Raw genomic sequence first — 123,594 nt, forward strand, 5'->3', positions numbered from 1 at the left:
TTGTAATAAACAGTCAAGAAATCCAGATGTGCTCTGTTACAATGAGAACATTTTAAAGGGGCAGATGTTCTGGTACACTCTCAGGTCACGATGTTTCTGTATCTTTGGTATTGCTTCATTGCTTATTGTCAAGGAATTCGATTTTCTCAGCAACATTCATTAATTTTTATGAAACATGTAATCAGATACAAATACCCAGCATCAATTCCTTTCTTCTGATTCCTGTTCTGTTTTTATACATAGAACTCATGCAATTAGATTTTTACATTAAACAGATCCCTTATTTGAAAGCTTACTTCGCTTTCAAATTTAGATTTGAAAAAACATAGAACGAATGAAATTAAATGTTTCTTTTGGATAGCACACCGACAAAGAAAAGGAAATCCCTTGCTGCGGGATATTGCAGTCACGGGTCATGAATGTTTAAGCAGGAGTTACTGCCATCCAGAGGAGAAAAGCCATAAACTGTCATATTTCATTATTTTTTTAAGCATAGAAAACTAAACCTAAATGGTTGATTCAGTTTATTTCATATTAAGGAATCAAAGAATAGAGAAATAATATAAATGTACCCAGAGGTTTCTGTGGGTTTTTTATATGTAGGTATTTATGACACAAAGTTCAGAGCAACACTGGAGAAGCACAGTAAAAAACACGTCTGTAGCGGAAGAAGCACCCGGTCATAAACCAGGTTTATATTTTCCTCTCTGCAGTTTGAGATGTTTAAGGAAGAGGGTTTAGAAATACATGTGCTAGGTTCCAAGCTTTGGACATGACCCAAAAAGTGGAAAGGTGATGTATAATCTACGTGGCTTGTATCCCAGGCCGCTGGTGATGTGCAGGCAGAGGATGCCCCTTGTCACAGGCAGCTCAGCAAGACAGGAGCAGGGAGGCTGTCAGGCATGGCCTGGGCATCCTTCCACCCTCCCTGTGGAGGCACATGGCAGTGCTGGCCTGGGGCAGCTGGCGGCAGAAAGTACCCAGGACACGCAGGGGTGCTGTTAAATAGGGAGACTGTGTGTTGCTGTGGCCTGAAGGTATTTCTCACAAGTCCCGATAATCCAACTAAGAAAATAACTTCTGGGTGTCCAACTCCAAGTAAAAGACCCCTCCTTCTTCAGTCCCTCCTACCCCCAAAAATGCCAAAACCACAGTAGAAAACAAAGAAATAGGTGATTTGGGGAAAAATAAAAGGGAGAAGGGGATGTCGTTTATGTCTTCTGGCCAGTGTGTCCCTGCAGTTGAACAAGAATAAAAGTTCTCGGCTGAAGGGGAAAGGTACATCAGAGGGAAAAAATTAAGCTATTGAAATGTAATGGCTTTTTTGAACAGTCCGTCTTCAGTCACAAACGTGTACAGAGTTCACGCGTGGCAATTAATTTTACGCAAAACCCAATAACGATAATCCTCCCAAGAAGGGTCTTTCTAAATAGCATCTCATCTAAACTGTATCTAAAGATCCTTCTGAGTTGTAATGCTTCACTATTTTTTTTTGTTCATCGGAAACGAATTTCTGGGTGCCCGTATTTCTCCTTATGTATATCCTGAATATGAAAAAATAACGGGTGTATCACAGATTTTCCTGATTTTCCACAGGTAAAAAAATAGCTGCATCTTCTCAAAAGCGTCAAGCATGTTTACGCACCTACAGCTGTTGTGAGAGGTGTTCACAAAACGGCTGTAGGTGTTTATAAAACGGCTGTAGGTGTTCACTACAGCCGCCCGCGCTGCCCTGCCGGCTGTCCCGCGGCGGCAGCCGGGCCCCAGCCCGGCGGCGAAGCCGGGCCGGCAGCGCCCTCTGCTGGGCGCGGGGGGCTGCGGCGCCGCGCTCCCCTCGGCTGTCCCCAGCTCCTCCTCCTCCTCCTCCTCCTCCTCCTGCTGCTCCTCACGCCGCCTCCTCCTCCTCCTCCAGCTCCTCACGCCGCCTCCTCCTCCTCCTCCAGCTCCTCACGCCGCCTCCTCCTCCTCCAGCTCCTCACGCCTCCTCCTCCTCCTCCTGCTCCTTCACGCCTCACGGTATCGCAGGCCTGCCGGGAAGGCATCCCGAGACATACCGCCGAGGGACATCCGAGGTACCCCGCCATTTGTATGGGGCGTTTTGTTGCCCGTCCCACCTTTGGGGTCTGTCGCGGGGCGCAGCCCTGTGGCACTTCACTCAGCGGGGCTGCGCCGGCCCGTTCCTGGGTCGTGTCGAAATAGCCAGTGGTATCGGAACAACCATCGCTCTGTAAATGAGAGACAGGTACCGTGGGTGTCCGCACGCAGCCGAGTTTGCGACGATTGGTTTCCAAAATGAACCAAAAGAAAGATGTCACTCAGCTAAGGCATGGTTCCCCCTTAGGAGAAGCGCAGGTATGCTCAACCCCTGAACTTACAGCAGCGGTTGGAGAGATTTGAATTCTCATTCTCTAGGTGAAGCACCCTATAATTACTTCGCCTTTTTGCTACCGAGTAGCAGAGTCTCTTGGCTCTCAAAAACATCATCAGAAGGAAGGTGGGGCTTTCAGGAGGGAAAATTTCCCAATCAGAGGATAAGCCTCCTGAATTTTAGAACACCTCTGATGACACCTACTTAACTTTCCCTATCAGATTTTACCCACAAGTGTACCAAACATTTAACCCAGGAAGCAGAGCGGAGCCCAAATCCTCTGTGAAGGCAGCCAGTCAGAGGTGTGCTCATGCTTCATATGCAAACAGTACCAAACCAGGTTAAATGAATTAATTCTTTCCTCAAGGGTGTCTACTTAATGGGGAAATTTCTAGAAAGACCCCAGTCTGAGACCTGTGATATGCCTGCCCTAGCCTCAGATCTATTTGCTGAGGTGGGAGAGAGGCCAAAAGCACTGAGCCTTCCACTTCAGTAAAAGTTACGTGCCTGGTGACCTGCTGTAGGAATAACTATCGATCTCCACTTACAACTCCTGTTAAGAGTCCTTTACACATCGACAGTCCTGGAACCCCAGATTTAAATACCAGGAGTGCCAAAAGACAACCAAGCAAATATCTTAACTTGCTGTCTGAAAACTTTCCTTCTGGCAAAATATTTATGTTGTGGTTATTTCCAATGATATTGAAAAATACTGAAATTTTATTAGTTTATAGATGTGCAAAATAATGTAATCTTTCAAAATAATGTTTTAGGTTTTTTAGGTTATTTTCCCTTCTCCTCCTGTATAATACTGAAACTTAAGGAGAAATGAGAACCTCTCCATTACTATATAATTCTTGTCAATAAGATATATCATAGTCCATTAAAAAGTCCAGCAGAATACCCTATTGATTTCATTCAACTACCCACCACACACAAATTTAATGAAGTTGGTAGTGAGGCAGGACAAGCCCCATGTTTTTTGCCACTGTACCAGACACCTTCAGTATCGCATTGTGTCATCTCTAGCTCTATCACAAGATGATCTATTTCAATAGCATGTGAGGAGCAATTGTTCTTACAGGCAATAGATAACCCTAAAACAGCAGCATCCAAGAAAAGCAGAGCAGATATCACTAGCTACTGATTCCAATTAGGGAGAGGAAAAAAAAACCAAACCAAAACAACAAAAAAAACCCCAAACATCAGGAAGAGCTACATTTTACAGAGCCAAAATTACATTCTATTTCATATAGTCTATTTTTTAAATATTGTAATCCAAATAAAAACAAAATTCATTTAGAAATCTGCATTAAAAGCTGGAAGAGGCACTGTTGAGATGTAAGGAGGTGCATGGGCCAGTACCCAAAACATTGGATATAATTTTCCACCACATTCGTCCAAACAAATCTATGTAAACTTTGAACAAGTTTGGCAAGAGCCATAGTGGTTTTGGTTTTACTGCCATATGAAGGCAAAAAAGTCCCTTGTATATCAGGTATCCCTTGAAATGGGAAAAAATCATTGTGGTAAAATGTGTTTATATATTTTAAGACAATCAGGAATCAAGACAATTCTTTGAAGACAATTTATGGTAGTAATTTCATGCCCATTTCTTACGTTGCGTAGTCTACACAGCTGCCTAAATGGGTAAGTGCCAATGTAAACAGTCAGCATTAGGTGCTGCCAAATGAAATCATCACCCATTTTAGTGCCCCTTACCAAAGCATGCTCCTCACTGGCAGCCTTCAGTACATAAACAAACTGATGAATCATCTTGCTAGCTCAGAAGGTGACAGTGAAATTAAATTCCTTCTCCTCTCAATGCAACAGTTTAGTCATTCGAGACAGGAAATCACTTTGTGTTGGGAAGCAGTACTGGGTAAATCTCAACCAGTTTCCAGAACAGTGAAAGCCTGGGGTTGCAACAGGAACGATGGGATCATGATGGGCAGGAATCAGAAGAGGACGAGTACCAGCAAAAACTCCACAGAATGCAATAGCGTTCTTGATGTGGATCTTTAATAGGTGTTTCAACAAATTATACCAAGATTAATTCTACAAATACATTAAGCTCCTAGAGTTGTTTCTGTAGAATTCTATTCAATATGGTAGGATTTTTCTATAGAAACACTTAGCTGTGGCGGGCATTGATCACCCTGAGCCCAGTTTTACAGAAGTATCTTCCTGAATAATGATGTAAAGGAGGAGATACAGAGAAGTAAATGGGGAAGTATGAAAACATATTTTGTTCTTTTTCTCTCCCACTTCTAGTCAGCTGTGGTACCTCACTATCAGTGAAAGCTGGTAGGGGGATCAATGAAACTTTCCACAAGATAAGGAAGGCACAGAGTGCTCAGTAGCACCTTGAGAAGTATATTCTGTGGAGGATCTGCACCAAAGCTGATTTTGATTCCTCTTTGGCAAGGCAGAGGCTAAACTTTGGAGTGGTGTCAAGTCTATTTTTATGATACTAAGATCTCTCTGGGAATTTATGAGACTCTGTCATCAAATTTAATTTATCCCTTCCGGAAGTGTGGGTTATAGATCAGTCATTTTAAGCCAGCTGACCTCAGTCACCTTCAGTGACAGGTAAACTCAAGCTTAAAGTGAACGGATCCCCAGGGTCGCTGGTTTCTGCTAAAGGAGATGTGTGTGCTATCAGAATACTCAACCAATGAGAGAAATGTACTGTGAACTGAGGGCACTCGCTTGGAGCAGTGCTGCAGACACAAAACACTAATGTAAGAACCAGTGACATTTAATTCCGGAACTATTAATTCTTCCCAAATGGTCCAGATTTAAATGGAATTAAATTCAATAGTGAATCCCACTTTATATGATGATACAAGGGACTAATAGCAATTACCTGTGGAATGACAGTGGAGCTGAGCAGTATCAGAGGCATATGGGTTACTCAGAGCAGACTTCAAAGACTGCCCGAGAAGATGCTGCCTTTTGTACAGCTCACTGTAATCTACCTGTAAATCTTCACAATTTTCATGGCTGTTTCACATGCAAAAAGTTCAATTTCAAGCTGAAATGCTAGCCTCAAATATTCAGGGTGGGTTCATTAAATTATTGAAAGCACAGTCAAGCATGAAAAAAAGACACTTGTAGAGGTCTCGGACTGCTCATCAATCCACCAGTTTCCTTGCATGTCTGATGGGCAAGGAAGTGTTCCAGTATTTTCAGTGTATCTTTGCAAGGCTATTTGAAAGGCAGCAAAAATATTAGGGATGTTTGGAAATACTGTAGAAGGCAGTAAACAATGCAGTGCATTTCTGGAGTGAGTTTTCTTACTAGTTTATGATTTTAAAACTCAAAGCTCCACATTACAATTTAAGAATTTGTAGTTATTTTGAACAAGGGAAAAATTAGAAGATGATGGGGTTTTTTATAGGAGACTTATTTAATGCCCTATTCGAACACTATCCAGATACTTCATCTAAAGTCTTCATCTAGAGGAAAGATTACATGGGATCAGCTATCTGAAAGAAATAAAAATGATGGAGCATTTTCTCGGCTGTTAGACATCTGAGAAATCTAGAAGTGGATGATGCTGTACTATCTGCCATACATGTACTTCCTCTAGTCTTATTTTCCTGAATGAAATGTGGTTACCACAAAGGATATTTGCAGTTGAGAAGGAGAGATAAACTAGATTTGGTTTTCCTAGATGTGGTCTATCTCTTAGCAAGTGTTTTGCAGTTTCTGTTACAAATTTGAAGGAAATTTTTTCTCATTAACAATTGTCACTTTACGTTTTCTGCACAAAAAAATTAAGGATATTGAGGTAAGTTTCAAGCCACCATTTTAGAGTTTAAAGCAAGCAAGCACTCTCATTGGCTCATTGGGATTACACCACAGGCACCCAGTATACTTACTGGACCATTTACAGATTTTATGTCTATTTAATCAATCCCTTAAACAAAAAGTAAATAAATAATAAAGTACATTTACATTGTCCTGGTTTCAGCTGGGATAGAGTTAATTGTCTTCCTAGTAGCTGGTACGGTGCTATGTTTTGAGTTCAGTATGCGAAGAATGTTGATAACACACTGATGTTTTCAGTTGTTGCTCAGTATTGTTTAGACTAAAGTCAAGGATTTTTCAGCTTCTCGTGCCCAGCCAGCGAGAAAGCTGGAGGGGCACAAGAAGTTGGCACAGGACACAGCCAGGGCAGCTGACCCAAACTGGCCAACGGTGTATTCCATACCATGGGACGTCCCATCTAGTATAGGAACTGGGAAGTGAGGGCGGGGAATCGCCGCTCAGGGACTAGCTGGGTGCTGGTCGGCGGGTGGTGAGCAATTGCCCTGCGCATCATTTGTACATTCCAATCCTTTTAGCATTACTGTTGTCATTTTATTAGTGTTATCATTATGATTATTAGTTTCTTCTTTTCTGTTCTATTAAACCGTTCTTATCTCAAACCACGAGTTTTACTTCTTTTCCCGATTTTCTCCCTCATCCCACTGGATGGGGGGGAGAGAGTGAGTGGCTGCGTGGTGCTTAGGTGGTGGCTGGGGTTAAACCACAACATACATATATAATTGCACAATTATAATTTATAAACAATTATAAATATTAAATACATCATTCCAGCCTTTAAACAAATTAGACAAAAAAATGCACTTCAGTAAAATTTAATTTAATAACAACTGTAAGGAATAGATTTCTGATTTCTTTAGGTCGCTTTTAGAATCACAGATAACTCAGGCTGGATGGAACCTCTGGAGGTCATCGAGTCCAACCCCCTTCTCAAAGCAGGTCTCATTACATTAGGTTGCTCATGGCTGCATCCAGTTGAGTTGAACCCTCCAAAGACAGATATTCTGCAACCTCTCCTGAATGCCAATTGCTGCAATGCATTGGTAAAGCAATCCACAAGCAAAACTAGTCTCCGTTTTTCTGGATACAATTTGAAATGTTCCACTGTATATCATCAGAGGACTGACTTACTAAATTTTCTGGATTGCATATATACTGCTCAGGAATCATGTATCAGAACTTTGTATCTGGTGGTACCTAGCAGGTGCTCCATTTAGGCTTGTATGAGCCTACAGTGGCAATAATTAGTTAAGTAGCTCGGAGTGCAATAGTTAGTACAGTAAATAAAATCTTTTGCTTACTCTGTGATTTACAGCTGGTTTGTTTCCTTGTTTACAAAACTAGTTGGTTTTTTCCCAAGCTATTTTAAAGCTGTACTTCATTGTCTCTAAAAGATTTTCTAGATATTTCATTTAACCTACAGAATTTTGGCTCCTTATCCAAAGTTTTAATGGTAGGTCTTTTATGCTTCACATGAAAATATTGGCGAAAGCCTTAGCCAGCATCAGAACCTATGTGCTCAGCCCTGTACAAACCATTCAGGAGAATTTTTGCAACACTGGCAATTAGCCTCTCCTTATATTTCCCAAACTGGTTTTCCCTTCCTTGTGGTTCAGTTAGCTCTTTCTGCCTTACCCTGCCCTCATCCTTGGACCTGAGGGCAGTTGTGGCAATTTCTGGATGAGCAGGAGTAAGATTTCATTCCTTTTTTCCTCGTTACCTTGGATCACAATCCTCGGTTTATATCTAATGTAATTTTTCTGACCCACAGTCTCTTTGAATTAGCAATGCTATAATCAAGTTTCCAGATTTAATTCTCTCTTAGGCTTATTGGGGAGATGATAAAAATCTGTACATTGTCATTGTCATTAAAAACAGTCCCTTAAAAAGCTTGCAGTGATTTAACTCATATTTTTGGACAAACTCTGGAAACTCTAGCATCACTGCTAGAACCATTGGTAGCCCTTCCCAGTGTACAAATCCCCCGTGAGTTCACAGCCCCTGTGCAGACTGCATCTGACCTCTGCAGAACTGGGGAGCAGAGGAGCAGAGGTTTTGTCTCATCCCTACTGATCTGTCCTATCTCCCTTCAACTTCTGTCCCCTCTTCTGTGCAGATCCCAGGTCAGAAGAGCCAGGAAAGCAGCTGTGATTACTTTTGTGGCAAAATGCTGCTACAAGACACACATCTCAGAGGCACAGTTGAGCCCTACTACTTTGGTCCCAGTTACTTGCAGAGGAGAGGTTTTTAGCCGGACTAGTGCTGGGAGCCTCTTCTTCCACCTTCCTGGCAGACCAGTGCTGCCCTAGATCAGTTCCCCTGCAAGAAATGAACATGAGGCATTTTGTTTAAACAGGGAAGCTGATAGTGTTGAACCCATCTATTTGTATAAACTAGCTGGCTATCTTCTTGCCATCTCTAATGTAAATCTACTATGGTATTGTGAAACTTCATTTATTTTAAGCTTGTAATATTTACCAAAGCAAACCACACAAAATGGGTCCTATCCAACTTCCATACCATTTTTCTACTGAGTTATTTGTTGGAAAGATGTGTTCATGTATAATTAAATGTGGCTTGCTTAAACCTTTGCAGTTGGTAGCTTAATATATATTTTGTTGTACTTCTTCAAGTACAAAGGCTATATTATGCTTTTGTTGGCATCCTTTCTGGTTAGTATGCCAACTGCATAATTTTGTTCTCTGCTCTATGTCAGAATTCGAGTGCCGAGGGCTCAACAGGTGGTGCTGGGATAAAGTTCTGGCAAATCAAATAGGTAATGCGGTTATTTCTTTTGTCAAATTATAATTGAAAACAGACGAGTAAAATGAAACTCACATTCTCCTGGTGCAAAACAGGGTTTAGAATTAAATTCAAATCAGTTTCCATGACAAATACACATTACTACTGGAGCTTGGTCTGTAAATAAATATGCAACACCTTAGTTTTGATGCAGAATGTTTTGTTCCCTGTAAATTTAAACCTTAAGCAACAGTGTTTAAACAACAACAGAAGGCTAGAGTCCTCCATGAATCTTCTGTCTTTCTTGTACACATTTTGCAGAAAATGTGCCAAAAGCTTCAGGAAAACTTTGAAAAGAGTTAAATCTAAAAAGTCAGAGAATTTGAGACAACCTGTGATACATAACACAAATGTTTAACATCAAGAGTTTCCTGCCATATTGTTTTCTAATCATTGCTATAACCATGCTCCCAGCAGAAAATGATAAATACACTGGAAATTCCAGTGAATGTGCTGAATGAGGTGCTGCTCATTTTATGCTTGACTTGGATAATGTTTATTAATCCTAAAATCATAAAAATGGGATAAAGCCTTCTACAACAAGAGTGCGATGAATCATATATGCATAGCTTGGTTTTCCAAAATTGCATATAAAAAGACGTATGCACTTGCAAGCCTATCCACTTTGTTAATATAGCTGATTTTTTTACACTGAGATGTTTTCATTTTCCTCTAAGGATCTATCTAAATCTAATATATATAATCTTATCTATGGCTCCTGCAATCATTGCAGTTTGATTTAGTTTTCTCTTGCTCCTCATTCAAAGACATTTCTCCTCAACTATAATTTTCTCAGCTCCAAGTTCTGTTTTGTCAGATCTGAACGCATCATCCACTGAAGCAGCTTCCTGCAGTGTCTTCCAGTTCCCTAGGCTGGTCACAAACATCTTTATGTCCCTTTCAAGCTCTTATTTAACTGAAGGCTTAACCTTTGTATGGGACCAGATGGTACATCCTCTTCTCTCACTTAACTCACTCCGTAAGTGATCAGGAACTAAGCAGCATGAGAAAAAGATATCACATTCAATCCATAAACTTCATTATTTTTACTTTTTGTATACTGTAGTTACTGTTGTTTAGTCCTAGCAGAATACATACATTTCTCTCCCACAGCAGCAGCAGGCTGAGGTTGTGATGCTGACTGCCCGGGCTGCGGGCCTAACAGAAGACGTGAGAAACTAGCAGACATGGTACAAGAAATTGCTGGAGGTGACAAGTCACAGGGTGAGAAGCTGACAGATTTACAGGTGGTGCTGTGAGGAATTCACGGGTGGTTAAGGAGGAGTTATGTGAGAAACAGCCAAATTTCACAGAAAGCTGGGGGTGTGCGCTGGGGATGTTTTGGGGAGTGGGATAGTGCAAGGCCTACAGTACCATGTAACTATATCAGCTTACCCACACAATGCTGAGATCACCTTGAAATGGTATCAGAAATACCAAAATTCAAATTCAACATCTATAGGAACTGAAAATGGAGCAGACTGACTGAATTCACGGAGAGCTACTAAATCCATGAACTTTTAAGCTGTTGGCATTTGGCTAGTCATTGGTTGAATTTCTTCACACTTTTCAGTATGAAGATATCCGGGAACAAGAAGACATTGGCTGAGAATAAGGATCCCAGTTCAACATAACCCTTTTCACAATCCCATGCTTGGACTGACTGTTCCTGGGGAAGCAGGGCACAGCTTTGTTAACCCAGCAAAGTTGCACTCAGTTGCCTCAGGAGTTAATCTGGCAGCTTCACTGCAAGGGACTGACTCAGACAGTACAAAGTATATTACAGCCAAAGTATTATTAAATTCTTTGCCTCTTTAGAAATCCTTTCACTGCACTACTACATTTCTAGACTATCCTGGGACATGCCGTGAGGACTGATCCCTGCTCTCTGTGATTTGGCACTAATGTTCAATGCATGAAAGAAAGTGTTCTGGGTGTTTTTTTTTTCTTTTAAATAACTATATTGAATATTTATCTTAAACCTCAGGTAGCTGTTTAGAAAAGACACAGCTGAGAAGCAGATCATGTACCCCTTTCATTGACAAAAGATTTATGTCTTGCCTGGCAGTACTTCATACTTACAGAGCTCACAGCTGACATAGTCAAACACATGTAGCACGTAGACCAGCATTTATCCAGGGGAACCAAGATTGCTGCTCCCACACTTTTTTTCTGTGAAATTAAATTAGCCACGTTGAAATTGGCAAAGATTTAAAAACATGATAAAATTCCTGTTAAAAGGTTGGAGAGAGACTCATAAGCAGTTTGAATCAATGAATACCCCGCAAAACTAAGTAGGGTATGCATGAACATTTCTGCTGACCTTCTGTAGGAGCCATCTGCCTAGTTGCAAGGCACCCTCTCTGCCACGGGTATGGGTGAGGAGTTAAGCCACAATGCTGACCACCCTTCCCCCACAGCTGTCAAAACTATTGTAGTTTGGCTCTAGCATATGTATCATTAAATTCCGTGTTGTGCCAAAAAGAGAAGGGAAATAGTATGAAACATGCTCTTAGGTACATACTTGCTACAGACTACACATAGCTCAGTATCACTGACTGCTGAGAGAGAAGGTTTATCTGCATTTTAGCACAACATTTTAGTCAACGTGTTAAAAAAAACCAAAAACTTTTTTTTTTTTTTTTAAGTAGGGCATGAGAAAGGTAGATTAGACTCATAAAAGTCTGCATTTCCCAGGAGATCCTTAATTTCCCTCAAGGATAATATGACAGTTTCCACAAGATTTGCCACAGCTTAAATGAAGGAGAAAGAATAAATGTCTTTTAGGTATAGTGCTGATACTTAGAAGGGCCCTCAAGGGAGGCCAGAAGTAGGGGCAAGGGATTGGGTATGCCTTCATTTCATGAAGTGAATAGGTAAACCTCTGGATTTTGTCTCCCTGCCCCTCATCACTCTGCCAGTCCAGACAGCTGTACCCAGAGAAGTGCCACTGATGACAGCATAAACCATGCACTGGAAAGCACAAGCAGAATTTGCCCCAGAGGAAACAAATTAACCATACATTGGCTTAAAATACCTCCTCCCATTTAATACAAATAACACTGATTTCTTTTTGAAGTATTACCATTATCCTGGGACTGAAAAAAAAAAATAGAATAAGTAGGAAATTAATTTTCTGGTATGCATCACACTGCTGGAAAGCCTAGAGGTTAATGCACACAACTAGATGGACGCAGACCTGGGTCCCATTTCTTCTTCAGACAATACCCTTCTGCATTGCATCAGACAAGTCACAAAGTTTCTTCTTAAGTAATTTCATCCATAAAATGAGAATGAACCTACATGACTGCCACTCCAGTGAGGATCTGGAGCTAACCTGACTTGGTTGTGAAATGAGAAGACTCACATAGAAACAGGCTCCTGAAATTCAAAGTTTTATTATTCCATGCTGTTCCATTACAGAAAAATGGCAGATTCTTCTGTGGTACTTAGGAACAAAGCAACAACAAGTTTTTCTGGGTTTTTTTTACATTGCTACAAATTTGAGTATTTTTTCATATACATTTGAGCCTTTTCATATTCAGCATTTGATTACTTGAGAATTTGAAATGTAATATCTCTTATATTTATGTCTTAGAAACAGCCTATACTAGGTTTGATTGGGGGGGAGAGATTTTTCTGTGTAGTAGTTTGCCATCGTTTTCTGTGAGGGTGCATAATGAAACACAGATATTTGGAGGCAGAGAAATATAGGGGGGCAGGGTGGTAAGTACGTGTATGCTTGTGTGAAAAGGTGTTTGTACATACATACATCTCAGTCCTGAACCTGGAACCAGATTTCCAATTGTTCTTGAGTTTACGTACCAAAAAAAAGGAATGATTTAGACTGAAAATAAGATCTGTGTTATTTAAAAAAGGGGCGAACAAATCCTCCAGGGCAGGAGTAAGAGGGGTATCATTTCTCCTCTCTACTAGTCCTCTTGCAGCCCAGAAATATATACTTAGAGTTATATTTTCATCTCAGTTCAATGTAGCAGGTTTTAGCAATTCAAATCCCTTTTTTCATTAGTGTAAGTTAAGCCACTCAGGCTTTGCGTGTGGATGTTGCCCTACTTTCGTCACTCTGTCTCTGTGTGCCTTCAGTTCAGTTTACCTGCTCTGGCCTGCCAGGTAAGTGAACCCTCACTGGGCTCTGGCTGGCATGGGCCCACAGGCTAAAGCATCGCCTGCTGAGCCTCTCCAACCTGTGACATGTTTAACGCTTTCTTTTCCCCTTCAGATGAGGACAACTGCACTCACAGGAACACAGACCTGGCGAGGACCGCTGAGTCCAGCCAGCCCCCGGAGGCAGCACCCCACGGCTGGGGCTGGGAGGGCTCCCAGCACATCTGCCCCAGCTAGTCAGGTCCAAAGATTAGCAGAGGAAGAGGCTGGGAATCAAAGTCTGAGCTTAGACCTGTCTGTGCGTGTTCCCAGACCCTGTTCTGCCATCCCACCTCTCTGCTCACAGCTTCCCATTTTCTCTCTTGTGGTTCTTGTATACCTGCACCTGGCACGGTGCCTTCTGAATACCTCTTAACTTGTCCCTCACAACTGTCCTCTCTATTTTCCTTTCTAAAATTGCATCTTTATTTATTTTTACTACAGATAATCTAAGGGCTGGGGACTTGATCCATGCAAAGCCCTGTCATTGCGAGACTTGAAATGGCAATGTCTACCCTGAGGTGTCTGGTTTCCAGTGACAGTCACTGGGATAAGCGTTGCCTCGAGTCACATGCCTAAGTTTCGTAACAGTGCAGGAGAAGGGCTTGATACCTTACTGAAATCCATTTCAGCCTTTTTTTATGATTTTATTATGATTAATGGGTGAGACTAAACCATTTGTAGTGCTTTTATTATCAGAAACAATACTGAGAGTAATTTGACCCCTACAGTACTTTCTTTTTTTAATAATACTATACAGTGGCAAAAAAAGGCTATGAAATCCCGTGTAGAGAACTTTATCTTAGCTGAACTGGTTGAAATATAGACAATGGAAATTCTCTGGGCTGACATTGGTATAATAGGAAGCAGCATATGACCTGCTCTTCTGAGCAATGTGCTGTCACCACAAACTACATCACCATACATGCCTAACATATAAAAAGTTTATTTGTCAGCCTGCTCCTCTGAGCTCTTTATTTATGGCTACTTTATCATCTGAATAAAGCCATGTTTTTCATTATTAGAAACATAACAGTCTTGCAAAATCTGAAGTTGTGTAGGTGAATGTGAATGCTTTTATTATGAAGTCACTTTGCTGTAAGCACTGGAGAAATCAGATAATGCCATACTGTGTTACTCAGCTAGCTGGTCAAGTGTAATAATATGAAAGCACTGAGTTCAGAAGACCTCTCCTAGCATGTTGCGTTTCACCAAAGGACTAATTTGCTCTGTTTCTCACAGAACTTGAAAAGTTGGAAACTCAAGCTAATATTTTTGTCTCGAGCTTCTTCAGCTGGGGACTGTGCCTCCTCTAGCACCTGTGCACAGCACCTCAGCTGGGTATGGTCTAACCCTGAGAAGGTTCTTTCACAGCTGCCACAGAAGATAGTGTTGTGTGCCACAGCAGTCCATTTACTACTGTGAGCAGCTGTATCATTTAGCTGTGGAGTGGTGGTCTAACGGCTTACCTGAGGAGAGACATCTGAGGTAAGACATTGACTGAGATACCTGGATGCCAGTTCCGCTTAGTGGTCAAATAGATACATTTAGCAGACCTAAGCTGCCAACTTCCTAAGTATAAGGACAAGAATTATGTAACTGACATTGCCATTCTCAAATTCAACTCCTCACAGAAAGACAAAGTCAAAAATATCAAGCTTTGCAGCAATTTACCTTAAAATGGCAAGGTTGTTTAAATAAAGGAGCAGCTAGCACAGTCCTTGTGGAGTCTACTTAAAGGCACAATAAAGGTTCAGTGTAAATCCATATCGTTAAATAGCCTCTTCGAATATCAAAAGTAGTTATCCTGTCAAAAGGGCAGAGAACGTGGTTATCAGGAGTAAAAAGCTATCCTTCAGAAATTAAGTCGGTCATGTCCAATGGAGAAAAACAGATAAGAGAATAGACTTGGGGAAGTTAATTAAAACCACAATAAATAGGCTAAAAACATTTTGAAGAGTTACTTGCTAAACATACAAACCTAATAAAACTATGTTTAGTTACCTCAGACTCTCGAAGGCTACTGGTGAACTGGTGGTGCCAACACATGACAGAGGTCCAAAAGGAGCAGTTCTGGAAGAGAAAGCCATTGCAGGAAAGCTAAATGTGTTATTTGTATCAGTAACCAGTAAAGGAGGTTCCCATATGAGACCAAAAGTGTCTCCAGGACTGCATCAGATTAAAGTATCAAACAAGTACAACACTTGGAGCAGAGAGTACTCACTCAAAATTTCCAAATGAAGTCAGATATGAAATTGCCAGTAATGGCTCTGTGTAATCAATTATTTGCACTGCCCTCAGTACCACAGGCAGGGAAAAGGAAGTTGAAAGTCTGTGAGAAAGGCTCTAGACGTGACCCAGAGAACTAGGAACTAGTAAACCTGACTGCTGCAGCAAACAAACTGGTAGAAGTTGTAAAAAGAACCAAATTAGTGTGGGGAAAAATATGTCCCTCAGTGAGGGGTCCACCTGACTTTTGTAGAGGACAGTCATGCCTCCCAAACCTACTAGAACTCTATGGAGGGATCAGCATGTTATGCTTTATGAGAAACCCCCAGCAGCCCAGTTAAATGTGCACCCTCTGAGACACAGCTGCGTACTGTCTACCTTACCGAGTGAACTAGCTGTGTTAGAGTCATAAAAATCTATTGCAGTTATAACTAATATTACAGGCGTTTGGTTTTCTTGTTGGATGGAAGAGAATTCTCTGTGCTTCTGACTTTTTTTTGAAAGCTGCAAGCCAGATCTCATATGCTTCAATTAGGCTGTGAAAATGTGCTGCTGGAGCTGCCTGTGGAATATAACTTAATGATAAATTGCATGCATGCTGTAGAGAGACATAACAGAACGTTATTGCCATTGTTCATCCTTTGGTATTTGGACTGCAGAGTCTGAGCTTGTTAATCAGCAGTTCATCCGGCTTTTACTCAGGTGCATTCAACGCCAAGAGTGAATTGCCTCTATATGTTTTTGCACTGTAAGCTTTGCCAAAGCTCTTTTGTTCAGTATGTCAGTCAGCTGGGCTCTTGCTTTAATTGTGCCAGTAACTCATGTCTGGAGATTATTCATTCTGGTCTGGTGCAACTAGCATTGTGTCAGTCTGAAACTGATGGAGACACTGCGACTTGTGTAGATCCAGTTAGGTCTGGGGACAGCAAGTGTGATGCTGGACCCTTCTTCAGGTGCCCTGCAGCCCTAGGCAAGAGTATTTTGAAGGTGCACTAAGACTGTAAAAATACTAATTTCTGTATTGTGTACAAAGAATAAGGAGTACAACAGCTCACGTAGGTTGAGTGCTGCTTTGGGGAAAGATTTGACCTCACTGTTTGTTACCAAGAAAATAAGTAAAATTACTGTCAAGAAAATTATTTTGAGTAGTATCTATTACAAAGCACTAGCTACAGCAATACTAATGCTAGTTCTAATACTAGTATTCTTCCTTTCTTTGTATGTCAGGAGGAGTGTTATATAATGGTTGCACATAACTTTGCAGAACCAGTTGTATATCACAGACTGATTCTTTTAAAGAAAAGATCAGCTGAAAGAGATCAGCCATTCCTGGCCACTGAGAATATATCACTTATTTGATAAAAGATATAAAAGTGATTCATACATTGTTGTCTACAACTTTGAATTCTACTTAGCAGTAGTCAGGAGAGGTGTTAGATGCATCCTCCCCAGTGAACTAAGTCAGTAATTGTCACATGTTTAGAAATGAGCCATTAAAAAGACAACAGATTGACTCTCTTGGTCTACTCCCTTTCTCAGAAAGAAAATAGAAAAAGCTTGAAAGAAAGCTTAGTGAAGACAAGATTCCCAGAATTAAATGAAAAAAATCAAATCACAGAATCATAGAGTGGTGTGGGTTGGAAGGGACATTTAAAAGTCATCTAGTCCAGCCCCCTGCAATGAGCAGGGACATCTTCAACTTGATCAGGTTGCTCAGAGCCTCATCCAACCTGACCTTGAATGGATCCAGATCTCCAGGTATGTATTTGAAATATTGTTCACCCTTCCTATGTCTGCTGAGCTCAATGAAAAGACCACTGAGTAGAGATCCTCAGTAAAAATATATCCGGGCTGAGGTTCATCTCCTCCTAAAGGATTTTGATGTCCTGTCCCAATAAAAGTTTAAAGCAAGATTAGGTTCTTTTCATTAGCTGTTGAAAGTTTGGATGAAAACATGGGTTTTTGCTGTACTTACTTACTTTTTCCTTTTCTTCTTTTTTCTTTCTCCCCCCCCCCCCCCCCCCCCCCCCCCAAGGTACTTTTGAAATAGTCTTCTGTTGGCAAACACGCTGTTCCAACTTTCATCCTTGATAAAAACTACATTAAGGGGCAAACCTTACAAAGTAACTCATGAGTAAATGGAATTTAATGGGGTCAATTATCCCCACATGCTTGTGCACAGGTTTCATTAATATTAATAGGTCGTAGACATGTGTATTGAGCTGAAGAATAGGCTATCGCTGGCGTCTACACTCTGTTTTGTGTGAATGCTGATTTAGAATTATTCAAGAGAACAGGTTAAATTTCAGATGTCTAGCATGCTAGTGGCCGAAAAAAACCACATTTGTCCATTACACCTGCAAGATACAGAAAGGTTAAAAAAAATAGCTTAAACATGACTGAAACAGTGCAGATTCTGTTTGTGCTTTTTCCATAATTTGGAATCACATTACATGCATGTCTCCCCATAAATATTTGATGAAATGGAAATGAATATGTAGCAGGCTGGGTTCTTCCCTCTAAGGGTTAAGTTCCATTTCTGCAAATTGGTTTGTGCCCTATTTCTGTTCCTGCATCTTTGTGCATCTAGACATTTTCTTGGCATCTCTAATTCTTCTGAGGTTTCAGGAGATCTTTGGAGATTTGCTAGTAATTGACCTGTTTGGATTGCACATGACTGGCATTTGCTAAAAGATAATACAGTCCTGCATTTTGTTGTTAAGTGCTGGTCATGTTATTAACTTGTGGCCAAACCAGAATAAAGGCTCAGGAGACATCCTTTTCCCTTAGACAACTTCATTTGGTTTTTACCGTAATCTCCATTATAAATGAAGCACTTTGGTCTCAGCTGAAGAAAGTCACATATTCTTTAACCTGTCAGCTGTGTTTGTCCAGTAATGAATACGCCCACTTTGCTTCATTTAAGATGTTACTGTACACTAAGGGTAAACAATCAACATCCCATCAAAGTCAGATGATTTAACCTTCTGCCACTTCTAACCACTAAAGAGTTCCTGCCACTGCTAACTGGGTATTGGAACATATGTAAACATTTTCTGAGAAAACAGGATTGTCAAATGAAGGAAACCTGATGTTTTCTCCTTAGAAAACAGGAATAATTAATAAGCTTAGGTCTGCCCTATCCCAAAAGAGTCTGTATGAACCCTATTTGTTTTAGGTTTATCATGTAACAGAAACAATAGCATAATTCTAGGGGAACCTTCAGGTTTAGTTCTGCTGTAATTTAAACTGGTACTATCTCAGTATAGCACATCTGATTTCAGCAAAGTTCCTCATGTTTAGCACCATCATTAATAGCCAAGAAAATTAAAAATGAAATTAGAGCCTAGAAACAATGAATTAACACTAGCCAGATAAGCACATGCAATCTACTTTGTGTAACACAAGAATTAAATACTGCTGATCTTTGCAAGTAGCAATGACAACTCAAACATAATGCCTTGGGGCCTGCAATAACCTGGAGGCTAATTAACTGCAGAGAGGGCTTTTTATATTACACTTTGTATTAAATAAATTCAGCACAAATCTGTAGAGACTAATAAACATTTTTAGGCAGTCTAGCTAAATTTTACCCTAAAAGTGATCAAACTACATAGGATTCTTGCTTACGAGATGTCTCATTAATATACTGTCCTCCAATAATGCAGGTGCGTAAGATGAAAATAAGAGCAAATAAGAGATGGAGACAGAGGAAGTCTTCTGTCAGTAGAATTTTCATTATTTTGTATCTTTCTTCGGACATAGTACTAATAGAAATATGTTTTACCTCAGGATTTTGTAATACTGCCCTAACATACATCATCATGTTAAAACCAGAAGCTGATGTGATCAAGTGAGAAAACAAAAAAAACAAAACACAAAAAAAAAAAAAAAAAACCAACCAAAAGCAGGCACAGCACGCTATGTCTTAATTTCAAGGCTTACCCAAGTATCCCATTACCTCATAATCTCTCTGTGAAACCTGAAGATGCATACTAGCAATATGCAAGCAAAATGCCGTAAGGCCAAGGGCTGAGCACAGTAGGGATATCAGCAAGGAATCTCTAGGAGGCGAATAAACCTCTGCTTTGATCATAAAGGGTCTGATCACAGTCAACAACAGGGGTGCATGCAGATCAGTATCCAACAAATTCAGCAGTCACCCAAAAAAGTCTATGCCTTGGCTGATAAGGATGATGAAATGGCATATAGTAAAGTCTGTAATCCTTCTATCACAATACCACAGAAAAGAGAACACACTTCAACAGGTTTCTTTTTAATCAAATAACACGCTGGGAACAAGCAATATGCTAGGTATTAAGCATATATTTTTAATGCAAAATAGTTCTGTGTAGTATACCTCTTAAAATATTATAATTCTGGTGTGATGATTCAGCTGACAGGGCATTCAGCCTTCCAGGACAAGTCTAATGGGCTCTTTCTTGCTGTTCTCTGGAGATGGGAAATTGTTTGGTAACTGTTAGAGTACTGCAGGGCATCTGACTCTTTCTCTTCTTCAGCAGGAATCTGAAGTCTCTGTAACTGAACTGGAGCATTTTTCTTCACTCGCAAGATGATGTCTCTTTTCTTCATGTATTCAAAACTCAGTAACATTTAAGTAAGTTTGGGTTTGTATCTGTTACACAAAACAAAGTCCTTTCTTTAAGAAATTGTTAAAAGATCCTTTACTTGGACTCCTGCTGACCATTATTAGAATGACCAATTTGTTTTTCTTGGATAGCATGTTCCCTGTGGCCTTGTGACAACATAGCAACCAGGAAATGGAACAGCTTATCTCAGAGGTGGAGGATGAGAAAAGGCAAATGCAAGTGCAAACCTTGCAACTCCACAGTAGAAGCTTTTCTTTGTACTAGTGGAGAATAGAGGAGAGTATCTCTAATGATGTCTCCCTGTTCTTGGAGAACTAAAAAATTTGGAAAGTAAGGGAAAATGGCATCAACTAAGCCACTGAAAAATGCACACCTAGAAAGAGGAAATAATCTCTGTTCTGGTAACAAAGAAATATTCCACTTCTCTTTATAGATGTCTTTGTCTTGTTCTCATTCTCTCTTTCACACACCCAAGAAGACTAGAAGTAGAAACAAGGCAGAAACCATGCCTAATTCTAATACTTAGCTGAAAAATAAGACATCACTCATTCTTCATTTCCAAACCAGCAGGTATATGAATCAGAAGCAGTGAGCTAAGTTTGAAGTTATTATAGTGAGCTATGCCTTCTTTCTGAACACTTCCAATGCAGTTATAATACATTGAACATAACAAGGAGGGGAAGCAAGTGGAATCTGGCTCGAATCTTGTTAGACCCTTCAGGTTGAAGAAGCAGTTTCCCATCACTTCTCTCCATTAAAAAAGTAAAACCCCTTAAAAGAAAATCTATCTCCTTCCAAAAGAGATGCCTATGTCAACAATATCTGGTCCAGTCAGCAATGCCTTGAGAGACCTGAAATATCAATAGGAGCTCCTCGAGCATACCTGTATAATCTTTGCAAAACAGAGCAGGATGAGGCAAAAAGAAGCACCACCGATCCTGCTTTACCCCAGACTTCTCAGCTATCCTTATGCCAAATTCAAATGAAAAGGAGTAGACATTGGTGTATTTCACAAAATTATAATAAATAAAATAAACCTGTCCCTCCTATAGAATCTTTCACAGAGGCATTGTCACCTTCTTTTCGAAAAATGAGATTTAGCCACCAGTACGAGTCAATTCTCATTTAGAATCTTCAACAAGTAATAACTGCTGAAATTTATGCAGGGAGTAGACCAGTGAAACCTTATCTCTCCTCAAGTTATGACCCCACTAATAAACAACTTGACAATCTGCATCAGGATAGCTTTATCCACAAATTAACACACAAGCTGTTTACCATCAGATAGCCTCAGCTGTTCCCAAATGGAGGCAAGCTGGTTTCACCCTTCATTCTCATAGGATTTCTTAGATATTATGGCTAAGGCAAAGTTGTCATGTTCTGATTTCCATACAGTCAGAATGGAATAGCAAAGTAGCAGAAAAGTAGCAAAGATCTATCCATGGACAGAGGCTTGGCCCTAATATGCAGCTGCCCTTTTTAACTTTTTTTTTTTTTAAATAGATGCTTAGAAGTTTCTCAGTCTGAGTGTTAAGATAAATCCACTGTTCTCTGGAATTCCCGTTATGCACTGTTTGCACTGTTTGTCTTGACAGTGTGGTCATCATGAAGTCTCCCCACTGACATCATCCTACATCACCACTGGCAAGGTTTTGGCTGAGGCCACTGGACAAAAAACAACAGATAAAACCATGATTCCAAAGTATTTTTTGAAAAGAAGAGCTGAATCTCATGAATAAATGAATAGTTTTCCAAAAAAAAAGAGGAGAGTTTCTCTTGTAGTCAAGAACTTTCATTAATGAGATCCAGACAGATTTAAATTTTTTAAAAGCACGAGAATTGGGGGAGTTGCCATTTAAATCATCAGCTACTGTATAAATTACATTTGTAAGCCCCCTTGGCTCCAACCAAAGGGTATATAAGAGTCTGTTTGACTGTCTGAGTTATGAAAGGACCAGGTAAGAGGAAGTTGAAAAAAAGGACAAGCTACAGAATAACCATTAGTAAGACAACTAATATTACTACAAACCTGAGTTCCCATTTCTTTGGCTTCTTTCATGGAGATTTAAAGATAATTGTAGCAAACATTCAGGAAGAAAAGCTAAAAGAGAGGCAAATCCTGCAAAGGGAAGTCATATTTAGAAATGCTCAATATTCGTTCAGGTTTATTGTAAATTATTTACAAGGTGCTTTTCAATATTAAAGTTCTTCATGAGTTCATTGGAGAGATGGTCAAGATTAGTAATGAACTAATTGTCAGAGAAAAAATTTATTGCCAGCAGTCTCCAAAAATCTAGCAGTTTGGCTTCTGTGGGTAAATATGAGGTAATGTAGCAAAGTCCTAACTATGAGGAAATATATACATTTTTTTAGACTACAGACAAATAAGATTAATGTTATATCCCATGCTGTGCTTAAAGGGATATCTTGCATAGTTAAAAAATATATTTAAAACCCACCTCGTTTCCTTGGGTTTTCCTATGGTTTACATTTTTTTACAAAAAAAAATCCCTGTCACATAGCTTGCATTTTCCTCAGTTTTAGTAATGAAAATAAATTAGTTTTGTTTAAAGCAAATTTCTCACTCAAATTTCCTTTCAGCAGTGGATTATATTAACACTGAACTCAGAGATGGAAGTGAGGATACTAGGACAAATCAAATGGATTTTTTCTTCTAATTGATGGAAATATTTATACTGCTTTTCTGTTTTTCAAAAGCTTGGTAAATTTTGTCCTTGAATTGATCTGACAAATTGGTTTAAACTGAACTTGTAGAAAAATGGAAGATCTTTCAGCATAGTTTGATACATTTTCTCACCATTTTGCTGGTTTGGACAAATATACATTGATCTTTTAATCATCATCCAAGGCAGCTAATAACAAATTCATAAGCAAGGCAGATGGGTCTGTGTAAAGTAAGAACCTTCCCTCACTGGTTGCTGTGCCTTCCCCTCAGCTTTTGAAGAACTTGTACAACACATTTCAGCCCAAAATCCAATCCCAAAGCAAATACCAAAAGGTTTAATTCATCACTTAGGTTTGGGTTGTATATGTGTTCTTTTTAAGCTAGTTGTTCTTCATCTGGTCACAAACACCAGTGCCTTTTTCATGCTTTGAACATCAGGAATTCAGCAGAAATTAGAACTGTATATCGAATTTGAATTTTGTATATTTTTCGTCCATTATTTCAGACTCAAAAGGCTTAAATAGCCTTATGGAAGCTTGAGGGCCCAAACTTTCTTCTGTGATTCACTCAGTTTCGACATCAGAGAGCACCAAGTCAAGAGATTCAAACAGAAAACACTACTGGATAATCTGTTATAAATAAGACTTCCCAGTGACTTATTGGAGGATGATATATTGTAGACTGGGGCAAGTAGGAGGGAATTCAGCACAAGGCAAAACTGACTCACTAAAAATGCGTTCTGTGGAGGTGCATACTTAAGTAAAGAGAACCTCCAAAACTTTCTATGTTAGTTTGAAATTATCTGTAAATGCCAAGAAACTCCAGGTAATCTACAGTTACTAATTTTCACCCTATTTATTGCTGTTTAAAAAAAAAGAAGGAAAGAAGAAGGGGCCATACAGTCTTCTCTGGTGGCCTATAGCACTGTAAGAAACATTTTTATATAGATAGAAGATGTCTTTCATTAATAATTGTTGCAGTTTTAACACAGCAAGTTACTTTTCAAAAGAAAAGATTATGTTGGTAACGTCCTGCTAGAGCTTTTGTGTTTCATCTTTAATGTGAAAGTCATGCTGTGACACAACCCAAGTTGCACCCAGGTTAAGACTTGCTTACAAATGCACTTCTGCTTTTTTCATGTGTGTTTTCAGAGCAGTTCTGTCTAATGTCACCAGTTTTTGTAATCAGGACTGCCTTTTTTGGTTATTTAGAGGAGAATTCTATCCCTAAAGCCCCGCACTGATGTTCTCTGTAATGCCACATCTGTCACACTATTAACTAGGCTTCCAAGACACTGACTACTGACACAACAAGCAGGCAATTACTACGCTCCCTCAGACTGACCAGGAGAATAAGAAAGGTCTGCTTGAATATATCATCTTACAGCAAATTCAGAGAATCTGGATCTCTCTCATGTTCACAAGACCTAACTACTTCCCCATAACTGTAGCAACCTCTTTAGCATTTGGAGAAAATTAAACTAAATACATCTTGCCAATGGCAAATACTCAAAAACAACTTTTATTTTAATTACTGTACACATAGAAAAAGGAGTTCTTTAAGGAAGTCTGTCAACTAAGAGCTATACATAACTCTTGAGGAATTCCTTAGTGATTTTTCTGGTTAAAGAGATTTCCCTAAAAATACATGTGTTTGCTGCACAGGGTGGAATTATTATAAAATCAAATACTTATTTTTCAAATGTCTGATCTGACTTCTAATGCTAACACAGCAGACAGTAAATACACATCCCTTGCACAATTTAGGTTTGTCGTATTGATCTTAAAAAAATGACTAGGCATTACAGAGCCAATGTTTGTATCTATTGAGAACACAGCCAGAATGAAGTGTTAACTGTTGGAGTTAAAGCTTTCTGTCATTGATTTCAGTAAGCATTTTTCCAGATCCAAATCCTTTCTATTAAGTTCAGTGCTCTTGCAGTCAGCGCTGTGATACCTATTGAAGCCAAAGAACAGCAAAGCTTGTCTGATCTTTTTTGAGACTCCAGTTTCAGTTAAATAACCCAGCGGACCATTCTCTGAATTAACATTGCAGACTATGTACCAGCAGAGAGGGCACTACTAAGCTGTGAGCTATCAGAGAGGTACTCCAGAACAAGGAAAGCAACAGAGCATGCAAACTGCATGCAGTCTTAATTTTGTGCTATTATGAAGGAAAGCATCTTTTTAACCCTTCATTTCTTTCCAGACATGGCTGAATTTATTTCTTTCTTAGCTTTACATTCCCCTTATTTATTTCTGAATTTCTATATTAAAGTGAAAAAGATTTAGATTTTTTAGTGCTTGATTTTTGTAGAGTTGCCCGCTATGTATTTATAGTGGTGGCATTACTTTTATTTAATGACACAATGCCAATCTGCACTGCTGTGAGGATAAGCAAAGGACCTGTGAATAGACACTCATAGGGATGAATTCAGAGGTGATGGGTAACAAACTGAGGAAAAGAAGCCACACAGAGTCTGTGTTAAGGTAAAGAATAAAAAGAGGGAACAGAAGAGGCAAAGCAGTTAAGTGAATGGTATGTAACACCTAATCTAAAGCATATTTATCTCTCCTTCAGCACACACAAAACTTTTACTAGTTTCTTTTTATGGTTACTGAATACCCTCATTATCTGAAGTTAGAACTTACTGCGGTGGGCATTAAACCCTAGCTAAAACCTTAAAATAGGCTTCATAATAAAAATACTTATTAATCTTTAACCTACACCAACTTTTACACTCCCACTAAATTCATCCCATTGTCCCCCAAGAAGAATATCATGGTTATATGACAGCTGCAGAAATATATTTGAGACACTTATTCTAGAATAACACTGTTTGACTATCTTCTATTACTTACAACTTTGGCTCTATTTTAAATCCATGTGTATGTTTGCTCAGCAGCTCAGCTTCTGAAACACACACACACACAAAATTTACTAACTTCTACAGCTGTGAAAAGATTCTGGAATATGGAAAATCTCAATAGCTGCTTCATTCAATCAATTTCCTAATGAAAACAACTCAGGATTAAAGAAATCCAGGGAAAGAGAAAAGATTAACCTAGAAAAGGCAAACAGGCAAGTCAAGTGAATAAATCTGAGCTTCACTATCGCTTCCCACTTCAACAGAGGAGTCCTACAAGGACCCGGCCACGGTGTCATAGCTCTCACATGCATTGCAGGAGTGGGCACAGTTCCCCTACATGCACATCAGCTCATGTCACACTAATCAGGGTCACACTGCAATTGTTCAGAGCAGGAGGAATATGCAGCCCATGGCACAGAACCGCATTTTCTCTCTGTTTTCATACGGTTAACGCACGGAACGCAGGAGTCGGAGAGATAGTATGGCACTGTAATGAAAGTAAATGACTTTGCAGACCCAATGGAGGGAGGTGGGAGCAAAAAAGCATCCTCATCCCCAGCCGCAGTAGCTGTGTAAATCTGTCCTTGCCAGGCAAGCTCTGGGAGGTACTCTGCATCCACTGCCTCCCCAGGAGTCAGTGAGAGTTCAGGTGCTTACTATGTCATCAGGCTTGACCTTCAGATTCGACACCACCAGGACGTTTGTTTTCCCACAGCAGTGATTGCTTCAGTCAATTATTATTGCCCATCCTAGAGTGCAAATACATAAGGACTTGATTTACAGTGCAAAATATACATCCTGAATTTACTTCCTCTTTTGTTTTTGGACTGTCGTAGCATCTCCAACTTAAAGAGATGACAGCAAATTACTTCATAGGTAAATATGTCTATGTACAGGGAAAGATAAATATCAGTCATTCAGGTCATCCCAAGATGAAGGTTCAGTTTAGCTTTGGATGTGTTGTGTCGGACGTGACAATACATTTAAAGTTTTTCGCTTTTTCTTTTAAAAGTGGTATTTTTTTCTGCTCCTCCCTGAAGAAAAAATCATTAGCAAATTTGTTGATTTGGCAATCTAACCATTAAATCCAGTTTAACGCAGATTTAAGATTACACATGGAGTTCTTTAAGCAATGTTTAGGTATTACTAATATACTGAAAGACAGATGAGAGAGCCTCATGGTAATACAGCTTTTAACCTTTCCTCTCCTCTACCATGACGGGGGAGAATTACAGTAAATGATGGTTACCTTGTCTGCAGTATGGACAATTGATTTGACCTCACAGCATCTGATGCTCTAATGGACTTCGTGGCTGAATCCCTGGAGATATAAAATATGTTCAAGTGAATTGGGGCAGGTTAAAGAACAGACCCGATTTTCATGGCTGGCTCAAGCTATAATAGATCTGCTGGTTGTTCTGAGAAGAAGATTAAAAATGATCAATGTCCAAATCATTAAAAAAAAAAAGTGGTGGCTTCTGTAAATCTACCTTAGCTATTTTTTTCCTGCTGAATCCTGGGGGGGGGGGGGGGGGGGGGGAGGGCTATGTTGATGACGTGTTTCTGTAACAAACATTTGCTTCTGTTTACTCTCTTGTAACATGTTCCCTTTTATATTAAGAATCAGACACTCAGATGGCGTGAATCAGCATTGCTTTCCGAAGCCATGCTTGTTTACACCATGAGGAATCTGGCCTAAGGTTTTTTTAATATAGATAAAATGACAATACTGTAATATTTCCTGGAGCAGAAAATAAAATCAAGGACAGATTTCAGAGAATGATGGCAACTATGATAACTGAATGTCCTTACAGCTCTGCTAGCCACAGTGCCTAAGACAAAAAAGAAGGTCTAATTTTGTGAGGGGAAAACAAAAAGATTTTCCTTGGCTGCTCTGAGCCCTTCATTTGGCCAAGTGTAATTCAACATCTTGTTTATCCTTGCCTACCCTCTCATGAATATGTCTGTGAGCTTTTCCCACCGGCCTTGCGTACACGAGCTTGTAACATCCCACAACTGAGACACCTTCCTCTCTACACACAGCAGTAATGGGCCAGGCAACTTCAAGGGGATTATATACATACATTTACTTAATTTCCTGTAAAACCCAAGCCTTAAGAAGACAGCTGTACAGCTGTTCCATAAGTGGCACATGTATATTAGATGACTTGAAATCTAGGGGAGCCCAAATCTTTAACCTGCAAAGTCCGACATTGTTTGGATCTGACATTTCTGTTTGTTTAATGACAGAAATAAGAGCTAATCCCAAAGTCTGTATTTGAAGATGCATGCCCATTTTACTAGTTTTGAGACGTGTCAGGATATAGGAATTGGACTGACCTAGTTCAACTCCATTAGATTAATTGAGTGAGTATGGAGAACCTTCTATTATGAAGAAATAGGTTCTCAAGAGTCAGGCCATTTCTAGATAAAATTGCATCTACATAAATGGCGTGTAAACAAATTAACGGAAATCTCCAACACATTGAAAAAGTTTAACATTCTTTTATCCAGTTGTTTGCTGAACAATATTTGCCTTTTGTCTTTCACACATTGTTTGTTTAAAAATAGGGATGTGTAACAACTGCCTCTGAAAGGAATGTTTATTTATGCTAATGTCCTGTCCCTATATGTAGAAAAGTAAAGGCATTTACAAGCTCTTTGCTCAAGTCTCTGGGATTGCCTATGCCCTGTGGTGAGGGCTGACCTGAATGCCTAGCATCCATGGGTAGAAGAGGGAACAACTGCTGAGTCTCCGATCCAGCTATTCTTGTATCTGGAAACATTGTCAGGTGCTGCAAGCATCAAGCCATCTGAAAGGCCAAAGTTGAGCACTACATTATTGGAGTAGATGACACCTTATTCTTATTCTTCAACAATTCTAACAACTTCGAGTCCCTCGCTGTCCCTTTATGAACACAGATGTCATTTTGATGGGGGGACAGCCAAAATGACAAGAAGGTGACCTATCAGTGAACTCAGGAGCAGGTGAGGCCTGTCAGCTTCTAATTTGAAACTGGTGTCAGTCCTGAGGAATGGCTGGTATAATCACATTTGTAACTGATATCCTATAAACTCTGCAAACATTCACAGTGCGCCTGTTATGAGTAATATGAAATTAACAATTCGTGTTTATGACATGAGACACCGACTGAATCAAGTAGGTTTCAGTAACTGGATCAGCTCCGTCTGTCTTCTAGAGCAGAACATCAAACTGCCTGTCGAAGCCAAATGACTGTGTGCTTATGTTACAATAGGCATTGTATTTATTTTGAAGACAAACTTTCGTAACTAGGGGTAAAGTGAGGACCTAAGCACTGACTTCTAGTTGAAAGTATTCCTTTTAAAATTTCTCTCACTTGAGGCCAGCCCTTAAGACAGTTGTGATTTTTAAGTTGGAGTTTGGGACCTAACAAATCGCATACATACATACTGTATCTCAAATTTTCTGAATAACTGAAGGGAAGGCTCTGTGTAAATCTTCTCTCTCAGACACATAAATTACCAGCTGCATGAATCCTGCCATTAAGACATGCAGACAAGTGCAAGGGGTGGGGACAGGGCAGGATGCCCAAAAGAGGTGGAGTCACAGAGAAAAGACATTTGCTCACTGAGTAATTTATCCTTAATCTGCTTTCACTGTAGCTGAGCAAGAACGAACGCCATGAGTTAGCCTGTCAGGCTCCCTCACTTCTCTAGCATCAGGGCACTTTTTTCTGCAAACTAGGCCTTTTCTTCCTGTTTCTGTGTGTGTTGCTTTACCTGTATTTTTTAATTAGGAAAAGTCAAAATTGCAGTAAATGTGAAGCTAAGATTTGAATTAAAATCAGGTTCAAGTACAAACTTCGGCTAAACTGCATTTCTGATTTGAAGACAGCAGAAATCTCACAATCTTTTCCACAATTATTTCAGCCCAAATTGGCAGAAATCCTGACTATTCCTCTCCTGATGAAAGTGCTGCCAAGTTTGGCACATATATTAGACGTAAATTCCTTTCCACAGACTTGCAAAGTTAAAGAAGGACCAGAAAATTGATCCACTGCACTTGGAATTTAGTGGCGCTACATAAACTCAGGTTCAAAAACCAATTAGCTAGTGGAGCTTGCTGAGCAGTTTAGTACATTTTCAAACATATAATCCACTTGAGCTACTAGCCCGTTGTAGTACTGCTCTGTGATAGGAAAATAGCACTGATTCCCATTCTCCAAGAGCAAACTATGTCCCACAGAGCTTCCGTAATGTAATCAAGGCCAGGTACAGTATTACAGGTGTGCGAGCCAAGGACAGACATCCTTTGCACTCTGGCCCAGCACTGACACACCACACTTACACTGCTTAGCTCAGGTTTCTAGCCATGAACCCCACCTAATAAACAGAAGAGAGCTACAGCTGCAAACAGGCATTTTGGGAGAATGTCAGCCCTGATCCCACCAGCAAAAGCAGCTTGCAAAATTCACATTAACTTTGGGTGCATCAAAAAAAACATAGGAGCACTTTGTGTTGCTGCTACCTGAATCACAGGAGTTCATCCTCAGCAGCTTTAAAACTCACTAGAAATAGCCCATCAAACCTCTGAAAATCAGATGTCCATCTCTAATCCTAGCAATCCTTCTCCACCACCCAGAAACTCATCTCTGAGCATCAGCCTTGAATCGTGAGACAGGGGCTACAAACTGTGCACACTGCCATTGATGTCACCTCTAGACATGTAATACAACTGCTCACTTTAAATCTGATGGTGCAGCACAACTGTTTGGTTTTTGGATAGGGCACATAAAACCTTGATAAAAATGACATCCATTCAGAGCTTTTTTAGAACCCAGTGAAATATGTTTTAGTTTTCCTCCTACTTACACGGTTATAATTCAACATATGGTTTAAATAGAGAGCTTACCTCTGTGGAACAAAGCCCAGCACAACAGCACACGGTCCCGCTGCTTCAAGTCAACACAGAAGTGTGGCTGTGAGGCAATGTGCACAGTCTCCCTAAGGCCACAGCAAGTTAGGCAGGGCATAACACTATAGTCAAAAGAGGGCTTGAGCTGGGTTGCTGTAGGCAGGACTGGCTGACCTGTAGGACTCTTCTGAAGCTCTATTCCTGTACAGTGGTTCTCTGTCAACAGATAAATCAGTTACATTTTTGATTATTGGCTGTAAATGTGCATTATCTTTTGATTTCCTAGTAAATCAAGTTTATGTGTGTATACATCCTCCACAGTGTTCATTAGAGTAATACTAAGCTCTGGCACAAGCCTAAAACAGCGTAACTTAAAATTATTGCTAAAACCTGATATTAGCTTCCTTCCCCTGTGGTGCTCGTTGAGCTACCCACAGAGTCATGCAGATGAACTACTGCACGTAGGAGCCCAGGACGTGCACCTGCCCCTTGTGCTCCTGAGGTTAGAGGAAAACTGCCACCATTTAGCTCAGCCCATCACCTAAAAAGCTGACACTGAACATGTCGCACTGACCGTTAGGAACTGCTGATGACGGGTAGCCGGCAATACCGAGCTGCTCCTCTCAGCACTACTCCCTCCTGTGTGAGAGCTGCTGTCAAGGGTCACCGCAGCACAGAGCGGAGCCCACCACTGCTGTCTGCCCTAAGCCAAAGCTACATGCCACAGGGCTGGTGTGGCATGTTAAGTCACTCTCCACAGGCTCACCTGGTGCCTCCAGCAGGTTAGGATGAGGATGCCTTTTTTTTTTTTTTTTTTAAACCAGGCAGAATTTCTGTAGAATAACTTCTGAAAAAATTTCACAGTGACCAGAAAACCAGGCAGGAAAAAAAGCACTAGGATCCCTTCTGCAATGTAGAAAGTAGAAGAATGAGACAAAAATCTTTGTTGAGCTGTTCAGAGCAGACCCTGATCTTGAGACTATTCCCCATACACAGAAAGGAGTAACAGAGCACATCTGTTTTCATGACGTAGCTGATGATATCTTGGGCACTCAGGTCCTGCACTTCCCCTTGACCTTACATCACCACTTTCTGTTAATACAATTACTTTGGGGGCATTCTCAGTTCCCACCATCTTTAGTTTTGAAGTTAAGCAAAATCAGTCCTTTCAGGGCAATCGTGGAATGCACAGTGGAGCATTTAAAAGCGGGAGAGATGTAAGGAGGGGAAAATGAGACTATAAATAGATGTCCTTATTTTTAATTCTATTTGTCTCCATTACATTGGGGTAGGTGGAAACAAGGAAGTCTGCATCACAAAAAAGAGTTGAGGCATTTGAATTTGCCTCCATGTCATGCTGAACAGAGAACAACATCACCCCTAGGTTCATTGCATGGGAGATAACTGTGCACAAGTCTTTCCCCTGAGAAGCTTGAATCGAGGGTTTAAGCGTGACTGGTCCCTATCTCACCCAGCTGCTATAACTGCTGGTTTACAGGCGTTTTCTCCCTGACTTACTGAATTTTTAATTGGCTCTATAAAATAGATTGGCACTAGCAGGTTATACTAAGACCATGCACCAATGATTGGGAAACTAGTCTGCAAAGCAGGTTCAAATCCTTGCCCTGCTTGATTCCCTCTCAGGCTCAGTGGCTATTATTTCACAACTCACTGCGCTTTGCTGACTACAGGGCTCCCACACACAAGGGCCCTAATCACTGAAGAATTATTTTTTTTTTTCCTATATACGGAAAGTCCACCCTGTTTGGGAAACTTTCCCCTCAAAATCAATTCATTTACAAGGTAAGTTTAAGTTTTTGTGACACGGTGTTTTCTTTTTTTTTTTTTTTTTTTTTAAAAAAAAAAGCATGTTTCAGTCAAAAAGCTGTAATCAACTTGAACTGAAATGGCACAGTTTCCCCTGCCCTTGCCTGCCTGGCAACAGTGTATGCAGCCCCAGGGAAAGTTCTAAAACCAACACAGTGACCCAGTGAAAATCCTGGAAGTAGGAAGACAGCATTAAAAATGTCCATTAGGTAGTGTTTACATATACTGCTGAGGTGAATTACAAAACTCCCCAGAAGTATTTGCAATCTGATGGTTTAGGAAAGCCACCTGGAAATTGTACCTCAGGCAAAAGATGTTATGCCAGTAACAAAATTAGCAGCTGTACCTTACCCCCTGGAGCCCATCTTCTCTCCTTCAAGCCCTAGGAACCAGAGCTGCAGAGGCAGAGAGGCATGCCTATGGCACACAGCCTTTCCTGTTTCCTCTCATTGGTACAAGTCTGCAGAATGACGACACAGATTTATTCAAAGGAGACGTTGTGGAAGCAAACCTGGACGCAAGTGACAGAGCTGGAGGCATCTCAGTGTAATTAATGAGTAGTGAAACAAGTAGTTATGTTGCACATGTCTAATGAATAGGAATTAGTCATATCTCTGATTCTTGGGCAGCTATTTATGCTGCTTATCTGATATTTTAAAGGAAACTGCACTATTTTCTAGTCCAAAGAGGGACTGGTGGGTAAAACAAGAACTGACTTCTGCCTTTGACTAAACATTAGGAAACTGGTTTCCAAGCTTGGAAGTATCTTTAATTTTATAGTTTCTTTGAGTTTTCCTGACTTCAGTCAGGAGGTGAAATGCCAGAAATACCCAGAGACGCCCTAACTAACCAGACGGTTTCTCCACAGACATCGCAGCCCAATGGGTGTTTTTCCAAACCACCCCTGAACTCTGAACCTTCAAATCATTTACAGATCTCTTCCACTCAGAGATGAAACCACATCCCTGCATGACTTGTGAAAGCAGGAGCGTGGTGGAGAGCCTGGGTCAGCAGAGCTCCTGTGCACAGTCCAGCTGCTTTGCAAACGTGGCTGGAGCAACCAGGAAGGCTGCTGTGGTCTCAGTTGCCTTCTGGAGCTGGGAACGGAGGAGCTGTGGATGCAATCGCAGTGTCAGACTCTGCTTGTGCCGGATGCTGTTAATGTCTGTGGGGCTAAGCACAAGCTGGACACCCATTAGTTCTGTAATTACCCAAACTTTCACCTCTTCTGCTCAGGCTGGAACCTGAATGGAGCTTAACGAGCCAAAGGTAACTGGGAGACCCTAAATTTCAAATCACAAGCACTGTCTGGTCTGACAGTATTTTCTGTAAGAAACTGAAGCCATCTGTCCTTGGTGATAAGCTGGTTTTTATTATGAAATATAACAGTTGTATTGTACATGACTGTTCTGTACACTGCGATTTACAGAGTTGCTCTGGTGACTGCTGTCATTGACAGGGTGCCCTTTACACCGGGACTTGTATAACATCAAAATTTTCATGATTCTAAGGGAGCAGAAAAAGAAATATTCCCATGGTTGAAAATTCCTGTTAGGTAACTTTCATTGAAGCGTGTACAAGATGGCACGTCAAAACATTTTTATTGTTAGCTGGCGGAAACTACCTTGACTGACAGCAGCAGTTTAACAACTGAGATGCAGTAGAGTTTGTTATTGTACTTGTTTTTCCATAGATCAGGTCTGTATTTTCGGAGACTATCATTTTGAAGTTATAAGCCTATCTTTAGAAATGCATACTGCCTTCCTCCCACTTTCGGTATCTTCGTCAAGTTGGCACAAGACGAGCAATAAAAGAGATCAAAAAATAATGCTTTAATTTTGTCTTGTTATATTGTGTCCGGGTATCATGGCCGCTTCATAACATAACCGATGTGACTACAGGAAATACAGTTAAGATGACAATGAGCAACACTTTGGGGTTGGGTTTTTCGTAACTTAGGACCCGATTCTGTTTCCCTAGTTAGGCAGTTAATCAAGATGCTCCCAAGAGAGGACTTGGTGGAAAGCAAATGGAGTTTCACAACCAAACGGAGCTATTAAAGGGAAAACTAGTCGGTAGGACAGAAAGAAGACGAGACGTAGCAGTGGGTTTGTCCAGTGAAACGTCACTTCCAAAAGCCACCCGGCATTACTCACGCCGCATTCTAGACTCTCTTCCCTCATCCACGTACAAACGAGCGCAGCGCCCACGGTGCGTGGCCGCGCTCTCGGGTGCCGGCCCCAGCCCGGCGGCCGGGGCACGGGAACGCGGCCGCACGGCCCCGCCGCCGCCCGCCCGCCGCCGCAGCAGCCCCCTCGCTCGCCGCCGCCCGCCCGCCGCCCGCCCGCCGCCGCCGCAGCAGCCCCCTCGCTCGCCGCCGCCCGCCCGCCGCCCGCCCGCCGCCGCCGCAGCAGCCCCCTCGCTCGCCGCCGCCCGCCCGCTGCCCGCCCCCCGCCGCAGCAGCCCCCTCGCTCGCTGCCCGCCGCCGGCTCCCCGCTCCCCGCTCCCCCCGCTAGGTGGCGGGCGAGGCGCTGTCATGGCAGGCGCGTTCCCCGCCGCCCCCCCGCCGGCGGCCGCCTCCCGCCGTGGGGACGCGCCTCAGGTGCTGCAGCCGCCTGCCCTGAGTGAGAAGAAAGGGTAGCTTGCTTTTACCAGACCGAGGGGGGGGTAAAAAACCCGGTTAACTCCCCCCTTTCTCCACTGCTGCGAAGCCCTACTGCTCGACCTTCAGGGGCTCTGAACAGTAATACGTCCTGTGCCTTGGATAACTTTGGTCTGCCAGCTAAGGAAAACCGTTCCCTCAGAGTTCACCTTTTGTTTACTGTCTTCACTTGAAAATATTACCTGCTATCACGCAGTCGTCCCGAAAAATCCCGAAATCTTTTCCCCAGAGCCTTCGCCACCCGTGCGCACGGCTGCTTACCAGAAAGTCTCTCATACCGCCGTATCCAGAGGTGGGAGCCTGTGAAATCCACCACATCGGGCTGTGATGACATCTCCATCCACCTTTAGGTTTTCCACATTTATTTTACCTCTATTCTTGATTTCGCTCCCAAGAAAATGTTTCTTCAGCATTTTTGCAGCTTCCTTCAGCATAAAGGCCACAACTGTAAAACAGCACGCGTGAAAGCTACAGAAATGTTTAGGACAGGAATCTTCTAATGAGATTGGCCTGCTTGTCAGTTTGTTAGCGTACACAATGCTTTATCAAGGACGTCATATTAACTACGCTGCCGACATTGCATTAATACTTCTTGCTTCCTGTCTGTTCATGCTACTAACCTAAATGGCTGTGTCATACTTGTGTGCCAAAGTCACAAAAACTGACTTAAAAGCCTCTCAGAGATGCTGAGGTGGTTGAGTTCATCTGAATTTGTGTTTCTGCAGCAGTCTGCTCTGGTCAGACTCCCACATTTCAGAACAAAAGCATGCTTTTTACTCAATCTCTCACATCTGACACGTTCTTAATGTTTCCTGGATTAGGCCTGAGTCGCCATGCATAGAAGAAACTATAACAGCCTAATTTTGGATCCAATTGGGCCAGAATGACTGAAGAGTAACTTCAGGAAGGTCATGGGCTTCTGCTTTTGGCTCCAGCACCACAAAAAAAGCGGTGCCAGTGCTCAGTGTCAAGACACACTGGAAATGAAAGCAGTTTGGGATTGCAGTTAACCCTGGATTCACGGTATCAGGGCAATTAACAGTGCTATAAAATGCTAGCAGAGAAGGTGGACAGATATAAAGGAAAGGGAAAAAGAAAAGAGAGCAAGATAAGGAGAAACAAAATATTATTCAAGAGTTATATATAGGGGAGTTGTAAGGTACTGGTCTTCATTTTTGGAGCCTCTTCATGTGTGTGCACAAGGGCCTGCACGTGCATGTTGCCCCAGCACATGACCATAGTAGCTGCTGCTGGAGAACAAGTAAGAAAAGGAAATGTGGAAGGAGACGGTGAAGAGAAAAGGAAAGTTCTCTAGAATAAGGAAGCCTGTTATTTTTTACTTGTCTTTGAAGACTGATGGACTGTTATAAACTTGCATAGCTTCCACATGGAAGAACTGATTGTTTTGAAAACGAATGCAGAGATTCACTGCTGGGTAGACCTATTTCAAAGCAGTAAAACAGCTGGCTCTTTAAAATGTTTTTGAACAGTAACACTGCAAAACTCTTAACGGTAGCAGCACAAATAAGGCAGCATTAACGAATTCAGTTCTTGCTGGTAAAATACTGCTGTGCTTTTGAAGTAAAAATTTCACACTGGTTTTGTTTGTTTGCTAGGAGTTCATCTCCCTTTTTCACTTTCTTTTACTCAAATGGGATTTTGATTCTGTCTGTCATTTTGAAGTAGACTGGAAAAGAGGGAAAGGCCCCTGTGAGAAATGAATTAAACAACCAAATGCTGCCCCTGAGAAACCAGAGTGGTTCCTCTGTGCCAGGGGCCACCCGCACAGAACAGGGTTCTCACAGGTACGCTGCTCACAGGCTTAGTGTTGCCCAGCTCCCATTTGGGCTTCAAAGGTCATTGGCAACATTTTTTAAAATGTTCTGAAATTTTAGAGATTTGAAAGCCTGTCTGCAAGAGCCATGAGGAGCTCTGGGTGGTGGAAGCTTTTAGCTGTCCATTATTTCATTTAGGTGCCTAAGGAAAAGCTAACACCTAGTATGAATCTTGCATCAGTGCCCAGTTGTCAAGTTCTGGTTTAGCTCCTAAGTTCTGTTCAGGTTTTCTCTTACAAAAACTGAAACAAAATCCTGTACTTTCAGTACTGTCAACACACATGAAGTTTCAGTTCAAACTGAATTAAAATCATTAAGATCTATTCAACATGAGTTTGGCTCTGCCTGAGTTGCCAGGATGCCTTATTTCAAGTTGAGACGAAGTTTGGGGTTGGTTGTTTTTTTTTTGGTTGATTGTGGTTTCTTTGGTAAAAAGGTTGTGTCCAAGTCCCGCTATCCAGGACTGCAAAGGTCACCCTGCTTGCTCCCAAAGGCAAACCCTAGAGAAATAGGCCACTCACTCAGAAATCTCCTACCTCCACATCCAGCATATTGTTTCCTTATCAGGAGATACCAGTTTTGTCAGAGTATGAAGCAGTTCCACAGACCACTTAGGCTTGACCTTCAAATGCCTTAGATACAAGCCTTGAAAATGACCCTCTGCACCCTGTGGGAACTTTCGTGGGGAAAAAAAGTACTGGCCAGGGGGTATATTCTTGACTGTGTTGTTGAGTCAATGAACTGCAGTGCTCTAAAGCAGCTGAAGCCTTAGTTAACCATGAATAGCTTTTCTTAACCTAGGAAAAGAGAGTAACAGTACTAAGAATGACAGTTTGTGAATGTCTATGTTAAATATATGCATGCCCATATTTGACAGGAAAGGAAAAGGAGCCCAGATGTGGAAGAGCAATTTTATATTCCAGTGTCTATTATGTGGGAAGAGCAAGGAGCCGAGGAGACATACCCGGGAGCAGACCCATGGCTTCTGTTGCGTTGCTCAGAGTCCTGGCAGTATGATGGGCCCGGTGCCACACGGACATCCCAATGCCCCCCCAAGAGGCTGCCGGGAACCTGACAGGGGAAACAGCTGGAGTGGCTAGAAAGCCCATCCAGCTCTCATTGGCAGCATTTTCAGCGTTGCAAAAGCTTGCCTACCTGAACTTGCCCCGTCAATGCTTCAATGTGACGTGCCCAGAAACAAGGAGAGGCTTTGCCAGACTTTCCCAGAAGCACAGGGGTGGAATATGGATCTGGGACAAGTGTGACTTTTGTCTTCACTACATCTAATCCCAACACTATGCAGGCAAGCACCCTTAATGAGAGATACGGACAATAAATTCTGTGGCTTTGTTTAAGCATCGACATTTGGGTATTTGGGGCAAAATGCTTCACAGAAAGAAAGGCCCTGATTTATCTTTTCCTTCATCTTTATATTTTGATTTCAAAATACATCTTTTTCATGAAGTGTCTATGCTACCCATTACAAACCTGAACAGTTATTGTGGCTCATCTATCATATACCTGTGCTGTGATCTACTTTCACAGCATTTAGAATGTGCAGCTGCAAATGGGAATGTAGGAGGGATCAGCATTGAGGGATTTGCATTTAGCATCGCCTACTGGAATCCCAAAACTAAAAATGAGCCAAAGGAAAACAGCAGTGCTCTGCTTTGCATACGCTTATGGCCAATGAGCAATTCCAAGGATCCAGGTCTGATTTCACAATTCTGCACATGCACCCCTGCAAATCTTTTCAATATCTGCAGTGATAAATGTGTAGGCATCTGAGGGTTGGATTCAGATCTGAAATTAATATTTACTTCTATCAATTAGGAGTAGACAAATGCTCTGTGATAATTACCCTAATAAAACCAGAACTTTACCTGTGGAATTGAAAAATTGTGTTTGAAGAGAACAATCACAAGATCTTTAAGTATGCTTAAGCTCCTCTAACTCCCACTGATTTCAGTACAGGCACCTAAATTGAAGTTAAATATGTAAATACTTGTCCCTATTGTATTAGGCCAGAGAGAGAATTTTGTTCCTGTTAAGATTATTGCTACTGTGACATGAAACTGTATGACGTGAAACTGTGTGCCATAAAGTAAATAAATATAGCAAGAAAGTCAAAATGTCCATGAAAAATATTTTCACTTACCTGCTCTATCTTCCTAGACCTTTCTTTTTTCCTTTGCTTATTTGTTGTGCTTCTTCCTATGATCGGTTTTGGTCACTCTCAACAGGAAAACCTCATTATAGTAGGTTTTCTTCAAATTGATGCCAGCTAATTTAATTTCAGGCAGAAATTGAACCCTGTTAGGACTGGCTAATTCTTGCAGCTTTTCTGATTTGAGCTCCAGGCCCTAATATAAGGGAAATATTTAACAGTACTTTGTAAATTGTCTTAGTAGTAGGAATATGACTTTGAGACCAACTGTAAAGCCTACAGCAACTTCATGGTCATGAGTATTTACACAGCTAACTAATCCAGAGAGTTTTCATCAGCCAGCCAGGCACAGGAACAGGTCACCCAGCTGCTGTGGCCATTTCACTCGGGGTTTATCTTGTGAAATTGGAAGACTTGCCACAATACTCCTCTAGTCACTGTAGCAATAGTTTCTTGGGCGAACTGTTCATGAGATGATAGCCTCAAACCACAAAAGAAGCTTCAAACTTTTAGTCAGAAAGCACTTTCTTTCTTTTCTTTTTTCTAAGGGCTAAGTGGTCTGTGCCAGTTCTTGACTATGACTATAGCTCACCCTGCCTTCTAACCCACGGGCTGAGGCAGTGCTGTAAGCTGGCCCCATATAACCATCCCCACACAGCTCTGCCACTCACCTGCTGACCCCAGGCACTCACTGCTATTCCATCAGTGTGGTGTTGTTATCCCAGCCCTGCTCACATATTAGGCAAATTAATCTTTTTGTTTGTTTGTTTATTTTTTGCGTGTCGCAGATATATTCTCTCTCATTTAGGTGAAGAATACCAGATGTATGTTTATGTGGACATAACTGTCTGTATCATTTCTGAATACCTCAGCACTGCTCGGGATCATACATAGGCCCATACTTAGTTTGTCAAAACCTGAGGAAAATCTCTCCCTTTGCATCATTTCACTGATTTGCATCAAATGATTTTGCATCATTTTACTGATTGATGGTCTGATCCTTACTGTCTGATATTTTCTTTTGTGAGTGCAACATAAACTTGGGTGCAATTGAGCCTCCTGTTTCACCTTCCTTGGAAGAGCTGATCTTATGACTGGGCTTGTAAATGTTCTTGATCACTTTGCAAGGTTGCAGTGTAGCATATGGGGTTTAGAATTCCAGTCACAGGGTCCATCAATGATTTACTATTTAACAAGAAAATGACGTTTGCCAATCACATCTATTGTAAATTTACGCAGCCATATTCCCCCCCCAGCTATCTATGGGAAGTGGACAGATACTGTATCAACAGCTCAACATGTCTCCAGGTATTTTTAATCCCTTTCCTCCCACTCTGTTCTTCTATCAGGCAATCAGCTTAGGTCAGACTCACCTCAGTGGCCCAGCACAGCAGTCTGCGCTTAGAGGCAGAAAATCTGAATCTTCGCACTGCTAACCTTCTTGTTTTACAGACTATGGATTGCAAGTCATCAGGTTTCAGCAGTTCAAAGGGATCAACTTCTGGAAAAGAAAAGCAGAAAGAAGGAATGAAGTCATACACAGATGAGGGCACTATTGCAACTGAACTGACCAACAGCATTAGGCTGATTTCATGTAATGCGGATAAATAGGAATGCAAAGTGGTTCTCTAATCAATTCTACGCAGCATCGGAACACAGCCAGCCAGAAGTTTGCAGCACATCTGTGTGCCCACGTGGCCTGCAGAGAAGGGGGTGGTGGCAAGGACCACAGCAAGGGTTGGGTGAGACAGGTGTCCTCCTCCAGGGGTTCCAAATGGAGCAGAAGCTCCATGTTTCTCCCCATGGGCCCAAGCCCACCTTATGCTTTGGTCTAGATAGAGCAAGAGGCACCACCTAGTACCAAAGCCAGGGTGGAATGAGTAACAGGGTTGGTAACAAGCCCACCAGCCCTGTGCAGGCTGCTCCAGGAAGGGAAAACAGCGACAGCAGATGACAGTGCCCAGGTGAGGGCTGGGGGTTGCTGAGCAGCTTCTCAGGGCCATTTGGCCGCAGAAGGGCAGTGGGGATGGGAAGGGAAATGTGAACAGCTAGAGCAGAGAGCGTGAGCGCCCTGGAGGCAGAGTGAGGCCACCTCTGGCAGACCTGTCGGAATCTCCCAGACCTAAACACCCCTAAGTGCCCACCACTTCCCTCTGGCTCTGGTGCGGGACAGAGGGAGCTGTTCCAAACGTTTAAAACAAAGATGGAAGAATAACACATTTGGCTGGAAGAAGGGTTTTGCAAAATTTCAGAAACTCGTCATGGGGATTTATTTAAATACTAGGCTTCAAAAGTTGCATAACAAGCAAATAGATGCAGATAATTTTTATGCATCTCACCAGCACTACAAACAAGACTCTTTTTTCCAACACTCAATCACAGTATTGAAAATATGTTTCCTCCCTTGAGATACTGGTAACCAAGATTGTCAAAAGGGGATTTTTATTTTTTTTTATTCTTCAAACTGGGAATATTTAAGACAACTTCGAGAAGATCTTTGTTTACATTTTGGTTTTCTAAGTCTCCTTTCATAAATATATTTAATGCAATCCATGCAAGACAAATAAGACCAGTTGTTTCCCAAACATACTCACGCACTGCAATGAATTTACACTATATAAACACATCCACATCCACCCTTGTGCAGTAACTCAGAAACGTGGCAAATGTTGTACCCTCTCGAGACCACGAATTGCAGGAGACCAGTGTCTCTCTGTCCCTCTCCACAGCAGGGACCTGAGATCCACTGAGGCTTTGACCTTGCTCCGCAACCTGTGCTACTCAGCTGTGCCTCCTGTTCTTTCTAAATAAAGCATGGTACCAAAATCTAGCTTTTTTTTTTTTTTTTTTTTTTTGCTAAGTTTAAATTGCAGGTTTTGTTTGCCCTTTGTTCCTGTTATTATATTGTATTTATCAAAACTGCGGCATCAAATGTCTGAAGTGCTACAGGCTGGAGGAGAGTAAAAGTAACAACCAGCAATGCAAATTAGCAAAAATTCTAATTTTGAGTCCTGTTGTACTTGAACCTGATGCTCGTCCCAGCCTGGAAAACTTTTTCAAAGGGAATTAGCATAATCCCAGCCAAAACTAGGAAAATGGCAGTGATAACCAGTTGAGAGTGTGTGACCACATCCTCCAGTTCCTCAATCAGAGTCATCATTTTTCTCATCTCACAAACAGAAAAGTCCCGTTAGAAGATATCTAGCAAAGAGCTCTCTCCTCCTCACCAGCAGCCCTCTGCTCTCCAGACGAGCCACAGCTCAATACAGTTGCATACATTTCTACCAGCTTTTCTTTAAAGTATCTTTAACTTTAAACACTTTAAAGTGTTTTTCACTGGCTTGGCTTGTTTTTGATCTTGCTATACTTACAGAGTGAAATGCACATTCTACCTTTCGTTCAAACGGAGATGGTATTTCCCTAGAAAATGGTTTCATTTTCTCTAGAAATGTTTTCATTTTCACAAAAGAGTCAATGAAACTAAATTTCTGAAGTTACATATAACTTACCAAGGTTTAGATTAACAACAGAAATAGTGTGGAAAATTATACTTTTGTGGTTTTATTAACAACTGCCTTTCTCTACAATTCTGAACATTTTATGATATTTCAATGTAGTAAGAATTTTAAGACATCAGTGTTACAACATGGCACTCTGATTCAGGATGCACCATTTGATATTAGACTCATCGGGCCTTTAGGACACAAGTTAGGCTGTGAATTTCAAGGGTATTTTTTGATAAACTATTTGCAAATGAGATGTATTCCAAATGTTTGCTCATTTAATTAGAACATGAGAGATTTTTCTCTTTGACTGGAACTTGCTTCTGACCCTTCTTGCCTGTGTGTGGTTTGTATTGTTCTTGGCTAATGAGATATAGGAGATGTACTAAACATTTACACATTAAAGGCATCCTTCATTCAGCATGAAGGTGTTGATACATCAAGGATACCTCAAACATGCTGAGATTCCAACAACTTGTCAGACAAATTAGCACCTTACCAATCGGGGGTAAAATTGAGTTTCACATTTCTCCCTGGTGGGAAGAAAAAAAAATATCAAAAATCACTGTAGTTTAATGCTTTCTTTGTAAATACAAACACAAAAGGCTTTATCACCTCTGTAGTGTAAATTATAGCCCTGACCAACTATCTGATTTTTAATTCACTGGTTTTAAATGATCCCAGGCAGTTCAGAGCAAATCAATTGTGTCATTCCTCTCTTAGGGCAGACATCTCCCCTCTTTTATTTCTTTCACAATTATTTAAAATCTACACCTATATTTTAAAATGGAAGAAAATCAAAGTCTCAAATCTGTATGTTCCACTAGCATATAACTACCAGGGGTTTTTAACCAAAAGTCTAAGGAGTATGTAGAATTAAGGGACTGTATGGCAATGAAACTATAAAGGTTAAATTCTTCAGTTTTCTTTTTTTTTCAGCTGACTAGCACTGAAAGTTAGTGCTCAGTGCTTCAGATTGCTGGCACTCTGCATGAGACATTCAGAGCGCCGGAAAGACCTACTGTCAGATAATCCAGCCTAATCAAGTATCCCAATCGAATAGCTGGGCTGGGAGTAAGGTTAGGATCAACCTTAGGTGCTGTAGACACTGCAGCATGAACCAATGACCATCCTGTACCTCCAAGTTGCAAATCATGTATGTACTCGGGAGACCATGACATAAATTGCTGCCTACACAAGATTTGAGGAGAGGGGGGTTACTATCATAAACCTCTAAAATAGGAATTATTCATGCATCAAAAGGGCTTTCTTGAATTTACATACCTCACCATGATCTCATCACATACATTTTCCAAGATTATGAGGTCAGCAAATCAAATCAACCTATAATCAAAGCAAAAGGGGGCCTAAGGTTTCTACAGAGATCAGGTATGTACCTGTAGGTCACTCAGTTTCCCCTTGGCAGCTTCTTCATTCTCAATAATCTCAAATTGAGCAGATTTTTTTTAAATACAGGAAAGACATCTGTGGAGGACCTGCCTGGTTGAAGTTGCTTGAAACTCCTTTCAGAAGGAACTGTCATCACACTAATGAATTTTATCATCAGCCCTTCTTCATTTATCATTAAACCCTAGTATCTAAACAAAACATACATACCTTCCTGTTCCACACCTGGGTATCTGCTCAATGCGACTGTTATCCTATAGCCACAACTTCCCCTTAACTAAGACGGAACACCTTGACTGGTGTCCTGTGTGCAATCACTTTTGTTCAAAGATCAATTAAACTCATTACAGAATAGCTGCCTGGGAAAAGAGTGTTACCAGAAGCAGGTATTTAATTCTGAGGATGCCAATTCCTTTTCTGCATGTGTGTTTTTCAGAGTTCTTACTACAACAAAATGAGTAGGGCTGTTAGTGCCCAGCATCCTTAACAAGGCAGACAAGGGCTGCTGAAGCAGAAATATAGAATTGAATGCTGACTGTATGGCCATTGCATGGGTCTGTCAGACTTGTAAACAAGATTCTTATATAAAGAACTTAATACAGAAATCTGGAGAAAATCAAAGATTTCTATTTTTCATAGTACATATTTGTATAGAAATTCAGAGCAGCGGTCCTGCTCAGTAACATATAATACATATATTAAAACACTTGCACAGGTTTTTGCCTTGAGAGAAAAAAAAATGAAAAGAAAAAGATGTAGAATGTTTACATGCTTTAAAAAAAGAAATTTTGGTTCCCATACATATAGTGAAATGATTTATAAATATGTAATTAAAAGGAACTGATTCACTGACAGGATCATAATTCTGTAGATAAGTGTTGGTATTTGACTAAAACAATAATGGCAAGCACTAATTGTATACGGTCTGTTGCACGGCTACTGGAATCAAGTAGTGAAGAGGATCACAGTTCCTTATTAGTTAGGACCACCTAGTGTGATGGAAAGCTTGAATGATCAAAGAGAAGACAGTTTTATGCTGCAAATGTTGATATACTCATGAGCTTTCTAGCACATTTTAAGATCCAGTATGAACACTTGACATACTAACTACTGAACAGGGAAATGAGTGTAGTATCAGACTACAAAAGTTTTGTTTGCATCAAAGATAAGTGAATAATATTTAGTATTATATTCCTATTCCCTATTGTGTCACAAAATACTTTTGTGTTAGTACCAGAGCTCAACAACTTATTTTTGCCTACCTTAATCAAGAATAAATTAACCTTTTTTCCTAATATCAAAGCAGGAGAGATTCTATCCTGCTTTCTCTGAATATCCACAGTGATCACTGGGTCAATGGGCTGAAAAAATTTCAGGACATAATCTCTTTGTAGAAATCCATAGTAATCCAGAATAATTATTTACTTTTCATAACTTGGTCATCCAGTCCCACGGAATTGTTTCTGTGTCTTGACTGAATAGCTGAAATGTTTCAAAGAGAACTATTTATGGTGTCTCTGCAGTATTGTTGGTCATGCCTGGACTCATACAAGGCACAGCCTTTCCTTAAAGCACTTTTTTGAACAAAACCCTGTTCCCATGAATGTCTGTAAATACTAACAGAAACACAGACATGATCGAAGCAAGCTCTGCTTTGGAACTGAAGCACAACTGAACAGTAAGTATTGTCTTGCAGAATTCAAGCGGCTCTAAATTCTATAAGCAAATCCTTAATTTATTCACATATATCTGAAGTTATTTTTTTGTTGCTGTTCAGTCTCCAGCCTTCAGGCTGTTCAGCAGGTCATAGCTTTTGATTCTGTGATTCATCAAATCAAATCTGCTCTGTGGATATAGAAAAGCCTTCTAGTTCAAGTGAGAGATGCTGGAAACAAATCTGTGTTAAGAAACTTGAACATTAATTTTGGACTCTATCTTAAAAAAAATAAATCTTAAATTATGACTCAATAAGACTAGCGATCTCTTTTGAGCAAGCTTTTGTTTAACATAACTGAGGCATGTAAGCAGGAGACACATACAGTCAAATAACAACCTGATGCTTCCCGTAAGGGCAAGTTTTACTAAACAGTTTTACCCTCCCTACATACCAGTTCAGCATTTCTCTTTGAAAGCTCATCACAACTCTTAGCCTGACCATCTCTAAATTCTCTAAAGTCACTAGAATCTTAAATGGTTAAGTACCTTGTTACATCAGGTATAATTTTTATATTTAATATATTGATGTTTATATTTATACTACACATTTAATATTATATTGTTATATAAACAAGGAATATATTTAATGTCTCCTCACTAAATAAGCAACATACGATAGCTGGAAAAATATTCATAGATATTAGGTTTGGATTCTTTGAAGTCTGGAACCTAGCAAATAGATCTCAATATAAAATGGACAACTGCCTAACTAGAGAAGTTGCTACTGCCTTCTTGCCAGTATCTAAAATCCACTTTCTCACTCCTAAAATGTCAGGATGTCTTTGTTGCAACAGCTTGACAGAAGCTTAAAAGAAGAATAAACCAGTGCATATGATCATGTGCTCCACTATAATGTCAGCATTACTTCACAAAGCCCTCAATCTTGGCATAGAGATGCCCCAGTCTCATTCAAGTTTGCTTTTTCAGACCGTTTAATCCTCAATCCTGTGCAACACTACTACAGAATCAGGAATGAGCCTAACACATAAATTCTACTTTTTTGAGGGCACAATGACAACTCTGGTTTACAGTTCAACTAGAAAACAAAATATTCATGTAGAGATTTGGGGAATCAATTTAACCTTTTGGAAGAAATTAGAAGCTGGGGCTGTCAACTTTGAACCATCCCCATGTTTAAGGTTCAGACCTCATTAGTTTTGGCTAGGAATACTCTCTAATTACTAAGAGAGTTTCCTCAAGCTGCACTTTAGAAATTCATCTTTTTTGTAAGCTGTAAAGTATCCATAAAAAGCTAAAAACTGTGGGAAAATTAGCATTGATGGATGTTTTCTTACCCTCCATCAGGAAATTATGTACTTGAAACTCATTACAGATCTTCATAGAAACTCTGCTGAATGTGCCTTGGGCTTTGTGCTGATCAGCACACACAGAGTTTACTGCATAATTCATTTCTCTTGTGTCACATTTAATGTATAACATGTATTTCCTGTTAATTATGAAAATAAAAATGTGTTCTTTCTTTTAGAAACATAATCATGAAATTACTACAGAAATTAAGAAACATGGAGTTGTATTTTACCCATTTTACACAAAACTTTTGTTTTCTTTTAAGTCAGTATCACCTCCTGTGCAGAAGTAAGAGGAAAGCATTGCATTGAGAATTTGCCAAACATGCTTTGCTTCTCCTTCATGCACCAGGCACAGCCTCTCCCCTGTGGCCACACAAGAAGACTGGACTGTGCACGGGATCCCTGTTGTCCCACTGGCTGCCAGGGCCACCCTTCTCACTGCAGCTGTGGGTTGGCATGTGGTCCCCTTAACTTTCTTCCACAGAGAGCTTTGGATGTTTTCATGTCTCTTTCCATGGATGTCAGTGAAACAGTAGGCATCTTGTATCTCATTTTCCTCATTCAAGATTGGAGATTATTCAGTAATATTCTACTTTGCTTCTATATGAGTCTGTTCAGCTTCCCTTACCAAAAGAATGAAGAAACAAAAATCCCATCTCAGTATCATACCCACACCAATATATCTTATGAAGTTATATTGTATGCCATACTGAAAGGGTAGGAGAGGGAAAGAGTAAAGTGATGGAGCAAGAGAAGGAAAGGAGCAACACCATAAATCTGAAAATATAGCGTTCTCATTTGGAATAAGAAGGGGAAGGAAGGGGCTCATTTGTACACAGTGGTACCTTTGGCCCCCCTGTTTTCACTGATACACTGATTATTCCGCTTTGGAGAAACAATCCTGTGCTGGGATTATTTGCTCTGTGGCTGGTGAGGCAATTGGGTTAATATTGCTTTCACAATACACACCACCATCATATCAATATCGGGTTTTTACAGGGCTTTACTAACTACCAAATCAAAGTTGATAGTCCAATAGATGTCATAGACCTATTCTAACCATAGGATTGTATTGCCTGCTTGGAGTACACTCAAGTATTACAGTATTCAGTTCCCCGAGGAAATCATCTATATTTTGTGATCACAGGTATGTGCATCACTTTCAGAAATGCAATCACATGGAGCTTGAAGCCTACCTCAGATGCTATGGCTCTGTACTGGCTGCAAGACACGTGGGAGCCACAGGGTAATCTGATTGGGAGGAAGCAAGACAGCTGCCCTTGTATCCAGCCAAATCTTCTTCCTTAGAGAAACTTTGATGGGGCCCTTGGAGACCGACCAAGTATTACCTCTCACTTGTAAAGCGGTCCCATACTTCTCCCTTTTCAGAAACTTTCAGGTGATATTCCCTTTTGACTCTCGCCCACATGAAAATCTTCACTCATAATTGCTGAGGTCAGCAGCTGCCTAGAGCTGCCTAAAGCTATATAAAGTTGTGTATCGGCAATAGTTCCAGTGACCTCTAGAGAAACAAATGACTCTGGATAAAAAGACATATTATTAGTAGTGGTGTCCAGGAACCAGGATAAATTTCCATTTCCCCAGCTGTAGAAAGACCGGCAGCAGAACCCCACCAAAACAACTCCGCAGGATGAGAGCACAACTTTGGTAGCTTCTCCAGGCAGTTTCAACTTCACTGTTCTTTGTACATATGTGAAAAAGAGAGTTAACTGCCACAGTTGATGGTTACAGGGATCTGGCTGTAAAAAAAAAAAAAAGAAGCCTGAGGGGAAGATTTCATTCTTACACAGCTGATCTCTGTAAGACACAAAAACAGCCTTGGCAGAAAGAATTTAGGTGGTTTTAACCTTCTCCTTCAGAGCATTTAAAATCAGGGTTAGCAAACAGTACATTTACCACTAGTTACTGTAGTATCTGAATTTCTTATGGCCTACTTAATCATCAACTTCTAGAGTCATAGGGCTATGTAAAATCATCCAGTGCTCATTTAAAAAAAAAAAATAAAAAAATAAAAAAAAAATCTATTCACACTTGTGGGGAAAAGTTAGGAAGTGAATTCTAAAACCACAAGGCCTGGAAGGCTAGACATGCCAAATGTACTCACTTCACTTCAAATTCATAGCTTTGAAGCCAATCTCATGTTTTCTAGATGCTTAAATCATATTTTATTGAAGTATGGGATAGCAATGCTGCAAGTGTTGGGACATAATTTTAGTCACTCCAAACCCAAAAAAATACCTCTTAAAAATCACTGGTATAAGTAGTCACTCCTGCCTTTACGGCTAGTTGAAAAGTGCCACTTCAGCCTATTTAGGAGGTGAAGATGTAAAATGTTTCTGAATAATGTAAGCGACGTGAAACAACCTGTAAAAAAAAAAAGATCATTAATTATTCTTTTGTGAAATGCAGGGATTTTGCATAGTCATCTTACAATAAAAGCTTTTCTCATCACCTTTGCATTTTACCTCAGGGCAAATTCATAGATTATTTTTTTTCAAGGTATCGATCCTTTTGTATATCTTAAATGAGATTCAAGTAATAATTCTTTTTCTTTTTTTCACCTGTAGCTCTCAGTTTTGGAGTGCATTACCTTAGAACAGGCCATTTCATCATTACATGCTGCCCTTATTTTACATTTCTTGCATACTTAAGGGTATTTTGTCATTAAAGTTCCTTTTGGCACTTTTTATCTGTTGAAAGTTGGTTTAAAACATCAGAATAAAACAATAGAATGATTAAGACACATTCCATGCTAGAAGTCCAACTGTTCCAAATGTTCGTCATTTTTCCTTCCAAGCCCACATATTTCATGAAACCTTGTATAGTTTTAATTTTCACCCTCAGGTTTCTTTCACTCTTCACTGGCGTAAACAGTGAGACCGATATTCTTTGAAAATATATCTGCGCAGATCATTTGTCCTTGAAGTACAATATCTTACTTGCAAGAATATTTTATACAAGGAGCTGAATTATTGATAGACAGTCTTGCATAACATTTAGGACAAAACATTGTTGCTATGTTAAACTATATTGTATTACTTTCAGCTCAACTAATGGAATAGTTTAATTTTTGTAGTTTTGATCACAGAGATTCAGAAATTCGACTAATCAAATTGAATCTGGCGGATTAAAATGTATTCCTCCTTAGTTTTGCTGAAGAAAGACTCCACCAATCTCTAAATTTAAGAGGAAAAAGATCAAATCTGTCCTCTCTGTAGAAATAGGCAGCTCTTCGTGCCCCAGCCTTTTAAAGCTAAGAATTCCTGGCCAACAGAATTACATTGCTCTAAAAGTAATGTACATATTGTAAAGCTCCTACAAAATGAATGTATGAGGGAATTTTTAAATACAATTTTTCAACATTCTCCAAAATTTCTGTCAGTACACTTAGCAGTGTGATTGAAGACAGACACACTCAGAAGACATCCAAACCTCAAACAGTAGCATAATAACAGCATTTCACGAATGTGCTGTCTCGGGTCTCCTAAATCCCCATGCTCTCTTCTAGCTCTAATTTAAATTTTCCATTGACAACCATTATTGAGAGGAACAAAAACCGTGGGCTGATTCTGAACCCATGCAAGGTTTAACTCCTGCCTTTTCACTGGAACAAAAGTCCATAGGCGTAATGGTGCTGGGTCAGGCCACAGGGGTAGCTAGCTCAATATTCTGGATCCAGCAGTGATCGACTGTTGATCACCATGGAAATACCTATGAAAATGCCTTCTTTTTGGTCAGTTGAAGATAAGAGTCAATACTATCCCTAGCACCAAAGATAGTAAATTGCCTTACCCACCCATAAAGCATTGCTAAGATTATTCATGCAACTGTTTTCTTCTCAAATTATTTTACAGACCATTAAAAAACAGTATTTCCTCTGCCACTACCATGAACAGAATTTTGCCAAATTTTCTTGACTCGTCAAAGGGTACTTCTCCTGAATATGCATCTGGGCTTTTATATGTTTGATAACACTGCTGGCTTTTTGGTGTGACTGCTTTATAGAATACATAGTAAAGCAAATTTTCTCCTAGATCCTTAGCACCTCACCCTGAATCTAGAGACTGCTCAAACCAAAGCCCCTCCCAAGTCAATTTAGTCATTTTGCCTCCACGTCACAGTTACATTGTCTATATGCAACTCTTTCAAGAATGACAAAATGATGCAGGGGAAGCCGATTACTGATATCTGAAAAGGCTGCCTTATTAGGGGCGGGAGTTATTTCCTCAGCAAACAGTCTGACAGTCATTGGACCATTAAGCAACTCTTTCTGCATCTTTTACTCAATGGAGAAGTACCACCAGAGGGTGATTAAGAAGAGTTACATTAGAAGAATCCCAACTTCAGTATCGTAATATATAACCAGAAATTAATGTCTCCTGGACCAGACTCATTCTTCCTCTTAGAATAGCACGTCACTGTGCATCATGGAAATGAAACAGCAGATGTTTCCAAATATAGAGCAAAATTCACTGTGTTTGTCAGCTGCCTTCGTGGATGGCAGACATACATTATAACTGTAGGCAGAAAGCCACTTCTAAAATACCTTACAAAATTGGGGAAGAGATCTGAAATTTTAAATAATGAGCATATTCAAAATATTTATGGCTGATGTTTGAAAGATGCAGAGTGGGAGAGGTGGAACCATTAGTAACATCATTCCTCCAGCAAGCCCTTTCAGCTAAATCCCTCCAGAGAGTCCAGCTGGATGTCTGCAGAAGAATTTGACACTCAAATCTACAGCAGTCATTCAGTGGGTGCTAGCTGATGAAAGATACGGAGCTCTTAGAGTAAGAATCCCGTTGAAAACCTGTGGCAGCTTTAAAAACAAAACCAGGTAGTGGTTTCCAAAAAGGAACAAAGTAGATTGTGAACTTGATATTCCTCTCAAAATTTACAGTTGATCTTTAATCTATGAACCCACCCACAAAACAATTGCTAGTTGTTTTTCTTTTTATATCTTATTGAAACAGAGAAGGCAATTGGTGATATGATGCACTTTCACTATTTTAGAAATAGCTGTGTAATTTCGAAGTGGTGGACAGAAGGTATGAGGTGGTTGTTTAGGACCATCTGTCTTCAACATACGCCATATAAGATTATTTTTTATTTAGGTAAGAGAATTTTTTTTTCTAAAAGGTGGGTATATGCCATGTATATCCATATGTTTGGGACATACATGGACAGAGAATAACTTTGTTAAGATTCATGATGACACTAACTACAATGAGAAAAAATAATAGAATTGCAAATGGACCCAACCTCAGAATTTGCATGCATACAAACATCAATATTCCCAGGATTTCCAAAACATGCGTCTCTGTGGCTCCCCAAGCTACTATTTTCACCAGCTTTGAAGTCAAATGAAAATCTCATTCTTCCAATCCAATGAGTGTAATCTCCTCACTTTTCAGTACGACAAGAGCCATAAGGGGATACCTCTTACTGAATGGCAGAGCATATTGAGAAACAGTCAATATTGGGAATAAACTCAAGGGTGGCCTTGTATAAGAAGTGAAAATACAAGTCCAGAGTAACTGTAACTGCAAAATTTGGATATCTTATTGGTGTTGGGTCATTTCTCAGACATGGTATGCTGGGGGCGGGGGAGGGGGAATAATCTGTGTAATGCTCAGGATTACAAAGTTTCACATAAATGAGAAGACAACACCCACTGTGGTATGAAGGACCATAATCTTTTGCCACTTATGCATACACCTGCTCAAGTAGATCTAATTCTGGTAAAAGGGGGCTATTTCCTCTCTTTTGAAACTATATTTGTTGATTTTAATTGAAATTTCAGAAACAGGAAAGCCTTTTGCTGTTCTTGTTTTTCTTGGTTTTGTTGTGCTCATTCCACAATGAAGATTTAGCTTTTATTTAAACTGGATGACCCAATATATTCAGTTCAGCTGCTAGATTGACTGTCACTGAGTTGTCAAATGCTGTTATGAATAGTATATAAAAGGAGAACAAGTTGACCTTGAACTCACTAAATGTTTTATGAATAGTACCCATTTCCAGAAAAATATGAATATGTTTTCAAATTTGCTCTTTTTACTCTCCTTAAGGCTGTTCTCAGTAACAAATGCCTTTCATCTTACTGAGATGCTTGTTACATGGAACGTTTGGGAAGGGGAGAACAACATTTTAATGATTAATTTAATGCTCATGGATTGTAGAGGATTGATTATATTGTAAGCTGAATTCCTGGACTTAGCCAAAGGCTACAGAGAATATTGTTGCTATAACGCTAGTATTGCTTCCTAAGACCTGTCAATTTCTGTGTCATCATTTTCCATCACTGGGATGATTTGGTCTTGGTGACTATTCTTTCCTCTTGATTGTCGCTTTCATTATTAAGCAAAATCAGAGTAGATGATGCTATTTAAATAGAATAATTAAAAGCAATCATAGTTTTGATCTGTCCAGCTCGCAAAAACCCCTGCATTGCTTTTAAACGTAAGAACGTGGCCTTAGCGCCTCCAGCTGGTGTTGGAAACATGTAATTCTCACACATAGACCAAAGAACACAACAGCAAAGGGGGGCAGTTAGTACTATAGGATCCAGGTCAGAGGATCTGGTTTGTAACCAACAGAGAAGCACTCTAAATAGAATTAATTTAAGACACTTGTACTCAGCACTGGATTTTGATCAAACACTTCAAAAGTAAAAAATAGCAGCTAATTTACTCTGCCATGAAATATATTGGTTCCTTTTCAAATACACTGGTTCCTTTTCAAAAGCTACTTTCAGCTCTTTCAGAATTTGTGGACAAAGTGGTTTCTAGCTAATATATAATTTTAAATGCTTTTTTGAAAGCCTCTTACATGGTCATGAGTTCATAGCAACAGCTTCTGCTACTGCTTTAAGAGCACAATAAGGTTTAATAAAAAGGATGCACTTCAGTTCATAGGTTGCTTGTTTTGTGCTTTACTTTATTCATCATAACCCTTACCTCTGCTTAGTTAAAAAAAAAAAAAAAAAAAAAAAGGCAAACCAGAAATAAAAAAGCCAGTGACCAATATTGATCTTCTCTATCCCAAAAGCAGGTTCTCTTGATCTGGATCAAACCTGTCTCTGTCAGTAATAGCTTTTCCAGGAGACAGTTCTATTTAAACTGTTTCACAGGGCATCTAGTTATTTGTTCATTTGTCAGGAATGGTGGAAGGTACTATAATAGACAAGCAGCCTCAGCTGGCTGCTGGATGTAAGACTAGATCCAGTCATATCACAAAGACAGAATAAGAATATATTTTGTGTGCACTGTGGAAAATAGTTTTATGATACATCTCGACCCAAGACTTATTTAAAAACCCATTATTGATATTAATTGAAATCTAAAATGTCCTTAGGTATTTCATTGCAAACATTTTTACTCTAATATTGGTTTTGATGTCTTGAATGAGAGGTGAGTGGCATGGGTTGCAGTATGGTACAAATGGCAGCTATCAATTCCACACTGCAAGATCTATTTTCTAGTTGAATGTAAAAGGAAATACGTTTTCCTGTAGAGCACATCCCCCATCATCTGTACCATATACTCATATAAATCTGGGAAGAGGACAGAGACTCTCATTATAATCTTGTTTATCTAATGAAATCTGTCTTAGTCTTTGTGGTTTTTAAAAAGATTCATCCGAAGGATAGCTTCAAATGAACACTGATGTACACAAATAGTAGAAAAGAATGTGAGGTGCAAGTGTAGTCCAGACCGTCCCATGTCTTTGTAATATCAAAGACCACTAATGTCACTTAGAGAGGCAGTTGGAGTGCCCATCCTACATCAGACATGGTGAGAAGAAACCCGAGACCTATTCCTTTTCTTCTGACACACTTACAAGACAAACACATGCTCCATTAAAAATAACACAGCTCTGCTCTGATATGTTTCCCTTCCATGTGTCTGACTTAAAAATATGCCTCAGTTCACAGTGTTATGCTTATTAAGATATAATATTACTGCTCTGCAAAGAGCCACTTCAGAGAACACAGCAGGGAAGTTGGCTCCCATTGTGCTAAAGAGGGCAGCCCCTTCAAACCCAGTGCTAGAGCAAAACATTTTCCTCTTGCAACACTCTCGCTTCTTGCATCTGGAGTTGTTTGGGTTTTTTTAATTTTTTTCTTCTCTTTTTCTTGTTTTGTTATTTTCTTGAGTCATGCTAGTTCCACTTCTGAAAAGCTGTAGTGACAGAATTGACACTACAGCAGCTGGGGCTGAGAGCATTAGAAAGCAGTGTATTACATTTTCTTTTCTTTGCACAGGTCACTGAGCATCCAGAATGATTTTTGTGGAGAGCTTTTAATGCTAATTTGTTACTATTATTTAAGAATAGTCTGCTGATGGGGAAACTACCAGCATGCTGTCTAAACATTAGATATTATTTTGACCTTGCTTTATTCCTGCAGTAAAATCTGATCGCAGGTTGCAAATGCATGCTGTTATTCATACATTAACCAACAATAGGGGCAACCTAGATCATAACTGTATGTTGAGGATGAATGTATGGAAATGATGTAGGGTTTTGTTTTCTTCTTTTTTGGTTCAACTATATAAAGGAACTCACATGTGTTACTGAATTTTTGCATTAAAAATTATACATCAAAATGTTAGGTATAAATAATGCAGAATGCCACTGCTCATGTGGGGCTGTATGCAAAGCTTGCATTTGAAACAATAAAAAGATTGGCTGAATTGATTAGAAATATGATTTCTAAAGAAGCAGATTAGAAAAGTATTCTGCTCTAATAGTAAAGACTGTTTAGCTGGGTTTGTTGCACAGATTTTTTGAATGAACATGTATACAAGCATAGTATATCCTGGTTTAGGAATGAAGGGACACCAGTTTTTCCCCAGCAGGTTCACTAGCCCAGAGATTCCTCACACTGAAATTACCAGAGAACATCCTGACCCCAGGGACAGGATCGCTATCATGTGGCAGTGGCTTGGAACGTTTCAAATATTTAGCACTTACGCATACACTAGCTCTTCTTAATTGTTTTTCCCTCAAAATGTCTGCAGAAAAACAATTCAATTAGTCTGGTTAAAGCGTTACAGGTTTTTGTGACTTTTTTTATGACTTTTTTTTATGACTTTATACTGATACTTAAATTTGCAGAAGCATAAACTTCATTTTTCAGTGCAGAAAGTTTATTACAAATTGAGAACATTTATAAACTTTCTCCTTTTTAGTATAGTTTGATTAACATCTTTCTTCTCGCTCCCAGCCTGATTTAGTATTGCCACTGAGAGCCTCTGTTTGGGAATGATCATTTATGAAGAAAGATCCTCTATTATGATTTAGAGCAGCTGAGGATTTGGCATGGGTATTTATTCACTCCTTACCAAATCCAACTTCCCATCTCAGCTGAGCAGGGGCTTCAGTTTCAGCCTCTGCTTGAGCCACATTTTTGAACTGAAGTTTTTTCAAAAAACTTTGTCCAGTCCGTTAGCTCTCCATAACCACTGGTAATATGATGCAGATCTCACGCATCTGTTTCTCAAAAAAAACCCCACAAAAAACCCCAAACAAAACCACCACCAAAAAAATGCAGCCAACTAGCCTAACATCAACATATTGATGCTTCATATCATACATTTCAAACCTTTATTACAAATTTGCACGTCTCCATCAAGTCCTCTATTCTTAGACATGCAAAAAAGGGGTTTCTCAGGCTGCCGGAGTAAGAAGTCACACAAGGAATCTTTACATGAATTCACATGCTAGGGCTGGTAAGCAGGTTCACAGGGTGGGGCTAGACACACCAAGGAACTTTATACCTGGTCTGGTTCACCTCATGTATATCAAATGGCTTTATTCTCAAAACAAAAGTAAATATTAGCAGGGAAGAAATTAGGAATGGTTCAACTCTGCCAAAACAACATTCATTCTGCAGACTAGACCATAGTAAGCAAGCAAAAAGTTAAGTCCCCAGGATAACAGGGGAGTCACTTAAGAGAGTCCAAAATAAGAGACATCCTTCATCTGCACACAGCTGGGACTACAGCATTACCTAGCAGCACTGCTATGGGGCCTGCCAGCATGTCACTGTATCTACAAAATAAAGTGCTAGCATTTGGCAGTCTATCTGACAGAGTATCCCAAAATATTGACCTTGTAAGCCAAGAGGGAAAGGAAAGTTTCCAGGCAAGATTTAAGGACAGAAATTTAAAAGAGCCAGTGCCTTCTTGGAATAACAAGAAAAGAGAAGAGGCACGACTTGGATGGCACAGCTGGAAAACTGTGATGAACGTGAAAAGGTGTTTCAGTGCATTTAAAAAAAAAAAAAGCTGAAAGCTTTATTAAAAATACAACAAAAGAGAGGGGATGCATAATAATAATCTCAGACTCTGAGAAAATAGCCAGAGCTCTGTAGGGTGACATGTAGAAGACAGACATTTAGGAAGCCCAAAGGGGTGTAATTATGTCTGTCATGAAAGGAAGCAGTAAAGATACGACTGAAAATTTGAAGAAAGGCAAGGGCTAAGTGTAAGCAACATACATCGGCAATACCTGGGAGATACTGCTGTGCAGGTGTCTGACAAGGCAATTTCAGATTATCTTTATGAAGATTGTAATGGCTAAATAAAACTCAAAGAACAAGTACTTAAGTAGTGTCCCTTTTATCACAAGGACTCCTCTGCTTTATAATAATTTTAAAATTCAGTATTTGAATTAATTTATTAAGGGAAAGGTAAAGTCATTTTTACTGGATATTTGTACTTTTTTTTTGTCTGTAAATCACCTCAAATATTCAGTCAGTAGGCTTGATCAATAAGTAACTTTTGCAAAGCTCTCTAAATACTGGCAGAGTTTTTGCCCTAGGCTCTATTTCCTTTTTGCCTAGAAATATATGTAGAAGATTGGTCCAAATTAAATCTGATTACGCAGGAGTTGTCTATTAACAAAAATAGGTATCTAATTTTGCATTGAAATGCATATAACATTTGTTTTATGAAAATCTGGTTTTATAAAGGATTAAAACATCCCCAATATGTATAAAGACACATCAGCATATACACATTCCTTACTATTATTTCAGAGTGAAAAAAGACCTATATATCTGATACCCATCATATGGGCATACACAGACCTGAGAGTATGGAACTGCTCTTCCCACTTATTAGGTGAATCATTCCAACAGTTCTTCATTGTTCTTCATTTACCTGTGCCTAGAAAAGTTGAAAATTAGAAAACGCATATTGAGCAAAGCCTAGAGAACTGGAGGGATAATGGAGGGCAGAGGGTAGGGAAAAAAATGTTATTTTCTATTTCTCAGTGGTAAAAGTCCTGATAAGGTGGATGTTTGTTTACATTCCTCAGACATGCCCTCTGTCTAACATTGTGAGTCTTCAGCAAACACAAGCACTGATATGACAGGCATCTATTCAGCTTTCTAGTTATGTAAGTACAAATATCTACAATTTGGATTTCAGCAATTTCAAACAGTAGAAATGAATCTGATAAGAAAGGGAAAAGGTGAATTTTTATATTGTAATTCTCTCAGGAGACAGGGAAGGAGAATTAAGCAGAAGAGTTTGTGATCTTAAAGGCAAGTTGGATGACATTTTGAAAGATACCTATAATTCTCTCAGGAGTCAGGGAAGGAGAATTAAGCAGAAGTGTTTGTGATCTTAAAGGCAAATTGGATGACATTTTAAAAGATATCTATAAAAGCAAGGTAGTGATTAATAGAGATGGCAGTGAATTTTTCCTCAGAGTAATTAAAACTTCAGTTTTTCCTTTTTTTTTTTTTGCTCATCTGTCATTCAAATCATTCACAGACAGTAAGAAAAACTTCATATTAAAGATTCTGCTTTCATGTCATTGAAATTAATGCCCGAGACAGCTTCTAGGTCAGATCCAGGAGCACATGAAGAGCATTTTCCAGTCAAAAATAAGGCAAAACGAAACCAGGATCTTGGCATGTGCTCTTCCCTCTCATGCTGATGGTTACTTGGCACACTGATATACGTGCACCCATGGCCGCCTACCCCAGCTCACCCACAATGGCTGCCTTGACACGAAGATTCACTTGGCAGATGTTTACTTGCATCACCTTCAGGACCCCTGTGAGTTACCTTGACTGAAAGTCAAGCCAAAAAGATTCAGTGTTTGCCCCCTTCGGGTCCCGTTCTGTCTCCTCAGCAGCAAACTACTCCACTCAGATCAAAAATCAATTTAGTTGCAAGGTCATATGGAAATACCTCACAGTATGAAAAACTTGACTCTGTCTTAGCAGAGGCCTTTGGATTAAGCAGGCAATTGACCATCTAAGAGCTTTGGCCATACTTCACACGCAAAGAACTTTGTGTCCATCTCCTGTACAGCCAGAGCATAAAACTTCAAAAACTCTTTATGTCATAATCAATCAAACTCAGCAGGACACGTCTGCAGTTGGCACTCCAGCTGGTTTTGCTTTTGTTGCGTTTGCTGCAATTCACTAGTAAAGTATGACTACTTCTATTGGAAAACTGCTGAATAAAATATTGTTTTTGCATATGCACAAAACAGTTCAGATGATGCTATGAGTAAGGGAAAAAAGAGCTTAGTTTTTTGATGTTTTTAATATTTGCATTACTTGCATTTGTTGGAAGGTTGGGTTGGGGATTAGTTGTTTTCCCCCACAGTTGGTCACTTGTTTTATTTCTTGTTTATTACTTGTATTTTCCAAATAATTTATGAATAATTGTGAGTCCTTGTGAAGCTGATCTATTGTGACGATTTGTCAAAACATAATCACATAACGCAACGCAGGCCAAGTTTTAATTGTGCTCTAATTGGAGCCCTTACAGCCTTAAAAATATAAAGCAGAGGGGATTGTTTCACTTACTATGTCTGTAGCCCACAGCTGCAAGTGGCCCTGTGATGAGCTATCATTGGGGAAGGCCCACCAGATGGGAGGCATGAAACAGAAATACTGTTTATTTCTGCAATCAAGCCAAAGTGAGCTGAAAATCCTGAATGAAAAACTTTCTACATAACTTTTACACAAAGATCAGAGACTTTTTCTTGGGACATACCACTTGGGAATTTGTGATCCTTGTTCCTACCACAGTTGTATAATTTTAACATCCCACAGAGCTGACAGACTTTGACACTAACAACTGTGCAGGGAGTAAAACAGATTTACAAGTGGCAGTGACCTTTTCATCAAGGGAAGTAAAGTAGACTCGAATCCACCATACCCCCGACTCACAGTCCTGACAACATCATTCAACATACAGTAGGAAAAGCACTTCAGCAAAAGTTTATGAAAGTGACATTGACACAGCACAGTACATTAAATTGATCCCACCAACATGCCATGAGTTTTAAGTAGCATCTCTTTTTTTTCAGTGATATTTGAAGTGTTTGCTGGCTAGTTTAGCGTCATCTGTTACTCAGAGAAGACAATTAAAATGCTGCAGTATCAGCACCTTTTTAATTATGAATGTATACATATTTTGACCATCCTTCTTGCAGTAAAAAGATAGATAAATAAATAAATAAAATAAAATAAATAAATAAAAACAATCTATAATTGAATGTTCCTGCCAGCATTTCCTTCTTATCTTGGACCCCCATAACACTGTGCTGCCTGGACAGGCCTTATTTACTATCTTGGATCTTGTTACCCTAGCAACTAATAGCCAAGCTGGCTTCAAAAAAAGTAATAGAGGTGGCCTCTCCGATTTTTAAACGGAAGTGGCTACTTTAAACCCAGTGAATGCCTGTTTTAATTGCACTGTTCATGGCTGAGAATCTTTCCCTCAGCATTTTTTTCACAGCTAATAGCAGTTTTATTCATCTGTGTGGTTTGCTGTGTAGAAGCAGTAAAGCAAAACTTCTCCTGCCAGAAACTTCAAGCATAGTTGATTAATTTTGAGGCACTTAAAAGCCAAAAATTAGGTCTGCATCTGCTTATGCAGAATATTTGCAATCTCATTATGATTTAAAACAAGGCTATTATTTTAAGCTTCTGTAAGAGTAAGAATAGTTTACTAAGAAGCATTATACAAGTAAAGTTAATAAAGATAGTCCATCTTCAGAAGAAAGACAATTGTTGGACAAATTTATGGTAAAGTAAATTTTTCCTATCAATCAAGCCCTAGAGGGGCATTAACAACACTTAAGGGAACAAACTGCAGAAGATGGTATAACTGACACATATAAAAGAGTCGGCAAGAGAGCTGAGCAGGGCTGGGAGGAAATGAAAAACTTTAACATTACATCCCAGTCATACCAAGGTCCATTGACCCTGTACTCATTCCAGATAATTAATTTACAACACATTAAACCTCTGTGTGAAGAAGGATGTTATGCATCAATTGCATAGGAATAAAAAGTGTTATTGATTTAAGATTTCTACTGTATCATGCACTGACAGAAAGAAACAATCTAGCAGTGTTTTAAAGGCAAAAAAACCCTTTTCTGAAGGACAAGTTTGCCAAATAAGTGCACTTTACACTACATTTAACTGAAGTATTGTTGACACCCTAAAATAAATGCCGTTAGGAAAGAAACCCTCAACATAATTAGGAGAATATTGCGTGACTGGATAGTATTGGCATTCACTCTAGGAACCAAATGCTCTGAGGTGATAATGCTCTCTTTTACAGTAAGAGTTTAAAATAGAAAAACACATTGACAAATATTATTTAATGAATAAAATATGAGTGAACCAGTGCCATTAATACAGTACAATGTCTAATGACTATCAAGCCCATTTTCTTCATGGAGGCATTGTGTTCTTAACATGTAAAAGCAGGAAATTGTTGCAGACTGGCAAAATTTTAAGATTCATGAACATCAGAACCAGCTTCATTTACAGACTCTTTTTTTCTTTAATTAAATTGCAATTTTCAGATTACAGTTCGAAAATTCAGACAATCAGGTCAAAGTTCTAGGCTGCTCAGCATTTCTCCTGCAGTTTAGCTTCCCTAAAAAATTCTGCCCTGCATCACTTCCAACTTTCAGCAAATATCTGCTTCAAAGTTCATTTAAGACTTGCAGTGGTTAGAAAGAGATTTGAATTAGCGTACATGCAACATGCTCCCAATGCAAAAAGAAACAAGTCAGTTTCAAGCAAGCAGTACAAAAAGAGAGAGAAAACACAAAGGTGTCTAATTGATCTCAGGCTGAGCTACAACTGATCTCACAATATGGAGGGAAGGGTTAACTTCCTGGTAGAAAGCCAGATGGTGTTTGGGATTTGGTATAGAACACTCAGAAAGAGAGTATGGAAGATCTAAAATGAAGCCTGGAATTTTGCAAGCAAGGGAAGCTACTCCAGCCAAATTGAAACTAATATGGGAGCATCCCAAACATAACAGAGAAGTCAAAGCACTGCAAGACTCAGAAAAGCCTGAAGAATCTGAGCAAAAGAGTGCACAAATACCTCCAGATGAACTCACACACAGCAGCAGATAGCGTGAACAAAGACAGTCCCTAGTGCTTAGAAGACTTTAGAACAGCAATTCACATTTCACTGCAAGAGTTTGTGAGCATCTGCAGGTATACCCAGTATGGGCAAAGTGGACAACAGTGGCAGTATTAGATCCAGGACCCTTCTGTAAAAGTATACCACATAGCCCTGGGACATAAAGAAATGATAGCTTGAAAGGCAGCCATGACCACACACAAAATTACAATGGCAGCAACAGGGTTACCAGTGCTGCAAGAAAGGCTGCACACATCAAGAGGTAAACAACTTAAACTCAGCAAAGTAATTAATTTAAAAGAAAAATAAACTTTTCTTTAGCATCAGAGTTGGCTATTTATGGACTTCTTCAAGAAATATGTGGTAGTTTCTCTCAATAGTACAGTCAAAACTGAAGTCAAGTGCATTATTCATCATGGGTGCTAATAAAAAATTTAATGTCAGTGCTCTCAAAGAGTGAAGGGAGCCTTTGGCCTTAGTCTACATGTGTAAAAAGTTACGTATCTTATTTATGGAAGGTTTATGTTAACTGAAATTGGCTATAAACTACTTACTGCCGTCCCCAAAAGGAATCTGATAAGCACCTTTATCTCACCCTCTCCTGAAACCGCATAGATTATTTCTCAACTACAAATGGTTGATTTACAAACCAAATATAAATCTAAATGAAATTTGTTGCCTACAGATACATATGCTGGAGCCTTTGATACAAGCCCAGTGGAGCAATGGACTACGCCTTAAACAACATGTGTATCCACCTGACATTTATTGCCTCTTCAACCATTTCTGGTCTCAGACAAGGGACCTTGAATAGCAGAGAAAAATCAGGGTATTGGCTTAGGTTGCTGTGTTCCTCACTTTCCTGAGACGCCCCATATGAAGATCTTCCAGTTAGGCTGCAGGGCACTTGTTAGTCCCTTTTCATTACTGACAATGACCACAGCTCTGCAATACCTCTTGCGTGAGTGGTTTGCTGCGGGTTTTGCCTAGTCTGCCAGAGATTTCCCACAACAAATAGTCTTAGGCTCACACCATCAACTAAAACAACAATAACAGCAACCAAAAACCGGCCTTGGTAGTTCCCCAGTGGGAGAATTGTATCCTAATACATGTACCATGATCGGCTGTACACATAGTAAGAAAATGGAAACTGTCAGTCATACAAATAGATAGGGTTACCCCTCTATAATATCCCTACATTTTCTTAAAACTTGTATTTGTCTGTAAGACTTGTACAAGCTAAAGGGGAGAAAAGCTCCTGTTTTACTGCAACCACAGGTCCAGTCTTGACTCTAACTCTGCAACACAGAAAACCCCTCTCCCAAAAGTCTTGCTGACCCATCATAGTAATTTCTCAAGTAGGCGTAGTCATCACATTTTCCCTTCTGTGTACACTGAGACATCCCCAGGATGTTTATTCTCTAGCAATCAAATTATTATCCACCCAGAGCAACCAAATTGCTATCCACCCAGAGCGTAGGAGATAATTCATTTTTTAATGGATTTTTATTTCAGTTAGATATCTTACTGAAATCTCTTATTTTTCATTTAAAAAATAAATTCTTTGGCATTAGAGTTTGAAACATAACAGTCAATGATAATTATAATCTACTAAAGTAATTCAAACAAAGTTTTAAATACCTCACATCCTTTCTTAAAACTGTAATGAAATGAAGGGCACATCTATGTTTAGTATAGAATCAGAAGAAATAAAAGTGTCTTATTCTTTTGAGGTCTCATCAGTCCATGTAAATACGCTACAGTATTGCTGACTTTAGTAAGTACCTAAAGTACTATTTCAGTATTTCTCTGGAGCAAACTGTACTATTAGTTTTTGCAGAAAAAAAAAAAAAAAAAAAAAAAAAAAAAAAAAAAAAACCAAAAACACCTCTTCCTTTTCATTTTACAGTGAAAAATTTGAAAATATGAAAAAAACCTGTGCATTCTTAATTCAGGTTGCTTGAGTGTACGAACCTTAACTATCTGCAGCTTAAATGGACAAAACGGATGAGGAACAGTAAGGAAAAGCAAAATAAACCAATTTTCTGGGAGTATGTGATACAATCCCTGATGGTAGCATCAAGAGAAGAGTGCAGGTTCCCTTACACTTTAGCCATTTGAAGACATCATTTCCCCAATCTGTATCAGAGTTATATGTTACTTAATAGCCTGTTCAATTATGAGATAGCGTTAATAAGCAACCTGGGTGTGTTCGCTCTTCACTAAATTATAATCAAGAGTCCTACATTTTACATTTGTTTTTCTCTCTCTACATGGCAAAGATAAAGATTTCACATTTAGTACATTTGTGTGGACAATCACACTACTATGTTAAGGCTATTACCATAACTAGGGAAATGTTCCTTTTCTCCTTGACTTATAAGGCATAGCACAGTCTCATGCAGTATTATTTCATGATTTTAAAAACTTTTTTCAAATAACATGGTACTGTCTAATAAGAATTTTAAAACTTCCCTTGGTAAACATGACAATGTGTTGAGGAAGGCTACTGAACTGCCACACCAGACTGCCTACCTGCAGTTCGGGGACCTGTGGTCCCCTCATATTTGCTCTCCTTTGCTCACTGGATTCCATGGTAAGCATGGCACATCCCACAATATATGCTTCCACCACATTCAGCTGACTCACAGCAGTTGGATGACTGCACATGCCTCATAGGAAAAGCAGTCTAGCCAAGGAACCTGGTCCAGAAGAACAAACAGAAAGAAAGGCCCAAGCTGTTAATCAGGTGAGACAGTGCAACCATGGCAAAATACACATATGAGGTTTAATGATGGCTAAAAACAGTGTGAAAATGAAACTTTTAAGTTCAGTTAAATACACCAATGTTTTATTTTTGCTTATTTCCTAAGTTACTAATTTTTCACTTTCCACTCAGAATAAAAAAATATCTATATTGCAATATTAGTGTTTCTTATGGGATTAAATTTCAGCTTTACGATCCTTTTTTGAGTGTTTCATGCCATGTGCAATGCCATGGATCACGAGCACCTCACTGATCAGACTAGTGCCCTGCATGTTAGTGGTGTACAGCTGATGCACAGATGGTCACATTTGTTATAATGGACTCAAATGAACACCCAGTCATGAATCCATAATATACTACTCACTGACTCCTTGAGATCTAGCTGGTGGCGAAATTCCATTTAAAGTGTAGTAGTACAGTGTTTATACTGGAATTGCCCTGGTAGCTCAGAGGTTCAGGCTGCTTTTCTGTTCCAGTGACCGTTATGAACAAATTATTTACTGCACAACAGAGGGTTTCTCTACTCAGATTTTATTAATTAATTGCAAAGTGGATATTTGCAATTGCAAAGAGAATAACCAGATCCCCGTTAGGTGCACATTGCTAGAGTTCTACAATGTTCATTTATCCTATGCATATATATTTTATACGTGAACTCCGTACCTTTGAAAGACTAGCTGTCTGTTACATGAATCAGCATATCACACACATACATCCAAGGGCAGGATTATTTTTATATTCTGTTAATTTCATGGAAATCACTATCTTGCTGTCCCTTCAAAAAACACTTTCCTAATGGAGTATTATGTATGTAATAAATGCATCAGTCTCAAATAGTAAGTCAAACTTTCAAACTAGATGAAAGAATGCAAAGTGCAGATAATAGGGGGTTTTTAAATTATTCACCCATACTTACTGTGTCCCTCTGTAGAATTCATGGATCATTATTCTTTGTAGCTCTTTTTTCTTCGGTGTAAGATAGTGGGATGAAATCCACATTCTGTAATTACACACAAATATGTTAGAAAAATGGAGTGTTTGAAATCAATTCTAATGTTAAATGCAAAGGACATCCTGGGCTCATTAAGTAAAAATATCTCATTTAATGAGCAGGAAAGCACTGGAGCACACTGAACCCTGACACAAAGCAAATTATTTAAGTGATAAATTATATTTTATGGGGAATGTAAAAGTTAATAATACTCAGGGGTAAGGTAATAAATGCAGAGGTGTAACTAACTTCATTGACTGCTTTACTTACAAACATGCCATATGTACCTGGTTACTTGAAATAGTAATAAAAAGAATTGGCAGAAACTCTTGGAACCAAAGATTCACGTGGAGACCTTTGTAGCATTCTTTTCCACTAAACAATCTGTGTTTTATTCCTTTCAAACTCATTATTCTCCTCTCTCTTTCACCTTAGGAAATATACCTCCGGTCTTTGCCTTTTACTTTTTGTCAAATATTTGATCTTGCATTCATTAAAACTGAAACCTTCTTATCTACCAGACAGGCCAATAAAATCACTGCTCATTTACCTGCGATCATGCCCCAGAAATGACCTGAAACTTCACTTGAAGAGAACCAATCTATGCTGAAGGAAAACAGTGGATCATCTTTTAATCTACTGCCCTTCTAGTGCGTGCAAGCTCAGTGGCACTGAATATCCTAAAGTTGTTGTCCTTGGAAATCAATGCAACAGACAAGCTCACTGAGGATACAGCTCATGAATACACCTCAGCACATTGGAATATGGGTTGTTACCATGAATGTAACTATCTGCATTAAAACTATTTCTCTATATTTCAATGGTGTAAAAGAGATGGTATTAAGGTATGGATCGAAATAGAAATCAACAGAGGAAGAGTATGCTCAAACACAACTATTTCCTGTGACTATTTCCTTAATCTTAAAATGGAATTTACATTACTAACATTGTCCTTTTTTTCCAATTTTCTTTGGTATTTACATTTCCAGGTCAACAGCTAGTGTTTTATTCCCACTTTGGCATCTGGGAAGTAAATACAAAGCCATTGCACTGGGTGTTACCCCGAATTGGTACAGATTTTACATGAACGGAACCAGTCATTCACACAGCATGAGTATCACATTTGTCAGAATTCTTCAGCAAAGTTGTTGTACAAAAGCAATCAGAGTTTATCCACTGCATTGAAAACTATCTACATATGTGCAATTGTTTTCTAGGAACAAGAGCTGACATTCAATCCTGAATTAAGTCAATTTAAGCTTAGCATACTTTTTAGTTTGCCTCTTTAAATAGTCTTGTGATAGTGGTCAATGGTCTTATGACACCATCTACATGAGCTAGAGCCATCACTTTGAATTTGGAAAGTGAAAATATATAAAATCAGAAAAGTGTTTCTAACCAGGTCCTGGACAAAACAAACCTGTTGGGAAAAAAAGTCTCATTCAAAAAAAAAGACACCCTCATCTGAATTCTTCACTTATGGTTGGACTCGATCTTAAAGGTCTTTTCCAACTTAAATAATTCTAGTAAGCAACAATAAAGATGGTATATAAGATATCATCTTCTAGCAGAAAAGACATGCCTTTGATAGATAACATAATTAGACATAAAGTCTTTGGAGACCTACAACGATTATGCAGCGCTACTTGTAAAATAGCCAGTCTGTATGCCTGCAAAAAATAGCAGTAGAAGACTCATCCAGCCTGGTTATAAACTTTCAACTAAGTGTTTATCCAACTTATTCTCTCCTTCTAAATACACAGATAACTTAACTAATGTTACATGCTTTTTGAATCTGGACTGGAATATTCAGATTTACAGGGTGGGTTTGAAGTTCCAGGAAGCCTGCGTTTTGAAGAGAAGGTGAAATTTTGAACTAATCCAGTGACCCCAGGAGCAGGGATTTTCAAGAAAAGCTTTGATTATTGTAATCATTGTGAGTTGGAAGTACCAAGAATTTCAGCAGACAGATATATATGTCCGCTTCTGTGTGCATATATATATATGTGCGTGTGTATATATCTGTATACATCAGAATAAATACTGAACATAAATATGTATATGCTTTAAGCATTATTTTAAATTTTTTATTGACAGATTTAGTAGGTTAGACTAAAAATACCTGGCATCACAATCCAGTGCTCCAGGACATCAGCTATAGTGAGTAAATAAGACTTGTACAGCACATAAGACTTGTATTACAGCTCAAGATGAGGTCACTATTGAAGGCCAGACTACTGAAATAAGCAAATATGTCAATTCTTGTATTCCTGTCAATATAGAGATACAAAAATATATAAAGGAGCCAATATCCAGAGCCCTCTGAAATCTTTTAGTAAGAGCCTTTTCACTGGTTTAACTGCATTTCTCATGGTTTTAAACCATTTTTATGGTCAATAGTCTTTGTACCTGGGAAATACTTATTATCCACTAATGCTTGTCTTCTCTGTGCTTTGGTGTTTCAAACTCCCAGGTTATCATATGCCTGATAAAGAGGATATAAAAAAAAGTATAGAAGAAACTAATCCCTGAAAAAGCAAGATGTACCTATTATTTACTTAGCAAATATTTTAGGTTTTTCCAAAGACCTTTTTAGATCCAGAGACTGTTTCTCTCAGGTGTTCAACAAAAAATGTTTTCTTCCTCTACAGAATGTATATTTTGCCTGCAACAACTGCTTTAGACAAGAAATAGTTGAAATTTTAGGTAGTTAAGGCATGAAAAATCCTCACATTGATTTGTCTTATACCTTTCTTCTGATTTGTATCTATCCAGAAGACAGATACAATATTCTGATTCAGAACTGGCTCCCTGATATCTTGCATGAGCAGCAAGTACATTTAAAAAGAGACAGAGTAATTCCCCTCTTCAAAGCATGACTGTGCTCCCTATAGAAATATTCTTGTGATGTTCCTAGACTAGATTTTGTTAGGAGGTAGATGAATGTTAAGTCTTCCTTAACAAAGTAGATAATACAGCAATTTTCTCTGAAATTTCTTTAAAAAAAAAAAAAAAAGAAATATTGCACTTCTTTTTGGTGAACTTCAAAATGGTGCAGGGAGTAAGAGGCTACATAAAGCTGGGAAGCTGAGGGACAGGAGGGCTCAGCATGTTCTCTGCTGAACTTCCCCATGAACTTACAGCACACTTGATAACAAAAACATGTCGTCTACATCTTTCTAACCAGTAGATGCTGCTATCTCTACTTCTTCTCCAAATATTGCATTTATGTTTTCAGTTATGTGTAGAATAACTAATGTACTGGTGCCAGTCAAATACTTTATATCACCAAACCCCCACAAGCAAATTTGTTTTACACCGCAGTTGAATGAAAAACATCCTGTAGAGTGCAAACACAAGGGAATGAAAACAGAAAACAGCACTAGCAACATGATTTAAATTAATTAAGTGAACATTAATACCTCTAAGACATTGCATTATTGCTTCATACATTTAGTGGGAAAAGCTGTAATTTACACATACAATATTTTTAACATCATGTATTAATTAGATATATATGGTTACTCTGATTAATTGATACTGTAAACAAAAGACTCATTTGAAAACATATGCTGCAATAATTAAAAAGCTATTATGCTGACAGTGCCTTTCTTTGAGGAACTCGTAACATCTGTATTGACTGTGATAAGCATTGATTATCTGGAGTGATATAAATATTTGGGGAGCTAATAACAATCAGGTAGGATTTCAGTGCATGCTATAGACAGCAGAGATAAATCACAGGAAACCTAGATCAAAGCTGGTTTGTGAATAAGTTTGTTTTTGTACTTAATGACTCAATATAAAACACACACACAGAAAACTCTTCAGAGATTTAAAGCACACGGAAATGCCATAAAGAAACATCCCATCCTGTGCAGCATTTCTGTATATCTGTAGAATCTCCCTATGCAGTGAGTAGGATGTCAGCACACAAAGAAAGGAATGAATTCAATCTGAGTACTTACCACGTGCATTTACCAACATTAGACTTTTCGTTGAAATATTAAAACCTTTTTTAAAGCAGAAAAAAAGTACATAACTTTCATCCGTTCCCCTTGAGGAGATTAATTTAGCAATGCAATGGGTCAACTGCAATTTAGTTCCCATTCAGACTTGGTCATCTGCATCTTGATTCTGAGTCAGATATTTGTTTATTCTGACTGACTTTCATTAAATCACCATAGACTGTACTAAGGGTTTACATCACCTGCTGTGGTCCTTTCTAGGTGCATTTTCCCTTCCCACCCTGATGTCCCACTACATAAACCTCCACTTTCTTGGTCCTGGCACTTAGCCTCCCAAAGACTCTCTGGATTTCTGGAGGTGATGCAGGCTTGAGAGAGTCCTGGTAAAAGAGGCAAGATGGCCTTGAGTTCAGTGGAGTTGAAAGGGCATGGCTGAAAGCAAGATCTGCTCTGTATGTTCATTAATGAGAGTTTTTATTGCTACTGTTTCCTTCTTTGCATATAAGATGAAAGCTCATTCCTGCCAGTAAGTGAAAGAGAACACCAGAAACGGTTTGGGAAGACACGCAGCGATGTATGCTGACGTACAGGAGCAACGGCTGAGATCCAGCAACGGATCCCCACTGCCAGCCCTCTGTGTCGCTCTTATCGAAGCCAGCCCTGGCAACAGAGGTGGAACCTGGTGCATTAGTGGGATCCTGGCCCCAGTGATAAAATGGGAGCTTTTTGCTGACACGGGGCCAGGTTTTTACCCTGAATGACTGGATCCAAACATGCCTGATTTCAACTGAGTGAGAAGCCCTATTGACTACCCATCCTCACAGGACTTCCCACATACTTGTGACCAGGAAAGAAGCCCAGTTTATGTAAACCTTTGCCCACGAGTAAGGGTTGAGTAAACAAAGACTTTTCCATATTTTCTGCAAGCATTCCAGTGTTAATACACAGCATGCAACATTTGTTTCTTATTAAGTTGTATTTTCATTTCTTTGCTTTTGTAATTTAGGTCTTTCTAACACTCTTTGTTTCTTTTTTTTAAGCATTGCATTAACTTGCCTTCCTATAACCTCTGTACAGCTTTCTCTGTGCTTGTTGTAACAATTTGTACTATTCCAAAGCACAGGGATTAATTGCGCCTCTAGTTATTATCTTGTCCTTGTTTCTTTCAGACTAGTGGCCTCTGAATTTTTTTTTTTCAAAACAGCTAGGAGGCTAAAAAGACATCATCTTCACAGTAGCATAAAGTAATGTTCTGTAGACACAACAATGGCTGTTTATTGCACCTTACATAAACTACTTTAACTACCTTCAGATTACTGGTGTTATTCAAACACATTCATTTACAGCTGAGGGAGTCCGTGGACATTTGCTGAAACTCTTTACAACACGTAGCACTTTGTCCTAGGTTGCAGCAAAATGTATTACAGTCTTTGTCTATTCAAAACTAGATTGATTTATACAAAGGAAACTTCAGATATTTGTATAGTTTTGATTATCTTTATATTATGATGCCTTTTGTTGTTCTAAATTAAATAAACTTATAGCAATGTAACTGAGCTGAACGTTGTAATTTGGTAGGGCAATAGCAGTGTCCCCATAAACACATTACTACATCTAAATCGGGGGGGGGGGGGGGGGGGGGAGGGCGCGGAACGTGGGGGTGGTAGTGCATTTTAGCTCAAAATATATGAAAATCCACACAGTTCTATACACTGTGTTGGCCACACAGTCTAGTTTGCTTTGAAAGTCAAAAGAATTCGTACTATTTTCCGGAGGCCTACTAGCTACAGTGGGGCCATGGCAGCACGGTAGTACACATTATGTGGGAGGACAGGAAGCCTAGGAACGTATTTTAAATGGCTGGGGGGGGGTGGGGGGTGGTGTTCCCCCTCTATGAATCTCTCAAGTGCTTCTGCAACAATAATGTTAATAGGCTTGCACAGGGCACAAGACAAACTGACGAGATTATTATTGATTATATGTTGCAGAGTACCACAGAGATACAGCCGAGTTGAAGCCTTACTGGAGGTAAGGGAGAGGCTGGGAGAGGGAAAAGGGTTCTGAGGAGTACTGTCTCTTTGGGCACTTAAAAGACACCAACTGAGAAGGCAGAAAACAGTAGTAAAATGTGGAAGTCTGATCTGTCCTATGTGGTTTTTTTGTGTACTTCACAACAGAACTATAAAATGAATTTCTGTAATGATACTAGTGCAGTTAATGACTAAATCCTCTTCTAAGTTAGTTTCTTGGCACACTGTATTTTGCAGGAGGTTTGTATTTATCATTCCATTATCATAAATAATGCAGGATTGGTTAATTCTACATTTAAATTATGATAATCATATTTTAAATAGATAAGTGTTGCCTTGTCTCACATAGCTTCCCACTACAAAACAAGGTGATTCTCACTCACAAGATTCTACATCCATTTAATGAATTTTCTCAACAATGTGGAAAGTCATTCCATTTGGATGTTACGGGGAGGTGGAAATTCACATTTAAGTAGATATTCCCCTTTCATTTCTGTCTTGTGCAGTTACGGAGCACATTGAAAGCTTCACAGGTTTTTTTTTAATATGCTGGATAACTCTTATATGTTACTGTTATGTTAATGATTGCTGTAATTTGAGACTGCTTTTGTAAGTACCAGAGATGTCTGAATGCATTTGTTTCTAAACAAGAGACAGTCTGTGACAAACACATACTGAATAGTAAAAGGAGGCAGAGGGGCTAAGGGATTGGAAATTAAAAAAAAAAAAAAAAAAAAAAAAAAGAAACAAAACATAGCACAGCAGTCTATCTGAACGACCTTGATACAGAACCTATTATTTAACTATATATAGGGCTTCAGCTATTCATTCTATTTTACTTCTTTTGGATAATGCTACCTCTATTAACAAAGAAATAAATTTGGGCAGAAATAATTAGATTTTGTCTGAAAGAAAAAAAGTGACTTAATAGTGGCATTATAAAATCTCTTGCGTCTCCTCTGCAAAAGAAAGAATTTGTACACAACTATAAATTTTTTATGTTTCTATCAAACATTGATAATAAAGGTTTTAATATTTATAGTTACCCTTGGCCAAACTCTGAGAGTTCCCTCTCCAGTAGGGTACACTCACAGAGGTACACATTGCCTTTGGGTACCACTGACTGGGACAGTAAGCACATGATGGATTTCCCTTTGGAATACAGCACTGATATGCAGCTCTTCTTAATCTTCTTAGTATTCAATTTTACGCATTCCTCTGTAATCAGCTTTATCCTGAATTCTAATGAGTTCTGTTTTTACACTGGGAGCTGTGTCTTTTAACAATCAATGTTATTAAAATGACCCTTGATAGTGCATGATTCCACAGTGGGGATTTTCAAAGCTATGTACAAAAATACAGTTCATTACCACTTTAATATGGAAGTTTAAAATCAGAACTTCTCTCTGCCTTGTTCAAAGCAATTTCTCTGGCTTTGAACAGCTGCTTGGCACACCATAGCAAGTATTGCACGATTTTGTCTCTCTCTCCATAGTGGCCCAAGAACTCAGAGCAAAAGAGGAAATATGGTGCTGGAGATTGGATAGCTGGTAGATTTATGGTCACTGGTCTGAACACAGCCCAGGAAAAGACTGATTAAAGGGCTCCGTGATGCAAGGTGCTCTGTATTTGTTAGATTTTTTTATTGCTTTGTTATAACTTCATGGGAGTTATTTAATGATCTTTTAACTAGTTTTATTGCTTACTGTATATAAGAACCACCAAACCACTGGCATAGATAAAATATGTCAGGAAATGAGTTTCGTCTCACTTGCCCTTCTATTGAACAAGTCAATCTCTCTCAAGTTTCTATCGTACAACAAATATGCCCAATACAATAGCAATGAGATTATACATCACCTTGTCGCAAGCATATGAACTGAACGCTAGTTTCTAGATGGAACTCGGGGAAGGCACCAGCTTGTAGTGCCAGCACTGCATGTGTCCTTCTGAAAAAAATTGCAACATGCAGATCTATGATTCACCTGCTTCTTACTAAGGAAAACACATTGTTTTAAGAGTTGGGTTTTTTCAAAGCTGAAATCAGGATACAAAAAATTGTGCTTTAAGATAGGCAGAAGGAATAAATAAAAATGAAGCAGTGCAGGAGGGAAGTTTTCATATGTCTGTCAAAGTACATAGCAGAAAAACTGTTTGGTTTTTTTTGTTGGTGGGTTTTCTTTTTTTCTTTGAATAACGTAGTAATGGAGAAGATTAGCAGCTGCTGTGCAAGTAACCATTAGTTAGGAGCATGCTACCAATAAAAAGACTGTTCAGAGTGAGCAGAAAGGGTACTTCACGATATAAAATGGAGTAGGCTAAATATAGAACTCTGAAAACCAAATACAGAAACCCTGAAACTTCTTAACCACCTTGCAGTTTCAGCTCTAATTTGTTCCGTCCTGAAGCACAGTTCAAATATTTAAAAAGTGTAATATAAAACAGAAATCCCAGGCATCCTGTATTGAACAGCAGTCATATCATGAAGGCAAAGCCTAAGAAATCAAAAGATTGTTTCAAAAACAAAGGAAAAGAATGCTCATACCAGAAGAACGTGGTGCCTGCTCAGTGTGTGAAACATTTCCCCTTTGACTTATTTCCATTACTGAGAGTAAATAACCAAATTAATCCCAATGGTAGATTTAAAGTAAGCAAGGCAAAGAAGGCCTTCACTTGAAAAGAGGACATATATCAAAATACCAAACAGAAATAAACAATCCCCAAGTGGAACTTGTGACCTTGCAGTAGCATTTAGGTAGAAACACATTTATCTGGGTGACAGTAGAAGATCCTTAATATAGAATTACATCACAGAGGTCTGCCTTGAAAGAAAAATTAACTCTATGAATAAAACTTCCAGCACAAAGTAGTAAGAGAAGTTTGCCAACACAATTTAATTACACTTCTCCTTTTGTGCTTATGTATTTGGATGCTGCTAGCACTGATGTGATATTGTTTTTTCCCCTCTCTTTGTCTCACTCAGTGACCAGGCAGGACACTGCTCTGGAGGTAGACAAGGTTTCTGTGGCAGAGGAGAGGACCTTTATCACCAAGATCCCCATCTCATTATGTCAGAAAACTAGGTGAAAGTGCAATAAGACACAAAAGGATGATGTCATACTTAAAGTAATTTGATGGTGTGGCAAATGTCCTAAGGTAACATAATGATGTCATAGATCAATGTCATTGTATTCTACCCTATGCTTGGGTTTCTGAATGCTCAAGCCTATGATCCTGGGCCTGGTTTGAAGAAAACCAGGATGTGCGCTCCCAGGTGTGTGCTAGAAGTGCTCTAGACATCAACAGGGAGATGTGGGGCTAAACAGCCTAGGACAGCACCAGCCTGAGCTTCTCAGCTTTTCCCAGCCCCTGTGGTGATGGCTGAAGTTGGAGGAATTTTTAGGATATTGTCTTTCAGCAGATATTCAGCCTGTCACAGAACAGAGCTCTTGGTCTTGTCACTTAATGGGCTACATACTAAAAGACAGATTTGATGCCAGGTCCTGAAGAATGAGGAGGGCCTGTAAGCCATTTCAAAGTTAAATTTACTATAGTGTCTTAATCTGCAAAACGAGTCTGGAGGACACCAATGCTTTCCCATAACAGTCAAACCAGTATAACTTCATGGACTTAAAACTCCTTTATACCAGTGTCACAGGCTTGAACCCAGCTCTGTGTCCTTGTCTGAACTAGACTGACATTTCTCAGCCACTCAGCTCTTCATCCAAGAGTATCTGTAGTTTATGAACTCCCTAGCAACTTTTTCTCTAATTACAGTTGTACCTAAACAGGGATGAGTTTTCCTTCAGATATGTGTTCCAGAAAAAATATGACAATTAAGCTAAAATGTCATTGTTGAAGAAAACCTGACATTAGTGATCGTTTGGAGCTCTCAGTAGAGAAGGACCATTGCTCAGTCTAGAAGACAGTATTCTCACATTTCTGTAGGCTCACCTGGAATAATCCCTCATTATTCCCTTTGCAGTCTCTCTCTGAGAAGGAAAAAATTACTGGCAAGTGCCTTAAATACTAGGATCCTTACCAGTCCAGGACGTTATTACTCAAATTCAAGGTCAAATATATCCTCCTGACATTAACTTCATAGTCGAAGAAATTGATACAATTTTTAACATCCAGGAAATTATAAAGAGGGCGGCATTTACTTCCACTTCAGATGACTGCAGCACAGTTGATTTACAGCCAATATAAAAACTGAAAAATATCTGTTATTGCCTCATTGATCAGTATTGAAATCCAGAAAAAGAAGAAAGTGTGAACATCAGCATTTATTATCCTATAAAACCAGTTTACTTCACTTCATCTTTCTAAATGACTGTAAAATAATAACGGTTTGTTCATTTGTTTATTCTTAAGGAAAAAATCAGGGCACAGGAGACTGTGCTATAGTAGTGGCTACTTAAATACATTCAATAATTAGTAATGACTTGTGAAGTGAAAAAAACCCTGCATGAACTTCACATTTGTAAAGCTGTAAGAAAGAACTGGTCATATACATTGATTGTTCTTTTTAAAAATCTAACCTGGTTTATGCAGTTTAACCTAGGAAGTATATGGAAAATATTTTTTTTTAAAAGAAGAAGAAACTATCTTCTTGGAAGTCTGGATGCAAACCCACAGAATTAAGCAGTTAAAGTTGATGAAATTATTTATTTTGTGTAAAGAATAATGTAAAAATCATGAAAAAAAAAATCTAAATTTCATCTAAGATTACTTAAAGGTTTACTTGAGGCCATATTGTATTTCTTATTTTCCTGATTAACAAATCATCACTGCACAAAGCAACACAGGTGGTCAGTCCCCTTGGGCTTACATCAAAGGGGCCACCATGAAGCTTTAGATGTTATTCAAAAGCAATCTGAAACTTGCCTCTCACTGTTTGTCCCATCTATTGTACTCCACAGGGTCATACTTAAAGGACTGTCTAGTATACAAAAAAACTCTCTCATAAAAGATGCTTCTAAAAATGGTTTCATAACTGTTGTCTGTCACAAGTGGTTTAATTTCAGAATACTCACATCATAAATTATGCCATTCTAAAACTCTATTTTTACATGAAGCAATGCTTACTGTCCTTAGACACAAGCAGAAATGGGGCTTTGCTAAATGATAGCTATATGTCTATATAACCAACATCTGTTGTCTATCTCCAACAGATATCAGCCATTGTGTCTATAGGAAATAAAAAAACACCACCAGAAAAAATAAGAAAAAAACCAAGGATTTCAGAGTAGCCCACCCTTCTCATAGCTTTTACAAGAAATTCCAGAATATATTATTGTAAAATAAAATAAATAAATAAATAAAAATCAGATGTTGCATTCTTTGTATCACAGAAATTTTAACTTATTTTGGAGTTTTATTCTGGAACTTGAAAATATGTCAGGGTTTTTTTAAAAAGGAGTTCTCAGAAACACTGTACATGAAATAACGTTTCAGTGTACATCCTACACTCATGGAGGTTTTTTCTGTGTGGGTTTGGGGGATTTTTTGTTCTTTTTTATGTTAGCACTTTGAAGACCCTACCAACATTGTGCCTTAGTATATGTGAGTTGCTTGAAAAAGATCAAAGTCTTATTAAGTCCCCAGTTATTCCATCAATACCAACAGGATGTTTATAAACCATGATTCATGTTGGGTATACCAAGAAGAGAACACAGACTCACGGTTCTCAGTAATAAACAAAGCCAACAACACTTCAGCTATGGAAAACTGATTAAAGAGTTATGGGCAAGCTGTCATAGGAAGGAAAACCCAACAGGGCTTCCCACTTTTAATAGGCAGGAAGCTGACTGCAGAACACTTTCTGGGTTTCTAACTTTATTCTATGTGCAATAAAATGATCTGATAAACTATCTAGAGAGAATTTACTAAACCCCATAATTATTCATGTAAAGTTGAGGAATTTTTTCAGCAAATGATGCATTCATCAAACATGGTTTTCAGCAAAAACCTATTCAGTTATTTCCAAAGTTCCAAACAGCTTCATCTCAAAATAACTTAGGGCTAAAACAATAACACTGAAAAGGTAGCAATCCCTGCCTGGCCAGGAGGACCCCAGAGGTGAGGGCACTTCACAGAAAACAGACTGCATTTGAATTCTTCTTGCCATTACGGAGGGGTCTTCAATCCACATCTCCCATCTACTCAGAATGCATTCAAGACAGTAAGCTAAAGGAAAGTCTCACTGTCTCTTGAAACAAAAAACGTGGAAATGTTCACTGAAACAAAGAGATATAGTTTGGTGGTCCTACAGTTCATGTTATCTCTTGGGACATAAACTCCAACTGAGCTGAGACATTTTAGATAAAGGGAGAATTTGACCACTGTTTTTAATTTCCTGATGGCATGCTAATATTACAAATTGTAGACTTTAAGACTAATGGTTAAAAGCCAGTGCAAGGCAGCCCAACATACATACTTTCATTTTCAGGTCACTTAAGCTTGCGGGGGGCCGGGGGGGGGTGGTTTTGGGGGTTGGGGTTTTTTTGGGGGGTTTTGGGTGTTTGTTTGGGGTTTGGTTTTTTGGTTTTTTTTTTTGGGGGGGGGGGGGGGGCAGACGTTTGGTGAGAAAAAGTGGAAAAAGAAATAAACAAAAAACCCTCTTTCATTATGAAATATCAAAATGAAATTTTCCAGTTTCCAAACTTGTTTCTCAGGAACTGGGCATGGGAGAAGGTCTGCAACTCTGGAAGATGGGCACTGCAACACTAGTCCAAAATCTACCAATGAAATCATCAATTTCTGACAAAATTCTGTGTCATGCAAGCATAAACAGCTTACAAACGTACTTTGCTGTCGTATCCTGGACCTCTAAGTTATACAGTGGATGCGGCACATTCTGGCATAAATACCTCGTGTATAAATGTGAAGCGCAGCTTCTGACTCCCTAACAAATATTATATTACTCCTACACTGCAAGATACAATAAATATGTAAGCAGTGTTGTGGAAAATATATGTAATTTATATTACTGCATTTGTGTTTTGTAGTCAAAAATTATTTCCTAATGCATATAATAAGATTTTATAATTTCAGTATATTCTGGTTTCAGCCCCCCTCTGGGCCAATCACAATGGGGGAGACATTTCTTCCTCTTCCCCTTCTCCTCCAGGCAAATTACAATAACTTTTGATAATTTCTGTAGTGGTTTAACCGCAGCTGGCAAGTAAACACCACACAGCAGCTCGCTCACTCCCCTCCCGGTGGGATGGGGGAGAGACTCAGAAGAATAAAACTGAGAAAACTCATGGATTGAGGTAAAGACAGTTTAATAAGTAAAGCAAAATAAGGAATTCATTCACCACCTCCCATCGGTAGGCAGGTGTTCAGCCACCCCCAGGAAAGCAGGGCTCCGTCATGCATAACGGTTACTCAGGAAGACAAATACCATCACTCTGAACAACCCCTCCCCAGTTTCTATACTAGATGTGACATCCCATGGTATGGAATACCCCGTTGGCCAGTTTGGGTCAGCTGCCCTGGCTCTGTCCTGTGCCAACTTCTTGTGCCCCTCCAGCTTTCTCGCTGGCTGGGCATGACAAGCTGAAAAAGTCTTGACTAGTCTAAACGCTACTTAGCAACACCTAAATACATCAGTGTGTTATCAACATTAGTCTCATATTAAATCCAAAACATAACACTATACCAGCTACTAGAAAGAAAATTAAATCTATCCCAGCCAAAACCAGGACACAGTACTTCTGAAATCTCTTATTTGATTACAGAGCTTCCTCTTTATACAGTCCATCTGCTTCCATTGAAATAGAGATTTTATATATATATACACACACACACATACTGCTGCTAGGAAAGTGACCATCCCTAAACAGAAAATTACTAATTTAAGAATCATATTAGAATGAAGGGTTAGTCTTCGTATAAACTAATAGTGGAGCAATAGCCTGAAACAATTTTACTCAAAAGTCTGTGTGTGGTCAACACTTGCAAATGAAACAGCAGAAAAGTGTGTTCTCACATTTACTGTATTGCCTGAAGCACTTGAATTGACCTCTTAGGAGGGTAAACATTGTGTATATCCAGTTGACTATGTAGTCAATACCAACTGGAGCAAAGGGGGTTTTTTCCAGCCTAGGAAACTAACCCCTCAGTGAGACTAATTAATTTCTCTGAAAACATCCAGGATATTGATCTGAGATTTGAAAACACTGTTGATGTACAGTAGTCAACCACACATGAATGAGAACCATCTTTGAGGGAACTTTAAAGAAATGGGGTAAATAGTATTTTACAGTCTGACTTTCACTGTCAGGCAGCAGACAGTTCACCTAAGTGAAGAACCTGAGAATTTTTTCAAACACTTTCAAGTTTATAATTGCTTAGAAAACCCCATGATCTTCTACAAATCTTAATCAGATTTGAGACATTTACTGAAGATTTTAGGATATAGTTAGGAAACATGAAAGCTTCTGAACTATCTTGTTTCTCACCCTGACAAGCATAGTTTATCAGTGTTAAGTGCAGAACTTTGGTTCGTCTGATACCCTAGAGGTATGATGCCCCTACACTGAATGAATATGTTTGAAAGAATGACTGTGTGATACTTCCAACAGCCAAAGTCTTCTTTGCAAATGAAGTCTTTCCAAACACTCTCGAGTTATATTCTGCCCTTAGACACATGGTCTACAAGCATCTATTTAAATCACCAGCGATAGAACTTTTCTTGCCACACCAAAAAGTACGTATCAATGTTGTTAAGTCACAGAATTCAGCTTTTTACAGAGGATGCAATTAATCAAGGCAGCAAACTACTGTGAAGCATCTGCAAAAACACTGATGTGTCTCCGCGTCAGTGCAGTTGCTGAGTTTAGAGTAGGGTTTAGGATGAGGTTCAGCCCCAAGGCCTGTACAATAGGGACGTCAGGCTGAGTCAGCCCAGCACCCCTTTGGGCTTTAAGCTCAGTGGATCTGTGCATCACCCTCCACCCCCTGGTCTTGGGCAGAAGTAGGTCCTCGTCCAAGACAAGACAGTGCAGTTGCTCTAGAAGTCTTAATCAGAAGCTGCAGTGCTTCCAGCCGTCATCAGATCTTTACATATAGAATCTGCCCCCATGCCATGGACAGTCCCAAAGCTCCATGGAAGATTTTTCAAAGCAAAATTACAGCCCAACAAATGTAAATAATGCAGAAAAGTCAAAGATAGCACAGTAAATGGAAGCAGGACAGATGTTAGACTTCCTCATTGCAACAGAGAGGGGGACAGGGGGACACTGGGTTTGCAGTTGCTGACATTGGTAATACTTTGCGGTGGATATGAGATGGTATACACCTCTATGGACATGACAGTTCACTTCTTTTCAAGCTATAAAACATCCAAATAGAATTAATTTTTGAGAATATGGTTAAGGAAGCCCTTTTGTCAAATGCAGCCTGAATGCATTTTTATGTGTGTTGGAATTTCCTGTTAAATTATAGGGGTTTTTAACAGAAATGCTGACAGAACCTTAACCATTGCAGTGTGAACAAACGAATAACAATATACATATTCTTCTTGCTAATAAAGTTTTATAGCCTTGAAATTCAGTGTAGAATTAGTCTATCGATTCTAGAGAGAATTTTTGAAAGAACGGCTTCATGGTGCTTTCCTCATTCCATGATGCGAAAAACAAACTGTTCCAGTATTTTAATTTATTAGCAGGCTTTTAGAGACACCTTTAGATTTCTGCCCTGCCCCTAATATTTTTTGTGTTCTTTCTGTTTATGACAGTGTTAAAGACATAAGCACAATTTCAAAAGGATGTAATGCCTTTTTCCGACTTGAGAAGGAACAAAATATCCAATTTTTTATTCATTTAACTAGAATCATCACTTACAACTCAAGTTCATCTTTTTCTTTGATTTTACACTACATTTCCCAAAAGGTTTCCCCATTAATATTAACAGATTTATGAATCTCATTATTATGATTTATGTCTTTTCAATATATTTAAGGCTATGTCAATATTAAGTTATTTGTCCCTTGTGAGCACCTTCTACAGAGTTTGGATTAGAAATATTTTTAAACATATCATACTGAGAAGGACCACTTTGGGCTCAGAGGTAATATACTTATATAACTAAACTGCTTCTCCAATTGTTTCATTTAATTACTGAATCTGCTTTAAAAAAAAAAAAATGAAACACAACATTCTCTAACAATGGGACAAATTACTTTTAAGATAATCAAACCATTGTGATCAAATATCACAACAATTTTCTTTAAGGACACCATTCTAAAGGACATACTCTGTACATGTTACCCCCGTAGAGCTTGAAGCTCCTCTACAGCTTTCAGAAGGCCACAGTGGCCTTGCCTGGACCCTTGGACGGTGCTGGTTAGCTTGATTCCGCATGCCCACACAGATATCGTACTGCCAAGTTTAATTCCCAGTCTTGAAGAAGTGAAAGTAACCCGCATGGGATGAAGAAGACAGCTTCACTGCTGCCAGGAGTGGGTTAGAAGCTATAGTCCGTAAGGGCACTTGCCGTAACACATCGCTTGCATCTGAGGGTGCTAAACCTGCAGCATAATAATCCCCTCTCTGTATGCAGGCGTGAGAATGCAAATTTTAATTATTTTTTTTTTAAGTGGGGCTCATTCTCATCATGAATTTAAGATACAAAGTCCAGTAGAGCAAGTTAGAACTTGGCCTATCTCTATCAATATTGTTCATAACTTGTTTACATATAACAAGTGTTCTACATTGATATATTATTGATTTTCATATAGTCATATTGTAAAGTTAGTATGAATTCCCAGACTTTGTTAAATGGGTCCTAATGACTAGGCTACACAAAGAAACAAGGAAACAAAAAAGCTGATTTCTCAAGCAAAGCACCAATGGTATGTGAACAGAACAGTTTCTTTACAGAAGATCTGCATAAGACTGGAATCGATTGCTCTGCTAATTACTGTGCTTGCCTTTTTTCTATTACTGTGTCAATAATAAAGATAGAGTTGGTGTTGAAGCATTTCAATATAATTGACATTTTTATTAAAATCTGGTTGTACAACCTTTGCAAACCTTTCTATGTACATACTGAAAGTGACCAGAAAATATGTTGAAAGTAACTCATATGTACAATGGCAATCAATGCTTGGGAAAGAACATCCCCCCATGGACACACACTAGTGAGTCTACCAGAAAGTGATTAATGCAAATTGCTTATTACAGCAGTGCATGGACATCATTTCATCTCTTGTTAGGTGAGTTGCAGCTTTGTACTTCTGCTTCCCACTCTGACCTACCACTGACTGGCCTCTCTAATTCCCAGGGATTAGTCCTGTTGGCTTTTTTGTTGTTTTTGTTGGGGGGGGGGGGGGGGGACGGACGGGACGGGACACCAAAAAAAACCCAAAAACAACCCACACCATACCAATGGGAATCTCTTCCAGGAATACCTGTTCATTCTTGGATGATGAAACAAAGACAGTACAAAGATTTGTCCCAATGGTAATGTTTCCCAACAGTTTTTGTTTAGCTTTTTGTGATACGAAATATGAATTCATCAGTTCCTCTGACTCCATCATCATACATCAAACTGGCAGATCCTCGTCACAAGAAGAGATGTCTTCTATCTAGTCTCCAAATATGTCAAGACAAAATAGTTCCTTAGCCTGCAAATGTCCACTTCACATTTATTCTGATAAACTTAGTGACATTTCTAAAATTAATTGTTAAAGAAAATTATAGGAATTCATTAATTATAAATCCCATATTGCTATTAGGCAGAGCTAGAAAAGACCTTATCCATTCCATACATGACAGAATTTATTTTTAAAGAGTATAAATATCTCTTATTAGAATAAAAAACCACCATGCCATCACTGCTGATTTTTGAAAGTTCAAATAGAAACCAATTGCATCAGGAAGTTTCTAGGGAAGATCACAAGCAAACATTTTAACTCCATGAAACCTGGACTTCCATTGCTTTAAGAGAACTGAGGGTGTGCTAGTCTTAGTTTTTCCCTCTTTTTCTAGGTTGCATGTCTCTAAGATATCAACAGAGAACAGAACTCCCTTTTTTAAATGTTTACCAAGTCATAAGCTGATATATATATATTTTCTGTACCTTCTAATTATCAATAAAGGGTTGTGAATATATTTTTCATATACATTCTTCTAGATAACACTGTTTCTATATTTGGAAGCAATAAGCATTGAGCTCATTTAAGAGGAAATATCTTTTTCACAATAAAAACTTTATTCTGAAATAACTTGGCGACAACTAGCATTTCCTATCATTCTGTCTTAGTGGGGAGACACATTTGCTTTATTAAAAGGAGATACATCAGGCAACACAGCAAGATCTACAAAAAGAATCAACTGTACTGCAATTTATACATACCCCATGTTAGTAAAAGTAGGCCTTGAGTCCAGAAATCTTAATGTGGACTTTAAACAGTAGCACACGTTACAATGCACACAGATAAAATAACCAATACCAATCATAACACATTTGCCACTGCTCTGTGTTTGACAGCTATTGACCGTGGGGCCTAAGCTTTCAAATGACCCATGTGCACAGATCCTGGGACAGAGATGTTTGGCTGTGGGGCGACTAATTGGAATGAAGGGATTTGCATCCCGCCTTGTCAAGAGACATCATCTGTCTAGAGGGATCCTTCCATCATCTCTCAGGGCAAAACCAGTCTTACCTTTTGCTGTGGAAGCTCCTACTGGGTAGAACTTGCTCACCCCTCCTGCATTAAACTCCTCTCCTTTTTCATGATATTAGAAAATGACTCGCATTACTTAAGAGGATGATCATCCCTTCCAGCCTCTTTATAACTATCTTCTTCACTGCTTATAATTTTAATGCACAGTTTCCAAGACATTAAAGCTAGAGGAAAGTATGATGAACATCCAGGCTGCCTTTCCACATACACAGCCCTTAAGGTAACATCCAGCAACTCCCACACCTTGCGGAACTACGGCAACCATTCTCTTTCTGTGTTAATGTAAAGGTTCTCTAAAGATCCAATTGGGAAAAATTCCTCTGTGCATTAATTTTATTGTATTATTAATGCCAATTTGAAAGTAGCACTTTATTTATAAAGGGATTATTATTTACTGTTATTTCTATAGCAAGCTGTTATCAATTTAGTTCACTAAATTGTGGAGCTTTCTCTCAGAATGAGCAGAACTACAACCTGGTCCCCAGAATTCGTTGAAGTGTTGCTCCTGAGGGCAAGGTGGGAGTCTCTGCCACCGAGACCTTGGTGCAGACTAAGGGGAGCAGCAAATGCATGACTCCTCACCTCTGCAGCACACTGGGGAGGTGGAAGAAAAGAAGCCCCGAGACTGGACTGACAGAGTCAAGCCTGCGCACAAGCTACCGCTCCACAGAGAAAAGAAGTGACAGCAGCAGTTTGAGCTTCCCGAGGTAAAGCTGCTCCCTATGACATTCTCTGGCAGTGTGCAGGTTTTACTGCGGTCTGCAGTGCAAGGAAGAGAGCAAGCAGAGGAACCCTAGCCCCGTAAATGCTATACTGTGAACTGCTGCATTTCTTCAGCTGAAATGCATTTCATTTGGTTGCTCTGCTTCGCGCTCCTGGTCCCGGCCAAGGAGGTGGCCACACTAAAGAAGAAAGGCAGTGCAGTGCAGAGCCAGCCCTCATGAGCTGCATAAACCGCTTTCCTGCGCCGGCCTGGCATTGCCAAAGCCCACCCTGGGCTGTGGTAGGGAAGGTAAAAGCCAAGAAGCACAGCCCTGGGAAAGGGCTGAGGGAGGCACTCGCAGGAGCAACAGCAAAAGCCCAGCCAAGGACAGAGCCCAGCAGCCCCATCAGCACAGGCCTTGTCCTGCACCTGCAGCTCCGGCGCTGCTGCAACAAGGGAGAGGGCAGCCGTGCCAGTGGGCCAAAACCAGAATGCTGATGGCTGTAGGAAAAATAAAATAAAGAGGCAGTAACCATGCAGAAAGCATAGACTTCCAAAGTCCACCTGATCTGTGGAAAACTAATGATATCTAATAAAAGAACTTGTCAGATTCCTTCAGAAAGGTAATGGTGGTTGAAATTCTGCTTTCAGGCAACGTAGAAAATTGTTCTACATAGTTTACAACAGGACTTTGGATAAGCACCATCAAACTCTGCCTTGAATAATCTCTCATCAAAAGCTCTATTTCAGGTGCAAGCTGGAAAGATTCAGTCACTGGAACTCAGCTAGTCTTAACCTAGTCAGTATTTGAACATGGTGCATTTCCACTGGATAAAAGAGCTCTTTTAGACACACTGCAGCTCCAGAAATAGAAGACAATTTTATGTTACATAGGCTGAACCCAGGTTACAAAAAGGAGAGATATATTTAGTTATATACATGATCTCTGAAGAATAATTATGAAAAGCCAAACTGGCTGAGTGGTCACTCTTATATCTGTAGTTTTATTAGTAATTTTTTGTTTGCTCTCCAAAACATTGATTGGATTATTTGTTCCTGCAAATAGTGGCATGGGATACCAACAAACGGAAATTATTTTGGAGTAAGAGAAATATTTTTCAATTATATGAAAACAGATTGCTAACACTCAGATTCACTTAGCAATCTAAGAATTGGGCATTTTATCTAAACTATCAGCCAAACTCTTTTGATAGTTGCTAGAAAGATAGAAATCCTGTGTCTCAGTAATTCATCCCACCTATCTCAACGAATGACTGAATTACTAGAATTCATTTACTGAAGGTGCTCTCTCTTTCTCCATTGACTAGACAGGAAGCGCAGCTGCCAAGGGCAGACTACATGCCCAGCTTTAGACTGCTCAAGTTAGGCAAAATAAATCTCTGTGTGTCCTTTAACCTACTAACTTATCTGTAGGGTAAGTGACAAGAGGTTCTCCAGAGCTGACATTCCCTACTATGGGGAAAGTCAGCATATGATCAAAATGGGAATTAAGTTTATCAAAAAAAAAAAAAAAAAAACAAAAAAAACCAAAAAAAACCAAACCAACCAACAAGGGTGAAAAGTAATTGTAGTTTGCCCGACAAGCATTAAATAGTAATGCAGACAGTTTAGAATATACAAAATTTAGCATTAACAGCAGTGAACACATCTTAACAAGTACCTCATAACACTTGCAGTTTCAACTGTAGTGGTAAATATCTAGTAAAACGAAATGAACCCCACCAAAAAGTTTGTCTCATCATCAGCCAGAGCAAATCATGCTACTGCTTCTATCTCATCTTCTCCCTTGCTGTGTTGTAGATTAATATTTTCCTTTTCATAAGTCCAGTAGCAAAGAAAAAAAGAAAGTTTGTTTTCAACTTTCTGGTATCAGTAGGGAAACAAAGCCACGATAAAAAGGACAAACAGGAACCCCACACCTGACAACAATGAGGAATCTTGCTTTCAAACATCACACAATTGGCTGACACTTTTTTTTTTATGGGCTAGCAGCTGCGTGACTCATTTATGTATGTTTTGCCTGCCTTAGCACTAAGTGGACTGATGTAAATAGGAAGTGATGAGGAAAATCAATTCAGGGCAAACACATTTTTTTCAAGGCTGTAACAGGAAGAGATAGGAAGCCCAGGAAGATACTTGATAGATATTCAACTCTGTAGAAAAGAGGAAGCAGCATGTTGAAGCACTAAGCTGGTTATTTTGAGTTGTTGAACGGAAACGGGATACAGCACAGAAAGGATGCAGATAGGATGCATTTTGTTGCATAGCAACCCAGGGAATAGAAGCTCCTGCATATAACTGGAGACCATCTGCTAGTACGAGAGGGAAAGGAAGAAAAAAAAAAAAAAAAAAACAAACAAAAAAAAACCAACAAAAAAAACCAACAAAAACACATGTTTAAAAGGGAAAAGGGAAAAAAAAGTGCAATACTGAAGAAGGAAGTTTAACCACACTATATGTGTCCTGGCCAAATCACCCCTGGTAAAAGTTTAAGGGATAGAACTTAAGTAGAAGTCATTGTGTGCAGCTTCCTACTACAGTATCTTTGTGTCAAGTCTGTTCTTACAGAACTAATTTAGGCCTTGGGGCAAAAACAGGCACACTGCCAGTGAAGATACTGCCAGTTAATTCATTTCCACTAAAGGCAGATTACAGCTTCTTTTATTTCCTCAATAATATTTACAGTAAACTGCATCAACTTTTAACATCAGTATTTTCCACAGCTGTGTAGTATACTACCTATCCTCAGAGCACCACTCAGTCATCAGCTTGCAGAAGAATATTATTCACTATAACAACTTCAACTCTTGGCACACCACAAATACCATTTTGCTCATGTGATTAAATGTGATATATAAATAAAATACTAATCTATTGAAATAAAAAAAATTCTAGACTGATTTCACTAGTTTCCTGAGTCAAATTTGATTCAGGATTTCCCCTGATGCATTGCATTGATGAAAAGTTTAGAGAAAAGAATTTACTAAGAAAAGGAAGAAAGAGAAACACAATCTGAAGAGATCTCCATTAATAGGTGAGGTTAGGAAAGAACTCGGAAAAGAACAGGAACCTGAGTCCTACCAGATGCTGCTGGAGCCATTGGTTTTACTTAAAAAAAGACAGTTCTGGTCCTGGAATAGCTGGGACCTATTGAACTGTCGAACACCAGAGGAGACCTGAAGGATAGGGAACAGGGAGCAGGACAGAAAAGTGAGACTCCACTGCAGAAACATGTCAGTTATTGAAATGCCTCTGCACATGCAGTTTAGGAAGGAAGAGTCTCCATGTACCTAAGTAGTCTGGAACACCTCAATCTCCAGACTTTGCTGCTGTATTCTGCTCCTCTTGGCACAGACCATAGGAAGAAGTGCTGGTCTCTGCCTTTGTGTGTGTGGCTGTGGACATGGGGAATACAGTTCTCACTTCTCCCCGTCATTGTCTCCCATATGAGTTCATGGTACACCCTCACATATGGTTCCCTGATACTCCAGGAGAAAGTGAAATACAAATAGTTCTCCTTGGCTTTCTCATTCCAGTTTTCCTTTTTTTCTAATATTTTATTATAAAAACATCTCAGATGAGCTCACTGTCATTTTCAGAGTCATACAGTGTGTAATTGTTGAGGAGAAAATTGTTATAACATTCATGAGAAATTTATGGTCATGTACTGTGCTGCAATGAATAGCTTCTAGTAACATTATGGTATTCCTTGGATTGTGTTTTTACTTATCTAGTAATCACTCCCATGGGGTGGGGCTAGCAGTGGCCTTTCATGAAACATGGGCTCTTCTCTGCTTCTCATACACATCACCCTGAAGCTCCCTGACCTGCTGGAAACTTCTTGTGCTCCAGCCAAGGCAGTTTTCCCTGTCCTAAAGGAGAACATCCCCTTCTTGCTGCCAGGTGAATGTAAAGCACAAGGGGTCTAGGACAGCACCTAACCCAGCAGTGAGAAGGAGGCAGAGGACCCTAAGTGGTACTAGCCTGGTGTCAGGAAGCCTGTGCTGCTCTTCTGCTTCATTAAAAATTGGGACCATTGCCTCTGTTTCCCACCTCACGCTTGCCCTGACTTTCTAACCCATGAGCTCTCCCAAGTAGGGATGATTTCCCACTAAGTTCTGGTCTAGCAGCCCATGCCCTGTATGTTCCTTAATAACTACATGTCAGACCTACTTATATCAAGGCATATGAGATTATGTTTCAGCATATGTCCTGGTTTAAGTACTACTGGTTATGCCACCAGCAGAGTTCATCCCCAAGGTTGCACAAGCTGATTACTGTATGCAGGTGGCAGCATAAACATCTACTTTTGAACACACATCAGCACATATAAAAATTGTAAAACAAAATGTTCAAGTAACAGCAATTACGAGAAGTCAGAATGAAAACAAGTACTCATTAAACTTAACACCCAAACTCACACTGAATTCACATTAAAAATTCTCTCTCCATTGTATATGCATCAGAAAACAAAATGTTGTAAAATGGATTTATTGGTTTATTTCGGGAAAGAAAATCCTGAACGTGTCCCAGAGCTGCTTGACAGGAAGGACATGGAAAGCTCTCATCAGATGATTAGATCCCAAGCCTGTAACTTGAATGGCTTTACTTCACAAAGGGTTTCTCCAACACAGATAAAACAGCAGAAATCTTCTGATGCTTGCAGAGACAGGAGGACTTTGCATCTCCTACCATACTCTGAAATGCCATGTGCCCCCCTGGTAAGCCAAACCAAATCTGCAGTAAGGCTCCCCACAGATATACAGCCTGGATGTGTGCAAGCTGATCCCCAAATATCTAGCTTCCAGCAGAGAAAGGTAGAAAAGCTGTAACATGTTTCTATACTATTATGACATTTGAGCTCCTATTTCCATGAAAAAACTCTCTCCTGAGCTCATTCTTTCATTCATCTTTATTATTGCTTTTGCATCATTGGTCAATTTATAAAATGCCTTTGTCCTGCCTGCATGCTGTACAGCTAGGTTGCCAAATACAACCACGCAGATGTGAAGCTGAGCTAGCAAAGAGGATAGTTATACCAAAATTCCTGCACTGAAACAACAAGAGTAATAAATAGATTTATTAACTTGTCCAAGGAAACATAGAAAAGAGCTGGCAATAATTCAATGTTTAAAATATCTGGGACTTGCCCACCTACAAGTGTTTTTGTCAGGCAATGTTACACAAGGACTCTCACAGAAACCAGCTGGCGGGTCTACAAGCAAGGAACACCTACACTCAGCCAGCCTGGGCAGTTTTACCATGTGCTTTCCTCCCTCTTCTCCTGTCTACCTCCCCACCTCCCCCCAAAAAAGCATTGTATGACTAGAGGAAATCATTATAATCCTGATGATGCTCCCAGGGTTCATATTCAGTTGAGAAAATCTTTGGTAGAGCTCAGTAATGACTCTTTGTAATGCTCAGCTGCCCTTGGGCAGTAAAATACTTCCTAAGTAACTTCTCCTGCTGTATGCTAATTATGTAATACCAGTATATATTTTTCTTCTCTAGCACACTGTCAGACTGCAGATTATTCTAGCATGACAGATGGTAGGAGTCACCCTCTTGGCCAGCAGCATATGCAAATCCCTAATGGCCCTCAGGAAAAACCTTTACCTTAAGGAACAGAAAGTCATAACTGGCGAGGGTAGAATTTCCTGCACTCCTTTAGGGAGCAGCAGGTGTTGGCCACAGCCTGAGAGAGGTACTGGTCCAGACTGAAGACTGGTCAAATGAAGGCCAACAGCTCCCATACCAGCTACTCATTCTCAAAAAAACAAAACAAAACAAAAAAACCCCAAAAGCAACAAAAAAACCCAAACCAATAAAACCAAACAAAACCAAAAACACCCCACAAAACTAAAAAAAACAAACCACACCCAAAAAACCAAACCCCACAACAGTTAAGAAAAGCATGCTGGTCTGTCTGGCATTTGAAAAACGCAGGAGGTAGAATATACATCCAATCAAGCAATGATACATGGACCTATCCATGTGCACTCTCCCCTGACACTGGCCTGATTACAGAGGTAAGGAAGCCAATCTGGAACAGAAGCAAAGGAATTCATCAGTCCTGCGACAACACATAGGTCCTAAAGGAAAAATAGCTAGCTTGGCTTGCAAGGAAAATGTTTTTCTCCTTCAGACTTCACATAGGATACACAGCATGTTCACACAAGCTTTTTTCATCATGTACCACTGTCAGGTAGTCCATATGCTACCATGATATTTGGCTGTATTCTTGCTCATTGGTGGAGGCATTCAGCTCTTCCATGGAGGATCATGGAAAACCCTGGGGTATCAGACAAAATTAATCTTCTACCCGAATACAAACCACAATGCAAGTAAAACACCTACTGAAACTGAAGTCATGCCAAAACAATAGTGCCAAGCCATTACAATGGCATAATGTTTTGATTGGTTTTAATTGTTTTGAATTTAAAGTGTAGGCTCCTTGCACTTCAGAATTCTTGTGACTTAAGGTTCAGCACAGGCTTAGGTGTTTTGCTGTATCAGTCATTAAAGAGAAGTTGATAAAAGTAACCTTTCTTATTAGAAACCATATCACAATGTGACTAAAGTAGCCACAGGAAAAAGGATGCCCTAAAACTAGACTTCCTTGTTACGTAGGTATTACCCCAAACTGGTGCCAGGACAGTCCACGTAGAACACATTTCTAAATAGAAGAGGTGGTATTTAAGTGACGAAAAGCCATGTTTTTTAGTGAAGTTGAACAGAAAAAAATTTCCACCTGAACAGATGTGAAGTCTTTTAGCTGTTATGAAAAGGACTGCACTGAAATGACACATAGCATGCTCATGTAGACAGTATATAAAGACATTTTGAAGAGCTTTCAGCATTTAAATAAGGTTGAATTCTCATTTCCAGTAATCTCAAAGTAAATCAGGAAAACAAGCATGTGCAATTGTTCTTGTAGTATAAACATACTAACTTTGTATGTTTCTGAAATGAGAATCACTTGGAAATTTTGTGGTCATTAGCAAACACTTTTATAGTACCAGCAAAACAGAACCTTAGCAGAACCTAAGTTATGCCATCAGCTCTGGTCTCTCTTGTATCAGGTCTAATTAATCCTTAATAATGACTTAGGCTGACATAGACAGTTCAATTTTTTAAGAGTGTCCATACTTCATTTTGCCCCTAATGGGCAATGACTTCACATTTAACCTGATTAAGGCAAGTCTCCTAATCCTCTGAAACATTTATCTACTAAAAGAATATGCCTCTCTGTATGCCACAGATGTCCATTACATTTTTCAAAATGTGGTAGAATATTCCATACGTTGAGAAAATACAACTGCAAAATTATTCCCACTTTTAGCTTAATGAGCAAATACAAAACTGCTCAAAGTGCAGTTGCACAAAAATCTAAAAAGAGTAGCAGCATTCACAGAAGAAACGGGGCCTGTTGGATGATTGATGTTCCACAGATTATATTACTTTTCCGTGTGTGTAGAATAAATAGGAAAAAACGTAATCAGCAATAGGATAGTTTGAAATATTTTCTTGCTAGTATAAATCAATCTTAACCACACTCAAAGTATTTCCAGTTGTTTTTTGCTAACTGTTCTCTTGTAAGGAATGTCTGAAAAGTTGCATCAGTTGCCCCATGAAGGAGCATTGAGTCACATCACAAACAGAATAAAGTACATAGTGCAGGTTTTGGTTGTTTTAACTGAAAACTGAAGCTCTGCTAATAAAATAGAATTTATTGCATCATAGGATAGGAACTTTGGCATCCTGTTCTGTGCTTCTCTAAGGTAAAGCCTGAGCTAATTGTCATGTACATCCATTTAATATTTGAGAAGAACATTGCATAGACACCAGTGAGAATGTTCCAGGATTATTTTTTTTCTTTAGCTTAATATTTTTCCGTACTATTACACTCCATCTGAGAAGGGAAAATCTACATTGTACATTTCTCCAACATAATTAGAAACATAATGAGGGAGAACACTTACAACATACAAGTATTAATTAGAACACAAAAAAGCCCAAATAAACATTCTGCCACATTTCTACATGCATCTTAATTCATTAAGACAAATTGGTTCTCTGTGTTCCACATCAAACTGCAGGTTTCTGACATTGTTTTCTGTTGTCAAGGATATGTGTCCTTCTGTGCTATTTCTTGAAAAAATCTCCACCCAACTAAATGAAGCAATTTTATTGGATGGATCCTTTAATTGTTTCCAAATCTGTTTTCTCCCAAAAGATCACTAACAAGACTAAGTGGCTATAGTGTTTGCACACTTTATGTACATATATGTTTATAAGTATATAAAAATATATGTATGCTTGTATATATACATATATGTTTGCATACATCAATACTGAATTTTATATATATTAAACATATCTTAATATATATACACACACACAAACATAGACCAAACACTGTTAGGCATTTTGATTTAGTGTTTGTATTTACCACAAAATTTTGTTAATAAAGTTCTCTTTACAAAGTCCCATGGCTATAAGATGACTAGGAAAAAGAAACAAATTAAACCGCTTAATAACAAGCAAAACAAATTCCTGAAAATTAAGATTTTACCTGAAGTACTTCTCAAAGATTTGCTGAGTGAGTTAAAGAGGCAGTAGGAACAGGCCCTAAGCTTCTTTAGAGACTGTTTTGTATAGCTAAAGTTATTGCATATTTATGAAGTATATTAAGCCTTATCAAGATATATCAGGATGAGAACTGCTATTTTTTCTATTAGCTTGGGGAGATAAATCACATATCTGCATTTTATGAAAACTTATCAAATGTCTAAGAACAAGATCAGCTCCTTTATTAAAACTGCCAACACTGGCCATATCACCTTTAAAATAACAGGTGGTATAGAGTTCACTTGCTGCAATAATTTCTTTTGTGTAAGTTTACTTGCATGTTTGTTTTTTTGATTTGGTCTTGAAAATAAGTTTGTGTGAATGGTTCTCTTTGGGATTGTTCAGCTTCCTTCCACCTCCTTCTTAATGGCCCCTCCTGCAGCAGGACATCCTGCATTTTAGGAATTTCAGTTTGTTATCTCAGTAGCTTTAAAAGCATTGTCTGACTCAGGAGTTTTCTTTTTTGTCTTATGTGTCTAGTATGAAGCTGGCATCTAACCTCATACATGCATGTTCTCTCAGATCTGTCTTTTGCAAGCTGATATTCAATATGGACATAATATGCATGTGTGGCAGGACATTCACACACACACACACACACCTGTTACAGCATGAAAGAGACAATTAGGACACTGTTCCATGACAAGCAGAGTGTCTAGGATGCTCTGTGAGTTATTCTTTTTCCTAGCAGTAGCACTATAGAGTGTTTTCTCTCCCTTCTCAAAGTCCTCTAATTTAGATCCTCACATTGCTAGGAAAAAAAAAAAAAACCCCGAAAAAAAACCAACAACAAAAAAAAAACACACAAAACCACACACACAAAAAAACCCTGTTTCATATATCCTGTACATTGATACACACACATGTGTATGAAAATATATTTACACAGAGGAATTTAATTTCACACTTTTCCTTTCGCTTGGCAGTTTGTTACCCTCAGTTATCTTTGTTAACAGTGACACTATAGGCTTCATTGCTTCTAACATCATCTGTGATCTTAAAGGTGATCCCATACCAGGGTTAGCCAATTCAGTACTATTATATTCATTTTGGTCCAAAAGCATGCATCACAGATTGTCTGCTGGGGGATTACATGACTTTCATCTCAGTCTGCATTCCCTGTCTCCAGTAAATTGCTCCGGATACAGAGGAGTGTCTGAAAAATTCTTCCACAAATATCCAAAGTGGGCTAACTGCTATCAGTCTTAAAAACAGCCTTGTGCTAAAATGGACTTGGAGCTGGGGCTAAAAAGGGAAATAGGAGAGACACTGCCTGGCAATGCCACTTTTTTTGGTCTTTAAATATGTTGTCAAAAGAATGTGTATCTTCTATGTTTCATAAAGGCTTTATGCTTGCTTTTTGAGACAACAGCAGCAATGTTTCCAAGAATAGGTCACTGGATCAGGAACCAGTACCCAAGTTTTATTTTTGGCTCTGCCATAGGGTCACTGTAGTATCTTAGGCAAGTCGTTGAAACGCTTCACACCCTGTTACACCAGTATATGACATGACCTAGAAACCACAGCAACTTGAGGACCCAGTATGATAACTGTTCCTATTATACCTGGCTTAGAATAAACATGAATTGAGCAAAGTTATTTTTCTGACTTAATTCAGCAATAACAAATATTTTCTCCTCATTTGGAATAAATGGTAATTCCTAAAAAACAATGTAGGTTTACAAGTCAAAACCTTCAGCTATTCATTAACGAGTCTTGACCCTACCTTAAGGCTTAACTGATAAATTTACATGATTTAACATGAAAATTTAAACTTCCTAAGGCTGAAAATTGTTGTTGTTTTGGGGGGGTGGTAGTGGTGTATTATTAATAAGTCCTTTTTACCTGTTATAGATACACCCAGAGTAATAAGCAAGCATTCAAGAACAATGTGGTCTTCACAGGCAGTAGACGAGTTGCATATATTTCCTTTTAAAAATAATATAGCAAATGCTTTAAATTAACACCCCCCCTTTCACAATACTGTTATTACTGTTTGTGAAGACTGTATTGTCCATATTGCTACTTTCCTCTACAACAGAAAAAGATGGATTCCTTGCTCATTGAAAGAAACAGTGTCTAGATCACTTTTACATGCCTGTTTAGATTTCATTCTTCATTTTGTATTGATACAAACCCAGGTTTTTGCATTTGCTTTGTGCATTTATTTTGGTTGTAACTCTACAGCTCCTATTGAAGCCCAGTAAGTAGTTCTATGAATCAAGAGTTTTGTGCAACAAACCATGGCACCTAAAGATACTCAACTCCTTGTCACTCCAGTAATGAGATACTCATCACCTACAGGACCGTGAAAAAGGATAACGAAACATTCGGCAGCAGTTGTACCTCACTTCACTTCTTTTTTGAGGATATGAGACAAACCTATAGATAATGTCGTCACATTAACGCCAACACCATTCCACCAACAGCAACAGCACTGGAAGTTTGTAGCAGTCACGTTTTGTGTCCTTTCCCTTCAGGAATACTTGCTCCTTAGATATGTGTAATGGTGTTAAGCTGTAAATTATTCTAGGTAGGTAACTTAGTTAATAGTTCATTAAGATGAGTTAGCCATGAAAAAAAGTTGATTCTGATCTACTGAAAAGTTTTCCACAAAGTGGAACAGCAGTACAGCAAACTATTTGCAATGGAAACTTGTCTTTTTGTTCACAAGATGGCTTAAGACCACAATCCCAGCATCCATTGCTGTATTCAGACATACATTACCTTACACCTCTGTCAAACAGCAGCTTCTAAAGGACAGCTAATACTATGCAAGTTGGCACCTTACCTGACTGCTCAAAAAACTTTCTGTTGAAACAAATATCTAAAAAATGTTATAGGGATGCTATTTGCACACACACATATCAATAGAAAGGGAGATTATTTAAACACAAAACCCCACACTTTATAGTAGACCAAGTACAGAGTATTTAACTAACAATTTGCCAGGTCCTTTGACATATGACTCACTATCATACTAACCAACCGTAAAGGCAGGCTGACAAAAGTCCATCCCTCGAAGGGTTCACAGTAAAAGCTAGGTAAAAAGTATATTTTAAGATGCCAAGAAATTCCTATTGATACTATTTTTGAATGCGGTGAGCCCTGCTTGAGCTCAGTGGGTGCTAACCTGTTGAGATACTTCTGTTCATTTGGTTTGCCCCAGCCCATCACGGTCATCTGTATATGCCCTACAACATGGTCCAAAATTAATGCGAAAACCTTAATCCACCTCCCATGGATGATCACCAAGACACTTCCGCTTGTGTCCTCTCAAACCAGAGATGCTATGAGGTCTGACAGCCAAAATAATCTGTAAACTATAGACTTCCATTGAAGAAAACTAAAACCCATGAATTAGCAGCATTCACAGCTAAAGACATGCATGATGGAACAGTGATTTGAATAATGAAAGCTGAGCCTTCAGCAAGAATACCATGTGCCAGGAAGGAAGGTTGGAAACATGCCTGTTCTTGAAAAACTGATCCCCAAGCTAGACACCTGAGGTTTGCCTCCTGAACACGTACTAAAACAGTCGTTCTGGGATGTAACTTCCTGTGGATATACTTGTTCTGGAATAAGAGTGCTCAAAATCTGTGGGAAGGGCACAGGAAGACAGGCAGGACAAGGGTTCTACTGAGATAAAAAGTATTCCAGGATACTAAATATTGAAATGCGTTGCTGTTGGTAAATTTTAGGCATTGGTGAGCTCTATCCCTGATTTTCAAAAATACTGGGCATCTATGATCACCATATGCTGCTCCACTGAAAAATCAGATCACATTTAGCGGTCCTAGAGGCATTACAAGGTTTCAATTACTAATCTGCCATGAGGCAACAGATTAGAGATGGATCCATGCCCTTTTCTGTGTTTTATTTCACTTATGATGTGCCCTCTGTAGTAACATGTATCATATTAATACAGGCTGGTGTTCTAGTGCTTGCATTTTTGTAATGGTCTTCATATCTGGGTTGTTTGGGGTTGTCGGGGTTTGTTTGGGGAGGGTGCGGGAGAAGGCATTTGTTTGGTTTTTTCCCCTCCTTACAGGGTACATTTTTTGAGGCATTTGGGGGAAGTTCAACTGTAATAGCAGTTCTAGTTATTAGATCTCCTCTCTAGTTCCCCATATTATTCTGGTTACAATTTTGCTGCCATCCTGAATAGGGACATCTCATCATACCAATGACCCATACAGCAAATTTCTCCATACCCTTCTAAGGATCATTATAACTGTGTCACAGCTGCTGAGATCCAGGTAATAGAGGTAGGATTGCCAGCATTGTTCTTTGCTATAATGTGATATTGTTTCTCTGCAGTCCTTTATTTCAGAGTAATTAGGGCATTTATTTACATAGCCCTAAGATAAGACTCCTGTAGTTACTTTCTCTATAACCTCCCTTCCACATAGCATAAATGAGTGAGGGAAAATAGAAAGTTAGAACAAGCATTTTTACAACACAAGACTACCTTATTTAGAAAGCTCTATCCCAATATGGCTCTTGGACTTCAGAGTCCTAAGGACAGGGATATGCAGTCTGAGACAGCAGGAGGAAATAATAATTCATGTGTTAAAATGCAAAGGTTTTGAAAAGGAAACATGCAGCATTACTGATAGACTCTTCTTTGGGGAATCAGGACACTGTTCTTCTCCACTACCCTGTGCAGCCATACTCTGCCACAAATGTTTTGTAATCAGAGCTATATAAAACCAGGCACTGCAATTCGTTTTGCTGAACGTTATCAGTCTTTCCTAACAAAACATCAGAATCACATTGGCTTTTAATAGAAAAGTCTCAGTTAAGAAGGATTCTTTGGAGCCGAATCAAACACTAGTACATGAGGACCACCGTGACCAAAGCAAACGAGAGAAGGGCATCAGAATAGTTTGTCCACTGGTAGATTCAAGATAAAACACTAGTTTACAAACAGATAGATAAGATTTTTTTATTGCAATGCTTCTTCTGCATAGCATTGAGGAACACTTAGTTCTCTTCACTTTACATTGTGGTTTTCCTCAAGGGTACAGTTAAAACACATTTATTTTTTACTGTAAGCTACAGGCTAAGAAGCCTCCATTGCTTCAGTTGTAATGTCGTGGTTTTATCTTATCAGTGTAGTCAAGTCTTGTCAGTCCAAAGCGTAGTTAAAGGGAACTTGATCACATCTTCCTCACGTCTGCATGCATTTTGCCCTGATCACTTACCCAAAAGTGTAATTTTCTACAGAATTTGGTGGCTTTCACTGCAATTGCTTCATTGGGGACTTTATGTTCTACACTGCCATTAAATGGCAGAGTACTTGCTCTGGGTATATTTTAACAAGTTTACTATAATCACTAAAACCCTTCAGATAAATGAGGCTAGAGGTAAGAACAGACTGCCAAGGGCACAGCCCTCTGTACCGCTTTGCCTCTGAAAGACAGCCCAGCAGGGCTCCAAACCCTTTTGCATGCATTTGAAAAGTCCTCTGGAGGATCCAGATCCCCTGGACAGTTCCAAAAAATCTCAACACCTAATCCTGTCAGGAAAAATAAAACCACAGAGTCATTCCAGCTGGAAGGGATCTCAGAGCATCTCTGTCCAGTCTCCCACTCAAAGCAGCTTCAACACTGAATCCAGATCAAGATTCTCAGGGCTTTTCCAGTTCCAGAAAACCTCCAAGACTGATTGCACAGCTTCCCCCCAAAACCCGCTCCACTGCTTCATTATGCTCTAAAGTGACTTTCTTCTTTTTAGCCACACCAAACCTCCCAATTCAATTTGTGACCCCTTTTGCTTTCCTGCCATGCACCTCAGTGAGACCCTGGCTCTATATTCTGCCCCTAGGCCCCCCCCACCATCCTCCCTTCCCTCCAGGCTGAGCAAGTCCTGTACCCTCAGCCTCTCTTCACAGGGCCGCTGCTCCAACGCCCAAGGAGCTTGAGGGCCTCTGCTGAACTCACTTCAGTTTAATCCATTCTTTCCTGTACTAGGGGACCCAAAACTAGATGAAGTAATCAGCTTCTCGCCAACATAGAAATATCTGTTGTTGTACTCAAACATCGCACACACTGTAATTGCTTACAAGAAAGAATATTACCGTACAAAGATAGCCATATCTCAATATACCACCTGTGGGTATGCATTTCTTTTTATTTCATTTCCCCAATAGTTTTTAAACCCTTTAATTTCATTGCAACTGAGTTATAGTAAAGATTTTAAACACTTCAGAACCAATGAAGCAGGCTAAAAATTAATTGAAGTGTCTTAGTTGAATATTTCTTGATGCTTAATGGACAATGGCTCAAGCCTCCACTGTGCTGAAGTTTATGCAGACTTTTAGATCAGCATAAAGGGAGTAGAGGCTGACTGTTAAATGCTACCATTTTGACTTGTATTTTTACATCCCCCTGTTGTAAATGACTCTACAAGGTGATGGTCAATAGCAACTCAGGCCTAGTACCACTATTGCTTTAGAAGCATCTTCTGTTCATTGCACTTGATGGCATCCAGTCTGAATGCTCTCAAAATATGTCCAAATTTAATCAAACTGTTGATCAACAGATTGAAAAGAAATATTAGCCTTGTGTTTGTGGCTTGACCATAAAAACATTATTCAGTGACAAATATTCTAAAAGTCCCATAAAAAACAATACCCTAGTATAAATCAAAGAGGGTAAACCTTGTAAAGCAATACCACTGATGTCTATTATCCAGATATGATCGATAGCTACTTATCCCAACCTCATCCAAGTGCCAATCTATGGTGCACAATACAAGCACACTCGTTTCTAAAAATAGCAAGAAAATAAGTTGGCCAGGCAAAACCTGCCACCTTTGTCCTAAAAATACTTCACAGGTGAGTCAGGAAGTTCTTAAAAAATAATATGGTAAAAAGGAACTTGTTAGCAACGTCTATGGCTCCTACTAGGCACTAAAAAGATGCAAGGAAAACACATTGCAATTTAGAATTGATTAATAAATATGAGCAAAACAATGGTGGTGTTGCAAACATCATTAGGTGGTTTCTGTATGTTGTGGTTTAAGCCCAGCCAGCAACTAAGCACCATGCAGCTGCTCATTCACTCCCCCCCATCCCACTGGATGAGGAAGAAAATCGGGAAAAAAAGTAAAACTCCTGGGTTGCCATAAGAACGGTTTAATAGAAGAGAAAAGAAGAAACTAATAATGATAATGATACCACTAATAAAATGTCAACAGTAGTAATAAAAGGATTGGAATGTACAAATGATGCGCAGGGCAATTGCTCACCACCCCGCCGACCAACACCCCGCCAGTCCCCAAGCAGCGATTCCCCGCCCCCACTTCCCAGTTCCTAAACTGGATGTGACGTCCCATGGTATGGAATACACCGTTGGCCAGTTTGGGTCAGGTGCCCTGGCTGGGCATGAGAAGTTGAAAAATCCTTGACTATAGTCTAAACACTACTGAGCAACAACTGAAAACATCAGTTATCAACATTCTTCGCATACTGAACCCAAAACACAGCACTGTACCAGCTACTAGGAAGACAGTTAACTCTATCCCAGCTGAAACCAGGACACTGTACTACCAGGACATTGAGAAATTGGAACTCTTGACATTTTATCTAGATAAGTAAAAAAGGGTCTGATTGGTAGTTTTATAGATATTTAATAGTATTAACCTACATATATTGGGAAGGAAGGATTATCCACACATTTGATAATAATTTAAGGTCCAAATAGTTTTGACCCTGGGCTATACAAAGTTGTGCATGCTTTCTCGTTTCATAAATCCTGTATTTTATACCGCCTCAATCTCAGCTATAATTCTAAGGGATGAGCAAGCCAAAACGTGCATTACACTGTTAACTGAAGAGAGGCTTCAGCATCAAGTTTTATACTCTTATAAAAATTAGAAGTGTTCTAAGTTTCAGCGTGTAAAGATATATCTCCTTCAGTTGCTGCCTACAACTTGCTATAGCCTCATGGAAAATTCAATATCTTGCCACTTTCTAAAATGTAAACTTCATTCTTAAGGGAATACTTGAAGCAGACAAAAGTACAATAGATCTTTACTGAAATGAATACAAACTGCACCTCACAGACAGAACAATATTAGTATTGTTTAAAGGGTCTCATGTGACATTTCCAGACAAACCTTCCTCAAATTCATTCCAAAAATTATAGAAAACAGCTCTATTTATGGTGAAATACCTTACAAACACAGAAGATTTTCACAGGTCTCTTTTCTACTCATGCATTTCTTCACTGTTGTAATTTGGAATTGTGCTACATGCAATTTTTTTTTATGAAGTGATTAAAAATCAAATATTAAGGTATTAAGAAGAGAAACCATTGTTTCAGCACAGGAATACCTACATGTCATAGTTTTAGATCTGTTTCCTTGGGGTTTTTTCTGTCTTTCTGTTGGTCTTCCTACAATAAATTTTTATTTTTACATACAAGTTAGTTCCAATCAAATTTGAAAGAGTGATTAAAATCTGAAAGATAATGAAGTCAATATCAAAGAAGGGAAGAAAATAGACACTATTTTGCATCTGGAGGGGTAAGGGAAAAAAATGTCAAATTATTGCTGGCAAGGGGAGTAAAACAACAAAAGAAACAATTTTACAGGACCCCATGCTTCAGTTCTTTCACAAAAAAGCTTGATTTTTGTTATAGATCAAAACTTTTTACTTTTTGCTACTTGTGAAACTATGGAAGCAAGAAGCCATTTTCACTGTGTCACATGGCTTCTTACTGGTTAGAGTGAAGTGCAAACTGTGGAGGTAAGGAGAGCTTCCCCTTGATTCTGCCGAGTGATGGACCAGACCCTTCACTCCTGGTAGCCTAGTCCCAAACCTGAAGGAGAAACGTAATGACCTAGCTCAAACACATGCAAAAGCTATACTCATGTTTTTTTAGGGTGATATTAAGCCTGAAAATCAAATTAAAAAGAGACACCAAAATAAGTCTGATTTTTAATGCTGTTACCTTTACACAAGAATTCTAACCTACACGTTTACCTCTTCACTGATCTATAGCCACATGCTGAATCAGATACAAATGGAAGGATCAGATTTAGAAAAGGGCTTTCACATGTCTCCTGCCTATTAAGTTTCAGCCAGGATTTTCCATAATTTATTTGGACAAGTTTTACTACATTCAAAATTCAGAATTTGCAAGAACAATTTTGGAAGACACCTTTAGAAACTTATCTTTGACAGTGGTTTTAATGAAAGCAAAAAAATCCCAGAATACATAATATAGTAACTGAAAAGAATAGATGAAAGCTTTTCTGGAAATCTGACCTCAGTTAGATTACTAGTTTGGGGGTTTTTTTCTGGGGCTGAGTTTTAGATGGAAAAGAGTTAATTCAGTTTTCCACTGAATGCTAATCTGACACTGCAAGTAATTTAGTTTATTTTATGGACACGTATCAAATACAACAAAAAACATTCCTGAGCACAATGGCAAAATTTGGCACACTCACAAAATTTGGTACTAAATCTTAAAGCCAAAATTGAACAAGATATGCTTGAGGCATATTGGTGACAGAACTTTTTCATTTCCTTTAAAATTAGAAGTAGCGGGGGGGGGAAGTCATACTATCAGGATAAAGATCACTTTCAGCACTCTCAGGAAGGAGTGAGATGAAAATGTTGCTATCTAATGACAAGTGTAGGATACTTTTTTCCAAGATAATTTTGTTGACTCCTCGAAGTGGAAGAATCGCTGAAAAAAGCCTAATCCTTTAGAGCACAAGTCATGAAACTTCAGTTAAATGCTTTCAATCCAGCCTGGTCCTCTGCAGTAGTAAGTTCTGACAGTGCATTTTGGTGCAGAATTACCACCAGAATTTGGCACTGCCATGTAGTCAAGTATGACTAAATCAATGGAATTTACATTTATGCTTAAAATTATGCTAAACTGATTTCCTTAATGAATCCACAAGGAACAGAGTATTATCAATGTGCATTAAAAAGACAGTTCATATTATAAATCACTATTTTACCTTCTACATTTTTATCTCAATGTCTTTATGATGCATTGAAAGTGTACAGTACTTTGCCAGCCTTGATATATTAAAATGTCCTCGTAAAGCATACCTAATATAGGATAATACTGGTAATGCCTAACGACAAGTGGTAGCCTGAATCATAAGTGCTTTTCTAAACACATTAGAATTGGTTTTTATCATTGGATGTTCTGGTCTGATAAGACAATCCTGCACTAAGGCAATCAGCAGAAATTAGCAATTGGCATGAAAATTACTGTACAAGAAATTGTGTTGGCTTTTCCCCCCACACTCTCCTCTCTTTATGTCTTTGCGAACTCTATAAAAAAAAAAAAAAAAAAAAAAAAAAACAGATTAAAGTGAAAATTCACAAGGAGAGACTGAAAAGCAGGAAAATATTTTCCAGAATTAACTGGAATCATTTTTAATTTTGAGAGAGATTTGATACTTAAGAATAATTATATAAAAAGAAGTCATTTTTTCAAGCTTTTATTTCAAAACATGTTCAGCTGATACTCCAATGCAAGCCAGACTTGAACTCATTGAACATATTCTTTGCAATGGATGCAATCTCTGCCAACTTCAGTTGTGGCACTGAACTTGTTCTGCTATTATTTTTTTTTATAAGCTACATGTAGAACTGTTTACATATAGGGTAATGTAGAATAAACGATGGTGGGGTAAGAAAGAAAGTTTGGGCATTTGTTTCTTTTTTTAATCAAAAACAGTTTGGGACTATTACTTTCAAACAATGAAACCACATATCCCAAGTGAGTTCTGAGACACTCTTCATGTGCCACATGCAGTACTAGAAAATAATGCTAACACCACCTTGAAGAGATTTATGTTGTTGCTTATTTATTGGTTTCAACCTTCCTGGGAGTTTGGTTTGAAACCCGTTTTCTGTACTACTGTGCAAGGTATACAGGCTGCTAAGGGCATCTGTACTAAGATACTGTTTTGAATTAAACTATTTATGCCAAATCTAAAGTGTATTTCATTTTTAATTGCCAAATTAAACCCATTCTCCCTTGTTTTCTTTCTTAGAATAGATGCATAGTGCAGTTACTCTACATGCTGACAGGTTTTTGGCTGCTTGTAAATCCAAAAAGTATTGATCAGTTAAAAATATTCGGATGCTTGCATCCCTCGATTCTGCTTACCACAGCCTTTCTTCCTGGTCAGCTAGGAGAGCACCAGCAATTTTGTTATAATGATAAATGACCCTCATAGACAGGTCACTCTTTTTTACCTAAAGCCACAATTTGCTCTTTCCTTTAGGTCACAACCTGATTTTTCAGGGTGACAGATTTATTACTTTCTTTGTGTGCTAAAAAACAAATCACCAACAATTGCTCAAAATACAGTCCTGTCACAATAACTTTGAACACTTCCCAGCCAGAATGATGCAACACAAGAGGTTTTTTTCCTGTTTTCAACGCAGCAAAATCACTTGTACATTTACCACAGCTGTTGTGAAGAGCCACTTGGCTCATTTCATTATATACAAGATGTCCAGGCTACTCCCCAAAGAATAAAATATTAAAAAGGTTATTAAAAGCACCATTAAGTCTCTCATAATAAGAGATGTCACATTTTTTAAGTGAGGGTCATGAAAGCATAACTTCACAGTGGCCTGACTGTGGTCATAAAGAAAAGACTTTGGGGTGAAAGTATAAAAATAATGTTTGCCAGAAAACAAGTGAGCTTTATGGGCACTTCTGTCACACCCCCACTATCTGGACCACTGGGGAAACTCAGGATTATTCTCCAGTAAATGCTGTATTTTTAGTCTCTTCATGTGTCTCCAGGACAACTTTTTTCTGAGGGATCTGGATAACGCAATGGTCTCAGGATGCTGGTCCCATGCAGTATCACAGAAACTAAGACCTATCTTCTGGATTTGAGTAAAACCCAAATACTCAGTCCTCAAAACCATGGTCCAGATGCAGTTCCCCAAATGGGAATCTCATTATAACTAGAACAGGGCAGGAGAGGAGTACTCAAGCAGAACTACATGAGGCTTGGTGCCTACTTCCCACATTACATGTTAAGGAACCTTACACTCGTCTTCCACGAGCATGGCTGGAAGACAGGTACCACAGCAGGCAACTCATGAGTAGCCCCAGACCCAGGAAGCCTGACCAGAGCCTGCCAACATAATTTGCCAATATATCAGATAAAGACATTCAGGATCTACACTACTCTAGTGCAGAATCAACCAGTGTCCTCAGTGTCCACAATGTATCCACCACACTAACAGCATTTAATTTCTTATCTTCATGCTCAAAATATTAAATCTTGCAATGTTAACTATTATGGTTGGGGGGGGGTATGTATTTTATAGGAATACAGGAATGGCCAGGAAGCAAGCCACTGGATGGCCAAGACCGGGCATTTTGGACCAAATATACCAAGTAGACCAGCTGTAACAAAAATAACACTTGTGACAAAAGTTATGCCATCTTGTGAGAATCTTATTTAAAAGAAAGAGCATAGCTACAAAGCAGTGTGTCATTTGTTATGAAAATAGTCATTTTCTTAAGCAAAAATTCTCTTGGAGTCTCACATCCCTAACAGTCTTCCAGATGAAGACATCAGACCACAAACAAAAGAACTAAGTCAGCTTCCCACCTCATTCTCATTTGGACTTGGTAAAGTACTTAATCACTCATACCTATCCCCATCATAAACCGAAAGCACACTTGCTTTTACCTTCATGTCCTCAGATCATAAAAACCTCTGATCAAATAGTAATATTCACCATACATAGTAATAGCTGGCAGAACAGGGACACAGATTGGTCTGGATGCCTGGATACTAGTTCAATACAACCAAGAATAACTAACAGGAAAGCAGAGGCAGGCACATATCTCCATTTCCTGATGCAGCTTGCAAATAAATGGCTTTGTCTTATGAACCTCTTCATTAATCTGCTGCCAAGAACAGTTCAGTTATATGATCAAATGTTGCAAACCTCTGAGAAATATAAGATCCATTGTCTGCTTTCAGCACCCCTTTAATGTGATGCTGATAAAGGTGATTGCTTTGTGAAGAAAAGCACTAAAACATTTTTCAAATAACAACAGTTGTAAAAATGTTCAAATCATTTCAAAATACATAATTTGGCACAACTAAAGTTCTATAGTGCTGCAACTGAGCTCCAGCCCTATAACCCTCACACAGGCAAAACTCCTACTGAGTCCAAGGTGTTTTCCTACATAAAGACAGGGGAAGACAGTCTGCACAGGCTACATTTCATAGTCTGTAAACTCCTGAGGCTGGTCTATCCAAGATTCTCATTTTACATAGAGTTCCAAATCCTGATTAGTTCAGGTTTCAGGTACATAGCAATGTACCTTTTACTTAGCTATTGTCCTTATACTATGTGATGTTTGTAGTATTATGCCATTAAACACACACACTGTAAACATATACTGCTGGTTAACGCATAATTTAATAGAATAGCTTTTGATAATCTGTGTGTAGTACTGTAGAGTTCATAAGGTAGACGATACAAGCACAAGGAAACAAATGAAGCAGAGCTATTTCATTTAGAAACTAGTGCATCCTTTGGAATAACTGCCAAATAAGATCACTGGAGTGAATAGCATAGCTGAAACTTATGTAAAAAGAGACTCTGCAGGAACAAGTGATAAAAGGTGGAAAGCAAGCACTGAGAAGTCCAGAGATAAAGCAATTAAGCGAGGCTGAGAAAGAAAAGCTTCTTGGTCTAAAAGACCTGCTTCTGTGTGTCAATTTGAATGCCATTAGAAGTCCAAATATACTGGGCTGGAGAAAGTCCTGATTTTCAGTGAATAACTGATACTATGTCTCAATCTTTTGGGTACCAATAGAGACACTCTGGTCCTGTACAGGTTTTTCTACCTATCTATGCTTGACATGCACATGGGGATCCCAAGAGATCTGGATATAATGCTCACTTTGTCCTACTACTTATTTAAAATATAGTTGTTTGCAAACATGATCCTTTTCTTGCCATTTCACAACAGATTTCCCTGCTCCTAAGCTTTACTCTGCACATAGTTTTCAATAAATACAAGCACCATCTAGCTGCTTTTAAGGAATTCAGATTGCCCTCCCAGCTGCAATATTGTACATACATATGGCTGCCTCCAGCTGGCAACCCTCCATTTCAGAAGAGCCCCATAATGAACACAAGTTATTTCCATCTCTCTCTGATGGTTCTAATGAGTTTGTCTTCTCTGAGAAGTCTTCAATGAAAAAATAAATTCACACAATCCTAAGACATGCAAGACTTCCACTGACATCCATAGGAGGTCTGCGTTAAGAGCAGCATGGGCTTGAGATACAAATGCTCAGAAACAGATCTATCCATCAAGCTAGCTACATGCACCATACTTATACTCTTTACATGAAAATACAGGTGATAAGTAGCCTAAAAAAAGGCTGCTTATCTTTACTGATATGTAAGGAAGACTATTTTCTCTAAGATGCTTTTTGTATTGTTGAAAGAAATTACTACCTTTTCAAACTATCCCCTGAAAGAAAAGAACATAAAGTTAGTGATCATTAGCCAGCTTTATTCTATTTACTGAGATAAGGTTTATAGCTCTGATAGAGACAAAATTCTCTCAAGACAGCTTACACTAACCTTTTAGCACAGAAAGTATCAAGATACTAAAAGATGCTGTCCTACCATGACAGCTGCTGCAGGATAGAGAGACTGACTAAACCAGCAAAAAGTAACTGAATTGGATTGTGTCAGTTTATTGTCACTGAGTCACAGAATACTCCTCTTGGCAGACAACTGTTTTGCAAGCTATAACAAGACATGAAGTTAAATCTTCTGCTTTTATTTAACCTGTCTTGCCCATATTTGTACAGGTCACATTCTGTGACTAAATAACTTCCATTTCTCACATACCTGAAAACTGGCAAAAAAGGCTCAGTCTATTAAACTTCAGATTTTTCCTTTCCATTAAGCTAACACATGAACACCTAAACAAGGTGCTTTAAACTAGTAAGTAAACAAGCCTTCCCACCTCGAGTCACCAGAAGAAGGAAACTCTAATGACTTGCAAGCTAGTTTGAACACACAATACTATAGGGAGCTGCTCACCAGAGTTGTGAACAAGCATCTCAAAAGCTCATCTGCCAGGCCCTCTCATGATTACAAGCCGGAACATGCCCATTAGGCTCAGAGCAAAATAAAAAAATCATACTGTTGTACCAATACAGTGGGAAATGCTAAATTTCCTTGCATGGGTGCCAGCCAACACAGCTGCTAGAACAAAAGTTAATGTTCAGAACAAAATCACTGTGCTGTGACCTCCTTCTGAACATAGCTGTTTCTGAGTTGAAGGGATAGACAGACAAGAAAAGAGGAGAGGGATTAGCCCTGGGGGCCTGCCCTGCTTCTACCTCTACTCTGGGTGAAGCAAAACTGTGCCTGCTAATCCAGATTAAAGAAATTAATGCTGCTACATGTGTAGACTAACTTTAAAACAGTTTTACCTCAGCTAAACTTATTTCTGTAGAATTTCAGGAATAAAAAACTAATGTAAGCAGAAATAAACCTTAGGAATCACCTATACACAGGCTTTTACCAGTTTAAATTTCTTAAATGGAAACCTTGGGAATTACTGGCATCAGAGGAGAGAAAAGGGCAACTACAGAAACCTATAGGCAAGAAAATTTCTGTTGGCACAGTTGCATTTTTGTTTGCTCCCAATAAGCCTTTCCCAATGTTTCTGGTTTTTTCCTGTTGACTCTAATTGAGATCACTTCCTTATAAAGGTGACTTTGTGCCTCCTTTTCTTTAGGAATCCAAGAAAGTCAAGGAAGTGACCGGTTAGAGAAATCTGGCAGCCAGAATCATGGGCTTCCCTCCCTGACTTGGCTTATACATCACTAAATTGTTGATAGTCTTGCTCAGTGCTTCCCTTTCTATTACAAAGCTTTCTGTGGTTTAATTGTATGTTTACCAAGCTGTTTGCAACCTTCAAATCAAGGCCCAAAGAGTATTAGTCAGTTAACAGCTCTTGAGATCAAGGATGACAAGGATTTATCTCAGTTTACCTGTTTCAACCAAAAATCTATATTAGTAACAAGACAGATAAAGTTCTACTCACATCAGTTTAACTACATTGGAATAAAGACCAACACATAAATACCACACATTTCTAAAGCACGTTTCTCACTGCATGTTTTGCTGCATTTAACATAAAATAGGCAGTTCTGTGTTTCTGCAACAGCCCTTGCAGTAGACTCTCAAATGCGAGAGATTTTCGCTCAGATTCTCAGTTTTGATTATGTGCACAGGGCTACCTAATGCTTAATTCACAGCTGTAACAATGCCTAAGAAGAGCTCAGCTGCAGAGAATGAACATAGACATTTGCACCTATGAATATCAGCTGCTAGTTTCAGCTAAAGGACAAATTTCTGGCACTATCAATCACTAGGACCCAGCAGGACACACACTATTTGATTGCGCAAGACACCTACATATGCCCTGTGGAGCCAGAATGGTGAAATCCCAGCAGAGAGAGAGAGAACCACCAAATACAAACAGTAGCAGTTTTAAATGCCTACGTGCATAAGATGAGGCAGTTTTATTGGGGAAGACAGAGGTTTTGGGCAGGACATCCCAGACCATACCCCTCCTCCCCATTTAACTTTTGCATGCCTACCCTTTAAGAACCTCAGTCAAAAATCACTGATGTCAATAAACTTAGAGACACAGAATCACTTTTCCACAAAGGATCAAGTCACACCAGATATTGAACCATTGGCTTTGTACACACATGGGGCAGTTACCATGGATCAGCAGTCACAGTTGCTTATTCCTGAGTAATATAGTCATATATATATATCAGAAATGAGAGATTTGGCTTTTATTAAATGATCTAAAATTCAAGTTCTGTGCACAGAACCCAAGTTCCTGAGATGCAGCCCAACTAAATCAAGCTAAATCAGACTGTTCTTTCTATACCTAAAGCACTAGTCTGACACTGACTCCTTTCACTTGGACTTTTTCTAGCTTTCACTGTCTCCTCACAAGTTACTGAAAACCAGTCTCCCTTTTCCCAGGCAGCAGTAGCAGGCAATATTTACCCCCCTTCAGTGTAAATCTCTTAGCCTGCTCTTGCTACAGAGTATGTGTGGCTACAGATAATACAGCAAGCAATCCTCATTGGAATAACCAAACAGATAAAATGCACAAGTTATTTAACAAACAAAACATTTAAGAGAGCACTTTTCCATACCTTGAATGGCACTAGTTGTTCAGACCATAATAATATGATGTTGAGTTTTATTCTTGGGTCTTTGAACTCCTTCCCACTCTCCACATCAAATCAGTAAGCACTGAAAAACTTCACATTGCATAGACCTCTTTTTAATTTTTACCTCCTTAAATCTTCGGTTCTCATCTCTTGGCAAAATCCATTTAAACAGAGCTCACAAGTTAATGGTTAAACTTGTTGTTTGTAGTCCCATTAATATAGGTCAAGCAGCACAATAGTTACAACTGCTGAGAGGGAAGGTACATAAAGACACAGTAAGCAGTTCAGGACCTTATTACAACATGTCTATCAAATGCAGGGGTACAAACAATGTGCCTGATTCATCAAAAAGATAACTTCTGCTGACAGTACACACTGTTCCCTGGAGTCTCTTACGCATGGCTCAAAAATTAAAATTGGAAATGTAAACTACACAGACACATTCTTGCAAATGTGAGTATGTTTCAGCACAGCGAGCATTTCTATGCAAAATACCAGATATAGGCAGTGGGATGAATTCAGCCCTCATTTGCATCACTGAGTACTGAAGAAATCAGCAACAGCTATGACATTACTCTCCATTTTCTCTCATGTAACAAAGGGAAGAATTTGTCCCACCAGGCCCAAGGACACACATTTTTCACTGTGGGACGCACATGCATATTGCCTATAAGAGGGATTACCTTATGCTTTATTCAAGAATATTCAAAAAGACAGACCTCTATGCCTCAAAAAGTTAGTATTCCAGGAATACTGACAGTAAGTACTTCTTAAAAACTAATGGCACCTTAAAGCTTCACAACATGGATTACTTATGCTCAGCACCAGTCATTCACTGTTTGCCAGTTCAAATAGACATCATTCTTGATTTGGCTCCCAAGCTCCGTAGCCAGGGTTCTAAAACTAAAGTAAATTCCCAGATACTCTGGTGGAGTGAAAGCAGAAAGAATAGCCAGGCCTCAAGAACGACAGAGCCTACCACGTGTGTCACTGAGACACCTTCCTCTTCGCAATTACTTGTATCATGATAGCATGTAGAAGCATCAATCAATTTGCAATGTAAACTGCATCCCTCACCCCCCACCCCCCCCCCAGCAAAACCAAACATGATAAAGCTGGCTTTTCTGATCAAGCATTTTGAAAGTACAAGTAACATTTCTGTTTCTCCCTTTTTAACTTAAATACTTCCCAAATCATTTTGCATCAGTCTATTCATTAGAAAACTCTATTCATGCCCAAGATCTAGCAACTGTAATTCCAAGAGAACCAGTTTGACAATTGTTAATCTGCAATGGAGGGATGAAGTTGAATTAAGCAAGATATTTTACTGTGTATGACAAAATACAGAACCGATAACAGAAAAACAGAAGTCATTGCAGATTAAAGTTACAACGTACCTAAGACTTTCTTTCAGACTTTTGTGGTTTTCCATTGGTAAAAATTGAAGACAGTTTTCTTCCATTTATCTCACTGACATAATATTTTGCATTTCTGTGGTACCTGTTATCTCTTATTTCAATGCACTTTATGAACCTTGGACTAGATCTTCAGCAAGTGTGAATTACCATAGCTCAATAGTGAATTTAACAAAACTCTTTTGAATCACACTACCTGAAGCGTGATTAACTGATCTTGCAGTCACTTAGAGAAGGAACGTGTAACAATAACATGACATTAAAACACAGTAGATGTCAGGTGTTTATGAGATAAAAACATCCTGTGGGATCATAATTTTAAACACCACTTAAAGCTCACCAAAAGCATTCTAACCACCTTGTGCATGTTACACACTGTTAAGCATATCTCATCTGGGATGTTTTTCAGCTAAAAAACCAAAAAAAAAACCCAACAAACATGTCACACAATTAAAAATGCACTTTTGACATTTTTCAAATTAACTCCAGTACATATTATATATACTACATAATAAAGACAGATCAAGAGACTCCTCTGCCTTCTCATTGTATGTATCCTGGCAGGGCAGCCCCTCATGACAGCTTGAATTATAAAATAGTTTGCTTCAACACAAATACCAGCATGATAAAGGGATTTTTTAATGCATTCATCTGAACGTTTTTTTCTCTTCCATATTACAGGTCATCTCTAATAGCTTCATATGTTGCACTTCCCTCACTAGGATGAGATGTGCTCCACTTTAGCACAGATGTACAGGAAACCCCACTACACAATTGTTCCTCCCTATTAACAGAGATGAATCCTTTTTGTACAGAAACTGCTTATATTAATGAAAACAGCTTTGCCTCACACTATTGTTTTTCCTGAACATCAATAAAGGTTTGATTTAATTTATTTGATAACTAAAGAAGGAGAAATAAAGTAACACAAAGTCAAAAACTGTCCACAGAAAATTATGAATAAAAAAAATGTAAGAGTCCACAGAACACAATGGAATTGCCTGTAAAAACACATGTGACATGGTGGGAGTAAGACTGCTTCCTTAGGTACTCGAGGGATCTCTCTCCCCAGCCAATCAGGAAACATGATGTGGAGTTGTGCCCTGCTGATGTTCTTCTAAGGGAATAAGGAAAAGGCTTTGTCTTCTCCCACTCACCACCACCACTTCACCCTAAGAAGATATCTGCTGAATTTCAGCTAATAACACTTCATCCCATTTAAAATGGGGAAATAAAAAGACACTTATAAATCCAGGAGAAACCAAGTCAGCCAAAACAGTTCTATTAGCCTCTCTAAAATGTTGTTCTCATTCCAAAGATGCGTGTTACATTTCAGTGAATTTCCCCTTCTGTTATTATAACTGTCCTGTTTAAACACAGTTTTAAGATGGATACAACTAAAGTTGTTGATGTTGCTAAATCACTTGGTAAATTTTGATAAATCAGTACAATTCCGCATTCAGATATACTTCCATTGGGTTAGCCCAACAATTCACCTGGTTTCTACTAAAATGTCAATAGAAACACATCTTGCCAATAACGCAGCCCTAATTTAACGTCACACCTTTGTCAAACCGGTGCAAATTTCTGTGAAAACCATTAGGCCACAATAGAACCATTAATATATCTAATGAAACTTAGTTTCTTACTGGTGAATCTGTGTACCCACTTATAAAGCAGGTGGATGGTCCTGGAAACATGACACTTCTTGTGAAGCAACGTAGACTGTATTAGCGGTACCTTATCTAAAGACATGTTCACACTGTGTGGGAAGGGTACCAAGTAGGCTTCATCTCTAAGTTCTGTACTTTATTAAGGATTCTCCTCGTGTGGCATGCTTGAAACGTGATAAACTGTTCAGAACACTACAAGTAGCAAACTCTCCTTTACAACACTTCAGTAACCTGGTAGGATAATAGGGCCTTTGTGCTTTGGAGTGACTCTAAGACTGAATCATATCACCAGTGATTCAAAATTCTCTAAACAGCTTCTCAGAACAATAGTATAAAAGCAATTGAGGCTTAAGGAGAAGTACAAAGTACCATACATTGCAAACAGCTTTCAACATTGTGGGTAATGAAATCAAAGATAAAGTGAGGATCACCTTATTCACTATCCAGCCACTTCAGTCTGTCTGCTTTAAAGATGGTTCTTTTTATCTTCCATAAGCAGAAAGCTGCAGGTTTACAGGTCCAACCTGTGAAAGTCTGCCAGGTCTTAGAGTTTGCCTGTGCACACAGAAGTCTTGCGTGGAAGGCTCAGGTTTCTTGGAAGTTTCAATTTTAACATGTTTAACTTGTATTTTCTAGTCAGCTCATCTCAAAGATGTTTTGGCAGAATCAAAAACATAGCTGTGGAATTTCTGGGATGGTTAGATTTGGGGCAGGTTGTCAAAGTGTAATTTGATGAAGTGGGATCATAACTGTTTTTATAACAATCAAGGCATAGAAGATTCACAGATAAGATATGATACCTTCTCGTAAAGCTTGTATAGAACTCAGCCCATTAGACCACGTGCAGGTATGATAAATGTGTATTCACTTTTTTAGTTATTAACACAGTTACCTCCCATATATGAGGCAGTTAAACATGTTGACATGGTTGTCTGAGCTGAAGCCTTTCTCAGCAAAAAACCTTTTGCAGTAGGATCAGGATTAGCTTCATATCCCATGAGAATCTATTATAAAGCCCCAGAGCTAAAGCTTTTTAGCATTTCCTGTAGTATTTGGGGGGGGTGTGGGGGGGGGGTGTGTGTGTTTGGTTGTGTGGGGTTTTTTTAACAGAACAGGACCTTTTTACATGGCAGAACCACTGAGGCTGTAGCTTCACAAACTGTCTGCTCAACAAAAGCTCCATGTAAGACAGGTTTTCCCTGTGCAGCTTCTTTCAGCATAGACCAGATCAGGAATGAGGTCCCAACAGCCCGCAGTGTTCAATGTAGTCAGAGGGACTTGGGAACTGAAACAACATTATTAATTGTAACTTTCTGGCAGAACAGAACTGTGGGGATCCAAATGCCGTGCTGCAATTGAGGCCAATGCTATCAAAGGAGGTGAAGAAATACAGTACAAGCTCAAAGGTTAAAAGCAATCCTTATTCTTCCAAAGGCTACAGTGCAAGAGTACAGCCTTAGGCTACTAGTGTTGCCTGCTATTTTAGTATTGCATATATAGAATATTTACTGTACCCCTTTCTTACATAAAGGAATAATTTCTGGTAACAGCAGCAATGCTATTACTGCAAGCAGCACAAAAGCCTAACTTGAGAACATCCTCAACATCTGCATTTCAGAATGTTCTCAGTGCAGGTGCCAAGATAAGATTTCAGACATATATGGGAAGAAGCAGCAGCCAGAGGAAAGCTGTCCACAACAGAAGACAGTGAAGGAATAGGCAAAGGGCGGGGGGGGGGGGGGGGGGGGGGGGGGGGAAGGGGATCTAAAGTCAAAAGGGAGGAGGTATAAGATCAGACAGCAACAGAATGAAGAAGCAAGAGATAAAAGTGTTTCTGTTTGAAGTAACAAAATGTGCTTTTATTCATGTTGTGGAAACATTTTAAGCTACAACAATTTCACTTGAATTCTGCTAGTTTCTTAAGCCCACTGATACTATAGGAGAAATGCTATAGAAATGTTTGACTTCCTGCCAAAGCCTTAGAGTCTGTTGCAAAATTATAGAACATTTTCCAAACCTTTGAAACAATAGTCTCAACTCTTGTCCCTTCCCAACATTTTATACAACTACAGTTTCAGTGACTAAAACCATTCTCACTAGGGTAAGTTAGGAAAGGATTCTAGGTCCTTATTTCTTTTTATAAATAAAATGATAGAGCTGGTTGGAATCTCCACCAGCTGAAATCAGTTTCTCTCTACATTTGCCTGAACACTGATCTTGAGTCAGAACTTCCACCCCATTCCATCCCTCTTCTGTCATTCAGTGTTTATCATTTGTCTCAGTGTGCTTTGGGTAAATAATTGATCCAGTACATTTATTTATTTTAAGCTTAATGGATGTTTGCACCAAGATGAAAATCATCACAAAATTGTGTATATTTTATAGTTTGTGAAACTCTGATGCTTTAATGAGAGAATTCTATACAGCTTCTTGAGATACAAGGTAAGGATTCAGGGAAGGCAAGAAGACACTTCTTTTACAGCTAAATAGGAGTGTCTACACTAGCATCCCAGCCTCACTATCAGATTCAGAACTTGCCATGCCATTAATATGAAATGAAAAATCAATAGTTATTGTTAGTCATTACCTCCCATCAACTGATGCATGAGTGTCAAACATGGCAGCGAGTTAATGGTAACACAAGGTTCAGGCATTATTTGTCAAAAATGGGTTTGAGCCACACATTACAGATGTCCTGGCCTTAACTTCTCACCTGGACAAGCACTCTGTCCCCTCTCAAGGCACTAGTGAGCAGCAGAGAAGGGCTGCGTGCCCACACAGCAACCATCTGGTTTAGAGCTGGTACAAGCTTTTCACAAGCAAGATCTTGTGAAGGTCAGTGGTGCCCTGTCCAGGCATCACACAAGGGAAAGAGCATGTTCTTAGCTGCTCTTTGTTGTGAGCTATACAAGCAAAATAGCTTCCCCCTTTATAAATAAATAAATAAATAAATCCAAGACTATATATCTATAGGGAGGCTCTCAAGACAATCAGAGTGCTATTTGAAAAGCTTCCACATTCTAAATGAAAAGCACACCCTAGTGCACAGCAAGTCCCTATGCTTCATTATAGAAGTAGTTATTGCCCATTCCTAGGAAAGGTTGAGGATACCACCTACAAAAGCTGTCAGGAAACACCAAGGGCCAGCTGCACCCTACAAAGAGGCAAACTGGGAGCTAAGGGCAGTAACAACATAGACTGAGTAGGGAACTCACTGGCAGAGCTCGGTCCCACAGCACAGGAGGTGGTCAAGCAGAGTAGTAGCAAGTCCTACCGATGCTGCAGTGGTGATTCGGTGAGAGCAATAAAATCAACCAGCTCTGAGGTGAAGCCAGGAAATGCAAAGAATAATTCAGGAACAGGCCCCCACCCAGCACAGCTTGGGGAAGAAGTCACCAGCTGGAACTTAAAAGAGCCCATGGCCCCATGGTTGAGGACCATATGAGTGGGGACCCAGGTGAAGCTAATCAGGGCCATTATGGCCTATTAGTGACCTCAGGGCCCTGAAAAAAAGCTGCTCTTTTTTTTTATCATCCTACTATTGCTCTGTTAAATATCTCTCATTGTGTATATATAACTATATATTTGTAATATAGTATTTTCTAGAAGTCATGATCAGGTCTCCATCTTAATGGTACACGCTGTTGTCTGGACCACTGAAAAGCATTTCAGTCTAATGGGAGGTTAGTCAGTGGTGACCAGAGTAAAGCAAGAGTAACAGTTTTAGGATGAGAATAATGTGAGTTTACAGTTAATAAGGGTACCTGAACATCAGTTCGTATTTCCTGGTGTGGTAGATGTACCCAGAAGCCCTAGTCTGAGACAAAGAACTCAGTCTAGGCATTATACAAACAGAATGGCTGAACAGGAGCTAAAGATTTGCATGCCACTGCAGATGTATTAACAGTCTGATTTAAAGCTGCTCCCTGAAAGTCAGGACTCAGAAATCCCAGGTGCTACTGCTCTCTCCAGATATACAGGGACTCCAATTCTAGGGTCATCTGCATTTTTTACTGTGGCCTAAGCATATAAAATAAAATAAGTATACTATACAACAAACTGTGGGCACGTTGTATAAAAAGATACAAAAATATTAATTAATGTTATACTAATAAATTATTCATGTAACTGCACTAGGGAAACTATGTTCTTGAAGGAATGAAGTATTTCTCAGATCTTAAGTCTACTTGTTCTGGTTTTTAAGAACTGCAATATTTACCAAGAGCAGTGCCTGGATGACTTAGAACACAATGAAAAAAAAAATGTGTTTCTTCAGTGCTCTATATCCTTATGAAATATATCCATTGGACAGAATATATAAGGTTTTTTATTATGAAGCTTACATCTAAAGTAGTTACTGCTGTTTGTATTTCAGCATACACCTCCAGAAAACAACCACCTTAAATTTTAAATTGCCAAGAGAAAGACTAGTGTTCTGTTTAATTATTAGTGCCATAAACCAGAGCGATATTTACCTGCCTATAATAGAGCTTAGGAAAATCCACTTATCTCTCCTGCCAGGTGCTACATTTCTCACAGTTATTAACAAAATTGTCAGAAATGCTTATTTCTGAATGGCCTTTACCCCACTTTTCTCTCCTGTCCAGTGTCCTTCCCAATGAAAGTCAGCTTTGAAACTGGAACAAATTCTGCACTTGCACATTGGGAAGATAGAAAGAAGTGGAAGCCCTCCTCTGCACCACATCTGACCCATCGCTTGAGCACTAAGCCTTGATTCCTCTTCCCTCTGGCTTGAAGGTGGCTCACTGAGTGTGTGTTACATGCTCTTCTACAGTTCATCAGACTCCAGATATCCTTCTACTCCTGGTTCAATAAATGAGTTTCAGTAAGGAGACCCCCTTTGCTTAGACATGAAATGCCATTCTGAACTGTTTTCTTTTGCCAGTCTTTCACCTTCCATTAGCATTCAACTTGCTCTTACTCCGTGGTCTCAAGCAAAGCTAGTCCGCTTGCAGCGTAGTACACATGCAGCTTCCTTCAGAGGTAGAAATCAGTCAGAAACTCATCATAGCACTCAGACTCTTTCAGGATTTAGTTTACTGAGGTAAGATTTGGTATTTCCATCCTGCCTCAAGCTAAGGTGTTGGGGCTTTGGGGGATTAGGGGGGCAGGGATGGTAACTTGTCATCCCTGTACATATGTTAGTATCTTGAAAAAACAGAGAATCTAGCTACTAAATTAAAAAGATTTTAAGTTCCACTTAAGATCCGTGTTGAGACCCTTTCTCCTCTCTTTCTCCTCTCCCCCTTCCAAAGTAAGATACTCCTAATATTTTATTAATAGTGCTCTAAGAAGAAACTGTTTTCTGCTCCTGAGTGCTGTGTGAGATGATGGATGAGTTCACAACACCTGTTGCTGCTACATACGTGGAAGTAATTTCCCCCTGCCTGTTTCACAAAAATCTGTTCTTTTCTCACAAAGTCAAACACTCTGCTCCTATTTATAGTAAATATCTCCTAGATAAGCTTTGAAAAGGTTCCGTGAGTAACTAATTAATATCATTTCTCTTTGTATGCCAATAAGTTGGATTATTGAAGAAAAGGATGTGTGCAAGAAATTAAAATTGAAGCTACTTACATAGATAGACAGGCAGGTAAAACTTGCCTAGATAGCTTTTCTCACACCAAGAAAAGTTTTATTTCTCCACTTCAGAGAGCTAGCGCTATATCTGTGTCCTACTAGAGCTCATGCTACTCCTTCAGTTAAGGCCACAAGAGGACTTCTGTGATTCACAACTGTATTGCTTCCTTCTGCACAGAACTGAGTTTTCCTCCTAAGCACTCCTGAAGGCTTCCTAATTGCTCATTTAACCCAAGAAAGTACTTACAAATGTCTGCATTTACCTCCTCTTCCAGATATTAGTTTATTAGCAGAAATATTCACTGAAATAAATTTTTGTAAGTAATTATTAGGGAAAAGTCACAGGAAACAATTTTATAATTCCTACAATTCATTATTCATCTCCAAATATGGTTTCTATCAAATCATGTTCATCCAAACAGAGAACAGAAACATATGAGAGACTAAAATATTCTGATTAATGTAATCGGGGAAAACAGTTCACATTCTGAACACCCACAAAGAACTTAGCATGCTTCTGCTCACCAGAGTTGTATTTGAATATGCTGAAAATCACGAGTAAGGAGTAGCATATGCTGAAATGCATTTCAATGCCATTACATTCTGTTACTGAGGGCATAAATATAACATGTAAAATATTGATATGTAAGAAAACAAAGCTAGCAAGGCAGTCAATAGTGCAGTCATAATGGAAGACCAAACAGGAATTGAGAATCAACCAATGGAAATAACTTAATAAATTTCAGTTTTACATTCCAGTACTGTAATTTCTTCACTGAAAACCCCAAAAGGTGAAGATTACCAGATATACCAGATTCTCTTAATTTTTTTTACAGAACTACTGGGGAAAAGGCATAAAACTGTATTTTTAATGCCTTGATTTTGCACATGTAAAATAATATAAAATTCATGAAGGTGGAGAAAATACACTGAAGCATCCAAAAGAATTTTAAATGTCTGTGATAGATCAGGAGGAATATTGGAATGACTGAAATGAAGAAAAGTTTTAGAAGAGTGATTTCCAGATCAAAGAACAGAGTTTGCAAATCTCTTTCCACCTAAGCAAACCTCCAGCTGAAACCAACTGGACTACTCTCAGGAGCAGACAGCTCATGCCTGGTAGCTGCCATGCCAGGGTCAATGCCACATTTGCCCTGGACTTTCGGTAGAACAAGGATCATGTCACTGATTTGATGTGTGCTGTGCTGAACAGTTACCTTTTCTGAGATGTATTTATCATAGAAAGACAACAAGGAACATATTGGATTTGGAGGATCAACATCCAAAATCTTACAGGAAAATTACAAAATCCTGACTGACCTCACTAAATTTACACGAACATATACAAGCCAGGGATTAAAACTCTTTGAAAAAGTCACTGTTCATTCATCAGTCCATTTCCAGAGCTTGTTTCTTAACATCCTTACGTGCCCAAATGAAATGCCACTTGTGAAAATGCCCACAAGAGAAGAAACTCCTTCTGACTTCATTTTTGTGGTCAATGGTTGCAAAATAATTTTATGTGCAAGAGTCAAAGGAGGGATTGTTGCCAAGCTTTTGAAATCAGGTACACTTTCTTTGAGGGACATTTGTCTGAGGGACAAACAAGGGACAATTTCATCATACAAGAACTGGCCAAAAAAAAAAAAAAAAAAAAAAAGGCACTAAATGTTTTTCAATTCATTATCTTCCTGAAAGACCTGAGACAGAAAAGCATGTGTGAAATAATAAAATTACCTTTCAAAGCCTTGTCTCACCCTCTCAGGATGAAAAGAGAAAAAAAAAAAGGGGGGGGGAGGAACAATGACAGGGCAGGGCGCTGAAAAAAACACCGAGCTAGAAAATAAGTTTATGATGCTTTAACCACGGCTAGGAAAAGTTGCTCCGAGTAAGGTCAGTGGTTGTTTTACCAGGGACTTCCATGTGAAAAGCTACAGTTCAAAATTCCTGATAAAGAAAAGTATTCAGCCCTAAACTCAAGTACTTAGCATCAGTGATGTAACTCCTATGCCTCATTACACACACCCTTATGTACTTTTTTCAGCTGGGGCCCAAACATATTACTGCTAAACATATCGAGCTGCTGGATCACAGGCTGATATAGATTGTCCTGGAGTTTCCCTGAGGTTCTTTTCCCTCACTGGACTAGGTATAAAGAAAGGCAAAGAAAGTTTGTCTGGTTATGCACCTGGCATACATTCCTCTATCCTTGGAGACAAAGTATCAGAAAGGAAGAAAAGAACATTTTTCAGTGACCCTGACATTTGATACTGATGCAAAAAAGGAAAGGAATGACAGAGTTTGAAGCCAAAAGCATGAAGTTTCTTTATATTTCCTATGATTTAATATCTTTCTCCCCCACATACGGCAGATTCCTTTATTGAGACTCATATATGGGCCAACAGTGCTCCAGCAGTGTCTCTGATGACACAGTGAAAAGTTTCTAACCACAGTATCATTTGCAGCTTTTCTCATTTATCTTATCCCCAGTCCCCAAAGACATGCTTTTTCCGATGGAATAAATTATTGTTTTCATTTTTTATGAATAGAAGTTAAAATCTATTTGCTGACCAACTGAATTAGAATAGGCAGAGAATCAAATTCTTTAGGTTTGTATGAAATCTGTTGTAAAAGCTGGGTTCCAGCTTTCACTCAGTCTAAACAGATAAAAAATATCAGTGACCCTGAAAAAACACTCACAGTATCTGTTTAACCAGACTTGTAAAATTAATTTTTTTTCCTGTAATAAATAGGAAGATACACTCACATAACATGTTTTACTTTTAAAGCATTTCATACACATTGCAAGCCAATAATATTCACAGCATTGTTGTGAGGTAGCTTGGTACAGTTTGCTCACTTTGCAAGTATAATTACATGTATAAAAAAAGGAAGAAAAACCTGATATCTGGAAGTTTTTGATGCACAAATCTGTATCATTTTACTTGCTGTATGTACCATAGACAAAATGAGCATTTATGATTGTGACATTAATTGGGTGAACAGATGTCTGATTAATACACTCCAGCATGGTAAATAAAGCATAAAAATGCACATGCAGTTGTTTAATAAGAATTTGGAGAATCAGATCTTCCTTCTACAGCCTGCCGTCCTTGTTACAAGGGGCTCTAGAGGGGGACAGTACTGCACAGACCAAATGATAATTCGGGGTTCCTGGCTGTAAGGCCCAATCACTGCACAGTTTGCCACACCAACCCCATTTTCAGACCGGCTCTCTAGCTCTCATCCTGGCTGGGAGAAGCCTGAAAAGCAGTTCAGTTTGAGCATGAACTAACCTGTCTGCCAGTTTATCATCAAAGTCTAACCATCATGACAAAGTATATAAAAAAGCATATGCTGCTTCACAGCCCTCTGCAAATTTAAAGAGAAAAAACTCGTGCTGACTTCAAGAGGCTTCAGATCTAGCCCACAGTGGAATAACTTCACTCTATTTTTCAAGAGACTGGAAATATCAAATATCATCTGATTATTCAGGCTTGAGTCTGATCTCAC

At 39.1% G+C, this 123,594-nt stretch overlaps 6 long non-coding RNA genes across 7 annotated transcripts; 1 reads left to right on the forward strand and 5 right to left on the reverse strand.

Moving 5' to 3' along the window:
* Positions 1-2,204: 2,204 nt before the first annotated feature.
* On the forward strand, positions 2,205-32,263 carry LOC126041644 (uncharacterized). Its single transcript, XR_007506931.1, has 3 exons — positions 2,205-2,242; positions 19,921-20,019; positions 32,215-32,263. It is a non-coding gene; the product is annotated as an uncharacterized LOC126041644 (long non-coding RNA).
* LOC126041640 (uncharacterized) lies at positions 15,173-26,879 on the reverse strand. 2 transcript variants are annotated; one of them, XR_007506927.1, is made up of 4 exons: positions 26,812-26,879; positions 22,037-22,126; positions 19,758-19,944; positions 15,173-15,241 (listed from the first exon to the last, which is right to left on the reverse strand). It is a non-coding gene; the product is annotated as an uncharacterized LOC126041640 (long non-coding RNA). The 2 variants fall into 2 exon arrangements; XR_007506926.1 differs by lacking the exon at positions 15,173-15,241 and having other exon boundaries at positions 19,312-19,944.
* On the reverse strand, positions 30,483-34,434 carry LOC126041638 (uncharacterized). The gene is made up of 3 exons (XR_007506925.1): positions 32,633-34,434; positions 31,226-31,365; positions 30,483-30,675 (listed from the first exon to the last, which is right to left on the reverse strand). It is a non-coding gene; the product is annotated as an uncharacterized LOC126041638 (long non-coding RNA).
* Positions 34,435-38,730: 4,296 nt separating this feature from the next.
* On the reverse strand, positions 38,731-40,597 carry LOC126041642 (uncharacterized). The gene is made up of 3 exons (XR_007506929.1): positions 40,324-40,597; positions 38,942-39,146; positions 38,731-38,761 (listed from the first exon to the last, which is right to left on the reverse strand). It is a non-coding gene; the product is annotated as an uncharacterized LOC126041642 (long non-coding RNA).
* A 1,888-nt stretch (positions 40,598-42,485) lies between these two features.
* Positions 42,486-44,650, reverse strand: LOC126041643 (uncharacterized). The gene is made up of 2 exons (XR_007506930.1): positions 43,738-44,650; positions 42,486-42,986 (listed from the first exon to the last, which is right to left on the reverse strand). It is a non-coding gene; the product is annotated as an uncharacterized LOC126041643 (long non-coding RNA).
* Positions 44,651-49,258: 4,608 nt separating this feature from the next.
* LOC126041641 (uncharacterized) lies at positions 49,259-111,510 on the reverse strand. The gene is made up of 5 exons (XR_007506928.1): positions 111,375-111,510; positions 66,015-66,098; positions 64,867-65,033; positions 58,003-58,081; positions 49,259-49,271 (listed from the first exon to the last, which is right to left on the reverse strand). It is a non-coding gene; the product is annotated as an uncharacterized LOC126041641 (long non-coding RNA).
* Between the last annotated feature and the right edge of the window lie 12,084 nt (positions 111,511-123,594).

The sequence above is a fragment of the Accipiter gentilis genome, chromosome 8 (genome assembly GCF_929443795.1).
Source record: "Accipiter gentilis chromosome 8, bAccGen1.1, whole genome shotgun sequence".
Classification (NCBI taxonomy): domain Eukaryota; kingdom Metazoa; phylum Chordata; class Aves; order Accipitriformes; family Accipitridae; genus Astur; species Astur gentilis.